The sequence below is a fragment of the Bombyx mandarina genome, chromosome 22 (assembly GCF_030267445.1).
Source record: "Bombyx mandarina strain Sakado chromosome 22, ASM3026744v2".
NCBI classification, from domain to species: Eukaryota; Metazoa; Arthropoda; class Insecta; order Lepidoptera; family Bombycidae; genus Bombyx; species Bombyx mandarina.
Genome location: NC_143228.1, coordinates 5,081,482 through 5,216,017, shown reverse-complemented (window position 1 = coordinate 5,216,017; position 134,536 = coordinate 5,081,482). Strand labels below are relative to the sequence as shown.

General features: G+C 39.9%; 2 protein-coding genes across 3 annotated transcripts; one reads left to right on the top strand and one right to left on the bottom strand.

Moving 5' to 3' along the window:
* The first annotated feature begins 13,286 nt into the window (after positions 1 to 13,286).
* On the top strand, positions 13,287 to 70,532 carry RhoGAP100F (Rho GTPase activating protein at 100F). 2 transcript variants are annotated; one of them, XM_028170425.2, is made up of 21 exons: positions 13,287 to 13,519; positions 51,102 to 51,221; positions 51,999 to 52,082; positions 52,551 to 52,649; positions 54,118 to 54,394; positions 55,223 to 55,364; positions 56,139 to 56,303; positions 56,940 to 57,080; positions 57,166 to 57,296; positions 57,809 to 58,277; positions 58,347 to 58,432; positions 58,506 to 58,657; positions 59,083 to 59,344; positions 59,761 to 60,023; positions 60,359 to 60,544; positions 60,999 to 61,221; positions 61,955 to 62,155; positions 62,721 to 63,002; positions 63,744 to 63,828; positions 64,258 to 64,370; positions 64,885 to 65,141. In XM_028170425.2, exons 1-21 carry the CDS (start codon positions 13,433 to 13,435, stop codon positions 64,998 to 65,000), a joined length of 3,684 nt encoding a protein of 1,227 aa, XP_028026226.2. In that variant the 5' UTR covers positions 13,287 to 13,432; the 3' UTR covers positions 65,001 to 65,141. The 2 variants fall into 2 exon arrangements, with proteins under 2 accessions (XP_028026226.2, XP_028026218.2); XM_028170417.2 differs by having other exon boundaries at positions 13,290 to 13,519; positions 63,748 to 63,828; positions 64,885 to 70,532.
* A 61,249-nt stretch (positions 70,533 to 131,781) lies between these two features.
* Positions 131,782 to 133,683, bottom strand: LOC149500300 (uncharacterized). The gene has a single exon (XM_089736710.1). The coding sequence runs from the start codon at positions 133,666 to 133,668 to the stop codon at positions 131,782 to 131,784; it is 1,887 nt and encodes a 628-aa protein (XP_089592836.1). The 5' UTR covers positions 133,669 to 133,683.
* Between the last annotated feature and the right edge of the window lie 853 nt (positions 133,684 to 134,536).

The following is a 134,536-nucleotide window of genomic DNA, read 5'->3' as shown; positions in this document are numbered from 1 at the left end:
AAAATATAGGTTAATGTAATTTTTTCGATGCGATGTCAATTGTTTTCTGTCGGGAATTATTAGTTATACTACTAATCTTAATTTTCGAGCATGGTTTTTGTTTATTTTATGACGACTAAAATTGTGACTAGGAAAAAGCGATTACTTCGAATTGAAAATATACTTCATAATTTATTATAATTAGGTATATTACTTTTTAGTTTTTTGAATAGTGTTAATAATGAGAAAATAAATATAATATAATAATTTGGTGTTATACAATAGCATGAATGAAATTTGGCTACATTTATCGTCTCTTTAAATAAACTAGAGGTCCCGCAGTAGTCAAAATTCGACTATAATTAATTGGAATTGTAAGTTTGTACACTGAAATCAAATCATTCGAGTTCCGATCGCAACGCTGTTTTTTTTTTTTTTTTTTTTTTTTTTTTTTTCCTACCTAAGCTGAGAGCCTTGAGAGGCTATGTCAGCGTAACCCTAACTTTTGTAGGTGAGCTCACGGGGCTCTAACCTGATGACGTTGCTAACACGAACCCTAGCAAGAGTCGTGCTTCGCAGAATCTACCACCGGATCGGAAACGCGACCCACTGAGAAGATCCGGCGAGAAACTCAGTGGGCTGTGTCTGAGAGTTAATTTACTCGTCGAGCCCTTCGTCGCAAGCGACGGGTTCGACGAGAACGGTGACCGGTGCTTGAAGTACCTAGAAGCACCGTTAGTGGATCGGGCGGATCCGAGATGACGTGTTTTGGGCGACGTCGACTGCTTTCCATTCTGTCCGCAGGATCGGGAATGTAGTTACCGGCGGCCACGATGAGAGGGTTCTCGTGTCGTGCCGCTTTATCGAAGTGGCGCATGGACGCCGACTGCAGATACTTACTGATGGACTCTAAGTCCAGGTCGTCATGGAGGTCGACGTTCCTGACGAACCACGGGGCTCCGACGGCTATCCTGCAAAAACGGGATTGAATAATTTGGAATGATTTCAAGTGTATGCGGGCCGCGTGAGCGAACACTACACTTGCATAGGTCATGACGGGGCGTATGCAAGTTTTGTAGAGTGTCACCTTATTTCTAAGGGACATTTTACTTCGCCTACATATCATCGGGTAGAGACGTCCTAGAATGAAGGCGGCACGATCGCGTACCGTCTTGATGTGGGGGCGGAATGTCATCCTACTGTCGAGGGTGACGCCTAAATATTTGACCTTCGGGGCCCACGGTATGGGCTGGTCGAACATCGTGATCGGGCGAACGGCGGGGGCGGGGGTATTGACGCGCCTAGTCGGGAGGGGGATGCTCAGCGTGGTGTTCGGAGGGCGACCCCTTTTGAAGAGCACCGCTGTGCTTTTCGTGGGGTTAATGTCGATGCGCCACTTCCGGAACCACTGTCCCATGGTGGTAGCTGCGGTCTGAAGTCGTCGATGAAGCAACACCTTCTTCCTACACGAGTAGTAGATGGCGGTGTCATCGGCGAAGAGCGCCAGATGGGTCTCCGGAGACCGGGGTATATCGTTGATATACAAACTGAATAGTAACGGGGAGAGGGCGGAGCCTTGCGGGACTCCGGCTGTGACGCGACGGGGCCGGGAACGCGTTCCCTCAACTCGATATCGGAACGAACGGTTCGACAAGTAGTCTCGTATGATGAGCACGAGTCTGTCTGGCACTCCCATGTTATACAGTTTGAATATCAAACCGTTGTGCCAGACTTTGTCGAACGCCTTCGCTATATCGAAGAAGAGGGCTCCTGTCGGAATGGGTTTCCGCCTGTTCAGCCCTAGTAAGATGTGCTCCGTGAGGCGGTGCACTTGATGGACGCACGAGTGTCTGGCGCGGAATCCAAACTGCTCGTCTATAAGAATTTTATTCGCGGATACGAAATCCCAGAGGCGTTTACGAAGGAGCCGTTCGTATAATTTGCCTATCGCCGGGAGGAGACTGATGGGGCGGTAACTCGCGGTTTCGTTATTCGGTTTGCCCGGCTTGTGTATGCCGATAACGTCCGCTTCTTTCCACGCCGCGGGAAAGATGCAGTTCGTCATAGCAGCATTTAATATCGTGGCCAACATCGTTATCAGTTGGGCTGGTAACAGTTTTAGCGCGCGGTTGCGGATGCCGTCGGAGCCGGGAGCTTTCCGTGGTTGTAGGCTATCGATCGCCTCCTTAACCTCGGAAGTGGTAATGGGGGGTAGCGCGTCCGAGGGCGGCAGGGAAGCTCTGCGCTCGACCTCCCTGTCGACGAACTCGGTGTGTTCGGGATCCGCGTGTTGAGTGCTGGTGGTGCACTGTTCTTGCAGTGCATCGGCCAGCAACTCTGCCTTGTCATCGTCATCGTAAGCCGGTGGTTGGCCTGAGGGGCGTACGAGAGGCGGCATAGTGACGATAGTTTCGGACTTGAGGGTCCTAGCTAGTCGCCAGTATGCTTGGTGAGTGGGCGCGAGTTCTTCTAAATAACTATCCCAGTTTTCGTTTCGGGCGTCGCTTAAGCGGGATTTGACCTCCCGCTGTAAGCGACGCATCCGAGTCCGGTTTGAATCCGTGGGATATCGATCGTAGGCCCGGATTGCCGCGTTTCTGATTCTAACGAGGTCCCTAAGATCGGGGGAAAGTCTGATGCGGTGGAAGCAGTCCTCCACATCGACTTGTTTCGAGGATCTTATGATCGCCGTCGAGACGTGATCAGTGAAGATGTTTATGGATTCGACGGTATCCTCGGGGGATGGAGTTGAATCCGGGCCGCAAGGGAGGATTGGTGGAGCGGTGTCAGCTAAGCACGTGCCCAGCTTCTTCCAATCCACCATGGTCCTCGTATCTGGTTCGCGGTTGAGTGGGCGACCGAGCTGCATGACTACAGGTCGGTGGTCTGAGTCGAGTTCTGACATTGCCTCGATGGAGCGTAAGCGCAGAGTTACGTTCCTCAGCAGTGCCAGATCTATTGTGCTCGGACGACGCGCGGCGTTGTACGGATAGCACGTGGGGGTCGGGGGGTTGAATATTTCGAATGTGAGGTCGTCTATGAACGCGTCGAGACGCCTACCGTTCACATTCGTGCGATGGCAGTTCCACCTAGTGTGGTGGCAATTTAAATCGCCTGCCAGGATGACCGCGTCCCCCATACCGAGCAGTGTCTCGAGGTCACTGCTCAGGAGGGGTTTGTCAGGGGGGAGATAGACGGATGCGATGACGATCGGCTGGTGTCCCGTCAGCGCGATGCGGCACACTGACGCCTCGATATGTAAGAGCGAGGGAGTATCGAGAGGGACGCAGTGCAGGGCCCTCCTATAGTAAATGACAGTCCCGCCCTTGCGGGTGGAGAGTCTGTCATTCCTAACCATGACGTAATTCGCGACTTTGGGGTCGCGACGCGAGGGCTTTAGGAAGGTCTCCTGCACCAGAAGGATGTCGATGAGATTGTCACGGAGAAACTCATATACTTGGTCGCGCTGACGCGCGAGTCCGTTAGCATTATAAAATGCTAACTTTAAGGAACGCGGTTTTACCCTACCGTTGTTGGCCATTGATTACCGGTAATCAAGCCAGCGTACGCTGGACGGACTCGATGACGTCCATATGGTCGAACGTCGCGTATAGGCGGTCATCGGCCGTGACCGCCCTGCGCATGGCGTCGGCGAACGAGCGCATGCGATCTATATTTATCGCGGCGATATAATCCCGCACGATTGAAAAATCGTTTACGGCAGGCCGCGCGGGGCCGGGGCGAGGCGCGGGACCGGGCGCGAGGGCGGGGCGCGGCGCGAGCAGGGGCTGGGGTGCCGGTGGTTTCCCTGCCAACGTGAGCGGCAGCGGTTTTGCCCACGCGGAGACGGTGGGCACCGGTGCCGGCACGAAGGCAGGTTTCGGCGCGCGGGGCGCCGAAGTCTTTGGGCCGACGGTTTTCAGTGGCGCGTTGGCCAGACGCTTCCGCGGGGCCTTGGGGCATCCGCGGTAGTTGGCCGTGTGACCCTGCTTTTGGCAGAGCACACAGCTCGGCGGTTCGGTCGCGGTCTCCTTGACCCGCGAGCAGTCGGCTGTCGCGTGGTCACCGAGGCACTTTACGCACCGCGGACGCGCGTGGCAATTGCGCGCGGAGTGGCCATAAAGTTGGCACCTATGGCACTGCCCGGGAGTGCCTTTTTTGTGTGGGGCCTCGACGGTGACCCCTGATAAACCGCAAACGGTGCGGAGACTTGAGGCGATCCGTTTGCCTTCCGGAGTAGGTTCTAGCGCGACGAGAACCATGTTATACGGGAACTTGTCCCGACCGCTGTGCATACGGTGCACACTTACTATCGGGTACGCCTGCCCGATTAGGTTTTCCTTAATTAGCTCGACGTCGAGCTCCTTTGGTACTCCGCGTATTACTACGCGGAGCTCGCGGTCCTCCTGGAGTGCATAGGTGTGGTAACCTATGCTCTCTTTTCGGAGGTAAGATGTGAGGGCCCTATGGTCGCCCGGCGTTGCGACCTTAATTTGAATCCCGTGCGCGAGATTACGCGCTTGGGAGTAATTTATTTTATTGGCCGTAAGGGCCTGGGATACCCGGTTCCACGCTGATTTTTCCCGTAGGATTACGGGCGGGGGCGCGGTAATTTTATTGACGGGCGCGGGTTTCGGCGACGGGGTTGCGCGGCGAGGGGAGTCGGGTGAGACCACGACTTTAGGTCGCGACGCGTTCGCGGCCTTGGGCTGTTTTGGCGCTGTGGACGGTTCCACGGCACGGGCGCGTTTTTTGCCGCGCGTGACGGTTTTGAACCCATCGGAGGTTCCGGGCTGCGGGCTCGTCGCGGACTCGAAGTCCATCTCCGATCCGGTATCGGAGTCTGAACCGGAGTTGGCGATTGACGACGCGACGGACGAGATCGGTGTAAACGTCGCGGGTGCGTTAGGCGCCTCGCTGGCGCTAGGCGCTTCATGAGTCGCTACGTGAATACGTGCGCTCGAAATGGATTTGGGGGCGGGGCATGTTTGTGCGGCTCTGAACGACGCGGCGAGGGACGCGGGCGGGGGGGAACTTGCGCGGGCGGCCCTGTAGGCCGCGAATTCGGCCGTGAGGTTAGATAGGACCGGGTACTTCTCGGCAAGTAACCCGAGAAACCCTAATAACTCTTCTTCCATGGTTTCTTTTGCCCGGGGGGGGCGTCCCCGGGACTTAAGGCACACTCGCCGAAAGGCGAGTCCCCTGAGTAGGAGTTCACCCCCTGCGCTTTACCAGCAGCAAGGGGGGGGAGTGCCTTTGCCGTGAAATCGGCAGTCGGCTGGGGATTGGGGTGGAGAGTTTGGAGGGTGGGGCCCCACTGGGTTGTGAGTGCCACAACAAGCGGTGATCGCAGTGGGGGTTCAGTCTTTAAAAAGACTGTTTTGCACGCCGATAAGATAAATAAATTTAATAGATGAAATGAGTGAATGAAAAATGAGTTGTCGTTTTCGATAGCAAAACTAACGAACTCGAATTACGTTTTACTGACTCAAGGTCGCGATGCCAGCGACAGAGCGTCCGGAATGCCAAACAAAGTCGCGATCAAAGCGACAACGACGATGTCTTGCAACCCAAACACACAATCGCGACAGCAGCGACAATTTTTCAGGAAAACGCGTCCGGGCTCAACAGCGTTGCGATCGGAACTGCCATGGCTGCGCAACGCTGTTGAGCCCGGACGCGTTTTCCTGAAAAATTGTCGCTGCTGTCGCGATTGTGTGTTTGGTTTGCACGACATCGTCGTTGTCGCTTTGATCGCGACTTTGTTTTGCATTCCGGACGCTCTGTCGCTGGCATCGCGACCTTGAGTCAGTAAAGCATAATTCGAGTTCGTTAGTTTTGCTATCGAAAACGACAACTCATTTATCATTCACTCATTTCATTTATTAAATTTATTTATTTTATTCGGCGTGCAAAACAGTCTTTTTAAAGACTGAACCCCCACTGCGATCACCGCTTGTTGTGGCACTCACAACCCAGTGGGGCCCCACCTTCCCAACTCTCCACCCCAATCCTAGCTGACTGCCGTTCTCACGGCAAAGGCACTCCCCCCCTTGTAGCTGGCACAGCGCAGGGGGTGAACTCCTACTCAGGGGACTCGCCTTTCGGCGAGTTGCTTTAAGTCCCGGGGACGCCCCCCCTGGGCACAACCACCATGGCGGACGACGACCCCGCCATGTTCGTCCTTTTCGTCCGGGAGTTTTGCCCGGACATCATGACTCAATTTAGGGCCCATAAAGCCAAATTAGCAGCACAGTCCCGCGCACCGCTCGCCGCCGCCGCGAATATCCCTGACTCGCCGATGTCGCCCCCACCCCCGCGCCCGCGTCGATAGCGTCCTGCGCGGCATCGAGCTCCGGCTCGATGGAGTTCGAGTCGACCGCCAGCCCCGAACCCGGAACCTCCGATGGGTTCCAAACCGTCACGCGCGGGAAGAAACGCGCCCGCGCCGTGGAACCGTCCGCGGCGCCGAAACAACCCAAGGCCGCGAACGCGTCGCGGCCAAAAGTCGTGGTCTCTCCCGACTCCCCTCGCCGCGCAACCCCGTCGCCGCGACCCCAACCCGCGTCCGTCCGCAAAATTCCCGCGCCGCCGCCGGTCATCCTGCGGGAAAAGTCGTCGTGGAACCGGGTATCCCAGGCCCTTACGGCCAACAAAATTAATTACTCCCAAGCGCGTAATCTCGCGCACGGGATACAAATAAAAGTCGCAACGCCGGGCGACCATAGGGCCCTCACTTCTTACCTCCGAAAGGAGAGCATAGGTTACCACACCTATGCACTCCAGGAGGACCGCGAGCTCCGCGTAGTAATACGCGGAGTACCAAAAGAGCTCGACGTCGAGCTAATCAAGGAAGACCTAATCAGGCAAGCGTACCCGATCGTAAGTGTGCACCGTATGCACAGCGGGCGCGACAAATTCGCGTATAACATGGTTCTCGTCGCGTTGGAACCAACCGCCGAAGGCAAACGAATTGCCTCAAGCCTCCGCACCGTTTGCGGTTTATCAGGGGTCACCGTCGAGGCCCCACACAAAAAAGGCACTCCCGGACAGTGCCATAGGTGCCAACTTTATGGCCACTCCGCGCGCAACTGCCACGCGCGTCCGCGGTGCGTAAAGTGCCTCGGTGACCACGCGACAGCCGACTGTTCGCGGGTCAAAGAGACCGCGACCGAACCGCCGAGCTGTGTGCTCTGCCAGAAGCAGGGCCACACAGCCAACTACCGCGGATGCCCCAAGGCCCCGCGCAAGCGTCTGGCCAACGCGCCATCGAAAACCGTCGGCCCAAAGACTTCGGCACCCCGCGCGCCGAAACCTGCCTTCGTGCCGGCACCGGTGCCCACCGTCTCCGCGTGGGCAAAACCGCTGCCGCTCACGTTGGCAGGAAAACCACCGGCACCCCAGCCCCTGCTCGCGCCGCGCCCCGCCCCCGCGCCCGGTCCCGCGCCTCGCCCCGGCCCCGCGCACTCAAACGACTTTTCGATTATTCGCGACTACATCGCCGCGATAAACATCGATCGCATGCGTTCATTCGCCGACGCCATGCGCAGAGCGGTCACGGCCGAAGACCGCCTATACGCGACGTTTGAATACATAGACGTCATCGAGTCCGTCCAGCGTACGCTGGTTAGATTACCGGTAATCAATGGCCAACAACGGTAGGGAAAAACCACGCTCCTTAAAGTTAGCATTTTATAATGCTAACGGACTCGCGCGTCAGCGCGATCAAGTATATGAGTTTCTCCGCGATAATCTCATCGACATCCTTCTGGTGCAGAAGACCTTCCTAAAGCCCTCGCGTCGCGACCCCAAAGTCGCGAATTACGTCATGGTTAGGAATGACAGACTCTCCACCCGCAAGGGCGGGACTGTCATTTACTATAGGGTAAAACCTGGATAGATGCCGCAGCGGGATAGATGCCTCATGTTCTAAAAACCTAACTTCCCGCACTCATGACAAAAAAATAATTTAATAAGTAGGAACCACAGTCACCCTATATCTTATGTACCATTTGACAATCGCGTGGTGACGAAGTGTTTTCCTCGTGCATGTAATTTTCTCCGCGCGGAATTTCACGAACACGTCAAAGATTTAAAGGTTATTATTTAGCGTCGTATAACTTTATAATTAGTGTAAAATTCCATTATATTTTTTACTACGTGAATATATTGGTTCATTGAATCTGCATCTAGGTGTAAATAAATGCTATTATGTTTATAATTTATTTACAAAAAATTTGGGTATCTATCCTTATCACAAAGGATAGTTGCCCTGATTTTTTGGGGTATAGGTGCCTTTAGGGGCATCTATCCCTCCATACTCTGCCATTTCAGAATATAGCAGAAATATGTCACGAAAACATAAAACACAAACAAATGATTTACAGTTCAAGCAGCGAAGATGAAGACAATCCACTTAACTATAAAATGAAAGGAAATAAACAATAGATTTGCCCCTAAAGAAATCGAAGGGATAAACCTAAAACGCATGTAAATATATCTGTATTGAATGTTTTGAAAACTATAAAGATACGAAGTCGCAATCCGACTGGATTCAATGTTTAATGTTTCAGAACTAGCTACATGAAACGTGTTTTTCAGAAATGATGTAGAAGATGTGGAAAATTGAAAGCACTATCCAGTTAAACTTCAATTTGACAAAATAATAAAGATATATCTTTATTGTGTTAATATAATATAAAAAAATATGATTTTGCAATGTACACATTGACACTTAATGTGAATATTTTATAAACAATTAAGAATTTATATTTTTGTTGAATAAATATTTGTAAAATTTAATTTAATAAAAAAATAGGATAATGCATGTTGAAACTAAAAAAATTGTGGTTTAGCTTACGCTTACTTAACGGTTTAAAAATTTAATTATGATCATTTGTATGATATGAGAATTATCTTTTAATTATAAACATTCAAAGATTAAAAAAATACAAAATATTTTTTATTATTAAGACCCATGTTTCTTGGAGACAATTGCTCTGTTAGGAATAGAACTTCTTAATATTTGGTTTGGTTTTTTTCGTTTACACGGTATAAAGGGCATCTATCCTGCACTGCAGGCATCTATCCTACTCAGTATTTTCTTGGTGGGGCAACTATCCATACAGGTAGGCATCTATCCTCCAAAAAAAGGTTCTACGAAAAACGAATTTCTGCAAAATCTGTATTTGATAGGTTAAAAAAAATCATAATAATTAAACATAAAGGATTGAGCTAGCTACATTAATAGAAATTATTAGTATAAAATTAATATTTTCAAAATTACATGACTATTTCAAAAAGTGGGGCATCTATCTCGGCTTTACCCTAGGAGGGCCCTGCACTGCGTCCCTCTCGATACTCCCTCGCTCTTACATATCGAGGCGTCAGTGTGCCGCATCGCGCTGACGGGACACCAGCCGATCGTCATCGCATCCGTTTATCTCCCCCCTGACAAACCCCTCCTGATCAGTGACCTCGAGACACTGCTCGGTATGGGGGACGCGGTCATCCTGGCAGGCGATTTAAATTGCCACCACACTAGGTGGAACTGCCATCGCACGAATGTGAACGGTAGGCGTCTCGACGCGTTTATAGACGACCTCACATTCGAAATATTCAACCCCCCGACCCCCACGTGCTATCCGTACAACGCCGCGCGTCGTCCGAGCACAATAGATCTGGCACTGCTGAGGAACGTAACTCTGCGCTTGCGCTCCATCGAGGCAATGTCAGAACTCGACTCAGACCACCGACCTGTCGTCATGCAGCTCGGTCGCCCAGTCAACCGCGAACCAGATACGAGGACCATGGTGGATTGGAAGAAGCTGGGCACGTGCTTAGCTGACACCGCTCCACCAATCCTCCCTTGCGGCCCGGATTCAACTCCATCCCCCGAGGATACCGTCGAATCCATAAACATCTTCACTGATCACGTCTCGACGGCGATCATAAGATCTTCTAAGCAAGTCGATGTGGAGGACTGCCTCCACCGCATCAGACTTTCCCCCGATCTTAGGGACCTCGTAAGAGTTAGAAACGCGGCAATCCGGGCCTACGATCGATATCCCACGGACTCAAACCGGACTCGGATGCGTCGCTTACAGCGGGAGGTCAAATCCCGCTTAAGCGACGCCCGAAACGAAAACTGGGATAGTTATTTAGAAGAGCTCGCGCCCACTCACCAAGCATACTGGCAACTAGCTAGGACCCTCAAGTCCGAAACTATAGCCACTATGCCGCCTCTCGTACGCCCCTCAGGCCAATCACCGGCTTTTTTTTTTTTTTTATTTTTTTTTTATTGCTTTGCTGTGTGGACGAGCTCACAGCCCACCTGATGTTAAGTGGTTACTGGAGCCCATAGACTATCTACAACGTAAATGCGCCACACACCTTGAGATATAGTTCTAAGGTCTCATATAGTCACAACGGCTGCCCCACCCTTCAAACCGAAACGCATTACTGCTTCACGGCAGAAATAGGCGGGGCGGTGGTACCTACCCGTGCGGACTCACAAGAGGTCCTACCACCAGTAATTACGCAAATTATAATTTTGCGGGTTTCATTTTTATTACACGATGTTATTCCTTCACCGTGGAAGTCAATCGTGAACATTTGTTGAGTACGTATTTCATTAGAAAAATTGGTACCCGCCTGCGGGATTCGAACACCGGTGCATCGCTTCAACACGAATGCACCGGACATCTTATCCGTTAGGCCACGACGACCACAACGGCCACGACGGCTTACGATGACGATGACAAGGCAGAGTTGCTGGCCGATGCACTGCAAGAGCAGTGCACCACCAGCACTCAACACGTGGACCCCGAACACACCGAGATCGTCGACAGGGAGGTCGAGCGCAGAGCTTCCCTGCCGCCCTCGGACGCGTTACCCCCCATTACCACTTCCGAGGTCAAGGAGGCGATCGATAGCCTACAACCACGGAAAGCTCCCGGCTCCGACGGCATCCGCAACCGCGCGCTTAAACTGTTACCAGCCCAACTGATAACGATGTTGGCCACCATATTAAATGCTGCTATGACGAACTGCATCTTTCCCGCGGCGTGGAAAGAAGCGGACGTTATCGGCATACACAAGCCGGGCAAACCGAAGAACGAAACCGCGAGTTACCGCCCCATCAGTCTCCTCCCGGCGATAGGCAAACTATACGAACGGCTCCTTCGTAAACGCCTCTGGGACTTCGTATCCGCGAACAAAATTCTGATAGACGAGCAGTTTGGATTCCGCGCCAGACACTCGTGCGTCCATCAAGTGCACCGCCTCACGGAGCACATCTTACTAGGGCTGAACAGGCGGAAACCCATTCCGACAGGAGCCCTCTTCTTCGATATAGCGAAGGCGTTCGACAAAGTCTGGCACAACGGTTTGATATACAAACTGTATAACATGGGAGTGCCAGACAGACTCGTGCTCATCATACGAGACTACTTGTCGAACCGTTCGTTCCGATATCGAGTCGAGGGAACGCGTTCCCGGCCCCGTCACGTCACAGCCGGAGTCCCGCAAGGCTCCGCCCTCTCCCCGTTACTATTTAGTTTGTATATCAATGATATACCCCGGTCTCCGGAGACCCATCTGGCGCTCTTCGCCGATGATACCGCCATCTACTACTCGTGTAGGAAGAAGGCGTTGCTTCATCGACGACTTCAGACCGTAGCTACCACCATGGGACAGTGGTTCCGGAAGTGGCGCATCGACATCAACCCCACGAAAAGCACAGCGGTGCTCTTCAAAAGGGGTCGCCCTCCGAACACCACGCTGAGCATCCCCCTCCCGACTAGGCGCGTCAATACCCCCGCCCCCGCCGTTCGCCCGATCACGATGTTCGACCAGCCCATACCGTGGGCCCCGAAGGTCAAATACTTAGGCGTCACCCTCGACAGTAGGATGACATTCCGCCCCCACATTAAGACGGTACGCGACCGTGCCGCCTTCATTCTAGGACGTCTTTACCCGATGATATGTAGGCGAAGTAAAATGTCCCTTAGAAATAAGGTGACACTCTACAAAACTTGCATACGCCCCGTCATGACCTATGCAAGTGTAGTGTTCGCTCACGCGGCCCGCATACACTTGAAATCATTCCAAGTCATTCAATCCCGTTTTTGCAGGATAGCCGTCGGAGCCCCGTGGTTCGTCAGGAACGTCGACCTCCATGACGACCTGGACTTAGAGTCCATCAGTAAGTATCTGCAGTCGGCGTCCATGCGCCACTTCGATAAAGCGGCACGACACGAGAACCCTCTCATCGTGGCCGCCGGTAACTACATTCCCGATCCTGCGGACAGAATGGAAAGCAGTCGACGTCGCCCAAAACACGTCATCTTGGATCCTCCCGATCCACTAACGGTGCTTTTAGGTACTTCAAGCACCGGTCACCGTTCTCGTCGAACCCGTCGCTTGCGACGAAGGGCTCGACGAGTAAATTAACTCTCAGACACAGCCCACTGAGTTTCTCGCCGGATCTTCTCAGTGGGTCGCGTTTCCGATCCGGTGGTAGATTCTGCGAAGCACGGCTCTTGCTAGGGTTCGTGTTAGCAACATCGTCAGGTTGAGCCCCGTGAGCTCACCTACTAAAGTTAGGGTTACGCTGACATAGCCTCTCAAGGCTATCAGCTTAGGTAGGGAAAAAAAAAAAAAAAAAATTTGTACACTATTATGATTGTAATTTATATTTCTATAATCACAAATTTCGCCAAGGCTACACTATAAAAAAATATTAATAAAGACAAACAATATTTAATCTACATATTCTCTATTTGACCACAGACGTCAAGAACAAAAGTTTGACAATAAATAGTATGCATGCGTGAGTGCGTCAAATACATGGTATGTAGTGTGTGTAATGTTTTCTTTATTGATTTAATGTGTCTTTTATGCATTATTAAAAAAAATAGCATTGTGCACTTCTTCTTTAAATTCTCTATAAGTGTGGAAAATTTCATACTCCTCCGTTCGCGCAATTTTCGTAAAAAGGGATACAAAGTTTTTGCTTCACGTATTAATTCTCTTTAAATAAATAGTAATCAATTTTAAGGTTATTCAAATGACATGTGTGAGTAAACGTCCAAATAAGGACTTTACGTTGTGGCGCTGACACGCCACTTGAAAGGGTGATGTCGAAATGCGATTAATAGGTCGTCAGTCGGCGTGTCGGGTGCACCGCGATAGTCTAGCGGCCGGAAGCGGCTCGCACCGAATAATCGCATCGATCGCCAAAAAACTAACCCACATACGCACTGGCAGCGTAGCCGGAATTATTAATCGTGAGGAGTAAGGGGCAAAGAGGGTGGCTTGGAGGGCGCAAGCGCGGGCTCACGGCGGGCACTTCGCGAGGAAGGCTCGCGTGCTCCGGCCGCGTCCTGACGCCCGCGGCGTCGCGATGCCGGCCCCGCGGTCGCTCTTGCAATCGCCGCGTTAACCTGTACCCATGCAGTGGCGAAAACTTACCAGGTTGAAGTCTTCGCCGGGCGGACAGTCGCGCGCTCGGAGGATGCTCTGCTGCGGCCGCAGGAAGGTATGCGATCCGATCGATAGCGCGCGCCGAAACCGTCGCCCCTCCCGGCACGGACGCCGACGTCGTTCGACGACCCCGCTCCCTAACGTCCCTCTCAAACATGCTTCTTTTGGGATGGTACCAAAGTCTTGTTCCCCTTGTATGCACTCATGAAAACCAATACAAGATTTTTACATGAGTTCAATGCAAGAATTTAAAATACATTTTAAGTTATGCTCATTTTTCTTGTATCGTTGCGTTTACAGGATCATGTACTTTTTAATCAGCCACACGAAATAACTTTGGAACCATTTATATAAATTTATTATTTAGAATACAATACACAATTTATATAATAGTATAATATAGTATTTTCTGACATGATTAGGAAAATTCTTAGGTTAAGTTAACCTCAAAGACGATTCCTCACCTTGAGTAAACTGTATACTCATAGGAATAGAGCTTATTACTAGTCCTAAGATCGATTTATGTGGGAAGCTATAGCTACTCAGCCAGAAGCGCCCTCCAATTACATCAGTGCCTTTTTAATTTAGAATTATGGTGTCTTCACCTCGTACTTGTGCAACATTCATTTCCGCTCCCCTCTTCCTCCTTTCTTTACAATTTAATTAGATTATAATTAGGCAAGATTTTCCTTAATGTTCAAGTTTCAATTAAATTTTCTTCATTAAGCCGTTTAAGTGCCGTGTTATAATGTGGGGTAACGAAGGCGACCCTCGCAGCATCTTGCGCCATCTTGGTTTAAGATGTTATATTATAGGTAGACGCCTTGTCTGTGTCTTATATGCATGTTTTTATAGTAAAATACTACATGATCCGTCTTAGTAAAGTTTAAATACTAGAAGATCTATTTTTGTGTAGGGTGATTTAAATCAGAGACAATCTGGTATGACAATTTGGTACAATAAGTAACTGGGAAAACCGAACATATGGACATCGACACGAATATATGTACTTACACTGTAATTTCTTTGAATTGGCTAGGTTGACTAACTCATGCTCTGCTCGGTTCTAAGTGCTTACTCATTGAAATCACAACGCAAACCCAGCCCCCCGCCATGACCTATGAGTTCAGAGTCTCAGTTTTAATAAATATTATGTTTTATTGTGTTTTCCACTATCAAAATCAAAACTTTGAATATTTTAACATACACACAAACATATAAGGATATCTATTCGTATGAATTCAAACTACGCTGTACTAAAATACGTTCTCATCATCTTTTCCGAAGAGCATCATTTTAATTGGTACATTTGTTCCTTAAGCGATTATTTTTTCTTTTATCGGACTCATCTTCTTGAGTTTAATTTTATAAATTCACTTAATAAATCAATTTTATATAAATATATAAAATTCATTATCTTTGATTCATGAATTAAAAAAAAAAAACAATACTTTCAAATGAAATTATACTTCCCTTATACAGAACGTAGAACTCTGTTTCAAAATGACATTCTGTAAATGAATTCTCTATTATACGTATTGATTTTATGATCTTTAAATACTCGATTAAATATGACATAGCTTTTATGTGTAGCACGGCTCTTGTTAAAACGTTATGTTAAGTGATTTTTTTTTTAATTGCTTAGATGGTTGGACGAGCTTACAGCCCACCTGGTGTTAAGTGGTTACTGGAGCCCATAGACATCTACAACGTAAATTCGCCACCCACCTTGAGATATAAGTTCTAAGGTCTCAGTATAGTTACAACGGCTACATCGCCTTTCAAACCGAAACGCATTCCTGCTTCACGGCAGAAATAGACAGGATGGTGGTACCTACCCGTGCAGACTCACAAGACGTCCTACCATCAGTAAAATAATCATGCATCTCAGTGTGAAGAGTATAAGTGGGTTTTTTGGAAGACTTCGATCTTCATATGTCAAGGTAGCTGGTGAAGTTTTAAGCTTGCCAAAATGGCCGTGATTTCCTCTGCCGCTGTGCACTTAAGACAGTTTCCTTCATTGATCACACACATTCATACATCTGAAAAACATTCGGTAGTACTATTTATTATTACGTGTACTGACTTCAATTAGCGAGTAGTAATTACAAAAAAAAGAAAATAACCACTTGTTCGCTTTCAAATGTAAATTATAATTTAGATTTGATTGTCACGCTAGTTATAGTGACAGAATACAAGCAAACTTAATTAACTGTAAAAAAATCTGATTAAACAAGCGTGCAATTAGTTATTTTGCGTTACAGATTAAAATAAATCCAATCAATCATTATATTCCGTTGGAATTGTTACTGTTAGAATTTCTTTAAGAAGCTTCTGGGTTTTTATTGTTAGGCGATGACTTTGGCAATTGACACCAGGAAAGTACCAGCCTGAGAAACTCTCAAATTCATTTATAGGTAGCGGCTTGGATGTGTGGATGAGCTCACAGCCCACCTGGTGTTAAGTTGTTACCGGAGCCCATAGACATCTATAACGTAAATTCCGCCCCCCACCTTGAGATATGAGTTCTAAGATCTCAGTATAGTTACAACGGCTGCCTTTCAAACCGAAACGCATTATTGCTTCACGGCCGAAATAGGCAGGGTGGTGGTATCTACCCTTGGGGAGTCACAAGAGGTCCTACCACCTGTGAAATCTGATATTAATTTGATATTAAGCTACCAGACATAATTTGAAACGGTTGATCAAAGATTAATAGTATCTCGTTAAACGAAGCTTACAGTCAAATTTTCCCTTTCGGAACCGTGTGTTAATAATTAATGATCGAGATTTGTATGTGGGTCAGAATCGAAGCTGCAAAGCCATGAATGTTTCGAGTGTATTTATAAATGGCTCTTTCTTGTATTGAATTGCGTCGTCGTGGCCTAACGGATAAGACGTCCGGTGCATTCGTGTTGAGCGATGCACCGATGTTCGAATCTCAGGCGGGTACCAATTTTTCTAATGAAATACGTACTCAACAAATGTTCACGATTGACTTCCACGGTGAAGGAATAACATCGTGTAATAAAAATGAAACCCGCAAAATTATAATTTGCGTAATTACTGGTGGTAGGACCTCTTGTTAGTCCGCGCGGGTGGGTACTACCGCCCTGCCTATTTCTGCCGTGAAGCAGTAATGCGTTTCGGTTTGAAGGGTGGGGCAGCCGTTGTAACTATACTTGAGACCTTAGAACTTATATCTCAAGGTGGGTGGCGCATTTACGTTGTGGATGTCTATGGGCTCCAGTAACCACTTAACACCAGGTGGGCTGTGAGCTCGTCCAACCATCTAAGCAATAAATAAAAAAAAGAATTTACAGTAACAATATTAAGACAACTGAAAAGTATAATACAAATCGATTCTGTTCGTTAAATGATAATCGCCTGTTTGACTGTTATTTAGATGACGCCGGAAATCGTCTCCGGTCGTCTCGTACTCTTCCCACCGATTTCTTATTATAATATATCTCTTATTCTTCTCTCTGTATTCTTATTATATATAATCATAGTATAATGATAGTATGCTCAACAATTTTCATGGTAAAAGCTACTTTAGTTCCTAATTAAAATGACTTTTACGGTTTTATTTCATGTTTTTATTGTCATTATTATTAGGGAGTCCAATACTCATAAAAATATTAGCCTATCCGTTAAGTCCATGTATTTTCTACATGGATACCAAGTTTCAAGTCAATCGGATGCATGATTCAGTAGTTATAACGGAACATCCGTAAAAACCACTGTAGATTTATTTATTAGTATAGATGTATGTAAGAGACTATCCGGTTTAAGCGATATACGAGTATAGTATCTTTGTAATTAAAGGTCCGTTTTATTTGGTATTTTTAATTGAACTTCAATTAAGTTTACCCCATTGAAATAGCTAAAGAAGTATTTGTCTTATGATATATTATCCAAATTTTTATCTTTAAATACCTAGTTCTCCTTTAAAGCTGAAAAAATGTCGCTTAAACCAAATAGCCTTTCACCTCTCGGACTATTATTTCCGTCGTATTATTCGTCGTTGTAGATGAATGAGGTTTTTTAATCGTTGACATTTGAATATTGTGCTAAGTATCGCCTACTTTTAAAAATTGTTTCTACGAGTAGACTTTTACGTTTCATTTCCCACAGAAAGAAATAAAAGGATCTTGAGGTCTGTCAGTTTGTTTATCTTCACGATAAGATGATCTCAGGTATAGATAAGCGCTAGCCATCTTCTTAATTAAGTTATTTATATTAAGTTTTCTGAGTAGGGCAATCAAACCCACCCGGGTGAATGTATTGATCTTACTCATGTCTCTCGCGATATTTGGAAGTTGTGCTCTAAAGGATAAAATAAAGTATACTCAGCTTGCAGCTTAGAGCATCCTTCAGTTATGATGATCACAACAGACTTGTGTTAGCCATCTTCCTCTGTAAGCAGTAGGTCTTATTTCACTCATTTGTCTTGTTTAGTTGTGCGCAAATAGCTTATGTTGCAACCCAGATTTTGTTTCTTTTTACTTGTGTTTTTTATGCATCTTTTTAGCTTGTGCCTAATAAATAAAAAACAAAATGTGTGCAATTTACACGTGGTAGAAGTGAAACCTTCCAAAATTAAAATACAATTATCCTAAACGTTTTAAGTATATGTAAAATTTTGTCATTAGTAAATAATTGTAAGGTAGCACCCTCTGTGAATTGATATTTTAATTTCACGTATAATCCTAAATTAAAATTCACTACAAGAGCTTTCATACACACGTTAGTATTAAAAAAATCTCACAGATGGCGCTGTATTAAATAGTATGTATATTTCTGTCTCATTCTTTGCTGGCTTCATCCTACACATTTTTGTATTTGTGTCTCTTACCTGTCGTTTTTTCCGTTGCATCCGGTTTGAAATCACAACGATTCTAAAGAAGTTTTCACTTCAATAAATAAATAAAACGTGACTGAGCACTATGATGCAAATACAAAACTCGCATATAATAAGGTAGGCTAATATTTCATTACGCCTTTACTATTATTGCCGGAGTAAGTCGAGGATCTAACAAAATTTGTACAATTCAACGTAAATATGTTGACATTTACTAAGCAGCTAATTTACACAGCGTAAGGTGGTGGTTATTCGGAGCACCTTAATAATAGTGTACAGTAAAAATGAAGGAGAAAGTTCGTTGGTTCATTGTACTATGGGCTGGTTAGCTGAATATTAATAATACATTTACATAACAGAGATTGTACTTGAACTTATGTTGATTCTCTTTCAATTTCACTGATTAACAATGAAGATTCATTGTGGATACAAAATGTACACACCTACATGGAATTTTATCAGTGCCTAATAATATAAAGATGTTGTGGTTTCTAGTCATATTTGTTACAAGCCGTACTCGCCCGCTTCGCTGGGCATTTAAAATTAACATTATTATTTCTTTTCATTATTATTAGGGAGTCCAACACTCATATAAATATTAGCCTATCCATGTATTTTCTACATTGATACCAAGTTTCAAGTTAATCGGATGCATGGTTCAGTAGTTATAACGGAACATCCGTAAAAATCACTGTACATTTTTAGATTAGTGTAGATTTATAATACTGATTTCGTTTATCTGGTAAATTTTCTATATTACCACGTAAATAGCTAATTCTTGGAAAAGATAACGCCTTAAGTTTTTGGCAGATTATTTTAGCTTTTGAACCGCAATGCCCGTAGAACCTTACGCGAACAAAGCATTTAGATTTTTACTATCAACCAATAAAAAAAAAACGGGTTATTTATAATCTGTATTGAATAAAATCGGAAAACAAAAGGCAGTTGTTAATGTTCTATTATAGTTTAACTTCTCAAAATGAGGTTAATAGGAAAACTTTCAATGTACAATACAATGTTACGTTGGATTGCAACAGTGACGTAATATTGTAGGTGGAAACTCGAGAGCTCCCCGTGGCGTCCGTGAATGAAGCAAGTGGGCGACTGAAATATAAATTTATCACTTCAATATCTACAGAATACGTACCTATTCATTAATATATTTATTTCACTTGCAGCACTTGTCGGTCAGTGATACCATGAGCACCTCTATTATCAGTCCTCGAGTTTTTAGGATGACCCTAGTGAAGCATTGGTAGACATCCGATGCGCTTATATAGAGTCATGGGACTTTACTCATTTTTTTAACAACAGTAACGTTTTTGTCCACGCTCCCGTGACGTGTCTTTCATGTTCAATATAAAACATGGTGTGTAATTTCCAAATTTTATAAGTTCATGTAAACGAATATAGAACGTAAATATATGTCATAAGTACGCCGGATGAGTGATTTATTACTTTGTTCTGCCTACGAAGAATTAATACTTTACTACTAATATTTTGAAGGGTGGGACTATCGTCGAGCCGTAAAATTAACACGTTGAACGCTTTACCGCCCATATGCGGCGCGGCAGTGGGCCTACAGTACTATGCCATTCGGGCCAACGCAAAATCAGGAAAACAGTAATTTATATCAACTTGAGATTTGGATTCTAAAATGTATAAAATGCGATATTGTGCACGGAAAATAAAAATTAGCGACTTTTACCTTCTAGTTTTTAACCTTGATAAATAACTACAAGTTTCTATTGGATTTGAATATCAGGGCGTTCGGTTCGGCTAAAGCCCACGCAGGCCACCTCCATATGCATTTTGTTTGACAGCTGCAATATGTGGCTTGTAGGAAGCGTTTACGTTTTGAACCCTCATGCGGCTCACGGATGACCCGCACGGCTCGAACGGTTCAGTAAGAAAAGGCTCACTTGTGAGCACCGTGGCCTGAATAAAAGTACTAGATTTTTCGAAATCGATATTTCCATTTCACGTCTTACTCCCCACACCTCACTGCCAAGTTAAACGGCATAATTCATTTTGATTTCAATTGTAGGTTGTAGTGTGTTATGCTGAAAATCAAATATGCCTATATGCCTTAGTTACGTTCGAAATTATTAAAAAAGACAACGGTTGAATTAAGTCATTGTCACAAAGTTTACTTCCCACAAATTACCTACAACGTTCAAAGGAGATTCTGTACTTAATATGCACATGATAGTTTCCCATTTCCTCCATGATATATGAAAGTGGACGTAGATTTCCGTATAGCGGTCTTCTTTGAATTTTAATGAAATTTGCGTTATAACAAGCCCATTAATTAAATAGTTTCAGATAGTGACTTTTGAGTGTAGTTTAAGTGTTCATTATGATGTTCATAGCTTTCTGATAAGTCATTTAAAACATTGTGAAGTAACAAATGGATAATTTATTTTAGAAGAAATAACAGTCATGACCTAAAACGTATCTACGCTAAATATAAACAGTCTTCCTAAATTCATTCAGTGATAAAATAGAAAACTTGGCAAGTTTATTCCGTGTTCAGATCGGTGCCAAGTAGGCCGTGAAGCCTTATTTTCGTCACGTCGAAAACAAAAACATTTGTCTGTGGTCCTTGTAACCTATTTCTTATTTTGTTTATACTAAAACAGATCCATTCCTCAAAATTTGAATTGATAATAAACTCAGCTGGAACTTTTTTTTATACCCTACCTATCCACTGGTAGCGTAATGGGCTATTCCAGCTTCTCGCGGGTAGGTGAGCTCACTGGTTCAATCTGAGGAAATTTGCTAACACTAGCTTACTTAGGGAGAGCAGTGCTTCGCAGAATCTATCGCCGGATCGGAATTGCAGCCCGCTAAGACGAAGAAGAATAAAAAGAATGAAGGTAACTTCACCCGCGTCTACATTCCATACTGTCTATTAATTTATAGATTATTGAGGTTTACGATTATTTGAACACCAAAGGACTTACAATAACTATCTACAATGTTTCATAAAGATATTTTTTTAGTTCATAATTTGAAGTATTACGAGTATTTGTTTCGTGCGACATGTCTAGAAATGAAAATCTAACGATTATTTTCCCATTAATGTCGAAATATTAACGCATATCTAATGCCATCGATTCGAAATTGTGATGGGATTTACAAAACCACATCTAGTTCACTTGAATACGTTATTTATGTTTTTTTTCAATTAATGCGAGATCGATTTACTGGTATTTAATATACTGGTACTATAATTGTTTAAAAACGAAAACACTGTTAATCTATATATACATCAATATTAGTGAATTTCGGTCTGAGAAGTTCCGGCGAAAAACTCAGTGGGCTGTGTCGTCGTGGCCTAACGGATAAGACGTCCCGTGCATTCGTGTTGAGCGATGCACCGGTGTTCGAATCCCGCAGGCGGGTACTAATTTTTCTAATGAAATACGTACTCAACAGATGTTCACGATTGATTTCCACGGTGAAGGAATAACATCGTGTAATAAAAATGAAACCCGCAAAATTATAATTTGCGTAATTACTGGTGGTAGGACCTCTTGTGAGTCCGCACGGGTAGGTACCACCACCCTGCCTATTTCTGCCGTGAAGCAGTAATGCGTTTCGGTTTGAAGGGCGGGGCAGCCGTTGTAACTATAATTGAGACCTTAGAACTTATATCTCAAGATGGGTGGCGCATTTACGTTGTAGATGTCTATGGGCTCCAGTAACCACTTAACACCAGGTGGGCTGTGAGCTCGTCCACTCATATAAGCAACGAAAAAAAAAAAAAAAATCTGTGGGTTCATTTACTTGTTTGTTCTCTATGCGTTCCTAATTCGAGTATGATGAAGCTTGGTACATGTTCTACACACTCCAGAGGTATAGAATACTATCATAGTACCATAAACGCTCGACAGCTGCCCATGTAGTCTACTGTAATCGACGTTTTTCAGACAATTAGTGATACAGCAAAGAAGGGCCGGGGTTGATTCTATCGATCTATCTATTTATCAACCAACAGACGTCCACTGCTGGACATAGGTTTCCCCCAAGCCTCGTCTCAACGATCGGTCCTGCGCCGCTTGTATTCTGCGGATCCCTATTGAGGTACGCGGGGATCCGTTGGATTTTATTAGTATGCAATAATCATTTTCATTTATAACGCACGAACACCACGCATTTCAAGCGTAGGATGTTAGGAGGAACGTAGGCAGGTCGCAAATTAACATATTCGAGTGAAAATCTATAAACGTGATCAAACATGAATATATTTTAGGATTCTGGTTGAGAATATAATTGAGAATCTTCTATATTACGATTCCTGTGCCTTTGCAAAATAATCATTTGAGTTTATGGAGAGCGTTTTGAATAAGGAATTCATGTAAGTGGATAGTAATATGTTTAAATTAATATTGAGTTTTATTAGGACTCGGTGTTATGGAATATAGAATACGAAGACCAATCAAAGATAATTTAATCCTCCTCTCGGAGTCTCGAATTATTAATCTGGATTCCTTACTTTTCCGACATTTTGAATACTGGACAGTTTTGGTGGTTACAGACAGACAGAAGTTATGAACTCAATTTTAATATAAAAGTAGTTGTAAAGCCGATTATCATGAAATTTTGTTTACACGTTTTCAAAGGCATCCTTCGATCAATAATAGTACGATTTATCAATAATAGTTCAATCAATAAATAGTTCGATCAATAGTAGTAGTATTATTGATCGAAGAAGGCATCGAAAGACTTTTTGGCGGGAACGCGAGGAGTGAAGTTGTGTGATTTGTTTTATTTTGTCTATTTAGTGTTTCTTCAGGTTTAAATATGTAATAACGGTGCTTTATTAACTGTTTAATATCTGTGAAAGTGCACAAATGTGGAAAAATGAAACAAAGCCGCTGGACGTAACTTCTTAGGTTCCTCCAAAAAGTCCACAAAAACAATCTCAGTAAATGACAACCATTTAACTAAGATTATATTTCATCCCATATCATCTCATTCCATCTCATTTCATTCCAGTTGATTAATGTCTCTAATTAATTATCTTCATTTCATTTCATTTCACTCTACATTATCATTATTCATATAAATAAGAATATAAATTAAAATAAGACATGACTTAAAGGTCTTAGTTACCAGGTCATAAAATCCCTTTTAAAAAAAGTATCGAAAAGGGGTCCTTTCATTTAGAATCGAGGCATAGATTTTTTCTACATTAAGAGATAAAATGTATGTCGGAGGAGATACAGATGGAACGTTTTTAAAAAGTGTGACGTCAGCATTGCTGACGTCACGGTTATTGCTTTGTTGACGATAACTCATGTTTGGGTTTCCGAAACAAAACTTCACGAGAACTTCACAAGAACTTCGTATATTGCACGAGAAGCATAACAACGTTACAGAGATATCCGTACAGTACAACGGCTCGGACACGAATCAATCAGTGCTAGAGAGCACGGCCGTATTTATGGGGCTTCGTACCCGTGAGCGTGTTGACACGTTTTAAACACGTGAGCGTGTTTACACGTTTTTCAAACACGTGAGCGGGTTTACACGTTTTTCAAACACGTTTTAAAGTATTGAAATTACAATAAAAGGAACTGTTTAACATTAATTTCTTATCACAGAGTAATTAGTTGATGATCAGTAGGTAAATAGTCATATTTGCGCCGACACGGCCATACTGACAGGCGGTGCGCGCTCTGCACCAGCCGCCCATGTATGGTGTATCACCAGAGAGTTCTTGGAGTCCATCTGAAACAATGGAATGTCTGTTTCTGAGATTGGTATCTGTGTACCTTTTTATGTTACTTTGAAAGTAACTTATTTTGTGTAGTTTTATATTGTGACGTCCACTGTGGTACTATGTAGTGGACGTACACTGTGGTACTATGTAGTGGACGTACACTGTGGTACTATGTAGTGGACGTACACTGTGGTACTATGTAGTGGACGTACACTGTGGTACTATGTAGTGGACGTACACTGTGGTACTTATGTAGTGGACGTACACTGTGGTACTTATGTAGTGGACGTACACTGTGGTACTTATGTAGTGGACGTACACTGTGGTACTTATGTAGTGGACGTACACTGTGGTACTTATGTAGTGGACGTACACTGTGGTACTTATGTAGTGGACGTACACTGTGGTACTTATGTAGTGGACGTACACTGTGGTACTTATGCAGTGGGCGTACACTGTGGTACTTATGTAGTGGGCGTACACTGTGGTACTTATGTAGTACAGAATAAAGATTGAGAAGCTTTATACAAAATTGTTATAAGTATAGGAATGCTGTACATGGGAGGTGAGCGATGATATTGAAGTGCTTGTAATGCTCCACGCTTACTCGCACGATTTATGTACTCGTAGATATATCGATACAAATGCTCCACGCATAATTGCACGATTTGATTTCTCGTAGATAGGATTGATGCTGTGGCGCTGAGCGGTCTCGAACGCCGTGGTCCACAGGGGCTCTAATGGAAGTGGGAACTAGGACGATGCTGGGGCCTAGGCCTAAGTCGGTCAAAGTTAGTCAGTCATAGTCAATCATTTTGACCGTGGTCCCCAGAGGCTCTGAAAAGTAATGTTTTTTCTTTTTTTTTTTTTTTTTTTTTTTTTTTTTCTTGCCTTTTGTTTAGGCTTATGAGGGTTTGATGCTGTGGTGCTGAGCGGTCTCGTACGCCGTGGTCCACAGGGGCTCTAAAGGATTGTGAAGGTCGATGCTGTGGCCTGGGCCTTATATTTATGACCGTGGTCCACAGAGGCTCTGAAAATAAATAGCGTAATGAAGAGCTCACATGGGAATGATGCTGTGGTGCTGAGCGGTCTCGTACGCCGTGGTCCACAGGGGCTCTAAAGGATGTAGGTAGGACGATGCTGTGGCCTAGGCCTTATGTATTATGACCGTGGTCCACAGGGGCTCTGAAATTGGTTCAAGGAAGGAAAATAGGATAGGGGTAATGTACAGGCTTACTTTTAATGATGGTCGACCCGTCAACAAAGACAAAGGCCAACGGCTGGATCTTACTGCTGATGTTGATACTGACTTTCTCATAAATTGGTAAACATTTTAAGTAACTATCAGGATAGCAGTAAGAAATATAAATCGGCGCGCGGCGGGGATGGTTAAGCGGTAGTTTCCGTTATCACTCGTGTTCGATTGAACTCAGTTTAGTCAATAAAACTTTTTGAATAATAATTATTGAAACCCAACACACACAACTTTCACAATGACAGGGTAAACCGACAGTTTCGTGCCACATACCAACAGACTGACTGACTGCCAGAGACTCATTGACTCTGACGGACGGACCGTCTGATACGGACTGGATGACTGTCTGACACGGAACGCCACGACTCTGTCCACGTACCGCCATTTTATACTGTGGCGTTACGGAGTCTACCCTACATTTTGTGATATTTATCAAAACAGCATTTCATCATTTAAAATAATAGTCAAAATAACGGCTTAATATTACTAAAAGTCTTAAATCACGACACGGCCATTCTGACATGTCACACGTCCCTGTGTGACGCTCCTGCTAGAAAAATAACCTTCTGTAATATCAAACAGGTTTCGTCTCGGCCAATCCTGATTCATTCAAGATTGAGGATTGGGATTCTTTCATTACAAAACATAACGTTAGCTTTCAACAAGATCTTTAACCTGTGTGAGTAGATAATTTAATTACCCAATTATTAGCGACACACTATACAACTGAAAAATTTCATTAACGCTCAATAAGCATTAGAAACCAGAGTCATTACAAAACTAAGTAATGTGAGTAGTATTTCATCAGTATTCAGTATCAATCACAAACTGTCGTTACAATCACCTCCATCTAGTGAGAGTAACTCATGCCACCTATATCGAGTGACGATAACCTTGATACCTCCATCGAGCGACGCAAATAAGTGGGACCTCCATCCGGCACCCAACTTCAACATAAAACACACGCTCGATTTAGGTGATGTGTTCAATTACCAGTTTTATAAATGACACCGAATACTTATCTTTACTAATCACACGAAATAGGACAACAAAAATCCTTACTTTAATCAGTTAGTTGTATCGTGGTCTTTTGACTCTACATCTTCTAAATCACTAGTTTCAACAAAATCGTATTTAGGGATTGCACTACATTTTGATGAATTAAGCACACACACATAGTAAAAGCTTAGAAAATTCTCAAGTATACGGAAATAATTGATCACAATAAACTTCTAGAGCAAATTAAAGAGCGGAGGATGATCAGAGCCTTGTACCACCGTCGTTTATTCATTCAACCATTTAATTAAGCATAATTAAATTATCGAAACTTCACATAAGCCTCTCTATCGCCACGGCTCTCCCGCCGACCAGCAATCGCAATTGCCCTCATGATGCGCATCCACAGCGTGAATCGCCCGTGTGCATCACCCCCTGACTACACACGATGGTATTTACAGACCCCGACCTCCGTCAGAGCCAAACGCGCACCGCGCACCCACGGACTACTTGAGTTGCCTCAAGAGACATCGATTTCTACCGGGCTACGACTACGTAATAGCTACTAGTACGGTCGAACACAATACGGCCGATAGAGTCTTACTAGAGTTTCCAGCACAACTTAGGCTCACTCATCTTCAATAGGATCATTGTCAACATCAACTTCGACTGGTACATGACCTACTGATATCCTCCTCAACCTATCGTGTGCATATTTGTACGTACGCTTACCGGAAAATTTTAAATTTTCGCCTTTGTTTGATTAAATCGCGCCTTATCATAATCTTTTGTTCTCATACGCTATCTCGCGAATTTCGTCAATATCAATTTCAGTCTACATCGCTACACATCAACGACGGTCTTGCAACCTTGCCGATTAAAAGCTCGAGTGGCGATGCTTTCGTTACACGACTCATCGTGCAATTAATAGCTAGCTGAACCTCACCTACAACATCTTGCCACGATCTGGTATCACTAGTCTACCGCTGTTAACATTGCTTTTAGGACACTCATAACGCGCTCTACCTGTCCATTAGTACGAGGGGAACCGGTTGCTCTCTGGTCTCGTCAAGGTTAATCTCTTGTTTTCAGTATCATTTAAAGTAAAAAGCTTTTCGGGGTATGGCACGCGAATTATTAAAAGCTCAAGAGGGCTCACCCTTTTTATACGTTGGATAGAACAATTTAAAAAATATGTGCTTCTAGCACTTCTTGTCAAGAACATGTCAAGAACAATTCCATGAGCTAATTGCGAGCTTGGTCAGCAATAACGCAAGTGTGGGCTTCGAATAAGGACACACTAGATTTAAGTGCTTATTTCGCTGAATGCTCAATCTCACTGAACCGATTAAAACAACTATCGGGTAGTACATGACATTAAAATGGTTAAGCAATAAATCATCGCAAAGGATTTGTTCCGTACAGTTTTGATCAAAACAACAGACCCTTTATGAGAACCATCGCATAAAATTCCTGAATTATGAAGCTACTACTAATAGATTTCTCGACAAGAGAACATTCGGCATCAGATTCCAAATAAAAGTAAAACGACTCACCAGATTTTTCTCATTTACCAAAACACCCGATGTTACGCAGCTACCGGCACGTCGCTCTGCTGCTGCGTTGCTCGCGGCCGTCGATGACATCGCGCCATCAATTTGCCTCGGCGGCAACTCGTGGCAATGTTTTTGCTTAGATGGGTGGACTATGAACGAGCTCATAGCCCACCTGGTGCTATGTAGTTATTGGACCCACATATATCCACAACGCAAACGCGTCATCCACCCCGAGATACAAGTTTCAAGGTCTCAGCATAGCTACAACTGCTGCCCCACCATTCAAACCGAAATACACCACTGCTTCACGGCAGAAATAGGCAGGGTGACGGTACCCGTGCGGTCGATGGCACTATACGGATCACCCGTCTGGTGCCACGTCCTTACCCACTAGAACGTCGCTGCGCTGCGACGGCGGCAGCGCGCGATCGCGGTCAGAGTCATTCAAGGATACCTCACAGTCTCCTACGAGGCGGCGCGCCCTAGCGCAAGTGCAGCCGGAGCGCGAGGGCTCCAAACTCGGCAGTCCGTGCTGGAGGCGTAGTCTCGTCATTTGGCGGACCCGTCGGCCGGCCTCCGTACCGTCGAGGCGATCTGCCCGGTTCTCGCAGACTGGATGGGCTGCGACCGCAGAAGTCTCACCTCTGGCTACCTGTGCAGACTCACAAGACATCTTACCACCAGCCACCACGCAAATTACAATTTTGCGGGTTCCACCTCTACTACACGATGTTACTCCCACACTGCGGAAGCCAACCGCGAACACTTGTCAAGCACGCACAAGCACACACTTCACCCGAAAAACTGGCATCCGCCTGCGGGACCCGAACACCGCCGCATCGTCAGACACGAACGCACCGGACGGTGTATCTTACAGGTCACGACGACTTCAAATGTGTCAATTTTCTTCCCCACGAAAAATTGCTTGCTTTCTTGTTTGCTTGCTTGTCGTCATGACAGATCCATTATTGTGATCGAACTTCCACTTGAGACTTGCACTTGCCTTAATTTCTTGCAACAGCTTGTTTCGTGTCCTATTTCCGCTAGTAAATGCCATGTGATAAAGTTTCTTCGTGGCTCAGATCTTCCATCGAGGTAGCAGACGCTATTACACGACTTGCGTATGCTGCATTCACGCTTTTGTGGCTTACCATTGCTTAAATTGATAAGCGTCGCAGCAAGAATTTTGCATAACGAGCGAGAAATAAGTCGCAAATGCCTCCATGTGACACTTACGTATGAAATCCGCGACAATCATGATAAGGCACCGCCTTTCAGGGCCCCACTGAAGACTACAATGAGCCGTGCACCATCCAGTAGACGTTCATCGAGGTACATATCAATCGTAGCGCACCAAGCACATGGATCGGAATCTGTCTGTTCCCGAAGAATTTCTGACCCGTGATCTCAGATACCGTTACTGGTATTCTCATCTGCATCATGTTTTTCCGCTGTACTTCGAACATGTTCAAACACGTCACGCCAGTGAGAGTAGAGTCCTGATCCTTCACTTCTGATGTCGGAGGAGATACAGATGGAACGTTTTTAAAAAGTGTGACGTCAGCATTGCTGACGTCACGGTTATTGCTTTGTTGACGATAACTCATGTTTGGGTTTCCGAAACAAAACTTCACGAGAACTTCACAAGAACTTCGTATATTGCACGAGAAGCATAACAACGTTACAGAGATATCCGTACAGTACAACGGCTCGGACACGAATCAATCAGTGCTAGAGAGCACGGCCGTATTTATGGGGCTTCGTACCCGTGAGCGTGTTGACACGTTTTAAACACGTGAGCGTGTTTACACGTTTTTCAAACACGTGAGCGGGTTTACACGTTTTTCAAACACGTTTTAAAGTATTGAAATTACAATAAAAGGAACTGTTTAACATTAATTTCTTATCACAGAGTAATTAGTTGATGATCAGTAGGTAAATAGTCATATTTGCGCCGACATGTAAATATGCGTTATAAAACCTAATCTAGCACTATATTTTTATAGGGCACGTTCAACATGGCACGTAAATGATGTATTCGCGAACCGTACTTACTGAAGCGGAACTATGTAAGCATTCAATCACAACGCGATTTGGCACCCGCATCCGAATACATTTCGGAAATCTTAAACATTTTTTTTTATTGCTTAGATGTGTGGACGAGCTCACAGCCCACCTGGTGTTAAGTGGTTATTGGAGCCCATAGACATCTACAACGTAAATGCGCCACACACCTTGAGATATAGTTCTAAGGTCTCAGTATAGTCACAACGACTGCCCCACCCTTCAAATCGAAACGCATTACTGCTTCACGGCAGAAATAGGCGGGGCGGTGGTACCTACCCGTGCGGACTCACAAGAGGTCCTAGCACCAGTAAATACCTCGATGAACTTTTCGTTTTTTTTATGCTCTATAATTGTGCTGTGTAAGTGTTCAACATTCAACTGTATTTTGTAGAGCTCTCCAAAGGAGGAGCTGGCACGAAATTTTAGGTTCCAGCGATTCTTTCGAGTTCTTTTAAAGCAAATTTAAAAGTATATCTTTTGAATATGCAAATTAAATTCGAAAATATCAATTTTAATTATTCCGTACTGTAATTGTGTATTGTAATTTTTTTATAATTTAATATTTGTATTTCATTGTTTTTATTGTTGTTATTATAGTTATGGTTGTTGTTGTTATTAATCTAAGCTCAGTGATTGGTCGGTCTGATGCTGGTGTGCACGTCCCTCCGCAAGTACCGGCGGAAGATCAGCGCCACAGTACTGATTGTCTCGGTACTGTCAGGCATTGCTGAGCCGGTAACCGTTTCTAAGCCTTGTTGTTTTTCTTTTAATTTTTGTTTCATTTGTTTTATTTTTTGTAAATTTATGTTTAGAATAAATGTTTATTATTATTATGTGTATTAAACAACTGCCTCGCCTGAGAAGACGGCAGGACACACTCCGCCGAGGTGGGCAACAATCGGCCGGAGTGCTTGGGACTATTGGGCGAGAAACCGGTGAACTATACGGGCATTGTCCAGCAAGACTGCTTTTTGCATCTGGGCCATCACCGACTTTTTCTGGAGACCAAGCCTCTCGAGATGTTTTGAGAGGCTTTTAGGGACCAAACCATTCATTTATTATTATTATTATTATTATTATTCTCATTAGGGATCGTCCGCAACTCCAAAGCCGGAGTACGAACAGAAAGGCACTGCGACTTTAAGGCGTTTTGTTATTCGTTTCTTGTGTACAAACTGTGAACGTACTCACACATATTGTTTTACAGAGCTGTATATAGGCCGTGTCGCTTACTGATATTAGTGAGGCTCGTTTACAGCTAGGATTTACTCGGGGAATCTCCCTCTGCGGTGCTATTCATTTAAATCCGCTTTAATCGGCGGGCTCGCCGGGCCGGATTGTTTTACGATGTGTTCCGTAGGTAATTGCGTGGTGAGTGCGTTCAAAAATAATTAAATTATGGTTGACACAAGCCGTGGTTTATCGTTTTAACTAAAATGGATTTTATTAAATCAATAATTTGGCACACGATTTGACTAATTTTGGTCTTGAATTATTTGTGGAAGTCCAGAGAAGGTTTAAAAGGTAGATAAATATGAAAATGCTCGGAATTAAATAAAAATAACAATTTTGTTTTTCCTTTGACATGTTCCCCGTCGGACTGATTCCGTTTGTTTGTATTAAGTTTATTTTATACAAAAGTTTAGGTCTTTTATTTATCGATTGAAGCACAACGAAGTCTGCCGGGTCAGCTAGTTAAAAAATAAATATCTTTTTAATAATAAATATATCACATTTATAAACGTACATAATTAATTTTACTAAAAATTTACTACTTTCTTACAAAATATTGAATGTGATAATACCTAGACTTGTGTACTTAATACATTTTTAAGTTAAGGTGTGTTATTATTATTATGTTTATCTTTGAAACAAACGTCTATCAATCTTACAGGAATCTTTTCCTTTTAGAATAACACCATGAAGATGATTAAGGGGCATGCAAATTTATATACAAAAACCTGTCAGATGGTTCCCGGACATGATTAGGGTACGGCGTATTTTTTTGCGAAAATAATTGGTTTTCTCCTGGGTCCTTTACTGCAGGGGACAGCTAAAAGCTTTCGACGTCTATTCACTTGTTAAGTAATTAGGGACATGTTTTATGACGTGATTTACTAATTTTGTGTTTGACAAGATAAAATTTAAATAATGATAACGAATTACCGAGAATCGTGCGGGAAGCGATTTAAAATTCTTTATTCCAACCTAATCAATGTTGATATGATCCGAATGCTGGCTTTTAATGTTTTTTTTTTTTTTTATTGCTTTGGTGCGTGGACGAGCTCACAGCCCACCTGGTGTTAAGTGGTTACTGGAGCCCATAGACATCTACAACGTAAATGCGCCACACACCTTGAGATATAGTTCTAAGGTCTCAGTATAGTCACAACGGCTGCCCCACTCTTCAAACCGAAACGCATTACTGCTTCACGGCAGAAATAGGCGGGGCGGTAGTACCTACCCGTGCGGACTCACAAGAGGTCCTACCACCAGCTTCTCTAGATCTCACGTTTACTATTATGAGATAAGCTCACGGCCTGATATTACTGATGAATGGTAGAATGGTAGGGCATATTCTTGCAATTGAAATGGCAAATTGCTTTGTAACAGGCTGGAGGGTATATAGATACCTGTGCCATAATATCGTAATATGCCGTCCCACCCACAACAGAAGCTAAGTCGAAGAGGTAGTGTACCATATTTCCGAATTAACAATATAATTAAATATTTTTTGAATTCTGTCCTTTCAGTATCAACGATATATGCATTATATACTCGAATAGTGTTAGAATAATTACAAGGGCTATTCTTGGTGAAATCTTAAGAAAAAAAAAGAAAGATTTTCGCACCATTTAATCTGTCTGGAGTGCGTGTGTAGGCATGGAGTGGGAGTGGCTAATGTCCCAGACCTATGTTGGTAGGCGGCCGTAATGAGATGTAGTATGTTACGAACGAAAACAGCTCTTATTCACACAACGCTCAAGGCTAATTTATCTTAACAGACATGCGACTTCAAAGAACATGATTAAGTGCTCTCAGAGAAAGATAAAATGTATTCGGTATATATAAAATTTACATTTTCTCAAATTGAAATCTGAGTTTATTTTCAGAGTTCGTTGACTGTTTGCTTTAGTAAATGAAATAAATTTCAATACGAAATTGAATATGATATTACTGTTGATTTTATAACATTTGATCCAACATAGCCTAGTTACAAAAAAGCTTCAAAGTAAGTATTTCCATATAAAATATATATTAAAATTTCCTTCTAGTGTAGTGCTGATTATCGTTTTCAATCTTATAAATTTACACTGACTCCAACTACTTTACAGCTTTTGTAATTAAGATACGTCTCTGCTATCTATATATTAATACGTGAAGCAAAAAACTTTGTACCCATTTTTACGAAAACTGCGCGTTTTCCCACACATATAGAGAATATAGAGAAGGAGTGCAGAATGCTAATATTTTTTTAAAATTATCCATAAAAAATACGTTAAATCAATAAAAAAAAGCATTACACACACTACCATGTATTTGACACACACACGCATTCATACTATTGTTTAATGTCGAACTTTTCTTATTGCTTGAAGTCTGTGGTCAAATTGAGAATAGATTAAATATGGTGTGTCCTTATTAATATTGGTCTAAAGTGTAGGTAGTCTTGGCGAAATCTGTGATTATAGAAGTATAATAGTCTTTGACAATAGAATCATAATAATGTACAAACTTATAATTTCAATTAATTATAGTCGATTTTCGACTACCGGGGGACCACTAGTTTATTTAAAAGGTATGTAGGAACCCGCGATGTCGATACGCGCGCGCATTTCTATAGTATCGATTTTGAAATTCATAGTGACATTGTTTTTGTATTTATCTATGGATTCAAATCGTCATGGAGATCAGAGTACGCAAATGTATTGATCCACAACCGAACGTTTGTTAAATAAAAATGATAAATTTTATTATAATTATAAATTAATTGTACTTTACTCGCAGTGTTAAATCTGTACTATTAGGAAAAAGAAGCCAAATATAAGACGGTAACCTCAACTTAAATCTATATCTAACTCACATTTGTTTTAATTATCCAAAAGTTTCAGGATGTTTCAACTCAAACTTGGGTAAGATAACACGCCTCTAAATAGCTTAAAGTAAAACCCTTTAGAAATAGCCTTAACTTGCGTTCGCATCAAAAAATATACATCGTACGATGCAAAGTTTATAATGGGACAGACGTGGCACGTAAACTAAGTGCTCCTAATGGCGTTGGATATTACGGGACTATACGGAAAATATCTCAACGAGTATTTGGGTCGAGAGCACTGTTGTAAATATTTTGAGTTTTTGACATTTCCCGCCCGTATGTAGTATGAAATTTAATTCGGCGGGATCGTTTGTTTTTAATTAAAACGCGGCCCTGGCTGTGGTATGTGTTTTTGCAACAGTTTACAAGCTCAAGCGACATTCATGAAGAAGGTATGTGAACAAGAACATCAGGTGATATAAATCAAGGTCGCAAAGGTATTAATTTTGCATATATCCATTATCTCAACATCGTTGTGGCCTAAAGGATAAGACGCCCGGTGCATTCGTATCACGTGATGCGACAGTGCCGATGTTCGAATCCCGCAGACAGGTCCCAATTTTTTTTTTTTACCAATGAAGTACATACTTAACACATGCTCACGAATGACATCAACGATGAAGTATTATAACATTGTGTAATAAAAATTAAAACAAAAAATAATAATTTGCGTAATTACTGGTAGTAGGGCGTCTTATGAGTCCATACGGGCAGGTTCCACGGCTTTGCCTATTTCTGTCGTGAAGCAGTAATGCTGGGGCAGTCTTTGTACAATAAGACTGTGACTGAGAACTCATGCCTTAAGATGGGTGTCGTCATTTTCGCTATCGATGTCTACGGTCTAAAAAACGGTCCACGGTTTATGTTTAAAGAAATAATACCTACTTCGCTAGAAGTCTAACAATACGCCCACCGACGTTGTACAGCAGAAACTCTCCGTTGAGATTAAAGTTGTTGATTACATCGGCACTGATGATAGTTCAGATTAAATAGTTTATGATTGAGCTGGTGATCCATTTGGGAAATCATAATGGTCTTATGTTAATTGTGTAAGTTTTCACGGGTTATCCACATGCTGAGTCACGCTGAGAACAAAACCGAAGTCGGTTGACTTATGTGGTGACTCATAATGTTTTTCTAGAGCTTTAATAACATAATAATGTACATCCATTATGTACAGACATGACGTGTTTATGTGCAGAGAAGCGTAAATAAAATCCATACTTATACTTATCTTCTTACATTTTTTTATTTATTACACTTTTTCAATGTTAAAAATGTAAAATTTTGTTTCGTTGTTCGTTCTTTCTTATCTAGTCAATCAATTGACATGATTTTTTAAAAGTGGATCAGTCAGAGATAGCATTCACCTGCTATGCTACCTATGTTACCTTTTATCCGGAAAAATACCCCATTTTCAGGGTAAGCTGAATTTTTTAACACTTTTTCTTGACCACGCGGTCTGCGCCGGAGGCACAGCTAATTAATTATAATTCTTTTGTAGTTATATGTGTATTCTGTATGCTGTATACATATAATTTACTATCGATCTACTTCGGCTTTGAATGGGTTAATCAATGTACTATGCTGAACATTTGTTACAGTAACTACATATACATATACGTTTTATTTATAAAAAAAAATTCTAAGCTTTATAATGTTTGAAGCTTTTTTTTTGTCAGGAGGAGGAATTTGATGCTTCAATATTAACGCAATATCTTCCCAAATAAACATTCGACTGCTATTTCGCCACAATTTTTGGAGATTTTTTGAAACGACTTTCTACATATACTAATTTTAGCCACAAATACGTATGTGAAATTCAGTACTTCTTCATTTGAGAATGATTGATTTTATACCACCGTTAATTCCATATTTGTAAATTTTCCAAACAAAAACTCTTCCCTTATAGTGCAACATTGTCAATATAAGTTTTTAACCCTAGCGACATATGTCTATATACTCTGCGTTAATGAATCAGTCAAATACATATATGGATTTTAAAATCTTTTTTAAAAGACAGCTATTATTCATGATTACAATATACTGACATGGCAATCATATCCATCTAAATATAATAATTATAATGACGTGTTTCAAAGTTCGTAACGGCATTTACGTAGGAATATTGGCTCCAGTAATCCCTTGGTTATCGGAAATCACAAGTCCATAATAGTTTCGTCGTGGCCTAACAGATAAGACGTCCGATGCATTCGTGTTGACCGGTGCACCGGTGTTCGAATCTCAGGCGGGTACCAATTTTTCTAATGAAATACGTAGGTACTTAACAAATGTTCACGATTGACTTCCACGATGAAGGAATAACATCGTGTAATAAAAATGAAACCCGCAAAATTATAATTTGCGTAATTACTAGTGGTAGGACCTCTTGTGAGTCCGCGCGAGTAGGTACCACCTCCCTGCCTATTTCTGGCGTGAAGCAGTAATGCGTTTCGGTTGGAAGGGTGGGGCAGCCGTTGTAACTATACTGAGATCTTAGAACTAATATCTCAAGGTAGGTGGCGCATTTACGTCGTAAATGTCTATGGTCACCAGTAACCACTTAACACCAGGTGGGCTGTGAGCTCGTCCACCCATCTAAGCAATAAAAAAAATGATATTTATAATTGTAATGGATTACCATTAATTATACCTATAATACCATAGACGATGACATCATAATATTTACATACACGATATTGTTCAATTTATACAAGATTAGATTAGATATAAAATATTTAGCATAAATACAGCAAAAATCCTGAACACATTGCACATACATGAAATATCTAAGAATGCCAAATTCGAATGTACCATTTACATGTCAAACATATAAAATGAAATTTACTTAGACAACTTTCTGTCTGTCACATGTTGGTCTGGATTGATGCTTTGAATAAATTGGTTACTTTAATGCAATCTAGTTTTAAATCTCTTTTATTTGCTAAATTCATTAGTTTACATTTTGAAATGTAATAATGCTTCAGTTGCAAGTTTGTATTTTGAATAAGCTTTCAAAGAAAAATGTTCACTCTTTATTATTACATAGAATACGATTAGGCTATATAGTATATAGTGTATAGACTAAGAAGTACCAATAGGCCCTAGAACAGCATCAACCCATCACTTTACGGTTTTTACCACATAATGCGACTACAATGGTAGGCAGCGGCTCTTAATTGCATTGTATGCAGCAGAGATGCGAATATTTCGATGGATGTGTGGAGTAACAAGAATGGATAGAAAATAGAATTAATATGTTAGAGGAAGTTTGAAAATGGCACCTGTGACAGAGAAGTTGAGAAGTGCGCGTTTGGGATGGTATGGACATGCGATGAGACGAAATGAAAATGAGGTTGGTAAGAGAGTGTTAACTATGAATGTAGAAGGATATATAGGAAGAGGTAGACTTAAGAAGAAATGGATGGATTGCGTGAAAGACGATATGTGTAAGAGGAGAGTGAGCGAAGAAATGGTATATTATAGAGGAGTATGGAAGGAGAAAGCATGTTGCGCCGACCCCAGGTGACTGGAAGAAGGGCAGGAGAATGAAAAGGATTTATTCTAGTCAATACAACGTAATTGCCGTCCTCCTTGAGATATTGGATCTGAACTCCAAATTAGTACTACTTCGTTGCAAAAATAATCAAAATATAAATATATCTCTATGTATATAATAAATACGGATACCATCAGTCTCTAGCCTCTATATAACATCTCATCCTTACCGTTTAAAATTTGTTCAAGTAAAAATCTTGTTTTGTATCGCGTTACGCTATTTTTATACATTCTTGTACGTATACATACATAATTTATTTTTACATAAAAATGTTCTGCTTTAGTAAAAGGAATATTGTTGGTAATTACTATATCGATATCCGAAATAATTAAACAGCTAATAATACTCCCATTCTTCTCCAGTTCCCTTTATACCGACCTGAATTGTTTATTCCGGCTCAAGCTTTTGTCATGGAAAATAGGTATACGCTAGGAATAAATTAAATGTTTTTGAAAGTAAGCGTTTCCACTCGAAGAGATGAATTGGATTTGAATTTTTAATTTATGTAAATTTTATAAGTCAAAAAGCAGTTTAGTTCTGCCACTCGTAACACTAAACGTAAAGTTGAAGCGGATTTGTTTGAATTATTCGAATTATTTATCGTTTAAGACCAGATATACTGCGCAGTTGTTTAACCAGTTACGTTAATTGTACAAAATTTAGACTCGTTACGTATAATCTATGTAATAATATATAAAAATGAATTGCTGTTCGTTAGTCTCGCTAAACTCGAGAACGGCTGGACCGATTTGGCTAATTTTGGTCTTGAATTATTCGTGGAAGTCCAGAGAAGGTTTAAAATGTAGATAAATATGAAAATGCTTGGAATTAAATAAAAACAAACAATTTTGCTTTTCCTTTGATGTGTCCCCGTCGGTCGGATTTTGTTTGTTTTAAGTTTATTTTATACAAAAGTTTGGGTATTTTATTTATCGATTGAGGCACTACGAAGTCTGCCGGGTCAGCTAGTTTAAAATAATACTTAAAGAACAAATAGACATCCTTCGATAATTAATGTAATTAGTTTGCAAATGGTAATAATAATTTTTTGTTCTAGTGATCAAAATAATAAAATGTATTTTCATCGCTCTTTTATATTATGTCGCACTTTTAGAATTGAAGTGGCATAACTAAAATTTTTAAGAAAATGACTTTTATGCTTCGACTGACCTATGAACATGTATTCTATCAGCAAATTAAAATTAAACAGTTTCTTTTAGTCCAGAAAAGCATAAATGTGCTCTTTCCGTCTCTTTTGAAACTAGCATTTTTTTGTTTTAGTCGTTAAAGTTTTATAATCGAAAAACTATGAAATGACAATAATTCTGTGGCAGAATGTTTTGGTAACGCCAAAAGGCGTTTACCAAAAATTGAGAATTTCGGATTTAGCCACTTCAATTCTAAAGGTGCGATGTGTGCAAATTTTCAATCTGACGTCATGAGGTTAGTCAAATAAAGATTCCGTTGCGTAGATAGAAAGTCAAGTCAAGCTAATGAAAACTTATCAATAAAAATAGATGCGAATATTTCCTTATGCATACCTAACCTGAAATTCCAATAACGATATTGGAATTTTAAGCTAGGTTTTTGGTATGTAGGCTTTGAAAAAAGTGGTATCTTCTATAACGTTTTCATTGGGGTCGATTCCATCGGCGCCAGAAGATAATATACGTGATATTATTTTGTTCGAGTTTTTCAATTTGTAAAAATAGAATTCCGACCGCCGTTTTAATATTCAAGTTCATTGCTAAGGCTTGTTGTTAAAAAAAAACACGTTAAAGGCAAAGAAATAAAAAGACGTCATTTCCATCAACGCTTCTAAATACTAATGTTGACTATGTAAGATTAGTTTTTTTTATTTTAGTTTTAGTTCAATTCGGTTTATTCATTGTTTTTATTGTATAGATTGGTGAATCTGCTCACGGCCCATTTGGTGTTTACCGGTGGAAAGATATCACGGTGTGAATGCCCCGCCGTTTTGAGATCAGTAGATTGATATATTGTATAGTAGTTAGTACAGTAGATATAAGATATATTGTATAACTCCTATCCCATCCTTGAAACCGGAAGACATTACTGTCTTGCAGCAAAAATGTCTGGACTAATAAGACGCCCTACAACAGTACTATATTTTTGTTACAGAGTTTAATTATATAGCTTACTCCGAGTAGGTACTGTTGTAAGTAAATCAGGGTAAGACGTGGTGTGAAGGTTAAATTCCCAATTCGAGGGTTTTCCAAGAATTACGTCATTTTCGGACAGCTTAATAGGTTTAACACGAAGACAGCTGGCGCCTGTCTAGACTCAAAGCCTTGAATATTGAAGCTCCTATCTAGGTCTGTAAATACTGAATTTCCGTCTTAGAAGTTGATAAGTTTTATTGGAAGCAAATTAAATAGATCTTAACTGAATAGTATTTTTTTTTCTAGATAGTCGGTTTACATTGAGGATCAGTATCTTTATATAGATGGATGACGTTTGTTTAAATGTTGGGATATTTTTACGTTGTTTATTCGTTCCATTTCTGACTAAGGAAGAATTCTGGTCTTTTTATTTCTCAATGAATAAAGAGTGGTGGTAGGACCTCTTGTGAGTGCGCGCGGGTGGGTACCACCACCCTGCCTATTTCTACCGTGAAGCAGTAATGCGTTTCGGTTTGAAGGGTGGGGTAGCCGTTGTAACTACACTTGAGATCTTAGAACTTATATCTCATGATGGGTGGCGCATTTATGTTGTGAATGTCTATGGGCTCCAGTAACCACTTAACAGCAGGTGGGCTGTGAGCTCGTCCACCCATCAAAGCAATAAAAAAAAAAAGAAGAAATCACAAATTCGCATGTATTAAAAACACATTGTTGGACATTGATGAGTTCTCACTCTAATATATCAAAAGTCTCAAAAACAATTGTGCCAGGCTCCCAATAGCTTATCTCGCAAAAATGAAAGAGACGACGTAGCTTTTATCAGATAAGTAGAGATTGTTATATCGATTTTAACAATTCCATGATGGAACTGGGATTAAGAAACATCTATACTAATATTATAAAGAGGAAAGATTTGTTTGTTTGTTTGTTTCGAATAGGCTCCGAAACTACTGGACCGATTTGAAAAATTCTTTTTCCATTAGAAGCCGACATTGTCCCTGATGAACATAGGCTACTTTTTTTAATCTTTATTTTATTTTATTTTTTGTTCTCATGTGTGTTTTAATGTTTCCGAAGCGAAGCGAGGGCGGGTCGCTAGTGTAATATAAATTGTATGCACATATTCATTGCTCAAAACGTGATAATATACCAAAACAGATGAAAGAGATAAACTTCATGCTGTATGTTAATATCTACATTTTTTAATATTTTTTATTTATTGATTATATGGTTGGACAAGCTCACAGCCCACCTGGCGTTAAGTGGTTACTGGAGCCCATAGCCATCTGCAGTGTAAATGCCGCCACCCACCTGGAGATATGAGTTCTAAGGTCTTAGTGTAGTTACAACGGTTGCCTCTTCAAACCGAAACGCATTACTGCTTCACGGCAGAAATAGGCGGGGTGGTGGTACCTACCCGTGTGGACTCACAAGAGGTCCTAACACCAATAATCCAATCTATCCCATAATAAAGCTAGTCGTCGAGATGTTTGGAAAGCAATTTCTATCGTAATAAGCTCAAATCAAATAAGAATGAATCCCAAAATTATTATAATATTTCCGATTGGAAATTGGAATGTCACCGATCTAATCTAATGCAATCCAATTGAAATTCTGAGTACATTGTCAAAGTTGAGCTGAGGTATTCGTAGTGCAGCTTCTAACAACTGCGGGACCCTAACATCAGAAAATACGAGAGCTTGTATGTCAATCATTAATACAAAATAATTTAATATTTAATATAATATATATAAAATTTAATAGGATTCTATAAATTTGAGTGGTATCCAATATAATCTAAACGGCTTTGCCCTACATAATCGACCATAACTGTCAGATACAGATGACAGATTAATTGAGTTCGGTACCGGGTTGTCGCCATGTCTAGACTAAGCGGGATATATCTCTTGTTCCTACCCCATTACTCTTGGTTGCTAGATATACTCTCTACATATATATATATTAGGGAAACGAAATAAAAAATTTCGTGAATTAAATTGAAGATATTCTGGTGTTTTATTTCTAGAACAAATTTTAGTATAATTATAATTTGCGTAATTACTGGTGGCAGGACCTCTTGTGAGTCCGCGCGGGTAGGTACCACCGCCCTGCCTATTTCTGCCGTGAATCAGTAATGCGTTTCGGTTTGAAGAATGGGGCAGCCGTTGTAACTATTCTTGAGACTTTAGTATCTCAAGGTGGGTGGCGCATTTACGTTGTAGATGTCTATGGGCTCCAGTAACCGCTTAACACCAGGTGGGCTGTGAGCTCGTCCACCCATCTAAGCAATAAAAAAAAGCTAAAGTGATAATGATATAGGGTAACGAAAAAATAGATTATATTTTACTTTAATATTATTATAAAAAGATTTGGTGTAATCGTCCTACTTGCACTTACATACATTATGTGGAAATAAATAATGTGATTGAACTTGGTTCAGTATAAATGTGTACGAGTATTTATTGTTAAATCTCCGACTTCTATCACTACAGCAAAATTAAATACCACCTACACAGTTGAATTCTAAGCCTTATTAAAATAAAAATAGGTAACATATTGGAAAATTGGAAATCAACGTCTGTGTTTTTTGAGACTGTAAGATAGGCAAAGATCATGGCTCGTATCACTCCTGTGCCAATACGTAGAAATCTGTTTTCGTTAATTATATGTTATTAAACCCAATAAAAGTCTTGAATACACGTTCTACCGTGTTTCGATTCTCGCCCTAATAGAGACTTTATATAACAGTACGGTACCAAATAGGTTTTAACAATTCCAATACCAAATTTGAGCTTACAAAAATACAATTCGGTTGTGTAACATCGCTATTTCTATTACTGTTATCCAATTAAATATCTGTCTGCGTTTCGGATTTAGTATTAAATTTAAAAAGCTATTTCGTGCAGTGAAATGTTTTCCCAGCCGCACCAAATTGAATACCGTTGTTTTTCCACTAATATCCAGCATGGTACGATGTGCGAAAACTAATTTAATGGAAAGATGTACACAAACCAAATTTTTACGACGGCTCTCAAAATTTACTTTAGTTTTAATGAGAAATTAAATTCTAAATAAAACCATAGTTTCTAATGTAAGTTCGAACATCTACTAATAGTGTGTGTATTAAATTAAATTAAGTACATGCTCGCACAGGCAAGTATTTTGCCTAATAGCCAGCTTGGTACGATGTGCGAAAACTAATTTAATAGAAAGATGTACACAAACCAAATTTTTACGACGGTTCTCAAAATTTACTTTAGTTTTAAAGAGAAATTAAATTCTAAATAAAACTATAGTTTCTAATGTAAGTTCGAAAATCTATTAATAGCGTGTTTATTAAATAAAATGAAGTACATACTCGCACAGGCAAGTATTTTGCCTAATATCCAGCTTAGTACGATGTGCGAAAACTAATTTAATAGAAAGATGTACACAAACCAATTTTTTACGACGGTTATCAAAATTTACTTTAGTTTTAATGAGAAATTAAATTCTAAATAAAACTATAATTTCCAATGTAAGTTGGAAAATTTACGAATAGCGCGTATAATAAATAAAATTATGTACATACTCGCACGGACAAGTATTACAATCTTGACATATTTTGCTGCTTATTATTAATCTCTTCGAGCTTACGTTATGGCAGCTGTTTTAATGAAACAATTAAGATTTCGATCACATGCTGCAGATAAGCTCCACTATGAACCTAAATGCAACTGCACTGATATTAAGAAAGCCTGCACTAATTAAAACTAACTTAGTATAGTCGTATCTAGAGCAGAAATGCTTTTATCAGAACTTGATAGAATAATCTTCATTGAAATCAGAAAAAAAAAAAACAATAGAAGCGTTTGACAGTGTAACCTTTTGTCTGAAAGAAAATTTCTCTCGAACTCTGACATTACGCCAGTAAAAATACTTCTAAATAATATTTCAAAAGACTACGTATGTATCAACATGTTTTTATGGTAAACAATCCAGTAAAAGGTCAGTAGATATTATTTCTAATAACTGTGGCAATTCGTGTGGGTCGTACATGAACCTGCTTTAGCATTTACCTTTAATATTCCCTCAAGCTGAACAGATTTAATTAAGCAACCCAATATTTCTATTGAACCAATATATCCGAGAAAATGTACATAAAGGTCTTCTATTTTGATCCATTGTTACTTTGACAAGGATTCAGTGTGCTACGAACAATATAATGTATTCCAAAGATGAAACTCGATTATAAAAGTGTTTATTTTTTTACTTTTTTCTAACATCAGAAAGGTGGGATTTTAGAGTTTAAATTTTTGAAATATTTTATCTTTTATCATGTTTCATGGCGAGTCGCTATATTCATGTTGTGCATTGACTTCAATGACCACTTAATATCAGATGAGTTGTAAGCTCGCCTATCTTCCCTACAGAACACAAATTATTGATCGGGCGATGCGACTATGCCAATGCTCATATCTTGCAGGCAGGTACTCAGCTTTCCAATGGAATACGTTCTTAACTCATGTTCGCGAATTACTGGCATAAAATAAAGCCCGCAAAATATTTAATTTGCGTAATTAATATACAAATATGATGTTATGAAATTTAAAAATCACTGCTAACGTTGTAATCTGAAAAGTTTAATTTTTTTCCCTTCTCGACTATAAGTTACGAAATGTAAAAACATTTCGGAGACAAGAAAACAACTTACACTCCAACAGTCCCTTTTGTTAGGTCGGTAAAAAGCTTTAGTTTAGTCCAAGTTGTTGACTTAACTAGACTTATAATGATGTTAACTGAAAATTTAAACATGTTATGTATAACAAGCAAAGTACAAAATTTGACGTTGGAATAAAAGTAGGACAAAAGACGTGAGTCCGTACTAACGAAATTTTGAATATCAGTCAAGATTTAAACAGACAAACAGTTTTTTTTATTGCTTATATGGGTGGACGAGCTCACAACCCATCTGGTGTTAAGTGGTTACTGGAGAAAATAGACATCTACAACGTAAATGCGCCACCCACCTTGAGATATAAGTTCTAAGGTCTCAGTATAGTTACCATAAATAAATACCAACACACGGTAAATACAAACAGTGGGTTATGATTCTTTTTTGACCGTTTGGATCTGTTAGTACTAACTTTTTACTGGTGGTAGGACCTCTTGTGAGTCCGCACGAGTAGGTACCACCCTGCCTATTCCTGCCGTGAAGCAGTGATGCGTATCGGTTTGAAGACTTGAGACCTTAGAGTTTATATCTTAAGATGGGTGGTACATTTACATTATAGATGTCCATGGGCTCCAGTAACCACTTAACACCAGGTGGGCGGTGAGCTCGTCCATCCATCTAAGCAATAAAAAAATAAAAAAAACTCAGAGCTGACTGACTCTATGTGGTCACTGGAGTTTAACAGACGCTGCAACAAATAATCCCATTCTTTTGCCATGAGCATCGGTGGCTACTTAATCTGTATGAGTGGTTAGATTATCTGCTCATATAGGCGATTATAAAAATAACAGATTACGACAGAAATAAGCAGGACGCACAACATGACCTACCATTAGTCCTGAGCATATTAGAGAGGAATTTATTTAAGGATCTTTTTAACACGCATGAATAAAGATGAAGTAGTTTTAGCAGTGAATACCGAACGGTCTATGACTGTTAATTTCTTGTTCTCCTTAAGGCTTATAAATAAACGCATTATTACCTTTTAGATGCCATTGTTTAATACCCTACTGTACAAAAACATACAGATTGCCGTCAGCTAGTGGATTTCACTATAGATGCAGTCTTCATTAAGTTTTCCAATAACACTAACGAAGATCATTATCATGCCTCCACCGGTCTCTACTATGCACCCTTGAGTGCAACGACGAAGGTTCCGCCGGTGCATTGACTCCGGCACTCCGTCCAAATTTGAAACCGACTACGAGCGCGTCGAATAGTAAAGCCGAGACGTACTGCACACAACGGTCGGCTTATAAACGGGTGGTAGTATTAGCAACAGGTGTTCATACTGAACGTTACGTAAGGCGGTCGGCGCGCGCACTTCATTCAGAAGACAGTACCAGATATCGATCTGCGAGGCTCGTACCGGCCTGAACTCCTTTCCAATATTTGTCGTCTTAGGCTCTTGTTGTTTAAATTTAAATGAAAAAAACTGCATTAGATGGGAAGACGAAATAATTTCATGGCCTATTTTGAGAAATTACACGAAAATCAAAATTGTACGGTCTCTCCTTTAAGTTAGAACACACGGAACAGCGTCATAATTATATAGAACTAGCTGACCCGGCAGACTTCGTAGTGCCTCAATCGATAAATAACAGAACTTTTGTATAAAATAAACTTAAAACAAACAAAAAGAATCCGTCCGACGGGGGACACATCAAAGGAAGAACAAAATTGTTATTTTTATTTAATTCCGAGCATTTCCATATTTATTTACCTTTTAAACCTTCTCTGGACTTCCACAAAGATAATTCAAGCCCAAAATTAGCCAAATCAGTCCAGCCGTTCTCGAGTTTTAGCGAGACTAACGAACAGCAATTCATTTTTATATATATAGATTTATTATTAGTGTACAATCCTTTGGCTTAATTATCTTTAGCTAGAAACATCTAATTTCTAATTGCGGATGTGCACGTCAGTTTGTTTAATTCTAATTAAACTAGACTGAATTAAAGCTTTGATCTTCAAGTCGCGTAGTAAAGGCTGTTTTCGTTGTCGGGTGTGCGCGTGTCATTAGGGGGACATAACCCATACTTACGTGCTTTGATATGAACAAGCATACGCCAACATGTGATTTACAAAAGGGTTGGGCGAAGGGGGAATAAGAAGATTAATTATTATTATAATCTAAGAGTATTATGGAAAAAAGCTTTCAACTAGAATCGAAGTCGAGCTTGTGATTTTGTATTGAATATCTGTGTTTTACATTAGTAGTGTTATTCTTGTTGCTTACGGAATGAACTTGTTAAAATCGATACGAAAATGACCTTAGTTGTTCTGGGAATGTTATTACTTTTCTAGTCCTTAATAAAAAAATCAGGAGATAGGCTGTATTGTAAGTTCGCATCGGCAATACTATAAATCTTTTTATTTGTACAAGGAACTACTCATGCCATTCTATGCGATGAGTAGGCCAGTTATTATTATTATCTGTGCACCGATGTAATGTGTAACATAGACGCCTGAATAAGCTCACGGTCCACCTTGTGTTAAGTGGTAACGGGAACTCAGAGACATAATGAGAATGCGATTTGAGATGATTCCACCATCTCGTTTCTACCATCGCACCACCCGCCATTTGAATAGAGTCCATCCATACCACCTAGAACCACGTTCATGCAGAGTGCGCTTCCAGAGATCTTTTCTGACACGCACCATCCGGCTTTGAAATAAGCTTCCTTCTACGGCTTTTCCCGAGCGCTATGACATGTCCTTCTTCAAACGAAGCTTGTGGAGAGTATTAAGCGGTGGACAGCGGCTTAGCTTTGCTCCTGGCATTGCTGACGTCCATGAGCGACGGCAACCACTCATCATCAGGCGGGCCGTATGCTCGTCTGCCTATTAGAGCAATTAAAAAAACAAAGTTTGATACTCAATTGTATTATTTAACGGTTTTCCAATATACGATTATAAAACTGTTTATTAAAAGACAGAATTGCCCAGACATGACATTTGATTTGTCCGAGTCTAAAAATCACAGGTCAGATTGCATAATTACTGTAAAGTATTGTTATTGAATAAAAAATAATTTAGAATTACTTTGTAAATTAAATTTTGTTCAATATATTCCCTAAAGAAACTTAATAGCTAAAAATTACGCGATTCGCTGCAAAAACCAAAATGGTTTGTGGACCAAAATCTTAATGATCTTGTATAAGCAAAGTGTATATATGTATATAACTACGTATTATATATAGCTCTTACTGTTCTAATATGGTGTGTGGAGTAGAGGCAGGACTTAAAATCGCTTTGTATGCTAAATTGCATCTTATTTTCTCGCAGCAATGTACATATTGCTTTGATATTGAAAATAGAAACACGAGGTTGCCCGTGGAAAGATAATTGCGTTTAAAACAACGGAAGTGAGATAATATGCATTCTGAAATTACTTTTTAAGGGTTTTTTATGATTCCTTTTTTATTTTTTACTACTTTGAACGCTGAAACCAATATATGGAGCTGGACACTAGAAGTCTTAGGAAACCTTAGGAAGTCCATAACTAATGCAAATAGTTTTAAGCAAAAACACCTTAAAACATCGCAAGTTCTATTTAATAAGTTCCAAATTTTATTTTATTTCCAAATTTTTTTTTTATTTACCCTGACTTGTCAAATTAATATTAAAATTATTCTTATTTGAACATTACCCACTTAAATAACAACCTACAATATTTTATCGAAATCTTATATTAAACAAACAACAACATGGTTTATAACCAAAATCATTTCGGGTTTTACAATCGTTTTCATTCTTATGTAGAAAATTACGTGTCATAAGATTTTTTTATATTTTTAGATACTTTTTTTATTATATTACATTTACATTTCAACTACGACTATTTACCGTTTATTTTTCAATTGATAATTGTATATGTAAATGTGTTAAAATAGGTATAATAGGAATAACACTTAACACATTAGAATATATTTACCTCGATCATAATTGTTGGTAATGAACGACAGTTGTTTTAATGGATTTATTCATGAAAACTATTAATGGTGTTCTAAAAGACTACTACAATGAAGTATGCCGCAACGAGTTTGGCGCGCTTCACAGTTGTAGCTTGGACATTCACGCCGAGTCCGCTCACCCTGCGGTATTGGGGGGCTGCAGCTGCAGTACAGTGACCTCGTGTGTACGCGAGAGGGTGGAAGTATAAGTAGGTCACGGCCCGTAGCGAGCCCCGCCCGTCGGCTCTCGATCGACCGCCAAAAGCAGAAACAAAAATCCCTTGAACCTTCGAAATCGTTCGGAGCCTTTATTTATGATCGAAGGCTTTCACGGACTCGACTGAGAGGTGATTTGCCTTTGATATGTGAGCTTTTGGGGTTCTTTTTTCTTACAAAAATAGAAGTTATTGTTTTTGTGTAGCATTTTATTTTGAGTTGCTTAATTGATTGCATACATGGGCAAAAACGAAACTATTCCCGGCATTTTCTAATCTGCGTGTTAATTGACATCCTTTTTTCTTTAGTAGCTATTGACGAACTTTTAGTAGCATTAAAACCAAAACAAAAAATCTGATATACAAAATGAGTTGTTAATGCTGACAATAAATGGCATTTCGACCAGAAGTCATATTTTAATTCGATATCTCTTAGATACATGTTTGACTACATGTAAACTTCTAATTTTGAACTAAATAAAAATGTCACAATACATCATGACAATTTTTGGCTTAACATTAAGTATGGTTTCAATATTTAATTTTGAAGTAGGACATTTGAAATCTGAATCGATTCTAAGCTACACGTGAAGCCGCTCAAGCATATCAATGCAAAGGAAGACGTGTTATTATTGTTCTGAATCTGAAAATGTGTTCAGCAAAAGCTGTCATGATACATAACTGATAAAACCGCGGAAGGAACCCTGCGGCGCAGCCTTGTTGTAAAGTAATTTATGTGGATGGAAAAGGGTTAGACGTGCTCTCGGACTTGTAATCTTTTCACGTAAATATTTGTTCAGGGATATAAAATCCAAAAGGATCTAACGATAAAGAATTAATGACTTACTTGTAAAGAGCGATAAACCCGATTTATTTCAAATACCATATAATATACAATGAATATTATAATTATATACTATACTATATTATTTAGATAAATATACAAAATAACATAAGTTTTTACCGTTTACTTAAAAGGAATGCACTGTTTCTTCTTTTGGGGCCTTGATTTTCTTTTGTTTTTGATAATTATCTGTTCGACTGCACCTATGTGCATTGTGCGAGTTTTTTAATGTTCTCGACAGCCTAGAATTTAACTCAAATTTGTATGAAGTTGGAACATTTGCCTACATTTGCCGGTAGGGACGCTGTTCAAACTGCATACAAATTTGAGTTAAATTTTACGCTATCGAGAACGTTAAAAAACTCGCACCAAGTATACTGAGGATGTACAAGCACTTTGGTTGACATGTGACAGATATCGAAGGAGTGTATTCTGTGGGACTAGACGTAATAAGCATCCTCTGGTGGCGTCTTCGTCTATTGCCTAAATTTGTTTATTAATGAGCCCTGCTTTCCCAAACTTAAAACTTTGGTTCTACTTAAAGAATAACACAATGGCCTATCGAGCGCAGTTTAGTCGGCGTTCTGTAATCTGTAATAGTAATAATATTCATATTTATTTTTCTGCTTGAATCTTTAATACCTATCTTGAGGGTAGATGGTAGGGTACGTTATAAGTGCGCGAGAGCCGCTTCCACCGTCCCGCTCTTAGTTAAGGCTTCGTCAAACAAAACGCGTACTTAGCGCTGCGTTTCAACGTCGCGCTCTTTTCATGTCACACAAATTGACTAAGTTGAGTCTAACGCTCCTTGAAGCAACGTAACATCCGCCAAATCATAGTGCCTTTATAGAAAGATGCTATAGAGCAGTCTGAAAATCTAACAGTATTATGATGTCGAGCTATTCAGATGTGGCATTGTATATCCATAGGTATTTTCTAACGAATTCTAGAAATTTTTCGGGCTTTATCCAGTATTTTAATACATATTCACTCGGACGCTAAAAAATAATTTGAAAAATATTACAACGCCTGACGTCAAAGCGTCTTAACGCCACGACAGAGCGATGCGTGCTTATAGCGCAGGCTCTTTGTTTGACAGTATATTACCATAGTAGTACAACACATCTCGGCGTCATAGCGCGCCGTCAGTTTAGCGCTCTAGCGCACGCTAATTACGCGTTCTGTTTGACGAAGCCTTTATAGTTGAAAACCGTAAAATGAATTTTCGATTAAGGATTGTCCTAATTAACCTACAGTTTAGCGAGCACACTAAATCCATATTCATCTGGTAGGTATAAGCAGTTACCGAAATCCATCTACTGAAATTTCAACGCCTTTGTCCACATTGAGGCATGAGATCAATGTCTCAAGTGTATAATAATATGCTCTTGTAGAAAAGCAACAGAGAGATTGTTTGGTGGCTTCAATTCTCATCCAATACATCTGGTGAATTTACCTTGCGACTCGAAAAGTCGCCAGGAATACATTGGTCATTTTTTTTCCTGCCAACAGTTAGGATTGGATCTAATAGAAAATATGGTCCGATCTCTCTGGTAACTCGGGGAGGCCGATATCACTTATCACTTACTTGTACTTTTTCATCTGACCCAATAATGTGAACTGCAATTTCTATGACCCAGGAGAACGGCCGCGCGGCGCCGGACTTGACGGCGTCGCCGGGACGCGCGCCGCCCGGTCCGCCGCAACCGGCCCGTGCCAACCATGCGCCGCCCTGTGTGCTGCAGCCAGACTTCAGAAAGGTCTGTCAATACCCATTTCGTAAGAATTTGTACGATTTCACTAGCACTATCCTTTTTCCGTTGTTACGTGGTTACGTTGTTCTTTATTATAAATCTTCAATTTTTTTGCCTACCTATGCTGATAGCCTTGAGAGGCTATTTCAGCTTCTCCTTGACGTGTAGGTGAGCACACGGGGCTCGAACCGGAGTGTTGTTAACACAGGCCCTAGCAAGAGCAGTGCTTCGTAGAATCTACCACCGGATCGGAAACGCGACCCACTGAGAAGATCCGGAAAGAAACTCTGTGGGCTGTGCCTATGGGTTAATTTACTCGTCGAACCCTTGGTGCTTGAGGTACCTAAAAGCGCCGTTAGTGGATCGGGAGGATCCGTAATGACGTGTTTAGGGCAAACCTTCAAACCAACCTATGCGTGTGAATTATTGTGTTTCGACACAGTGGAGTTGCAGTTTTGGCTGGTTAATCTGATGAAACTTATATTCGATCTGCACAAATCAATTCATCTACAACCGGGAAGTGATATATAAGACATGCCTATTAGGCCAACTTAACCATAGTGAGTAAGGAATGTCCTCTTACCTTCAAATCCACGAGTAAAATCATTTCAAAGATCAAGCAGAGGGTAAACATTGCTCCAAAAACAAATAGACAATAACGCCGCAGTCTATTTCGAAGAAAATATTCTTTTTAGATGACTGTTGGCGTCTTAGTTCGTCCTCAATTCTAAATATACCGGTGTAAAATGTTCCAAATTTTATCTAACTTCATTTAAATTTCAGGTATCCGGAGTTAGCAATGAAATATTCAGGCAGATTGAAATGGTTGAAAACGATCACGATTCTACCACCGCCGCGGCGCTCGAGGTAAATTACCCCGTCATTCTTTCGTAGTCGGAATCCTAATGATGTTTTTATTGTAGAATAAGAATAAATAGGTTCAATAGCTAACTAGGTATCCAATGTAACAGGTTTATGTGTTAAATACACAAAGATGCAAATTTTAGGAATAGCCAGTGGATTTTGTTTCTTTCATAAAGATAGTCGTGTTATTTATTCTGTTTACTTAAACATTGCGGGTTAATTGAATGTTTTCAAATTGTTATGAACTAAATATATGGCGTATTCTTAGGAAATAATTAAAGTATAGTTTTTTTAGTTGATAGTGAGAAGAACATTATATTTGCTGCGGCGGCATGTAGGTAGCATCGCTCTTACATTATAAATTTTAATACACACATCGTAATAAAGTTGGGTTTAGGAAATTTCGTTCATGGAATGCATCCAAAGGTTCATGTTTCGGGAATTTCGATGACGAAATAACTTAACTTTCAGGCGGTGGAGCGCCGTGGCGAGATGATCGTGAGAATTCTCGAATTGAGACAAGTTGGTCGAAACAATATTGAAGCCGCCAAGAAATTCTTCGCATTACAGGTAAACGTGTTACAATTTAGACGGTAATAAAGGAAATTCTTTACGTAAGCTCAGACTAACAATATTTTGAGTAAGAATTTTTGTATTTTACCTACACGGCCGCCTATTTCTGCCGTGAAGCAGTAATGAGTTTCGGTTTGAAGGGTGCGGTAGCCGTTGTAACTATACTAAGACCTTAGAACTTATATCTCAAGGTGGATGGCGCATTTACGTTTTAGATGTCTATGGGCTCCAGTAACCACTTAACACCATGTCGGCTGTGAGCTCGTCCACCCTACTAAGCAATAAAAATTTTTTTAAATAATTCCTCACTTTTATCACTGTTCAAAAAAATGTTTTTGATTTACCACCAATTTTTCCGGTCTAAGCCGCATCTATCAGGTAATTTTCTGTGCTCCATTGACCCGTTTACAATGGTACTCATCTCGCTACCCGTACAGCGTTGACTGTGAAAGAACCACTGAACTCTATTGTTCGAGTATGGCCTAGATAACGGGGAATGCGAACGCAATTTACACTGGCATTGTTGGAATATGCAGTACTATATCGGTCTACGATTTGTATAACATGGGTAGAAATTTCTGTCGTCTATCGAGGAATCTGTGAACGATAGTTTCCCATTTCACTCACAATAAGACTATAATTGTTGATATACTAGTTGTGATTTTTATGGAGCAAAATGACCAAACTAATTGGTATACTAAAATTTTGTACGGAGATTTTGTTTCATTTACTTTATTACGTATCTCGTAGTTTTATCTGCAACGCAATGTACTTTATATTCATCAATCTTTCAGCTTTCGCCACTCTGAAGGATGGTAGCTTCATTAAAGGAGAGCTATGTTAGACCCTATCGAAAGATTTCACAGTTTTGATACCCCTGGCCAGATCTTCGTTCATGTTCTCCTCTCAAGGCTACCCCCAGTAATATGATGTACACAAATAGATCAGCACTTGAACATCCACGGCGAAAACCGTAACCGTAACTTCTTGATAAGCTGGTTCTTCTTAAGTGGCATCAAGGAGTGAACATTGAACAAGAGATCGATATCCATAATGTCGAAAACTATTAATGCTGCCAGCCTGCTATTCGATAGATCCACCTAGTTAGCGTTCTTTTATTTTTAAACAACGTCAATTGCTATTTGCAATAGCTCATATTTTCTTCTTCTAGTAGCTTTTAATTTCTTCTTCTTCTAGCTCTTATCTCATAATGTGGAGTCAACGCAACGTGTCCTCATTTTTCATTCAGTTACCAAATGGTGATACGGTCAAATACTGAACTTATTGATGTTCCTCAAACGGTGGGACAAGTCTGAATTCGAAAGGATTAATGTAGCTCCTTCATCGTCCAAAGCCTTTCCGGATGGAAGGATATTAACCAGATCGACCCTATCTTTTGTGCCATTGGCCAAATTCTCTACAGAGATATACCACTGGAAGGACTTATGACACATATTTGTTCTAGGACACGCGTCATGTAGTTCAACTTGTGGAGATTGTGAAACGTCCAGGTCAAACCCTTGGACTGTACATCAGAGAAGGAGACGGTGGAACAAGAACTGATGGGGTGTTCATTTCACGAATAGCCTTGGAGTCAGCAGTGTACAACAGTGGTTGTTTGAAGGTTGGAGACGAGATACTTGCGGTGAACCTAGTTGATGTGAGACGAATGTCATTGGATGATGTCGTTATTATTATGTCGATACCTAGAAGATTGTTGCTGTGCACGAGACAGAGAAAAGGTTAGTTCTGTGTTTTATGTACGTATAGATATTTTTTGTTTGTTTTACTCATTGTTTATTAGACTTAACTCGCATAAACATGGGCGCATGTGCATCTCAATACACACATACACACATTGAAGTAGTCGTGGCCTGAAGGATAAGACGTCCGGTGCAATCGTGTTGAGATGTACACCGGTGTTCGAATCCCAGGCGGGTACCAATTTTTGTAATGAAATACGTACTCAACAAATGATCACGATGGACTTCCACGCTGAAGGAAAAACATCGTGTAATAAGAATCAAACCCGCAAAATTATAATTTGCGTAATTACTAGTGGTAGGACCTCTTGTGAGTCCACACGGGTACCACCACTCTGCCTATTTATGCCGTGAAGCAGTATTGCCTTTCGGCTTGAAGGGTAGGGCACGGTTGAAACTATAGTGAGACCTTATAACTTATATCTCAAGGTGGGTGGCGCATTTACGTTATAGATATCTATGGGCTCCAGTAACCACTTAACACCAGGTAGGCTGTGAGCTCGTCAACCCATCTAAGCAATTAAAAAAATAGATACAGGAAACCCATACCTAGTGATTGATTCTAGTTACTGAACAGTTAGCATTTTACTGTTTGTTATATTATAGTTCTATGGAATTATTAAGGTATTTTACAATATACAATATTTCTAAATCTACGAGTTAATTTATAGGCCCCAAAAACAAAAAAAATACTGCAAATTGTATTTTTTTTAATACCTATGCCATGAATAGAATTAGAACGTATCATGGTAATTTCAGCTGAAAATTTTTCATAATAAGTCCACTCTAATAAAATAAATGTTTCAGGGAAATCTGGCCCGGGTTCGCCGTCACTACCACGGTCGGAGCACAAGCCGCCGCCCGTCGTTGTTCTGAAGCGGGACTGTCGTGACGATGAAGACAGGGAAAGGGAAAGAGATCGAGATCGCGTTGACGGACTTTATTCGCAGTAAGTAAATGGTCGTTTAAGCTGAAATACTAGATATATTTCGTCATAATTAATTACCCTAATACGAGTTAGAATACGGTACGTTAATATCGACTTTTTTTGGGTGTTTAAGTTCAAACTTTCGTGGTATCTTTCGAATGCCATTTGGACAGTCTCGAGGGAATATACGGCAGTTAATTTTTATGAGTTATATTCTTAAATTTTTTGTCATTCCTGATACCTTTTCATTTGTTATTTTATCGTTAAATCAGTGCTCTTTTCTTTTTAGATTACTTCTTCATCCAAATTTATCAAACTTAAGCAAGACGTTGTTGTATGTCATCTCGTAGTTGCTCTGTCAACAACGTTACTAGTTCAATTTTTTGGTACTGGAATAATCATCTATACTCTGTATATATAAATCTACAGCGGTTTTTTCAGATGTTCCGTTATAACTACTGAACCATGCATCCGATTGACTTGAAACTTGGAATCCATGTAGAAAATACATGTACTTAATGGATAGGCTAATATTTATATGAGTGTTGGATTCCCTAATAATAATGACCACAAATAATAATGTTAATTTTATAAGTCCAGCGAAGCTGGCGAGTACGGCTAGTATTTATATACGAATATAATCGGTACACCAAAAACAATATATTTTTAGGCTTTTAATAATTGAAGAGAATGTAGAAGATTATTTTTTATCTATTAGCAATTTAATTTCATTCGTTTCATCGATTTTAATCTATGATTCGAACTGTTATTTAATCTTAATAACTGTTATTACAGACATGGCACACTCCGGTCCACAAGCGGGCATGGTAATGCAGTGCGTCCAGTTGGCGATGGCAGGGAAGAGAGGAGTCGCCTCCAGCTCGGTGCACTGTCCCCAGATTCTGCAGCACTTGACCTGTATTACAATCCTAGACCACCGTCTGATCATTCTACTTGGAGGTGATTATTAAATTTATCAAATACTAGCGACCCGCCCTCGCTTCGCTTTGGAAACGATTAAATTTTATTATTGATAGCTGAGTCCCGCGATGTTACTCGCGGTTATTGTCGTATCGCGGGTGACGCCTAGTCTAAAAAAAGTAGCCTAAGTTACTCCATATATCATCAATTGTATCAAAAATTGTAAAAAATGATATTTGGGTGCATGTACCGTATATATATGCATATAGTAAAATGCGGTTATTTCAATATTACAAACAGACACTCCAATTTTATTTATATGTATAGATTGTATTTTTAAATTAAGTTTCGTATAAAAACAATTAATTCGAATGAACACAAGTCGAGATTCAATTTTAGGGAACACGAAAAACGTAAAGTAAAGATGTCATGATTTATTTATATTTTTTATGTATTTTATGAAACAACCAACTATAGCTCTAATAAAAAAGTTGTAACAGCTATTATTAGTAAACCGTAAAAGAAGACGCATCAGGCGAGACGAGATAAACAGTATTAAGCTTTAGGTTAAAACAATGTAAAGTAAACTGCAATGGAAACCTATTTTTCCAAATTCTAGTTTGATTATAAAGTAACCGAATGTTAAAAATAAATTACGGACCTTTTTATTTTCAGTTACCGCCCGCCACCACCAGTAATAACAGAACAACCTAAATCATCAGCCACACATTTTGTACCATACGAACGTTCGTATCCTAATACTCTTGATAGTCTTGCAGAAAAAGTTCACTCGTACTATCCACCGGAAAGTGGAAGGTATGTATTCAATTTAACTTTCCGACACATTCAATTCCAATATAGTCATATATGCAGCATGATCTTTACATGTGTTTTATTTCAGTACACGCTTTGGGGGCAGAGTTCCGAGGTCTGGGTCAGAGCAGCAGTTGCCGCGTGCGGAAACGCACTCAGATTTTGGACGGCATTCGTTGCTAAGATCAAGCTTAAAGGCGTCGACAGCCACTGGTGGTGGTACGTTTCAAATGTCATCATCATTATCCTGCCCTTCTCCCAGTTACCTGGATTCGACGCAACATGTTTTCTCCTTCTATACTCCTCTATCATATACCATTTCTTCGCTCACTCCCCTCTTACACATATCGTATTTCACGCAATCCATCCATTTCTTCTTAGGTCTACCTCTTCCTCTATATCCTTCCACATTCATAGTTAACATTTTCTTACCAACCTCATTTTCATTTCGTCTCATTATATGTCCATATTACCATCCCAAACGCACACTTCTCAGCTTCTCTGTCACAGGTGCCACTTACAGACTTCCTCTAACATAATATTTATTCCGTATTCTATCCATTCTCTCCATCGCAACATTCGCATCTCTGCTGCATGCAATCGCCTTTCATCCGCCACTTTAGTGGTCCAACAAGCTGATCCATATAAATGTATTCTCAGTATTAGACTATCTAATCTCCACTCTTTGATTGATTGAGATTGTGCTCTAATCAGTTCTTATTATTCTACAGCATCAAGCCTGTCAAGATATAACCATCGTTATGGTGGCGTTGGCATGCCAGGATCTGGAATAACAAGCAGTGGTCTGGCAAACACTGGATTAACGTCTACTGGATTAGGAGGTCCAGGATTACCATCTGGCTTATCTAGTACGGGCCTCAGTGCTCTTACTGGATCTAGTCTCGTGGGACCTGGACTAACTACCTCGGGATTAGGGACCGGCTTGTCTGGTACTGGCTTAGGATCTACATTGGGTGGAGGTTACGGGACGACTGGATTAGGACTTCCATCATATAGTAGTAAATTTGGTACAGCGAGGAGAAATCGAAGTTTAGATTATTCATCCGATACAGAGGCTACGGCACCAACTCGACCTCCATATTATTCTGGTTTAAGTGGATACAGAAGTAGCACATTAGGAAGGGACATTACTTCAAAGTTTAATTCACTGCCCAGGGATGTGCGAAACACCGGACAAAGGTAAATTATATTTTCGCTTTGATTATTAGTACGACACTTATATCACTCTATACATTTTTCAATATTAAGGTTGGGGTTGACAAGACGTACCGGAAGTGTCCTTCAAGATGAACCAGAACCCCTATCTTCACGACTCGATCTTCGTTCTTCAAGAGGTACATATTGCATATTTCATTTATTCTCTGAACCTATCAGATTTATACATATATCCTTCTTTTTTTTTCACAGGTCGTCTACCTTCTTCGCCGTCAGTGTTCACGTCGGACGAATACAGAGCTTGGCTTTCTCGAGCCCCTTCTACTAGTGCACTTTACGAAACTCTTCGTCCACGTCTACCTACTCACTATTCAGCTGAAAATATACACGATGCGCTCAAAAATGTACGCCTTAACGTTATGACTTATTGTGAAGTAAAATTATTTTATAATATACATTTATGACTAGCTGACCCGGCAGTGCCTCACTCGATAAAAAAAAGACCTAAACTTTTATATAAAATAAACTTAAAACAAACAAAACGAATCCGTCCGACGGGGGACACAACAAAGGAAAAACAAAATTGTTATTTTGATTTAATTTCGAGCATTTTCTTATTTATCTACCTTTTAAACCTTTTCTGGATCTCCACAAATAATTCAAGATTAGCCAATTCGGTCCGGCCGTTCTGGAGTTTTAGCGAGACTAACGAACAGCAATTATTTTTTATATATATATAGATGGATTTAGTACTGTATGAATTTAATTCAATAAAAATATAGTGTGTTCAATACTGAGTTGATTCTTATTAATTTCTTCTAACTTACAGATGGAAAACGCTAGTCGTTTCGGATCATCATTAGGCTTGGCGGGGCGTCGCATTGAGCGTCCCAGGCACTTGCCAGCGCGATCGGTATCCTCGCAGCAGCTGGGAGCGACGCAACAGTTAGGCGGTGGGCCGGGAGGTTCGCCTTCCACTCGACGAGTCCGTCAGCTATTGGAACTGGGCTCGCGGTTCACGTGTCCGAATCCCAGTCCGGTACCGACCCCTGGTTCAAGGCACCAGAGACCACTCGATATCAATCCTAGTGGTAATTATACGCAATCATATTGTTATTTTATAACACAGATAGAATGAATCGACTTCCTTCCTTTAAAATTTTAAATGATTCATGAACCATAATAAAATCTTAAAATTAGTAAATCGTAAAATAATAAACGAGTATTATATTGTAACAGTCATCGAAATTTATTTCTGGAACAACGTGCGATGCACTTGTTGTACCAATTGATTGATTATCTAAGAGAAATAAAGAGATACTAAATAATTACCTGCTGTTTTTATGTTGATGTAGTCATGCGTTATTTGAAGCGTGAATTGAACGGAATAAATCAGATTTTAAACAATAAAATTCACACATATGATACATGTGACTTGTCACAATATGGGCCATGTTGTGAATAAACCTAAGGCACTGAAATAATGACAGACAATTTTAAATTGCAGACTTCCTTAAATACAAAGTGGATAAGATGACTGGTGGTGGTTTGTCGGCATCAATGACTGGCCTGTCGCGACTGTCGGGTGGTGTGTCAGGCATGTTGTGGATACACCTCCTGTCAGGGAGGGGGTTGCGCCCTGCGGGAGCATCAGGCTCGTCCCCGGGATCGCCGCCTTCTGGGCCTATCATGTCGGTTCATCCCCCAGTTGCAACACGTGACTTGTACTGCGTTCTCGAATGTGATCGAGTACACAAAGCGCGTACAGTGGTAAATAAAATCTAATTTTAATGTAATATCAAAGCAAATTCAGTCACATTACACTATGATTATCGCGAATTATAATAATATTTCATTAATATATTTAGTGGTAGTCAAACTTGTCCCACTATGGCTTAAATTCATCGTTTGAAATACACTTTTGATCTTATTGCAAAAACTTTCTCTAAAGTGTAAATAATAACTGTAAAAAGTTTTACTTAAATCAGATATACAAACACACAACCAATTTCAAAAATATTAACTAATTTTACAAATTGAATTTTAGAAGGAAAAAAATCTAGTGTCGCTTACAATGTTTGAAACTAGTCAATGTTTTGTTTTAGATTCGTAACAGCGAACTGGACTTCGATTGGGATGAGGCCTTCGACTTAGAGTTAGTTGATAACAGACAGTTGGATGTACTGGTGTACTCATGGGATCCCCAACACAGGCACAAGTTGTGTTATAGAGGTGTCATAACGCTACCTGACTTAGTTGCTCGGTCTGCAATGCACCAACTTGCAATTAAGGTAAGCCATTTTATAATTTATCAAGGTACTACTGGCATAAATATCATTTAGTGGTGGTAGGACCTCTTGTGAGTCCGCACGCGTACGTACCAACACCCTGCCGATTTCTGTCGTGAAGCAGTAATGCATTTCGGTTTGAAGGGTGAGGTAGCCGTTGTAACTATACGGAGACCTTAGAACTTATATCTCAAGGTGGGCGGCGCATTTACGTTGTAGATAAAGTAACCACTTAACTCCAGGTGGGCTGTGAGCTCGTCCACACATCTACGCAATAAAAAAAAAGTTATGTACGATTTAAATTTTCTTTCGAGGGCAGATAGGTGCACGAACAACCCATCGGCCTGTGTGTGGTCATCGTTGGTTCAGTGTACCGGCAAAGGGACACAGCTAGACACACAGAGCTATTCTCTCTAGTTCTAGGGAAACTAAGGTAAACATTTTATATTTTGCTTAGTTGGAGCCACGCGGTACATTGTACGTGAGGATACGGCACACGGAGCCTCATGAGCTGTTCCGACGACGCCCGACTCAAGGACGCGTGTCTCCTCCTCCGCTGTTCGGTTCGGAGCTGGAGGCGGTGGTGGCGCGGGAGATCCGCCCTCCTAACGCGCCGCCCGTACCTCTCATCGTCCGACGATGCGTTGAGGAAATCGAGAGACGAGGACTTGATATCATAGGTTTGAAACCATGGCTTTTTTTTGTCTAACTTGCTTTTTTTTTTTCCTACCTAAGCTGATAGCTTTGAAAGACTATATCAGCGTTGCCTTAACTAGTAGGTGAGCTCACGGGGCTCAAACCTGATGACGTTGCTAACACGAACCCTAGCAAGAGCCGTGCTTCGCAGAATCTATCACCGGAAACAACCCACTGAGAAGATCCGGCGAGAAACTCAGTGGGCTACCCCTAACTTGAATGTTTAGTGCTTTCCGTAGCCCACCAATAATATAACGTAAAATGCTGCTAATTATTGATTTACCAATGATTACGTTGCATCAAAACCGTTTTTTTTTAAATATTTGTTTGGTGATATATATATTCCAATTCGTGGAATATAAATTGTTAGTAATGAGGAATAGAAGAATAGTTGAGTGATCGTCTAATTGTAATTTTAAAATATCCGATATCTTCAATTTAAGTAAATGGTCTATAATTTTGGACTATTCAGACATTTACATTGTTCCAGTAAAGTATATTGCGAGCCTGCACAGGTAAGTACCGCCATCATGTCTATTTGGGTCGCGAAGTGCGGTCCAGCTTAAAGAACAGAAAGCCTTTATACAATATTGAGACTTATAACTCGTACCATAAAGTCCTTAGCGGCATTCACGCTGGTATTTCATGTGCCCTTGTACAGCTTAACGTTTCATTTGTCGCAACAATGAAAAATTAATATTGTATTTATTTATTTAGGTCTTTATCGTTTATGTGGAGCGGCAAGTAAGAAGCGTGTGCTTCGGGAAGGATTTGAACGGAATGCCCGTACCGTGGAGCTCACGCCTGAGGCCGTTCCGGACATAAATGTCATAACGGGCGTCCTGAAAGATTACCTTCGCGAATTGCCTCAACCCCTGTTCAGTCGATGCCTGTTCCAAATGACATTAGATGCTTTAGGTTAGTAGAATTAAAAATACATTATTTTTGGCAAATTTATTTTTATTTAAATATAAATTGAAAAAAGGTAATCCGAATGCGGAATTAAAAAGAAGATAAGATTTGTTTGATCAATATTTTTAAAATCGACAAATTTTGTTTGTTTGCTTATCTTTTTCGTGATCACAGAGAAACCACTCAACCAATTCTAAGAAAAAAGATTTTTTTAAGCTTAACACACAAGAGACTAAAATGGAACAATCTAAAAAAACATTTTTTAGAAAAAAACAATTAAGCTCCCTATTTCGAACACTAGAATTCTGGCTAGTTTTTTCAAAAAACTGATAAAAATCTATTGATAATATTGTAACTATTTTAACCATTAAAGGTAAAATGTAGTTTATAATAGATGTGAGCCATTCATTTTGACAGTAAATAATAAATAATAATATTTTTTATTTAAGCCTATTAAAATACAAACACGTACAAGAATTTATAACACTAGTATAATAGTATACATGGCTTTTTTATGAGGTACACAATAACAATATTCCCTGATTTTTATGATAGAGTTATCGATTTCCAGGAGTATGTCTCCCCGACGACAGGGAAGGAAACGCTCGTCTAATGGCCTCCATAGTGGAATGCTTGCCGAGGGCCGCGAGAGCCACTTTGGTATTCCTGTTAGACCACCTGGCCCTAGTGGTAGCTGCACAAGACCGCAACAAGATGTCGCCGCAGCATCTCGCCGTAGCTCTGGCTCCACCTCTAATGCTACATTCGTCGCCTCCTGGCGAATTGGATTATCAAAGACCCATCCATGTACTCCAATGTCTATTGCAGATTTGGCCTCCTCCTAAGCGTTCAGGTAATGTCATCCACTAATTCATACCTATTAATTATTCACTGATATTTCCAAAAAAATTGTTTATCGTTTTTTTTTTAAATGAAAAATGCATTTATTGTATAACTAGCTGTAACCATCCGCTTCGCTGGGCATTAAAAATGAACATATTTATTTCTCACCCCCACAAAGATTCTCATCATTAACGCCCCCGCAACTGGTGTAAGGAGTCTAACACTCATATAAATATTAGCCTATCCATTAAGCACATGTATTTTCTACGTGGATACCAAGTTTCAAGTCAATCCGATGCATGGTTCAGTAGTTATAACGAAATATCCGTAAAAACCACTGTAGATTTATATATTAGTACTAGCTGACCCGGCAGACTTCGTAGTGCCTCAATCGATAAATAAAAGACCTACCTTTGTATATATAAAATAAACTTAAAACAAACAAAAGAAATCTATCTGTCCGACGGGGGACACATTAAAGGAAAAACTAAATTGTAATTTTTATTTAATTCCGAGCATTTTCTTATTTATTTACCTTTTAAACTTCTCTGGACTTCCACAAATCATTCAAGACCAAAATTAGCCAAACCAGTCCAGCCGTTTTCGAGTTTTAGCGAGACTAACGAACAGCAATTCATTTATATATATATATATATATATATATAGATAGATGGTTCATTTAAAATTCCTGGTTTTGTAGTAAAAACTGTTTTGGAAGCTAAGCGGTACCTTAACGCATGTATGTTTGTAGACAGTTCGGCGCGGCGAGCCAGTAATCGGGCCGCGTGGAAACAGAGTCAGTGCGTCGCCAGCGGGCTCACACACGCTCCACCCAGGTGACCTATAGAAACGAATCAGATTTAAAAAAAAAGAGATGTGTGGTGTCGTGGGACACCGGATAGGAACGAAGTTCTTCATTATAAAAATATTAATTTTAACTTCTATTCGAGGTATAAAGATAATAATTATTCGGGTATACATTTTTTATTATGATTTTTTTATTGATAAAAAAAAGCACAAAGTTATCTACTTTATTTTATTCACAATGATTTATAAAAAAAATATAATAATAATATACAAAGAAACAGCTATTTATATGAATAATAATATAACCGTCATCACGTAGACTACCTATATACATAAATAATAAAAATCTTATGTTACGGACGTTTTTTCCCGGTTAGGGTACCCCTCCGCATCGTCCCATAAGGAACTTCGTTCCAAAAACTAAGAATATTATTTAAAATCTAAAGTATTACACGCAGGCCGAGCTCAGTCCTCAGTCAGTCCATTTCGGCCTCAAGCGGCAGCATCAGCAGCATCTCCGCCGCCAGCTCTATCGGGTCGGCCCGTGCCCGACCGCTCGCCGCCCGCACATGTATGTATTCCTATAACATTATCACAGTAACTGCGTAAAACAATGATTGAAACACTTAACTTTTCTAGTCGTCGTGGCCTAAAGGATAAGACGTCCGGTGCATTCGTTTCGAGCGATGCAACGGTGTTTGAATCCCGCAGGCGGGTACCAATTTTTCTGATGAAATACGTACTTAACAAATGTTCACGATTTACTTCCACAGTGAAGGAATAACGTGTAATAAAAATCAAACCCGCAAAATTATATTTTGCGTAATTACTGGTGGTAGGACTTCTTGTGAGTCCGCACGGGTAGGTACCACCACCCTGCCTATTTCTGCCGTGAAGCAGTAATGCGTTTCGGTTTGAAGGGTGGGGTAGCCGTTGTAACTATACTTAGAACTTATATCTCAAGGTGGGTGGCACATTTACGTTGTAGATGTCTATGGGCTTCAGTAACTACTTAACAGCAGGTGGGCTGTGAGCTCGTCTACCTATCTAAGCAATAAAAAAGATCATAATTATGTGGCGGACAGGTTCTCTCATCAGTCAGGGGCGGCCAATATCGTCCGCAGTCGCCGCTCCGAGGTCCGCTGCCCGCACCGCCGCGGGCGCGCTCTGCGACGGCTTCATCGCCCGGGTCCAGCACTAGCTCGGGCAGTCACAGTCCCGCCGACACGATCAAGCACGGTGGCTCGGTGTCGTCTATCTTGCGTCAGCCAGAGCGTCAGTCACCGTCGCGTGCGTCACCGCGCAGCTCTCCGCGAGCGTCGCCGCGTGCGTCGCCCAGAGAGTCTCCGCGCACCGCTTCACCGCGTCTCACGGCCTCAGCTCCGTCGGCCCCCGCCATACCCGGCACGTCAGCGGGGCTCGCCGTCACACTCAATTCAGCGCTGAGCCCGCGGTACGATTCTTCAACGAATCCGTTCCTTCAGCAATACGACGCGGAAGCGGAGGCGGAGGCGTGGCGTTCGGCGGATATCTTCTCGCCGCCGTCGACGCGCGCATAATGAGAGCACACTAAATTTTTATAGTCAATTTATTCCTTGACTCGGACCACTTGTTCCTTTCGTTTCCCACCTTCGACACAACACAACGTGTATTATTTTACAATTCATTTTTGAGTTTTTCTGTAATAAGGCCGAAAATTGATGCGCCATTTTTTAAATGAATTTAACAGAAAATATTAGACCTTTATTTCTGTTATCTATTTATTTGCCTTTGTTTATTAATTCTCTTGAGAACTCGATTATTAACAGTCGGGTGGGCTTCGAACGGCGAGTGCGCCGCGTGCGACGAATTAAACCGCGCCCGTACATTACCGTTGTTTGTTCGAACGTGGTGACGTATTTGTTATAATATAGAGCGAGTTGCGATGTATATTACGGTGAGAATGTTAATGCTGACGCGTGAGGCTCGGCCTAGCCGCCCGTTGCTGTATCGTCGTGTAGCCTCTATAGTAATTACCGTATCGTATTGTACATTGTATATAAGAAACGTATATATAGGTACGCTCCAATTTTGTACCGTTCGGTCGATACCGGGGCGGGCGGTTCGCGGCACTACACACATCATCCCACATATCAGAGACTTGTGTACACCACTGACACGAAAATCGATCGAATTGACTAACACGGTAGGTATACTCGGGAAGCGTTCTAAGCGTGTTTATGACGCAACTTATCAGTGAAGTAGAGGTATGTGTATGTTCTGTCGTTGGCGAACACAAGTCAGTTAGCTCGAGTAGGGAGAGTGTATCGTAGGTCAGACGTATGGACTGTCTTGAGACTGAGACCATATCAGAGTAAATGTAGCGCGTAGAAGCGAACGTTTCCGTCGTAGAAAGAGCGATTACGTCACACGTCGCTAAACTAGCGACATCTAGCTACATTGTGACATAAAGGTATTTATCGTTCAATATTGTTCATGCAACCTTTACATACCTACTCCAACTATTATATTATATTGATGAATAGAATGTGATTATTTTTAGTAAAGCGCTTAACGAGTCGCTGATTCTATGAAGGATTGGAATCAATTTTGGGATCGGTCGCATTCTCAAGATAAAAGGTGTTATGTCCGAAATTCGAATCTAAGTTCCTTGAGATCTATAAAATATTTTATCATTATAGTATTACGCTGGTTTAGTAAAACATAATGAATTAATCGAATTAACGGTTTTTGCTAAATTTTTCGGTATAATCATTATAATTTTATCATACAGACGAAATGCGTTTCATATTTCGTGATTCGGAAATATCACCTCAGTTTCCAAAGGCGTCTGCTAGACATATAAGAGTGGGGAAATCGACCAATGAGCGCGCTGATCCTACTTTCACTGCCATGGTTGGTCCATTATGATAGAAAACATTATAATTATACACTTGTTTATATGTCTGTCGGAGGCTACATGGTTAAATTAAAATTTTGAGCGACACTTCAAGACTTAATTTTATCGAATAATTAATATAAAAAAAATAGGTATGCACAAATAACTGACTGAAATGGGACAGAAAACAATTTTTTTTAATATATATATATTTTTAAAACGTTTTTTCGTAACATTTTGTAACTATAAACAAAGTCTGATCTATGTTCGAACTACGCTCCTGCCTGTAATTTAGATGAACTTGATTAGAGCATGCTAATTTTAGTGTTTTATTTTTCCTTTTCATAAGAAGATACACCTGAGATATCTGACTGTTTAATTTTCATTTATATTCTTTCAAATTGCTGGCGATTAATAAAAGTCGTAATAGTAAGATCGAAGTTAGTGACATTATGAGAAAATTATCGTGAATCCTTTCGAGTGCTTGCATCCAGTGTGCTAAGTGAGAGTTTTTTAACTTCTCGATCGCGTAAAAGTTAACTCAAATTCCTCAGCCTCCCTTCGTTTGCCGCTAGGGGCGCTGTTCCAACTCCATACAAATTTGAGTTAACTTTCACGCGATCGAGAAGTTAAAAAACTCGCACTAAGCACAGAGTATACTTATTTATGTCGTTTGTATTATTGTGAACTAACGCGACCGTCCAATTTTTTGTTATTATACTCAATGTTTCTATGAGTTATCCATAATTTTCTATTATACCCTTGATGTTCAGAAATTTGACGTAAAATTTCTGAAATCTCTAAATAGCTAATACGTCATTTCTCTCACGCACACGTATCTGCGTAGCTTTACAAATCGAACCTTTTATATACTTTTACCTGTATACAATGTTGTAGATTTGAGAAATGTATTGTTATAATCATACGAAGCTATAATTAAATTATTCATATTATAATTGAAATTGAAAAAAAATTATAATCAAATATGAAATAGTTGTTGATCTTATTAGTGTTTAAGTAGTGAAATCTAATTTTTATCGTATTTTATTTAGTGAATGTTTGTAATGAAAACTTTTAGTGTTCTAGGGCAACAAATATGCCTCTAACATAAAAAATCATAGCGAATTTCATTAAATTCTATTCAATTATATTCATCTTCAATAATTAAATTAGTTGAAATGTACTCACTAAGATACTCTTTAAAAGGTTAACTTTCTAAAAGAATATACTGATTAAATTAACTAATGTCATATTAATATTAATTATTCCTATTAAAGAAGCAAATAAGAATCTGTCGGTTAATAACTAACGTTTTGGTATTTAATGCGTACACAACGCCTTTTCGACAACATGACCATTAGAAATTCAATAAATTGGCTACCAATATTTTATTTATAAATAAATAAAAACTTCAGAGGTGTCAAGGGACACCCGGATGGAACGAAGTTCCTTTCGATTAATTAGTGAAGGAATTGTAATTTTTTTTTTAAGTTATAGTAATAAATTACGGCATTATGAAGAAGAAAAAAACAATACTATGAACTAAATTACTATTGTTGAAACGCTATCTCGAGAAACTGTACTCATTACGCGGACCAATCGGATACGAGCAATGTCACGCGATAAGCGCCTACACGTTGATTGGTCAGAATGACGGATCTAAAAAGTGTCGTGACAACTTTTCGTAAGAATTTTTTCCGTCTAGTCCCCCTTTCACAACGCGCGATAAGGAACTTCGTTCCAATAATAATAAATAAATATTTACTAACAATCACGTCACGTTAACTGGTCCCGTGATAAGTTCGTAAAGAACTTGTGTTACAGGTACCAGATAACGGAAATAAATATAAGATTTTTACTATACACATACGTATATTTAATATACATCCATAACCCTGGAGAAGACATTTGTATTTATCATACAAATAACTTCCCTTGGCGAGATTCGAACCCGCGACCCCCTTGTGTAGTGGCCATGTTACTTACCACTACACCAGACGGACGTTATTATCATTTGCATTTTGATGATGATTTGATGATTTGCATCATGTGCATTTAATATGGGCTATCTATCAAAAAATAGTTGATAAGCACGTTAGAGTACCGTCTGTGAATCCATCATTTAATGAAATTACTACGAACTTAAGAAATTGAAAAAAATGTAGATTTGTTTATTTATATTTCAAATAATCGAAAACTTTTACATTTCCAAACATCATTACTTGTATTTGGCATTAACGCATCAATTAAAAAGAGTTTTTGTTTTTGTAATTCTAGTAAATAGCCAATGTATATAGCTTAGTTTAGTTATACGAGTTCTTACATTACTGTACACACCTATCAAATGAGACTCTATATAATGCAAAGTACTATATCGGTGATAGATTCTGCGAGGCACTGCTCTTGCTAGGGCTAGTGTTAGCAAATTCTCTCAGGTTGAGCCTGTGAGCTCACCTATCCGTTCAAGTGTAGCTGGAATTCCCCCCAAGGCGACCAACGAATAGGTAGGGAAAAAAACATACTATGTTATGTAAAAAAAGTGTGAGCGTTTTGGCATGATCTTCAAAGAGATACTTTTAACAGACGCAGTTGGCAGATTTTTATTTTTATTTTGTTTGTTAAAGGCAACGGACTATTAATAACGAAACGAAAGCAATTAATAAGGGGTGTTTATTAAGTGTAAACGATCATGAAGCATTATTTATTTATATTTTTAATTTCCTTTCTACAAACATTTAATAAAAAATAGTTATTTATACCAAACATAACGTTAGTTATTTATACCAAACATAACGTATTATGTTAGGTATATGTATGTGACTATGTGTGTTAGTATGTAAATGTAAAGTTTCGTTTATTTGAAATATGGATTTTATAATTCTGAATGCTAGAAAAAAGTTAGTTTTATTTTTCTCTGATACTGACTCTAGCGAGAGCAGTGCTTCGCAGAATCTACCACCGGATCGTAAACGCGACCCACTGAAAAGATCCGGCGAGAAACTCAGTGGGCTGTGTCTATGGGTTAATTTACTTGTCGAGTCCTTTGTCGCAAGCGAAGGGCTCGGCGTGGACGGTGACCGGAGCTTGAGATACCCAAAAGCATCGTTAATGGATCGGGAGGATCCGTAATGACATGGTTAGGGCGACGTCGACTGTTTACCATTCGGTCCACTGGGTCGGGTATGAAAATAGTTAATGGTCTTGTTGTTGCAAGAGTTGGCTTTGTGTACGCAGCTTACGTGTCGCTACGTGCCTTGAAGTGTCGCTCGACATCCTTGTAGCCGGTCGCAGGTAGCGGTCTAGTAGTGTGTAGTGACTACGGCGCACGGCTTCAGTTGGCTTTTTGTGGCTATAATTATGAGAGATTACACAATTATGTAATCAAATTACACAATGTAATACTGTTGAATTTGTACAATAAAATTTTATTCACACTTGTTGCTCATCTACCAATTATTGTTTATGAGTTCCAACAAACTATAGCGAATTGACTGTAGTAAGTATTTATGTAATCCATCGAATTTGAGTATTGATAATATGAAAATTTAGGTTCGATGTTACTAAACGAATTGTATTCTTTGTTTAAACATTAAAATAATGTCACGATATCTATGAATGACAGATTATTATCTAGAATAAATAAATTTTAAGTTGCTAAAATAGAATGTTTTATTGTTCAGTGTGGATCTCTCAGAGTTATTGCTGCTGTGACTTACGTTGCGAGGTCAACGGCCTCACAGACATTATCGGTATATCGAAAACTTGGTAAAACGTAGCGTTACTATAAAACGTGTACAAAGATCGCGGTACGCCGTACGTTTTTGTACACTGACGATAATAAATACTACGACGTTACGGTGTGTCTTCATTTATACCAGGGGTTCCCAAATTTATTTTGTCTACTGCCCATTTTGAGAATAAATTAATTTTTAGCGCCCCCATTTTTTCACCTACTTAAAAACCACTATAGCGAGAGCTCAGGTGGTGTCTGGTGTCTAAGAGTCCTCCGAGATGAAATTACAAATCGCCTCCCAAGCCTCTACACAATGCCCCCATTTGTTTTCTGGGTTTCTTACCGCCCGCCTTTAGGCCTGTAGCGCTCACAAAGGGGTGTTATCACCCACTTTGGGAAAGGGTGATTAATACCTATTTATACACTTTTAAAGAAAATCACAACATTTGATTCCCTCTTCGATGAAAAATAATTGTGGATCAAAGTCACTCGTCACAGTAAATTATCTCTCATTGGGTATATCTGGAAAATCCCAAGATATTTAATTTTGATGAAAGCATTAATATATTTCATTATAAGGTTCCAATTAAATAGTATAAGCAACAGAGGCGAAGGGTAGTTTTATGTTACAGATGAGTTTGAGAAGCAATGGAAGTTCATAATAATTTCCAGTACAAATCCTATCCTAGTAGCAGGCAATTATTACTGCTGATGTATTATATTTAAATGAGATACTATACGCATTAATAAAGCTAAGCATAATATGTATATATTCTATCGTTTAAGCAAGTGTATGGTTTATAAGCACGCAAGCTAAGCAGAAGGTAGCTAGCTAGCGGGCGACTACCCTTCTCACCGTCACTTGACCTCGCGCGTTACTTGATTTCATTTATGTTACATTGCGTGCCGTGTACTAGCCTTACTAAAATAATAAAATAACTCTTTAGTGGTCATCGAGATCAGTAATCGGGAGCCATATTCTTACATTTAATAAATAACACGAGAAAAATGAAATATACAATACTTAGGTATGCTCTTCTAAAACGATCATACTTATTTCATATTATTATGATTTTTATTTAGTACAACTGAAATTTGATATAGATTTTTGTAGCTCCAGATAGCTAGAACCTCTCATAGTCTAATGTTTTCTATGTATTATATGTATATATTTACAACAAAAAGTAATATATGTGGTATATCCGTAATCTGGCACCCATAACACAAGCATTAAGCTTATCTTGAGGCTAGAGAAAGTTGTGTGAACCGTGGACCAAAAAAAAAAAATGTTAAGAGGCTTACGGTCCAAGTTTCAATTGCTTTAGAAAGACAGGGTTGACGTCAAGCAAGCAGCCGGTAAAACTCGTGCCAAATTCCTGTGCAGCATGATGATGAGGACATGCTAGCAGACCTCACATAATGTGGGATAAAGGTAAGAAGAAGAAGAAGAATTTATACAATTATCATAACAATATATAAGCCATTAATAGAAGATTCAAATATACTGTCAATAATTCTCACATTGATAACAACAACCACAGTAGCCTAGGATTCCACTGAAACTGGATTGGGAGGATCCAATTGGACACGTTAAAGGCGACTTCGTGGACCTGTCGTCTGGGTTTGATATATAATTTAAGGCAGCCACGATAAGAGGGCTATAAAGTATCAACAGCAGGGTTTTCAAATACGATAGAACGAATAAAAAAAGTAAAAAACAAAATTCAAATTTAAAAAAAAAAACTGTGAATATATAGTTTATTAATCCGGTAGATGGTATTACGTTTATGGAATTTAGATTCTTCAGGTTATTAAAATAGGAATATAAGTTTATCGTCTGTTTATTTCCGTTAATTTAATATTTATAGATACCCATGCGGGTTCATAAAACGCTTTACAAATATTAAATGTAATAAGAGGTCTTTACTATGAAATTGCCGTTTTACAATTCTGGCCATTAGAAACGTAATTTATGTATTGCTGGTAATACAAATTGAAATGAATATTATTTAAAAAATATGGAATTATATTTCAAATTCAGTTACGTCTTTATTTATGATTAGTGTCTTGTTTTCACTACATTTGTATCTTTTTAATCAATATGGACTTGATAAAAATACGAGCAATTCCGGAATTTCGGCCGGGGTAGCAATGCCGCATAAACGGCTAATGACATTAATGACGTGTACAAAGTGAAAATTACAAACGAACCCACGATTCGTTATTGATTTGAAAGCTTCAGGCACGAAAATTTTGATCTAAATAATGGGATTCGTACTGTTGAGTTGGCAGCAGCTTTCAACGTTAAAAAATATATATAAGTGGTTGCTGTATGAACGGAATGATGGCTAGCGCGACGAATGCGTTAGGTATTTTGACCAGAATTGTCACTTGAGATTAAAAATTGATTTTTTGCGTAATCTTTAGCGGTCTTCCCTAGCCCATAGGCACAGCCCACTGAGTTTCTCGTCGGACCTTCTCAGTGGGTCGCGTTTCCGATCCGGAGGTAGGTTTTGCCAAGCACTGCTCTTTGCTAGGGCCTGTGTTAGTAACACCTCCTGGTTTGAGCCCTAAAGAGCTCACCTACACGCTAGGGTAACGCTGGTATAGCTTTTCGAGGCTATCCGCGTAGGTTGGAAAACTAGCGGTCATCCTGTTAATTAAACTCTGGTTTGGCACCTGGGCGATGTTCCAAACGAAAATTTACCCCCGAAAAGTCATGGTCCCTCTTTGATCGTCTATTGTCGGTATAATTCATCACAGTTTCTTATGAAACGGCATCAGTATTACTGCGTATATGTAGACACTAAGAGAAAGTGTATACAAATAGAAGAGTTCACGAATCTAAGGCCGGATTTGTTTAATCGGTCGCCCCGATACGCCATATACGACAACTCTTGACCTCATATAGCTCAACAGACGGTCTCTAAGCTACAATGGCTAGACTTGGAAATATTGCTTCATCCACCGTATTCACTAGGCCTTGCGCCGACTGCCTTCTACTTTTTTCAAAGTTCGACAACTGCCTAATTATTAACTTAATTTGGAATCCGTTCTTCTACTTCTACTTTAAATTAATTACTAAGACAACAGAGTTTACCTCTTGCAGTAAATATGATTTATTTGGACACAGCCCATCAACAAATAATATTTCTTTGAAAACAACTGTGATCAACCTGGTGCATCAGAACTTACAAGGTTTGATGGGTAAAGAACTTGAAATTGATTTGTTCCTAGATTATAATAAAGTCAATGTTCTATGTGTTACTGAACATTGGCTTAAAAAATATGAATTAAATTGTAATTTTAAAAATCACCAGGTTGTAAGTTCCTTCTGCAGAGAGAATGCTATACGAGGTGGCTCACTGATCATTGTTAATAAAGATTATAAATGTAAGGAACGTAGAGACATTGTGAGCCTCTCTGTGGAACGGATTATTGAAATGGCATGTGTAGAGCTTGAGCGATTCATTGTTGTAAGTGTGTACAGGCCCCCGAATTCGTTATATGATTTTTTTGAAAATATAATGGAACGTGTTTTATTAAAGCTTTCTGTTTCTAATAAACATGTTTTTATTTGTGGTGATTTTAATATAAATTTATTAGAAAATACAAATGCCACTATTAGACTCAGAACATTGTTAAAATCATATAACGTCGTCGTCGTCGTTTGACGTCGTCGTGGCCTAACGGATAAGACGTCCGGTGCATTCGTGTTGAAGCGATGCACCGGTGTTCGAATCCCGCAGGCGGGTACCAATTTTTCTAATGAAATACGTACTCAACAAATGTTCACGATTGACTTCCACGGTGAAGGAATAACATCGTGTAATAAAAATGAAACCCGCAAAATTATAATTTGCGTAATTACTGGTGGTAGGACCTCTTGTGAGTCCGCACGGGTAGGTACCACCGCCCCGCCTATTTCTGCCGTGAAGCAGTAATGCGTTTCGGTTTGAAGGGTGGGGCAGCCGTTGTGACTATACTGAGACCTTAGAACTATATCTCAAGGTGTGTGGCGCATTTACGTTGTAGATGTCTATGGGCTCCAGTAACCACTTAACATCAGGTGGGCTGTGAGCTCGTCCACACAGCTAAGCAATAAAAAAAATTAAAAAAAACCTTAGCAATCTATTTTCAGAGCCCACAAGAATAACTAGCACATCGGCAACGTGTATAGATAATATTTTCACAAATGTAAAACCTTTACATAAATGCATTATTAATCATTTAAGTTCAGACCACAGTGGACAATTCTTATCTTTTAAAATTAAATCTGTTTCAGATGTTAATAGTACAAGAAAGCTACCGTTTGTTCCTATTAATATTAGACGTTTGGAGAAGCTTAGAGGTAAAGTTTTGGCAAAAATTCCGAATGTTTGTTATAGTGAAGATCCTAATGTTCATTACATGGATTTATTTAATGTTATTAATTCTGAATTTAGTGCCATCTTTACTTCTAAAACTCTGATCTTACATAATAAAAGATCATTCAATGAATGGGCGACTGTTGGAATTCACAAAAGTAGGCAGAGATTATACGATCTCTATCATGAAAAATCATATAATCATAATAAGTCATTTCATGAGTATGTCTCTAAATATTCCAAGCTGTTTAAAAAAGTCTGTACATTGGCCAAGTCATTGCACTTAGGCAATCTTATAAAAAATGCACCTGACAAAATTAAAATGACTTGGAATATCATTAATAGGGAGACTGGGAATGTCAGAAACAGCAATGCTGAATTAACTTTAAAAATCAATAATCGAATAATAACTTCTCATCAAGAAGTGGCCAGTGCCTTTGAGCACTACTTTGCTGATATCCCAGCTTCTACCACAAAATCTTTAATTTCATCTCCTACCGTCGCCGAATCATTACTGCAAAATCATGTTGATAAATGCAGTGTTAACTTTAAGTTCACAAATATTGATATAAAGGACATAATTGATAATTTCAAGCTCATTAATATTAAGAAAACTGGTGATTTATGGGGAATTTCAATTAATGTTATAAAATCCATTATTGATATAATTGCACCTTACCTTGCTACAATATTTAATGACTGTATTGATGGTGGTGTGTTTCCTGATCTAATGAAATATAGTAAAATAATACCGTTATTTAAATCTGGTAGTACTTTTGACCCCTCTAACTTTAGGCCCATTTCAGTACTACCAACATTGAGTAAAATTTTTGAAAAAATTATTCTGGAACAACTTTTGAACCACTTCAATTCCAATAACCTGCTTCATAACAAACAATATGGATTCACTAGAGGTCGTTCAACTATTGATGCAGGTGTAGATCTCATTAAAAATATTTTTCAGGCTTGGGAAGAGTCGCATAATGCCCTTGGGGTTTTCTGCGACTTATCTAAAGCTTTTGATTGTGTTGAGCATAATACATTGTTGAGGAAATTACACCATTATGGTATTAGGGGCGTTTCATTAGAACTTATTAAATCTTATTTATCCGGAAGAATCCAAAAGGTAGACGTTAAAGGAACGAGATCTTCCGGTGTCTTACTTAATATGGGTGTTCCTCAGGGTTCCATATTGGGTCCCTTCCTATTTCTTGTATATATCAATGATTTACCTAAGTTTATTGAAACCCGTCACGAGGTCGTATTATTCGCTGATGATACATCATTATTGTTTAAAATTAAACGACATTTGGAAGATTATGACGATGTGAATGATGCTATCTCGCGCGTGGTACATTGGTTTAGTGTTAATAATCTGTTATTAAATAACAAAAAAACAAAATGTATAAAATTTACCACACCTAATGTTAGACAAGTTGACACTAATATTACTGTAAGTGGAGAGACACTGGAGCTTGTGGATTCGACAGTTTTTCTTGGTATAACAGTTGATTTTAAGCTGCAGTGGGGTCCTCACATATGCAAGTTAGCGAGTAGGCTTAGTTCTGCAGCGTTTGCGGTAAAAAAATACGAATGTATATTAATGAAGATACGGCACGCTTGGTTTATTTTAGTTATTTTCATAGTGTTATGTCCTATGGCATTTTGCTATGGGGCAATGCTGCCGATGTCGAAACGATTTTCATCCTGCAGAAGAGGGCTATTCGTGCTATTTATAATATGCACCCGAGGGAATCCTTGAGGGACAAGTTTAAGGAAATCAAAATTCTAACTTTAGCGTCCCAATACATTTTTGAAAATTTATTGTACGTGCGTAAAAACATTGAAGAATTCCCCAGAGTCTGCGATTTGCACAATGTGAACACTAGGAACAAACATAGGCTTGCGTTGCCGGCGGCTCGAATTAAGAAAATAAGCAACTCTTTTAGGGGGCTGGGTGTACAGCTTTTCAACAAGATCCCACTAAACGTTCAACTACTACCTGTTCATAGATTTAAGAAAACTGTTAAGGAACGTTTGTGCAACAAGGCATATTATAAAGTTAAGGATTATTTACTAGATGGCACTACGTGGGAATGAGGCGCTCGCTCCTGGCCTTTTCATTTTTCATTATTATTATTATTATTTTAGACTTGTTTTTTCTTTTATTGTGAATATTTCTATTTATTTAAAAAAAAGAAAATATTTGAGAAAAAACAAAAAGAAAAAAAAAGCCCGCTGAGTTTGTTTCGCCGGTTCTTCTCAGGACTGTGGCTTTTTTTGGAACCGGTGGTAGAGTTAACATTGTTATTTGTATTTTGACATTCAACAAGTGTGTCATACTGACATCTAAGTTGAAATAAATGATTTTGAATTTGAATTTTGAATTTGAATTTGCCTAGCAGTACAAAATGCCTTTCAAGGGCTGTTAGCTCCCGTTCATTTGATTTCTTCAAGAAAAATTACCAATGCACTGACAGAGATGTTTCGATATCATTGGTGTATATTTTGTTTAGATAAAATAAAAATAAATGTTTTTTAAGAATGCATTTAACTTTCTGTACACTAAAGGATAATTTCGTAATCTATACATATAAATAAAATTGGAGTGTCTGTTTGTAATATTGAAATAACCGCTTTTTACTACATGCATATGAATATAAATACGGTACATACACCAAAATATTTTTTTTTACAATTTTTGTCTGTTTGTCTATCTGTCTGTCTGTCTGTTTGTTCCGGCTAATCTCTGGAACGGCTAGACCGATTTTGACGGGACTTTTACTGACAGGTAGCTAATGATACAAGGAGTAACTTAGGATACTTTTTTTAGACTAACTTCGCCCGTGGCGTCACCCGCTGTATTACAATAACCGCGGGTAGCATCACGAGACTCAACTATCAATAATAAAATTTAATGTTTCCGAAGCGAAGCGAGGGCGGGTCGCTAGTATCTAATATTATACTATATATATTGTTATATTAAACATAGGCACGTCCTTACGGATCCATCAGATCCAATAGCCTTTCCATTAGATAACTTCAGCTCTAACACTAGGAGCAGGCTTAGGGGCCCCGGTAACCGTACTCGCCGAACTCGACAAAGAGGTCGACGTGCAACCTAACCCATGCATCAGCCCGCTGAGTTTCTCGCCGGATCTTTTCAGCTGGTCGCGATTTCGATCCGGTAGTAGATTCATTCGCGAAGCAATCACTCTTGAGTTGATAGATCTCCTTTGGAGGCGCTTGGGCGGCGTTAGCAAATCTCATCCCTCCTGGCTGAGCCTTTGCTCACCCACCTGTCCTGGTGAAACGGGAAAGATCTCCTACCAGTAATCCTTCAATCATAAAAAACATTTAGTGATAGTCACAGCAATACGTGATCATTGTACCACTATGAGCATTTTAATAATACTAAGTCTTCAGATTGAAACCCAAAACAGATGTGTTTAGCGTATACCACGTTTTTGATTCGAAGTTTCGTAATAGATTACAATCTGAACCAAAAAAAAAGACACAGAAGCACGGCAACAGCAAATTCCAAAGGTAATTGAAAAAAACGCACGTAGGCGCTTCAGAAAAACGATTCAAATACTCTTGAAAATGAAAGGACGAATGTTTCGATTCAGAGAGGAAGGATGTCGTTTACCGAATGTTTTGGAAGTTATTTTGTTAACAAAAATTGTTAAGCTTCGAATGACTTGTGTTTTTTAACATATCGACGCTTGAAAGGCAAACGTGTTTAAGCGACAATAACTGCTTTGTACATAGGCACTAACCATAATCGATGTGCAAAAAAAATATATTTCTATGTCTATTAAAATCATTTCAATCCTACAGCTACTAGCTAGATTCGTTAAAAAAAATTTTGTTTTCAGGTATTTCAACTTTAAATTAGTCTACTGTAAACTTCACGCATTGTCGCTTAGTCACGTTTGCCTTTCATGCGTCGAGTTATGATTTACGTTACATCAACGTTGTCGTTAATGTTATCAATTCGAAATAAAATTGTGCTAAAAAAAAAAAAAAAAAACAAAAAAAAAAAAGCTGACTGTTTGATGAATTTGTAACTTCAATTAAGTTAATTTGTTCGCGCGCCGATTTAGTTTATTTTAACAATTTCCAACGTTTGATATACTTCACTAACAACAGGGTGGATTTACTGGATTTTGAGCCGGTTATTTGAACCATTATTCTACATATTTCGGTCACTAAGCTATTCGATTTACACGTTATAATTCCTAGAGACTCCAGTGAACTATAAAACTAGGAGGCTCCTAGGCTCCTAGTATGTAGTAGGCAATAAAATATTAGCTGTAGTTAGATAAATATGATATGTCTACAAATTAAATAAAAAAAGTGTATTTGTGTATTTATTCTAAGTATGTAAACATAGTAAGCGCATGATTAAAACATAAATGGATCTTAATTATAAATATGTAGTTTTAATAACATTATTTTAATAATTATTATCATTAATTATTCGTTTTGCCCGATGAGCTAATAGAAAATAGCAATCACATAATAGTGGCAAACCACTAATCTTGATCCATCTGATACAACGTTAATATTGTATTTTGATTCATTCCAATGATGTTATCTGTGGCATCCCGCAAATTTCAATATTCGAAGCACAATATTCATTTCCGTCGGTCAGGTCGGCTTGTCAGAAACAGTAAATTCGATCCAATAAAAAACAACAAACATTTTTCGCTGTTATTAGCATGATATTTTGCTACGTTGCTTTTAAGTAACATTTTTGAAGCGTACGGAATTATAAAAACTCTACGTGAATGTTAGCAATGATTGCGAAGGTCAAAAAACAATTTAAAAAAAAAACTTATTTCCTCAATATAAATATAGGTATAAGCGTTACGAAAATTTTATTTGAAAAATTATTATTCATATGTATATCGTTATTTTTTTTTTATTTTTTTATTGTCACTATAGGCAGACGAGCATACGGTCCACCAGATGGTAAGTGGTCACCGTCGCTCATGGACGTCAGCAATGGCAGGGGCAGAGCCAAGCTGCTGCCTACCGTTAAGTACTCTTTGGTCGAAATCTTAATAGTTACAGACACATCGACAATCCAGATACATTTTATGTGTTACATATACTCTTTATGTGTTACATTTTCTCTTTTGCTTTTTTGTTGACATTTTCTCTTGTAGCCGAGCGCCGAAAACATATTTCTAAAATATTATTGTTTAGTAACTAATATTAATTGTTTATAAAAAAAAATAACAAAATGAGAAGCGAAAGGTATGGTCGTGTTTTGTCTTGGTCTATTTTTATAGACATTATGATTAATCTATTTCTTGTCAAGATATTCATAAAACTGTTGTTGTTAGGGAGCCAAAAGTATTGTTGTTAAATATTAATTTGTGAAATAAAGAAAGTGATATTAACTGTTAATTACTACTTAGAAAGAGCTCACAGCCAATCTGTTACAAAGTGAGCATTGGCTTAAGTGATATGCTTAAGTGAATACCACTACGTCAGCATCTAATTTGTATTGTATAGAAGACTAATGCATTAGTATGTGCGCGATTAATTCTATTGAATGCTATACCAAAGTCACTCCAAGAAGTACACGTCGAATCTCTATTATTATTATTATTGACATAAGATTATTGATATTAAGATTATTGACATATTATTGATATGAGTAAAACCAAATAATTCTTTTTTTATATTTTTATTTCCCTTGTAGGCAGACGAGCATACGGCCCACCTGATGGTGAGTGGTTACCGTCGCCCATGGACTTCAGCAATGCCAGGGGGAGAACCAAGCCGCTGCCTACCGCACATTCTATGTAAATCATTCTAAGATATTAAAAAGAAATTGAGAAGCAAGCTAAATGTAATCTTTTTCAAGTTTCTTCAAGTTTTAACATAGTTTAAGATCACTTTGAAACTACAATACAAGGTCGATTCGATTGAAACAATCCATAGTTCTTTGTGGTTACAGTGGATATTTTATTGAGTTTAAACTGGTGTAATAGTATTATTGCTGTAATAGTTTTATTCTTTTATATTATTTTTGTTTGTAATCGACACTTTGTTGTAGTATTTGTGGTTTATCACAACAGTATTGATTTTTAAAATTTGTTTATTTTTCTCACGTGAATCCATAGTTATTTCAGGAATTTTGTACGGACAATTCTTAAAATATATATTAAAAATTAAGGCTTTTTGATGGAAATTATTATATTATCAAATGATTATGATACTGATGTTGTATGACCATGCATAAATAGCCAAGAAAAAAATCCTTCACTACTAATTTCTGATTTATTTCTCAAAAGATTTTATTTTTAACCGTTTTCAAAATAGAACGTGGTTCAGCATTTTATATTTATTATGTTTTTTTTTTAATGTAAATTTTGATAGAACTTAGTTACATGAATAAACAAATATGGAAATAGTCAGTTTTCTTACTTCAAAATGCCAAGAACAAAAATAAAAGAAAATGCAATAAAAAAAAAATTATAATCTGTCATTATGTTCGAGTTTAGATCATCGAACAATCACTAGTTCTAATAAGTAGGCATTAAAGCCGTATGACGCCAACATTATCCAAAACGAAATCAGAACAAAGTATTTGGAACAAAACAAACATACACTGTGCTGGCCATTTTGGTGTGAGATAGTTTCATTCCATAGACGACTTTCGTGCAGATGTTTAAGAAAAGTAGTCTTAATATTAGTAGTGAGGATTGGTCTTAGGTGACCGCTAGGACCCAAAAGCTTTAGCCTGGATAGTCTGGATAACCTGTTGAAAGGAGGGAGTCCACTGAATGGGAGTAGTGTAAATTCACTCATTATGTGGAATCTTGGAGGAGATCTGTTCAACAGTGAGCTACTATGTGTTGAAGATTCCAATCAGCGCGATCGAATTCTTTTTCCATTTCTACAACGAACGCGTGGCTTGGCGGTCGCATAGATGGAGATAAATATGTTTAAGTTTCGTCACCTTTACTTTGTCAAAGTCCACGAACTTAAACCTATTGGCGTCCTCCAAAAATGTAATTATATTTAAAATTAGTTTCGTATTTGACTACGGAGATAGATTCGAGACCTAAAATTCTCGCTGCTGTAAATTCTTGTTCGCTTCAACTCCCAACAAGGTCTCATTAAAATTCAGCTGACAAATGATGGAACGAACGTTTCAGCCCGAATTACGAATCAAAAGTTAGCTCAGGAATTTGCGAAAGGAATACTTATGATAAATGAAAAAGTTCCAGTGTTTTTAGTAAGTTAAACTTATTTGAATAGAAATTATTTTCTAATTCACAAGAAAATAAATAAAAAAATTTTTTTTTTGCAGTGACTGAGCAATTTATCTCTAGCTACAGTGATTTTCTATTTTTTAGAAAGGAAGTATGGTGGCCCTGGTGGTATAGGTGGCCCTGATATTTCCAGCTTAGCCAGAACAGGTGGGCGAGCACGAGCTCAATTGGCTCGCTTCCGAAGAAGACATAACAGCTCAAGAACAGCAGCTTCGCAAATCTATAACTGGATCAAAATCTCGACCCGCGTTGAAGATTCGGCGAGTAACTCAGCGGTCTGATGTATGGGTTAGGTTACACATTGAATTATTTAGCAAGTTAGCACTTGCTAGGGTCCCTAAGCTTGTTGCTAGTGCTAGAGATGCAGGAGTTTAATAATAGGATTAGACGGATCCGTAAGAAGATAGGGCGTTGATGGCGACTGGCTCCTTTGTAAGCCGTAGTCGGGGAGTAGTCGGCGGCGTAAACGATGAGGCGATTATCATAACGCATGGCCCTCTCGCAGTATCGTTCCGACCTTGAATTCAGGTGTTTCCTGATCGATTGAAGGCCCAGGTTGTCGTGCAGATCGACGTTCGTCACGAACCATTTGTACTCCGACGGTTAACCTGCAAAAATGAAATTGGAGGGTGTCTATGTGGTTGAGTAGGGATATAAGCTACTATTTTGGTTTTCTTCTGTTGCTAGAAGCTACTTAAGTTACTATTAATACCTTGCAAATGTTTTGGTTCGACTGTTCGCTTGGAAGAAGACTGAAATAAATAAATGAGTAAATAAAATTCCTAATCCATTAATCCGCTTTAGCGGGAGGATATTATCGTTAAGTTTCCCCTTTGATAGAGCTCGGCTGTGCTGCATGACTGCATCCCTCTTCCCTGACTGAGTAGTGGTACCTACTTGTGCGAACTAACAATCTACTCTGCCATCAGTACTATCCAACCAATCACTGGCTATAATATTTTGCGTTTACTAATATACAAATATATTAACGACAAAACGTAAATGTGAATATTGTTACAGCGACTTTAAAAGCTATATAAAGTTTTGAGGGTAGTTTTAAAATTATTGCACTAGTTTTTTAACTGAATGAATGAAATGAATTCCTTCTAGTTCATTGTGCAAGTGGCGTAGCTGTTCTCGGTAGCTAAAAGGTTTCACAGTGTCGCTTCACCTAACTTTATTAAAGAGAAAAGTTGGAAAACCTCATTTCCTGTGGAGAGCCTCGGATAAGCCTCCTATTCTTCTGGATAAATAAAATTCTTTGTCATTTTTCGAAGTTGTTTCCTTGTTGTTTCCAAAGATATCTATTTGTATTGAAATCAAGTACCAAATATTTGTTAAATTGGAGTATTTTTTAGGATCTGGTAAATTTAAAATTATAGGTAAGGATACTTGTGTTTTTTTAATTCTTTCATCATTAGATCGGTCGGTTCGTAATCGGTTTATAATATTACAGAAATACGGTAACAAATTTAATTTAAATTCTTATGTTTCTTCTATGTAACAATCATTGCCATTACTTTAACTATTAATGTAAGTATTGAACAGATATTTTTTTTGTCACAATACTTCACACGATTCGTGTCGACCGTTTTATGTTGAGAGAGTTACTCATCAATCATACTAGAACATTACATTTGCAAAGTTATTTTAATAACGAATTCAGGACGTACGCAGACGCTCAATTAATCATTTCGAGTATGGACCCCTCGGTAATTACCTACTCTTTGACGGAAACTTCAAGTCACTGTTAGCTTTGTTAGAGTGATGATTTGCAACTATTGAATCGATTAGATGTATCCCTTTTAGTTTAGGAAATTTCCCGAATTTTTATCTGTATACTATTGTTAATTAAATTAAATTAAAGTAAGTAAATAAAGGTAAATAAATAAAATCAAAATAAAGTAAGAAGTGTGGACGAAATAAGATTGGCTCTGAGACAACTCAAGAATGGAAAAGCCCCCGGAGATGATGGTATAACAACTGAGCTATTGAAAGCAGGAGGAACACCTCTCTTAGTAGAGCTACAGAAGCTTTTCAGCCACGTCATCCACCGCGGGAGAACTCCGAAGGCGTGGAACAACAGTATTGTGATACTTTTTTTCAAAAAAGGAGACAAAACTCTTTTAAAGAACTACAGACCAATCTCCCTCCTGAACCACATCTATAAGTTATTCTCACGAGTCATCACAAATCGCCTGGCAAGAAGGTTCGACGAATTTCAGCCCCCATAGCAGGCTGGGTTTCGGAGCGGCTATGGAACCATAGACCACATACACACAGTGCGGCAGATTATAGAAAAGACCACAGAATATAATCGGCCCCTGTGTTTAGCATTCGTGGATTATGAGAAGGCTTTCGACTCCATCGAGACTTGGTCTGTTCTGGATTCTCTGCGACGATGCCAGGTAGACCATCGCTATGTCCAGGTGTTGAAATGCCTCTACGACTGTGCCACGATGAATGTTCGAATACAGAATCAGCAGTCTAACCCTATCCAATTGCGTAGGGGAGTGAGACAGGGGGATGTCATTTCCCCGAAACTGTTTACCAACGCATTGGAAGATATATTTAAGACGCTGGATTGGAAAAAGATGGGCATAAACATTAATGGCCAGTACATCTCACACTTGCGGTTCGCAGATGACATCGTTCTCATGGCGGAATCGTTGCAAGATCTGCAGCAGATGCTGAACGGCTTAGCAGATTCTTCGCGACGAATTGGACTCCGGATGAACATGGATAAAACCAAAGTGATGTTCAATTGTTACATTAGCCCGGGTCCGATCGTCGTGAAGGGCTGCCCGCTTGAAGCTGTTGATGAATATTTATACCTTGGGCAGACGCTGCAGATGGGTAAACACAGCTTGGAGAGGGAAATCAAGAGAAGGATCCAACTGGGCTGGGCGGCGTTCGGCAAACTACGTGGAATCTTTTCATCGCACATCCCACAGTGCCTGAAAACGAAAGTTTTTAACCAGTGCGTCCTACCGGTAATGACTTACGGAGCCGAAACGTGGACACTCACAGTACGGTTGGTCCGTCAGCTCAAAGTCGCTCAGCGAGCCATGGAAAGAGCCATGCTCGGAGTTTCTCTGAAGGATAAAATCCGGAATGAGATTATTCGACAGAGAACTAAAGTCATCGACATAGCTCAAAGAGTCAACAAGCTGAAGTGGCAGTGGGCTGGCCATATATGCCGTAGGACTGACGATCGTTGGAGCAGACGGGTCCTCGAGTGGAGACCGCGCAGCGGAAGACGTAACGTGGGACGCCCCTTGGCTAGGTGGTGCGATGACCTCCGCACGGTGGCTGGCAAGAAGTGGATGAGGAGAGCCGCAGACCGTGCTCAGTGGTGTGGATTGGGAGAGGCCTATGTCCAGCAGTGGACGTCTCTGGGCTGTTGATGTTGATGTTGAAAGTAAGAAGTAAATTGCTTTAGTTTCTCAGATAGAATTTTTCCTAATTCAGTTTTTTAACCTTTTTTTTCAGTTGAATTTTTACCTTAAATTCGTCATATAATTTTTGTATTCGTCATTCATGTTGCAGGAGCTTTTTTGAAGCAATATCGTTACAATTCCTTTTTAATTATGTCATATCTCATCCTGTTTCCAAGAAACATCTGAGTTATACACAAATATTTTGTACCGTACGTTAACCGTTAACAATGGTGTTTTCATCTTTAACGTTGACGAGGGGCTCCCAGGCCTACACAAAGATACGGGCATACAACCGTGCTTACAGATACAACCCTATAAATAAGTCAAAAGGATCTAAAATTGGAACGAGTTCGGTTGTATTTTGGTGGATCGCTAGTTAGCGAGGGTAGCGTATTTAGCTCCCCCAAAAAAAGGGACAAATAATAAAACCAATTAAGATTATGGCAGGCTGTGTTTGTCGCTGATAAGCTAAAAGGACTCTGTTTCATTAGGATTAGAAGAACGAATTGTTAAGACATGACTTAAGTAAGCAAGTAAATATGGTGAACACATTCATATCCGTTTCTATTTTCTTCGTGAAAACTTGCGATTTTATTTGTTTTAGTTTGTGAGTGTGTTTAATGAACATTATTTACTCACAAATCGTCAGAACATTTTACAGTTTAAACATGATTAATTATGCAATACGTTTTGCTTGGATTTAGATTTAACATTAAATCTAAGCAATGTGTACAAAAACGAACTTGATACATTCATGATGTTTTCCCGTATAAGAAGAATAGTACTTTTTTTTTAATTGCTTGGATGGGTGGACGAGCTCACAGCCCACCTGGTGTTAAGTGGTTACTGGAGCCCATAGACATCTATAACGTAAATGCGCCACCCGCCTTGAAATATAAGTTCTAAGGTCTCAAGTATAGTTGTTACAACGGCGGCCCCACCCTTCAAACCGAAGCGCATTACTGCTTCACGACAGAAATAGGCGGGGCGGTGGTACCTACCCGTGCGGACTTACAAGAGGTCCTACCACGAGTAATTACGCAAATTATAATTTTGCGGGTTTGATTTTTATTACACGATGTTATTCCTTCACCGAGGAAGTCAATTGTGAACATTTGTTAAGTACCTACGTATTTCATTAGGAAAAATGGTACCCACCTGGGATTCGAACACCGGTGCATTGCTCAACACGAATGCACCGGACGTCTTATCCATTAGGCCACGACGACTTTAATTCATACACACATATAATATATAACATACAAATATAATATATTAAGTTTGCAACTTATAAAAGGATATTAACATTGTTAAGTTACATTAGATTACATTAGAGATACACTGAAAATATTATTAAGCCATTAAAATATTGAAAAAACTATTTAACAAAAGAAAACTAGTAGTATAATAGTTTAATTAGTGTTTCTATTAAGATTTTTTAGCGAGGCTTAAAATTTAACATGGTGGTACTAAATTAAATTAGTAAAGTTTGTTCACTTTTAACTTAACTAAACAACTTTCTTTCTTAGGTTCTCAAACGCTATCTCTTTCTCGTTCTCCTTTGTTTATTTCACTTCTCCTTCAATTTATTTTGTGTGGTGTCAGTACGTGCTCGGAGATTTACTTACCGGTATGAAGGAGCTTTTGTTGTATCAGAGAAAGGCTGAATTGGAAAAGACGCTCCTAATAAATTCTGTTTTCTGACATCAGTAGTATTTTGTTTTAGAGCAATGTTTTGCGAATATAGGAGTTTCAGTGTAACATACATATTGTTTGTTCGAATCGTAAAAATGTGGGATCGTAATGAGGGGCAGGACCTTTTTTTTTTTTTTTTTTATTGCCTTTGTAGGCAGACGAGCATACGGCCCACCTGATGGTGAGTGGTTACCGTCGCCCATGGACTTCAGCAATGCCAAGGGCAGAGCCAAGCCGCTGCCTACCGAAACTAACCGCTAACCGCTGCGCGTTCAAGTTAGGGTTCGACGAATGTTGTTGGAAAAGTTACATAAGAACTTATTAAGATTAAGTTATTTGTTAAGGAAATTTATTAATATATTCCTTTTAATACTGTATAAACTATTATATGTATGTATGTATGTATGTATGTATGTGTGTATGTATGTATGTATATGTGATTGTGTATATATGTATGTATATACTTTTTTGTGTATGTATTTGTAATTTAATATAAATTTCATTGCACCTACCACTATTCACTCTGCACTACCTTCGGTTGACTGGTAGAAAATGCCTTAGGCATTAAGTCCGCCAATGCAACTTTTACATGAAGTGTAATAAAAAAAAATAAAAAATAATGTGTTCATATTTTGTTTCGATTAATTAAATGTGCCTAAATATTGAAATTACAAACGATTTTCTATCAAAAGTAAATCGCACATTTGCTAAATGTTTCACTTCAAACTGTTCAAACCTTTGGCGCTTGTAGTAGCCATGAGCTACTTACTATCCTTAATCACTTGTACACAATTCTCTTTGTAGACAATCGTATTTGTCGGAGAAACCGATGCAAACTGGTTGATTCCGGTATAGTAGGGTGTCCATTACAAACAAACAAAACATAATCAAGTAAATTATTACGATTACTACTCCTGTAAGTTTGAATAAATTTTGTAGAATTCATAGAAATTAGAAAACATTTATTAGATTAGGAGATTCATAAATTTACACTATGATACTGTAGGGACACAGTTTGTAATGTAAACAAAACGGTGACAATGTATGTAAACAAAACATCACGTAGTGATTCTGGTGTTTGTGTTGCAGAACTGACTTTCGGAAAAACCCTAAGGTTACCTGGAGATTTTTACGGAGGCTCTAATATTGCAATCAGAGATTCAAACGAATATGTGAGTCGTCTATTATCAAAGGTGGCAATCTGTGCATTTGTACAAAAAAATGTTATTGATATGTCAATACAGATTGATTTGAATATAATCGTCTCCTTCAAAGAATACGGTTCAAAACCTGCATTAAATAAAGGTTAATACTTAACCTGTTATTTATCTAAGATGTCATTCAGAAGAGTTTTGTGACTGCCAATGGAATACAAAGTCAATAATTCGTTTTTCTGATTTACCAATAATTGTCCAAAAGTCACATTGCCGGCTTTGATAATAGTCGACTCATGTAGCCCATTTTAGAGACGCAATTAAGAAGCTCACACCAAGATCATCACAACAACGTGATTCACGTAACATCTTTGTTCACGCGGATTTGCGTATGTGTTCTCACGTTTTTGTACGTGTTGATTTGGTGTGAAAAGCTTTACAGCCTCCGTACGAGGGCCCGTACAAAGTGACTGACAGAAAAAACAAGTATTTTTTTATAAAAATGGCTGATAAAAACGTTAATGTATCGATTGATAGATTGAAGCCAGCCTACATGCTTAATGAAGGTGCCATTCCACAAAACTAGAAAAAAGATTGTACAACATCCACTAACCCCAGTGCTAACAATAATTTAAGGGATGATAGTACTAACAGCAATTATAAGCCTAACACGTTTACACGTAGTGGTAGACTTGTTTAACGTACAGTTAAATTTCAGTAAGTTAGGTGATAATAGTTAAAAGATCATACAGGTTCGATTCCTGAAGTGTTATAAAAAATATGGAGTCAGATCAGATGTTAATTTGTTTTATTATTATGTTATTTTTTGTAATATTACTTAAGTTGATATGATAACTTCTTATATTTGGTTTTTTGTAAGCTTTTTTTTTTTTTAGGAGGGGCTACTGCAGCGTCACAGTTTGTTATGTAAACAAAATAGTTCGTAGTTAGAAGCTCCGTTGCTTTTTACTTTTTTAGCTCAGTCGCGAATAAACGGTCCGATTAACCAGTTGTGTTATTTAATTATCTCACTTGCGACAACGCCCTGAACCATTATTGACCACTACTAAACCAACCCCTAAAATACATTGGTTTTCACAACTGGTATTTTCTTAATGGTTTCGTTTAAATAGAGTTTTTTAATGAAGTTTTGTTTTGATTTGGTTTTTGGTGTTATCTATTTATTTCATTACAGGTTATTATTAATCAAATAGAAATGTTGACGTTAAAAAAAGGAATTGGAATTATTTGAAATATTGAATGAATCGACATGAAATGAAAGTATGATTATCTGAAGCTCAGGCCACTTTTGCCACAATGTTTGAGTGATCGTTAATGGACTCCTCGTTTTCGAACGTTGTTTGTGACCAAATAGATAAAATGAATAGGATCTCGGGTGTTTGAATACAGAATCCCCGAGTTTGTTACTAGTTTTCTTAGCATTTGTGGATAATTCCTAGATGAAGACAAGCGAAGGGAATGTTCATTTTTTGTTACCGGGTTTTCTTTCTTATTCTATGTATACTTCTTTCACGTATGCATAATATCAGATTTAGTTAAAAAAAATCCATGCATGGCTTTGCATATTTTTTTTGTATTAAACCCCGAACATTGTCAAAAATTTTGCAGATCTTTAGTTTGGGATTGTAAATAAAGATATATTACATTGCTCTTAACCCTGAGGTATATTATAAAGCCCACAGTCCTCTACGTACCATCCGGATTTTTTTTTAATTGCTTAGATGGGTGAACGAGCTCACAGCCCACCTGGTGTTAATTAAGTGGTTACTGGAGCCCATAGACATCCACAACGTAAATGCGCCACCCACCTTGAGAATAAGTTCTAAGGTCTCAAGTATAGTTACAGTTAAGTATAGTTATAGGCTATGGAATGAGCTCTCCTCCACGGTATTTCCCGAGCGCTATGACATGTCCTTCTTCAAACGAGGCTTGTGGAGAGTATCAAGCGGTAGGCAGCGGCTTGGTTCTGCCCCTGGCATTGCTGAAGTCCATGGGCGACGGTAACCACTCACCATCAGGTGGGCCGTATGCTGGTCTGCCTACAAGGGCCAAAATAAAAATAAAAAAGTCAATCCCTCAATTAATAAAACATTTACGTTTAGGCTGCAGAACATGCCGGCGAATTAAATAATACAGATATTTACACTAGAAAACATTGCCCTATTTTTAAGGTAGTCGGATAAAAGATAATTTTGTTCGATCCAGGCTCTTGACTTGTCACGGCGAATAATTCGTTTACTCCCCACAATGAGCGAGCGTTTCCCGGTCGCCATCGTATTTCATTACGCCGGTCCGGGTTCACTAGTAACGTGAAATTGAAATGGATGCGCGTATTCAGGTAATATCTTACGATATCGACAGTCGGAAGTGAGGTCGCGACCTATCTCCGGCGCTCGACCTCCGCGATATTGGAAATTGTGTTTGAAAATATTTCGCAAAGATGTTTTGTAAATATTTTGTTGAATATAATCTAGCTTTTGAGTAAGATGTTGCGATCATTAAGTGACGTAACGATGTCTGGTTCTGTTACCTTTAATTGTCTACAATAAGAAGACGTTCTTCGTTTCGCATTACATTGCGGGTTCGACAAAGTTTCAGCTTCGTTAATGAAATTCTTATTGATTTTGACTAGGTACTGAATATAATGTAGCTTTTAAGTAAGATGTTGCGATTATTAAGTGACGTAACGATGTCTGGTTCTGTTATCTTAAATTGTCTGCGATAAGAAGACGTTCTTCGCTTCGCATTACATTGCGGGTTCGACAAAATTCAGCTTCGTTAATGAAATTCTTATTGATTTTGATAACTTAGTAAGCTCGTTTCTCGGTCGGAGTCATTATTATTATTAAAAACTAGCTGACCCGGCAGACTTCGTCGTGCTTCAATCGATAAACAAAATACTTTTGTATAAAATAAACTTAAAACAAACAAAAGGAGTCCGTCCGACGGGGGACACATCAAAGGGAAAACAAAATTTATATTGTTACTTAATTCCGGGAACTTTCATATTTATCTACCTTTTAAACCTTCTCTGGACTTCCACAAATAATTTAAGACCAAAATTAGCCAAATCGGTCCAGCCGTTCTCGAGTTTTAGCGAGACTAACGAACAGCAATTCATTTTTATATATATAGATATTTGTTTACATAGCACGGGAGATCTTGGTGCTGTTAACAAAAAGTGAGAAGTTAAACAAAAAAAGTGAGAAGAGTACTATTTTTCGTTTCTTTAGAACAGTTAGAGCGTGATGAACATACATAGTTATGTAGTCGTTTGTGCATTGATTACTGTAAGTAAATTTGTTTTATATTATATGGTTACCTACACTATGTATCTTGTTTTTATTTATTTTATTATTTTTGCTTAGATGAGTGGACGTGCTCACAGCCTAACTGGTGTTAGGTGGTTACTGGAGCTCATGGACCTCTACAATGTAAATGCATCACCCCCCTTGAGATATAAGTTCTAAGGTCTCAGTATAGTTATAACGGCTGCCCCAACCTTCAAGCCGAAATGCATTACTGCTTCACGGCAGAAATAGGCGGGGTGGTGGTACCACCACCTACCACCAGGTAGTGTACGTAGATACCAGTAAATGGAAGGTCAGTTAAAATACTGTAAAAAAATTTATGGGCTTAACAAAATAGTTTATTAAAATACTTTACCCTTAATGTTTTTAAAGATCATTAAGATTATATCGATTTTAAAAAACGACATAAAATTTATTTAAAATATTTTTTTTTAAATCGTACTTGCTCTATGGGAGCACTATCAAAGTCTATTTGGTATTAGCCGGGTATCAAAATCCCTGGAGGCGATGTGAATCCTCGAACCTCCCATCCATTAATTTCGAGTCTCAGTGGTATGACGTCTACCCCACTCTTCGAGCCCAAGCGCATAACTGCTTCACGGCAGCAACATGACGAACATGCCTTGCTGGTGTGCCTTCGCGTGGGGGCTCCGAATACAACCTTCCACAAGTTACGCAAATTCTCCCTTAAAGTCGTACAACACATGAACCAATTTTTTTACTAAATAAACGGACTTTCTACGTCCTTTTTATTTCGCAATTCACGTCAGTTTTGTTATGAATCGTTTCTGAAATTTTCTCGTTTCGTGGATACAACGGACATAAATTTCGAAGCGCTTAAACAAAGAGGATTGGCGTACGGACTTAAGTGAATTTTAATCAGCTTTTTGTCTAAGTTTTTTCTTCTTTTCGTATTAAAGGAACACATTTTTATTAACTCGTTGCTCTGAAATAAGGCTTTTTGTTAATAAATAATGTAAAATAATGCAAAAATAAAGGTATAATAAAAATAGATTTGTAATTACAATTTCACATTTCAAATATTAGATTTAAATTGAAAACTTATTCATAATCAATTCAACGATAAAATTATCAATAAAAAAATCGCCTAAATTATCTAAGAGCCGTAATATTTTTTTTCATATTAAAATTATCAAAGGCAATACAGAGCAGCTATAAAAAACAGCAAAAAAATCCTTTTGTGCTAAACTACGTGCGTCAGACATCTGTCCATTCCACAAGGAAGTGCTTTCAGATTACGAAAATGACAGCACGCGTTTTTTTTGTTTTCTTTATTAAATGTCAAACGCTTTAAAAGCTCGTGATCCACTTCGTATTTAGAGCTCATTAGAGTAGTATACAGAAGATTTTTCCACTCAATTTAAGAATTAAGACTGTAGTGATAGATATCAAAAAATATATGAAGTCCGCTAAAACCCTAAATGGCGCTAATGGCTTTGGCAAGAGAAGCTTGCATAAACCTTTATTACCTTGTACACGAACTCTGGCTAACAGCATTTAGATTTTCGTAAACTATCTATTCTGTTTTAAAAGAATGGTGAAGGAACACTATTTATCTGCTTAGTGCTGTTTGTTTTCATCATCATTTATTATTTCCATACTGTTGATGTACATATTATGTGTATGTTAGTATGTACCTAGTCAGGTCATAAATTCTGTCACATGTATAATGTAAAATAATTGAAACAAGTTTATTCATTATGTAACCATTCATATACCAAAATTAACTTAATAAAACATAGATTCTTATGACACTAAAGTTTATTCAAAATGACCTCCGTTATTTTGAATACAGGCTTTCAATCTGCGCGGCCAGTCGTCTATCGCAGCACGAACGAGGTCCATGTCAATATCGGCGGCTGCCTTAATCAAGGATGTCTTGAGTGACTCCAAATTGGGATGAGGCTTTGAGCACGCCTTTTCCTCCAAGTGTTGCCATATCTTGTAATCTAACGGATTCAAATCTGGACTGGAGGAGGGCCAGTCTTCGTGCCGGATGAAGTCGATTTCACGCGCCGCCAGCCAGTCTTGTGTGCTCTTCGCTCTATGAGCTGGCGCCGAATCTTGTTGGAATACCCAGTGCCTGTTATTGAACATGGTATGAGAAACAGGTTCCACAAGGTTCGTCAGGACTGTATTTTGATACACAACTGCAGTCGTTTTTACACCTTTTTCACAAAAATGTACCTCTGTTAAGCCCCAATAAGAAACTCCCAACCATACCATGAGCGAAGATGGAAAATGACCTCGTTGGACACGCGGAATACGGTTGCTCGCTTCTTCACTACTGTGTGCGTACACCTTATCATTTTGTTTGTTGTAGCTCTCTTCTACGGTAAAAATTTTTTCATCCGAAAAAAGAATTTCCCGATATTTTTTTCCCGCGTACCGCTTCAACAAAGCGCGGCATCTCTTCAGTCTCAGGTCCATTAGACGAGCATTCAAACTATGTCCTATTTTTCTTCGATATTCCCGAAGCCCTAAGTCTTCATTTAACACCCTTTTCACCGTGGTTCTGCTTAACCCCATCTGAAGGGCCAACAGTTTCTGCTTACATTTGGGATTTCTTTGAATTCGCGCCTTCACAGCTTTTATCACTGCTGGAGTCCTAACAGACCGAGGGCGACCACTTCTTGACCTGTCATCTACACTAGAGTCTTCATTGTATCGTTTGATGGTACGATAAACGAATCTTTTGGTTATATAACGCAATAACTGCAACACGGTTTTCTTTAAGCGTCCACTCCATATTTAAAAATGAGTAAAATTCTAAAAGTATACATTTTTATTTTCATGAACAATTCGAAATTCGAATTCAATAAACTTTTTTGTGGCCAGCATTCTAAAAGAAAAGTTTTTACTGTGTGACAATACTTATGACCTGACTAGTTATATTGGTATACTTTTCATATTATATGTAAACGGTATATATTTTGTTTATTGTATGTGTATTATATTTTCTTCTCTTCTTTAATAAAGTATTATATATTATAGTACACCGCAACATACCTGTTATATTTTTATATTTTCCAGAATTTCTGTAAATTAAACGGTTGTCTGGAAGAGATCGTTTTAGCGATAAGACCGCCTATTGTACCAATGTATCTGCTTTTTTTGATTGTTTTTTGAATGTAACTAGTGTTTTGGTGTGCAATAAAGTGTATTCTCTCTCTCTCTCTCTCTATTCAATTAGGACTATAACTTTAAGTGCGATTTTTTTTCGGAGAGTAGCTGAAATGAAACACAATGCCGAGATTTGTCGAGATCACATCGAGCCTGTTATTAGTTATGCTGTTGTTATTATTTATACTTCGACTTATTTGGGCCCATAATACGGTTCTTACTAACAAAGGCATTTGATAACAACGGAATTAACAAAAAAGTAAGATAAGTTAAACAAAATTGTGAAATGTCAATCATACCGAAAATCTCGACAGAGTTTCAATAAATCCATTACGCTTCGACGCATTGGCATATCGGAGGTACGATTTGAAGATTGACTGCAAATCAACTTGTAGTTCGACACAATAAAATACCGGAGCAGATTTCAATCGCCAACAAATCATATCGATTCGATAAGGAATTGTTACTTCATGTCAAAAATATTATTTACGGCCGTTTGAATACCTAATATACAAAGTAGTAATCCTGTATATCTAATAGGTACGGATGTGATGTCTGATTTCTAACTGAATGTTTGAATTCTCAAGTGTTTGAATACTAATTAAGAGTAGCTTAAAAAATCGTAGTGTAGTGTAAAAACTGAAATTACTAATTTCAACGAACAATTAATTTGCATTTAAAAAGCGTATTTGATGTGATCGTTAATTTTTTTAAATTAAATCCGGTTTGCGTAGACTTTATTCGGACTTTCGATAGCTTAATTCTGTAAAAACATTTCATAAAGATCGTATTTTCTTCGGTTATCGTGAGTCGTAGCCACTGTTACAGTTTAATCTTTTAGTTTAGTTTAGTTAGTTTAGTTTAATCTTACTGTTTCTACTGTTTTTATACATATATTATTATTAAGAACGTTTCGAATATTTTATATTTTTCGTGGTCGTATTTGAGTACCAGTGGTCATTAAGCCATAGGATTGGTTTTAAATATAAATGTAGAACAGTTGTAATAATAATCCTGTCGTAATGAAATTTGTAAGTTTCATTAAAAAAGTGAAAATAGCGCTAAATACTATCTCAATCTATTCTCAAAAATGTAGCAAGAACTTACTCACACAATTGAGCCATCGCGGGAAGGCTGGCAGATATGAAACATTGATATTATTTTGTACAGATTAATGCATAAAAGGATAGTTTACGATAGGAGATTCATGTGGCAAAATGAAAAATAAAACATTAATATTAAGAAAAAGTCTCTTGCGCATGGCGACGCGTTGCCAAGCATATATATATAACTTAGTATGTATATACTTTCATTTAGCGTGGCGACGGCGATCGCTACGGCATGCGTCGCCACGCCAGCAATAGGTTTTACCTGCAGCTACATATATATGTTTCTGATAATGACCACTGATGACCACGACTATTCTGCCAATAATGCAAACGACTAAGAAGAATAGATTTTTCATATAACATTTTTTATTGTAGTCTATCGTACTTTTCCCCTCGGTGAAGGTCAAGGGGCGACCTGAGGGGGTAGAGGCCGCGCGGCGCGCTACCAGCACTAGCGCGCTGCAGAGGAGAAAATAGAGCGACCGGTTGGCGATGTATCGCGTCCCGTTCAGGCAGGCTGGTTGTGGTCCAGTGGGGTATTCCGGGACACCAGCGGCATCGTCTGGGCAGCTTGACGGGTTGCCGTACCGAGACGGCTGACGTTTCAGAGCCTTCGATTCGCCTCCGTCGGCCGGGCATTCTTGGGCTGAGCTGCGCTATCTGATTGCAGTGTTGACCGCGGTAACCCCCTACCTCATCTGGGTTCTGACCTGGGAGGGGATCGTACGCTTGGGCGAAGAGTGCAGGGGAGTGGTTTAGTGGGTAAGGCCCTAATATTCCTTGGGCCCGCGATCTGCTCCCAACACCTTGCAGATCGTCAAGTCACCACCACATACCCCGCGCGCCCTCTAGGCGCAAGGACCTCGAAGGAGGTTCGGCCCTCGGTCTGAAAAAAAAAAGTCTTTCGTAAGAAGAGATCTTATACTCAATAAAAGCCGATTCAGTTTTATCAATGTTTGACGTACACAAATATGTACAATAATAGCAAAACCCATTTCCATATTTGGTGCTAATAATAATAACACAAAACCCAAAATAACGTAGTGCATGACTGTAAAATGAAACAGAATATTTTAGAATCACGTACGTAATTTTCTCGCGTGAGCTGTACCTACGTCGTTTGTAATAAGCTTTTGCGTGTGCCGCCGCACAGTTTCGAAGGGAAAATTTAAAATTTAAATTCATAATTCACCGCTTCGCTGGTCGGATTACATTATGTAACTATTTTATTTTTAAGGAATATTTTAAAATTGACAACGTATTCTGCAAGTAATTCTCTTATTACATTGTTGAATGCGGTCGGGTGTACAGCGTATTGTGAATACGGGATCGAGTCTTGGGAAAATTGAATTATGCAGAAATTTGCGATAGAAATGTACATACTTACCATTCTATACGTGCCACATTGCAATTTGTTTTTTTATTTTATTTTATTACGGCCTCCGCCAATTCCTTAAAATCAGAGAAGCTATGCGGATAATTCATGAATACAGCATCAAAGAAAGAAAAGAAGAAACTTCTGGAAACGTCAGGGAGTATTGAGATTTTTGTCCTTGTCGTTTTCACCGATGAACAATTGTCATAATATCAGAGTCGCTTGGACGTTCAACCCAAATTGGCTTCAAAATCAAAACAGCACTTTACAGCTGATAAAATTTTACGCTTGAAAAGTACAGCCTCAGCTTTAGGTTCATTATATACTCCATGAGCCGAGCTAACAAGAACAAGCTACTTTCGTTCCATAAAGAAAAGAGCAGTTTAAATTGTCGATAATTCTTTCTTTACGGAACTTGCGGATCTACCAAGTGACTTTGGTTCTTATTTCAAAGACATATACGATCATTTCCTTTATGTCGTCACACTAAATAGAAATACTATTCTCTACAATGCGTTTTTAGAGGACATTTTTGCTATAAATCTTCAAGCCTCCGTTGAGTCCGCAGCGTGGTATGTACCCTTATATTACCGGTTTCAAAAGTATCCTTAATGTTATGGAAAGGCTTGGATGTGCTTATGCCATTCCTGATTTTATGAACAACGAAATCCATGTGCGATAAGTTTGGCCGAAGTTCGTCTGTCATCGATATTATTTGTTCATAATCTGAGGCAAAGCTAGATTGTCACATAACAAAATATAAAGCACTAGCGGGCCCGGCAGACGTTGTCCTGCAAAAATTCATTCAAGTCGATCCAGTCGTTTAGTTGTAGTATAGATAAATAATCTAGATACCAACTGCAGCGCCATCTGCCGGGCTGATTTCTGAATCTAAACCATCCAGGGTGCCGCCCAAACGCATACAAAAAAATCATTCAAATCGGTCCAACCGTTTAGGACGAGTTCAGTGACAAACACACGCACAGATGAAATAATATATATTATACTAGCTGACCCGGCAGACTTCGTAGTGCCTCAATCGATAAATAAAAGACACATCAAGGGGACACATCAAAGAAAAAACAAAATTGTTTGTTTTTATATAATTCCGAGCTTTTTTATATTTTCTCACCTTTTAAACCTTCCCTGGACTTCCACGAATAATTCAAGACCAAAATTAGCCAAATCGGTCCAGCCGTTCTCGAGTTTTAGCGAGACTAACGAACAGCAATTCATTTTTATATATGGAGATAAAGATTTCCAGTATTACTGACTCGGCAATAATTCTAAAAACAAAATGTTTTGTAGCGCAATAACTCAGTACTAAAACCGACAACGGTCTATATTACACTAATATTACGTCCCGATGATTAATTAGAGGCCTCCGTAATTAAATCCTTTCTAATTGCACAAACCTCACCAAACATTAAGAACTTCGGTACAAATTGTAAGTATCTACATTTACGAGTATAACTAGATTACTAAGTTCTTTCAAGCTATAATAATATTTAAACGTGTAACTTTTGAATACACGTATAAAAATCGAAAATATTAATTACTAACTATTGCCGTGCTTATAATTGTGCATTATCATTGTAATTTAACAGAACATATATTTTACAAAAAGTTAAACATATATTTTACAAAAATATATGTTATGGGTCTGAGGATTACATCTACTTACCGACATATCAATCAGACAATAAGCCGATAACATACACAGCGATAAATTAGAACAGAGATATTTTTATTTCAATTATCGGTTGTTAATTTCAAAATCCGATTGCTGTGATTGTTCGTCTTTAGTATTGCTTCAAAATAGAAATAATATTTTTATTTTAGTAGAATTAAACTTTATTTTCATTCATTTTTCATGTAAGTTTTTATGTTAAGTGCTCATGGTAAATTACGAACGTTTTTATTGCTGTTTTCCTTCTACTAAATCCACTGCCAACGGTGATTCCAAAACCATCGCTCGTAATTAGCACATAACAGAATAGACAGATAAGTAAATTACCCAACTAAACAAGATTTCCAAATGAAACAATATCTTTCTCCATACCAGTAAAACGCATTTTAGAACGAGAATAGATAATCTGCGAAACTTCAACCGTGGATAAAGTGAATTACCGGCACGATTGAATATACGAGTAGGTACGTGCCGACTTCCATGAATAATTCAAAATTCGCACAAATCAAATTTTACCTTTAACAGATTCAACAGCGTGGCGGTAAACAGCCAGTGAAACGGGCCGGCTTATTTTGGCAAATTTTCCTTATTGTGGTGAAATAATCGACTACCCAGTGGAAATGCGCTTTGTTGTATACAGAGAGTAAGTAGATTATACAGCTCATGCAAATGTGTATGATCGAATATCTGTAAGCTTCGAAAACACAAATCCACTGGTAGCAATGGAATCTTAATTTTATTACGGCAATTAAATTTTCGACGCCATAACGAGTGTGAGATCATTAACTGAAAAATTGAATGGCCATCATCTAGACGTTTATATAATAAGAATAATAATTGTCTAATTAATAAGATTTTGAATAAATATAGTAGAATAATATAATAGTAATTATAAACATTTATTCCAATCATAAAAATAATTTACAAAAATTCAAAAAGCAAAAAGTTAAAGAAAAATAATAAAGCTTGGTAAGGGTTACTGGTCCAGCAATACTTAGCAGTAGCGACTCAATCTTCCGCCAGCACCTGCAGAGCAAAGTGTAGACCAGCATCAGACCGATCAACCCTTTGAGGGTAGGAACAGTTTTTTTTTTCATACATGAAACAGAGTAAGTACCATATGAAGAAAAATAAGTACAACAACAAGCTGAAATGAAAATAAATAATAGTTTAAAAAAACTAACAAAATACGCTTTTATAGAAAATCCAACTAAAAAATAGAAAAAAAAATTTAATAAATTTGAATTTAAAATAGTGTAAGAAAAAATGATTTTATTGTAAAAAAAGCGTGGGGTGCTTTTCAGGATATTATCAAAATAACCCTTCTACTCATATCTATTCATAAAATATTTATAACCACTGATACCGTGCACCCCACGCTTTTTTTATACTATTTTTTTTTTTTTAATTTATAATTTATAATTTATTTATACTAATATTGTATCGTCATCGATCCTTAATAAGTATACCAAATTTCGAGTTAATCCGAGGTTTTCAAGCGGTCAAAATCATGTTCAAAGATTCCGATACAAACATACATACATCTGAAGCTAATAAAAGCGTATTAAAAAAAATTACTGAAAAGAGACAACAATAACAGCAATAATAAAGTAGTAAGTAAAACATATATTTTTGTAAAATATATGAAATAATAATTGAATAATTGATAATTGAAATAAAAATATCTCTGTTCTAATTTATCGCTGTGTATGTTATCGGCTTATTGTCTGATTGATATGTCGGTAAGTAGATGTAGTCCTCAGACCCATGTAATTGACTTTAGACTCTCGGCTGAAGTTTCGGAGATTAACCTACAGAATTATCGACTAAGTAATATAAACATTTAAATAATTACTCGCGTACTGATTGTATCATTTGTAATTCATACTGTTATCAGAATCGTGAAAAGAGATTTTTTTATTTCACTATATAGGTAGATGAAGTCTCGATTTTTCTGGTGCTATATAGTCATCAAAGTCCATAGTCATCACAATTTGAATACACTCATCTTGAGAAATGCAGTCGATATCTATTTAGTCAATTATTTTATATTGTACTACTTTGACACGCTTTAAACCGGACCGTATGCTACTTCGATGCGGCAGAAATAGGGAAAATTATAATTTGTTAAGTTAAGTGATAATTTTACTGTATATCACATCTCGAATGTGTACCAGAGATATTGATTTGGTATCACAATCCCTACATTGACTTGCCGATATACAAAGCCTATACTATTCCAAAGATTGATTGACGTATCTGGACCTTTGTGTACTATACATATAAAACAAATAATTTAACTATTTTACGATAGTATTCATACCGAACCAGCATATTGGGCTACATGCAAGGAATAGATTTAAAAAAAAATTTAACGCAATTTGAAATTGATTTAGATTTTGCCGATTTTTGCCGCGAAGCAATAATGCTATTTGAAGAGGGAAATAACTGCTTTCAATGCAGATTTGATTTCGTACTAATGATAGCGTTAATCTTATACTGCTTGTAGTCTTCAGTAATTCATTAAAACATATCTACCAACTCGTCCTCATAAAAACATAATAGTTTAATGTAACCCATCCGAATGGAAACTCGATAAGTATCGTCGGGGATAAACTTAAAAGACTGAGATTCAATTACGTATCGTCTAACAGACCCGTCAACTGTGCCGGTCCCCATTAGTGGTTACACTGGATTCCACTCACAACTATTGCGAAAGACTTTCCGTTAAGAGAAATTCAATCTATTTCAATCACATAAAGTAGGTACCTATTCATCACCGAACCTTTTTCGTTTTTGGATCCTTTTTTCTTGACCCGCGACTGTTTTCAGAATGTATGATGGAAATTCAGTTTTATGAGTAAATGGTAAAGTCTATTACCGGTAAACGTTTTTTTGGTAATTTATTTAAGTAGTCTCTATTGTGTCGAGCAGTTTTCTAAGATTTCCAAGTTTTTTTTTTTTTCTTTTTTTATTGCCCTTGTAGGCAGACAAGCATACGGCCTACCTGATGGTGAGTGGTTGGTGGATGGTGGATGGTGAGTCGCTGTAAATTCAGCTATCTTGTTTTTGGATAGTGTCTGTATGTTTTCTATCGTAATTCTACGACTTTAATGATTTGTTGTATTTGAAAATTAGTTTCAGGTATGTGATAGGCTCGTGTAATAGACAGATCAACTTATAAACAAGCTTGCTTAGACTGCTTAGTGAAATTACGACTATTTTCATTGATTAATCCATAACATTTTAGTTTTAATCTTCTTTATTGCCCAAGCTGGATGGTTAAGCTAACAGTCCACCTGGAGTTAAACTCAAACAACAAGCTAACTACAGCAAAATTCATAATCAACCACGGCCAGTTTGAAAATTACAAATCCGCAAAAGGTGTACTAGAAAGACTTAGGTTTTAACAAAGCAACGGTTGAAATAAAACTGCATTTCCCAGCGAAACGTAGTCCAAAGTGAAAAATTACATGGTAGCGCTCTGGGGGATAAGTTTTATTTTTATTGTTCTCCGAGCACTCTCGCTAATGCGCTGTCGAGATCACACCTTACATGGATCGTTTTAAAACTAGTGAACAGTCGTGACACCACCCATACTAGTCCGAAATTTGGACAAATTAAAACATTTGTAGTTTTATTAACTACACGACTCAGTCATTACCTGAAGCCAGCGATGTTACAATGTGAATACCTGCTTTGAGACATGAGGTCGAAGTTACTATTTGATTATATAATTGCTATCCTACCCCTAGATGGGATTGCAAGATCAGCTTCAGGCCACAAACAATAGTGCCTACTCTCTACCTACATACACTACCTACCGGAGGACTTTCAATGCGCTCTAAAACAAAGAAGCAGGATTAATTATATTATTTAATTATACTATTTTAATATTTTTTTTTTTTTTAATGTTTTGGTTGTTAAAGTATTGAAACTAATTACCGATTTTGAGATATTCGGTTAAAATCTCAAGTACTGTTTGTTCTGTATAAACTGTTCATACATTCTGTATATAAATACATAAGTATGTATATATATAAGATTAAATCTATTTGAGAAAATATTTAATTGTTTTTTTTGTTATAGTAATTGTTTTCCATAAATTAATGTTGTAACTGATAGGTGATTTTCCAGCTAATAAATAAATTGGAAAGGCCGTCGCATCCTTAAAAGAGGATTCAATTATTCCTTTGCGGCAGCAATAGGAAGGTTTGCGGTACCTATTCGCGATAGTCCGCAATAAGCTTTACTATCAGTAAAACAGTTTATAATATTCGTGGCACACCATTTTAACAAAATTTTAACTTGCCCTTTGGTTGCTCGTAGGAGTCCAAAGCAATATAATGTATTATACTTATATATGATATGAGCACTCAAGGTAAATTTGTCTTAGCAAAATATAGACCTATTTTTCATTCTAAATTAATTTGAAACACAACTGAAGGTAATGTATTGTGTCTTCAAATCCAATTTATATAGCTTTCGCTTGCAAGTAACGAGAATATTTAGCAAATAAATTTCATTACATTTGATAAACGTTTTTTTTTGGTGCAAAATCACACAATTCTTTCTTTAACACGAAACTGTCAAATAAATAACACGTTTCTCTTTCTAGTAAAATTTAATTAAAACCTAAATTTTGCTGCTACATTATTTTGCAGTAAAATAGATACGTAAATAATTGAATTGAAATTGAAATTGAATTCTGTCAAGAGTGATTCTTAATAAGAGTTTTATTAATACATACTATATTAACATATCTTTAAGATACGATCTCTATCTCCTCGTCACGTGATAATTTGTATAGTCGAGTTTTAAGTTCCACCAATTACCTCATACATACACAAAACATTCTCGCTCACGACTCGGTCGTGCGCGGACGTGCTTTCCGATCCGTGGCCCGCTTGCGAGCTGCGTCTCTGAACTCACAGTTGTGCTCGACAGTGTAGTGACCGTGAATACATCGTGCGTACAATTCAGTAGTGCGGACGTGCCGATCCGTTGGTCGCTTGCGATCTGCGTATCGAGGTCCATTTTTGTGCGCTAAAGTTTTGTAACCGCGAACCCACCCTTACCAACTGCCTTTTTCAAGGCAAAACCAATCGCTACGTTCAGCTTCCTGTGGCACTCACAGGCTAGCGATTTCCTAACCCTTCCCAAAAACAACAGTCTTTTTCAAGACTAGACCCCCGCTCGCGATTCTGCCTGCTGTAGCACTATACAGCCCGAGCGGGTTCCTTTCCTTTTCCCCGCCGATTGCCGTTTTCACGGCATAGGCATTCCCCCCCCCTGCTCCTTGCTGTCCTGCAGCACAGGGGGGTTACAAATCCTATCCGGGGCCTCGCCTTTCGGCGAGTTCAACAAAAGTCCCGGGGCCGCCCCCCCCGGGCAAGAAGCAAGAAGAAACATGGAAGAAAGTGCAAGTGTTTGTGACAGTGATCTTGTCGGGTTCCTCCGGGATAGGTACCCGACAATTAGGGCCGAATATTTAGCATTTAGGGCCTCTCGTGGCAATCCCTCCCCCCCCGCGTCCGTCGCTGCGTATTTCAACCGTGCCTCGGAGGCACGCCGCGCGCCCCCCGCCGCGTTAAGTTCGAGCGCACGTTCCGACGATGCGACTCACGAAGCGCCTAGCGCTACCCCCACCCCCGCGCCCGCGTCGATTACGTCATCGCTCGTATCGTCCGTCGCGACCTCCGTAGTCTCAAGTTCAGGCTCCGATACGGAATCGGAGATGGACTTTGAATCCGCGTCCAGCCCTCAGCCCGGAACCTCGGATGGTTTCCAAACAGTGACACGTGGAAAGAAGCGTACTCGCGCCGTGGAGTCCCGGAACTCCACGACAAAACAGACGAAATCCGCGTCCGCCTCTCGACCGAAAGTAGTAGTTACACCGGAGTCGGACTCCGCGCGCCGCGTAACCCCACCGCCGCGTCCCAAGCCCGCGCCCGCTCCCAAAGTAGCTGCCCCGCCCCCGCTGATACTTCAAGAGAAGACAGCGTGGAATCGAGTATCCCAGGCCCTTCAGGCAAACAAAATTAATTACACCCATGCGCGTAACGTCGCGCATGGGATTCAGATAAAGGTCGCAACGCCGGGCGACCATAGGGCCCTCTCTTCATACCTCCGAAAGGAGAACATAGGTTTTCACACCTATGCTCTTCAGGAGGACCGCGAGCTCCGCGTAGTAATACGCGGAGTCCCCAAGGAGTTAGACATCGACTACGTTAAGGAGGATCTGATCGCTCAGTCACTCCCTATAGTTAGTGTGCATCGGATGCACAGTGGGCGGGGCAAGCAGCCCTATAATATGATTCTTGTCGCGTTGGAGCCAACCCCGGAGGCCAAAAAGAAAATTTCATGCCTCTCGAAAGTTTGCGGCTTATCCGGGGTCTCCATCGAAGCCCCCCATAAACGTGGCACTCCCGGGCAGTGCTACAGATGCCAGCTATATGGCCACTCGGCGCGTAATTGCCACGCGCGTCCCCGCTGCGTGAAGTGCCTCGGCGATCACGCTACGTTAGATTGCGTTAGAGATAGGGAAACCGCGACCGAACCCCCAAGTTGTGTCCTATGCCTTAAGCAAGGGCACCCCGCGAACTACCGTGGATGTCCTAGGGCTCCGCGCAAGCGTTCAACCCTCCCAGCTCCGCGATCCGTCGGCCCAAAGACTTCGGCACCCTCAGTGCCGAAACCTGCCTTCGTGCCGGCTGCAGTTCCCACGGTTTCAGCGTGGAAAAAGCCGCTGCCGTATACGAAGGCGGGAACGCAAACCGCACCCCCGCCCCCGCTCGCGACACGCCCCGCGCCCCAGCCCCTGCTCGCACCTCGCCCCGCGCCCGCGTTCCGCCCCCCGCAACCCTCTGCCGTCAACGACTTCGCGCTCGTGCGCGACTTCGTCACCGCTGTTAACTTCGACCGTCTGCGATCGTTCGCAGACGCGATACGTAGGTCGGTAACCCCCGAACAGCGGCTCGCGGCCGCTTTCGATCACATGGACGTCTACGAGTCCGTGTCGCGTACGTTATAAAATCTTTACCGATAATCAATGGCGCAAAAAGATAGAGAAAAACCGTATTCCCTTACGTTAGCATTCTATAATGCTAACGGACTCGCGCGGCAACGCGATCAAATTTTTGAATTCCTCCGCGATAATCTTGTAGATATTCTATTAGTGCAGGAAACCTGTCTGAAGCCCTTGAGTCGCGAACTACGTCATGGTTAGGAATGACAGACTCACCGCCTCCAAAGGCGGGACTGCCATTTACTATAGACGGGCCCTGCACGTTGTCCCTCTCGATACTCCCTCGCTCTTACATATCGAGGCGTCAGTGTGCCGTATCTCGCTGACGGGACACCAGCCGATCGTCATCGCATCCGTTTATCTCCCCCCGGACAAGCCCCTCCTGAGCAGTGACATCGAGTCACTGTTCGGCATGGGAGACTCCGTCATCCTGGCAGGCGATTTAAATTGCCACCACACTAGGTGGAACTGCCATCGTACTAACGTTAACGGTAGGCGTCTCGACGCGTTTATAGACGACCTCACCTTTGAAATAGTCGGTCCCCCAACTCCAACATGTTATCCGTATAACATCGCGCTCCGTCCGAGCACTATAGACCTGGCATTGCTTAGGAACGTAACTCTGCGCTTGCGTTCCATCGAAGCAATGTCAGAGCTCGACTCAGACCACCGACCTGTCGTTATGCAGCTCGGTCGCCCTCACAACCCAGTCACTGTTACGAGGACCATGGTGGATTGGAATAAGCTGGGCACGTGCCTAGCCGACGCCGCTCCGCCAATCCTCCCTTACGGCCCGGATTCGAATCTATCCCCCGAGGACACCGTCGAATCCATAAACATCATTACCGATCACATCTCTTCCGCGATCATTAGATCTTCAAAAGAAGTCGATGTGGAGGACAGCTTCCACCGCATCAGACTGTCCCCCGATCTTAGGAATCTCTTAAGAGTTAGGAACGCGGCAATCCGGGCCTACGATCGTCTTCCCACGCATTCAAACCGGATTCGGATGCGTCGTCTACAACGCGAAGTCCACTCCCGCTTAAGCGACACGCGTAACGATAATTGGCATAGTTATTTAGAACAACTCGCGCCCTCCCACCAAGCATACTGGCGACTAGCTAGGACTCTCAAATCCGAAACTACCGCTACTATGCCTCCCCTCGTACGCCCTTCAGGCCAACCACCGGCATTCGATGACGATGACAAGGCTGAGCTGCTGGCCGATGCACTGCAAGAGCAGTGCACCACCAGCACTCAACACGCGGACCCCGAACACACCGAGTTAGTCGACAGGGAGGTCGAGCGCAGAGCTTCCCTGCCGCCCTCGGACGCGTTACCCCCCATTACCACTGACGAAGTTAGAGACGCGATCCACAACCTACAACCTAGGAAGGCACCCGGCTCCGACGGCATCCACAACCGCGCGCTAAAACTCTTGCCAGTCCAACTGATAGCAATGTTGGCTACAATTTTAAATGCCGCTATGACGCACTGCATCTTTCCCGCGGTGTGGAAAGAAGCGGACGTTATCGGTATACATAAGCCGGGCAAACCGACAAACGAAACTTCTAGTTACCGTCCGATTAGTCTCCTCTCGACGATAGGAAAAATTTACGAACGGCTCCTTAGGAAACGCCTCTGGGATTTTGTTACCGCGAACAAAATTCTCATTGACGAACAGTTCGGATTCCACTCTAAACACTCGTGCGTACAACAAGTGCACCGCCTCACGGAGCACATTCTGATAGGACTAAATAGGCGTAAACAAATCCCTACCGGCGCCCTCTTCTTCGACATCGCGAATCGACAAAGTCTGGCACAACGGTTTAATTTATAAACTGTACAACATGGGAGTGCCAGACAGACTCGTGCTCATCATACGAGACTTCTTGTCGAACCGTTCGTTTCGGTATCGAGTAGAGGGAACTCGTTCTCGTCCCCGTCAACTGACCGCCGGAGTCCCGCAAGGCTCCGCGCTCTCCCCGTTATTATTTAGTTTGTATATCAATGATATACCCCGGTCTCCGGAGACCCATCTAGCGCTCTTCGCCGATGACACGGCTATCTACTACTCGTGTAGGAAGATGTCGCTGCTTCATCGGCGACTCCAGATCGCAGTAGCCACCATGGGACAGTGGTTCCGGAAGTGGCAAATAGACATCAACCCCACGAAAAGCGCAGCGGTGCTCTTCAAAAGGGGTCGCCCTCCGAACATCACTTCGAGCATCCCACTCCGTAGTAGGCGCACAAACACCTCCGCCGTTAGTCCCATCACTCTCTTTGGCCAGCCCATTCCGTGGGTCTCGAAGGTCAAATATCTAGGCGTCACCCTCGACAGAGGGATGACATTCCGTCCCCATATAAAAACGGTACGCGACCGCGCCGCGTTTATTCTAGGACGACTCTATCCAATGTTTTGTAGTCGAAGCAAACTGTCCCTCCGTAATAAGGTAACTCTCTACAAAACTTGTATACGCCCCGTCATGACGTATGCAAGCGTAGTGTTCGCTCACGCAGCCCGCACCAACTTGAAATCCCTTCAGGTTATTCAATCACGATTCTGCAGGATAGCCGTCGGAGCGCCTTGGTTCCTTAGGAATGTGGATCTCCACGACGACCTGGAGCTCGACTCCCTTAGTAAGTATCTACAGTCGGCATCGCTGCGCCATTTTGAGAAGGCGGCACGACATGAGAACCCTCTCATCGTAGCCGCTGGAAATTACATACCCGACCCAGTAGACCGAATGGTAAACCGTCGACGTCGCCCAAAGCACGTCATTACGGATCCTCCTGATCCATTAACGGTGCTTTTAGGCACCACAAGCACCGGTCACCGTCCTCGTCGAACCCGTCGCTTGCGACGAAGGGTTCGACGAGCGAACTAACCCATAGACACAGCCCACTGAGTTTCTCGCCGGATCTTCTCAGTGGGTCGCGTTTCCGATCCGGTGGTAGATTCTGCGAAGCATGCTCTTGCTAGGGTCAGTGTTAGCAACTCTCCGGTTGAGCCCCGCGAGCTCACCTACTAACGTTAGGGTGAAGCTGAAATAGCCTCTCAAGGCTATCAGCATAGGTAGGGAAAAAAAAAAAAAAAAAAATCATACATACACAAAATAGGATGTTTCTTTGTGAAGCTATTTATTTACATCTAAAAGTAAATGGGGTTAATGTGATTGTAGTAAAAATGAAAACATTCAGTCATTTAACCAATATTTCTATTTATATTTGTCTGGTTAATGGTGAACTCATTAAAAATAAAAATAAAATTTTTTTTATTGCTTAGATGGGATGACGTACTCACAACCCACGTGGTGTTAAGTGGTTACTGGAGCTCATAGACATCTACAACGTAAATGCGCCACCAACCTTGAGATATATGTTCTAAGGTCTCAAGTATAGTTACAACGGCTGCCCCACCCTTCAAACCGAAACGCATTACTGCTTCACGGCAGAAATAGGTAGGGTGGTGGTACCTACCCGCGCGGACTCACAAGAGGTCCTACCACCTTAAAAATAATTACAAGCTAGTTTTTAATGAGATGTAAATAATAAAATCCGTGAAGAATAAAACTGAACGCAGAATTCCGTAGACTCGTAGCGCTCCGTAGCATTGTACTACGAAAGCGTAGAGCCTGTTCAGAAATAGCTATCTCAAACAGCAGACAGCAGATGCAGTTTGAATATTCAGAATACATAAATAATCATATTTGCATGTCAATTCGGAGCGACTGAAGCCAGCACACACTGTACTGGCATATGCTTTTTATGTCCTAACAATCCAACATAATTAGTTGCACAGCTTAGCATTGTAATAATAATTCAATTTAGAACTTTTATTTACGCACCAATTTATCAAGATGAGGATTAAATTTGGAAAAACGAATGGTACTGTTATAATATCCGATTACAACATGGTCAATATAAAGTAAACTGCTGATCTAGCCTAAGTTGTTTACTTAATTTCTAAGTAATGACGCAAATCAAAAGTTTCGTCGGCATATCCGTTACCACAGTAGTGGTGATCGATTTAAAACCTCGTTGTGGACACTTATCTAAAACGTGACAAACTTGTACTTTCTTATAATAAAATTACTTTTTTCTCAGTTTCTGTAAAAAGTGTTTTTTTAAAAAGTCTCCATCATCCCACCCCGTAACAGTACGTTAGATTTCTTTGAGTATTCGTTTTCGAAAATATTTATAACTAAAGACTCTGGTAAGATTCTGGTGTCTAGAAATTGTAGAACTTTAAAATGTTTCAAATTATACTAAATTATTCCTACCACGCCTTTATTTTCGAAAAAAACCTTTAGGTTTTTATTAAATTGGTACGTGGCTTGGGAAGTGGTGTTGAATTGAATGCAAATGCTAAATTTATTGCATTAAGAACGTGCTAAGAGTAACTAAGCCTTAGATCAATTGATGAGTTTAATGTTTTAAATATTGATAGATGCTTATAGTACTTACAGAATATAAGTTAAAATCAAAACGAACAGAAAGTTAAGATGTTACAGAAATACTTTTTTTACTTTCTGTTGTAAAAGAAAGTTAAGAGCGTTATGACACGTCCTTCTTCAAACGAGGCTTGTGGAGAGTATTAAGCGGTAGGCAGCGGCTTGGATCTGCCCCTGGCATTGCTGACGTCCATGGGCGACGGTAACCACTCACCATCAGGTGGGCTGTGTGCTCTTCTGCCTACAAGGGCAATAAAAAAAAGTTTTCAAATTGCACTCAGTACGAAAACATATTCAGAACTTATTTAAATTACGATCTTTAATATTTTTTTTATTTCGTTCACAAACTGGATAAAATCTACTCACATTAACATGTAACTTAAATTGAAAAAAATAATACACTATTGATTTCAACCGTTTCGGTGTGGAAACAATTTGCAAAAGGTCAGTTCTATTTAAAGTCGTCAGAGGTTGACTTTTGTTTAATAATTAACCAAAGATTACTTTTAATTTTTAGTAGGGTAATAATAAAATAATTAATAATCAGAAATAATAAATCCCCCCGGACCGGATATCCGTAAATGGATTCCCCAGCGTTAAAAAAAAGGGTAATAATAAAAAGTAATAAAATAAATGTAGGACAGAATTGGGGGTATTTCGAACACCCTCAATTCTATATAATATTTATATATTTCGTTAATATTTATACATTTATATATCATTCGAATATAATATTTATATTGGAAGTAATGACAAAGAAAACTCTTAAAATTGCAACTTTTGTTATAAAGTCTTTGTTGACATTTAAATTGCTAAATTTAAAGTAAGAGAAGTTTGTTTTTCGATTAAAGATATTTCCATAATAGTGTAATTGTTTCAGGTGTATCCGAAAACACCATTTTCTAAATATTGTCATTGTCTTTTGTACAATAACGTTAATGTTTACGGCGCGAACGTGTGTTGTATTTCTGAGATGATTAGAAAAAAAAGCAAGCTTTATTTTTTCTTTTATTGCTACCCAACGGATAATAGAAGTGACAACGGCCTTTCTAGCAATTAATCAGAGGGTAGGTAAACGGCTCCGGTCATTTCAAATTTATGTTTATTCAGTAGCCTTTATCTTATTATATTCGATGACTGATTCGATTGAAGATATATCCTTATAGGCTGGTGGTAGGACCTCTTGTGAGTCTGCGGGGTGGGTACCACCACCCTGCCTATTTCTGCCGTGAAGCAGTAATACGTTTCGGTTTGAAGGGTGGGGCAGCCGTTGTAACTACACGTGAGACCTTAGAACTTATATCTCAAGGTGGGTAGCGCATTTACGTTGTACATGTCTATGGGCTCCAGTAACCATTTAACCCCAGGTGAGTTGTGAGCTCGTCCACCTATTTAAGCAATAAAAAATAAATAGAAAAAGGCACAGTTTCCAACCCAACTACCCCCTGTAAATTCTAAGAAAACAGGTGTAACTTGAAATAGAAAATCGAAATATAATGAAAGGAATATTTCAATAGTCGAGGACCAATAATGTAAAAAAAGATGCGAATCTGAAAGTCGATGTTACGAAATTCTGCGTAATTTTGTATTTGGTAGGCGTAACGAGCCGTTTTTTTACCTACGGATTCGTCTGAATTCAATAACAATAAGACACGGTATAATACTTTTACACCTACATATGTATCATACATATGTGTTTTGCTGAACAAAAGAATGTACGTAAAGTGATAAACTCGATTTAGAGTAATATTTTCTTTCACGAGTCGGGGACATAATTAAAACAATTTTTAGAGGACATTCGTCCGTAAATCACGAAAACTGTAAAGTATTGAAAACGTCGGATATAATGTAACGACAAGAAAGAGAGCGAGATTAAACCGTAAAATTAGTTATAATTATGGATAAGATGTGTTTTAAAAATTAAAGTTTTTTATTACTGGTGGTAGGACCTCTCGTGAGTCCGCACGGGTAGGTACCATCGCCCCTGCTGTTTCTGCCGTGAAGCAGTAATGCGTTTCGGTTTGAAGGGTGGGGCAGCCGTAGTAACTATACTGAGACCTTAGAACTTATATCTCAAGGTGTGTGGCGCATTTACGTTGTAGATGTCTATGGGCTCCAGTAACCACTTAACACCAGGTGGGCTGTGAGCTCGTCCACACATCTAAGCAATAAAAATAAAAAATAAAAAATAGTTTCGAAAAAGTTCCGTATAAAAATAAAACACATATATTGTACCGCTCAGAAACACCGAATAGGGAAACGTAATAACAGTTTTATAGTTTGAGGAATGAGAAATGTTAGAAAATGCAAAATCCATAGTGTTCGTACGCTTGTGTTTTGGTCTGGATAAAATTTAAAAGAGTCTAATTAGAACTATTCAGCCTCTAACTCCAGTGTTTTAAAAATTTAGATTTTAGACCAATTAGCGATGTATAATGCAACTGATATGTGTAGTAAAGCCAGATACTCAAGTGTACAGACAGACCTATAGAAACATATAATGAATATAATATGAATTCTAATCAAGTTTACCGGCTAGAATTACAGAGCTGGCTATGAAAAATATAATATTTTGTTGAAGATATAAAATTCACCACAAAAAATCTTTCGTTTTGAAATGAGGGATTTCCATGAAGAGGAAAAGTGAAAAAAAATTAAAAATTCAACTTTTTTTTCCTTCGCAGCAATAAAGTTAAAACATAAAAGTGGAGTGTTTTCTATTAATTTAGTTTTTATTCACACTTATGTGCCCACAAAATATAGGTATAGACCAACATACAAACAGAGAGGTACTCCCACGTAAAGTGTTCTAGACGAGAATGTTTACTGCTGACGAGACGACGCCGGTCCGTATCTACGCGAATACGCCATGATGACGTTCGCTTGATGTGAATCAGAGATAATGTACGGGACAATATTATTATGTCTGTGACGGTACCGCGTCTACCTGCGTATTCATGAACCACTATTCATATCTGCCTACTGGATATTGTATTATATTTCAGAATTTACACTTGTGAAATAAATTTTATAAACGCAGTTTCGATGGCTGAATATATTTTATCTACAACTAGCTTTTGCCCGCGACTTCATCCGCATGGAATAGTTCACAAATAATGCTTTATTTTAGAACAAATTTGGTTAGCATAAAAAACGTTATAGTGAGCTAACCTTAACATACAGACATATTTTGTGCTGTTGCGGACTTTTTTAGATCTTTTAAAGGAAAACAATTTTGTCATACATTATTTTGGCGAAAATTTAACCATTTCTGCAGCGCACGCAGCGGAAGCTCTCGAAAGGAAAAAAAACCCCGATTTTGAAACATTCTTTATTCGTGCTCCGCTTGTATTGGTCTTAGCGTGTTAGCGTTATATATCCTTCCTCAATAAATGGCCTATCTAACACTGAAATAATTTTTCAAATCGGACCAGTAGTTCCTGAGATTAGCGCGTTCAAACAAACAAACTCTTCAGCTTTATATTATTAGTATAGATAATGTACTTCATTGATCCAATAAACAATAAGTTTTGATAAATTGAAACTATCAAATGGCATTCGAAGGCAATTGAAAAACCTGACGCCGAATAGATAAGCAGAGTGGCAGTGCTTTTTTTTCCTTTGGAGAAAATTGCCGGATCCCCATCCCTGCAGCGGGTGGGGTATGTGGGAGTTGAACCTCACTAAAAACTCCTGAGAGTGGCAGTACTAGTCGAGGTTGGTTCACGTAAGAGCCCGTTCACTCATGGTCTTCGTTTTACTGGTCCGTTTTGTCGAATACGCTTTTTTTTTCATCGTTGGAGCATGGAGTTGTATGAGCAACTTCACATATGGTACAGTATTCAGTATACAGTTTAAAAAAAACGGTCCGGTAAATTATGACATTCCGTTTTGTCATTGAATACTGAATGAACGGAATACGTATCCGTCATGTTTCCGTACAATTTTACCGGATAGAAACTGTGCGGGGGTGAGGGGGCCGGCGGGCGGTGCAGCTAGACAAACAAGTTTCATCCTGGCAGAATAGTGGCGGTATACTACGAATTTGCTTGTGAACATCGTATCCAGTAATGACGGATAAGTTGAACGTTATACGGTGCCTATGTGTGAACAAAGCATAATTTTTTGTCGTATCCATTAAAACGGGTACGGTATACACGGAGACAATGTGTGAACGTAGCCTAAGATACCATCAACTGCCACTGTCAATAATAACGTCAAGAATTAGGCAGATGATTGAGTGTAGCACTGGTAAACAGATCGTAAAATAACTGTCGAGGAACTGGTATTCGATGAGATGAAACTTGAAGGTCGCTGTGTCTTCTGATAAATAAACTGATAAACTAGAGCCTACAGCTTGATAAATAAGCTACTAAACAATCTTTTATCAGTGCTTCCAGAAAATACTTTTATTTTTTTATTCTTCAAATACTGGCGTAAAATAACTACTGTTCTTTTACCGCACCTGAGTTTTATTCACTGGTGGTAGGACCTCTTGGGAGTCCGCACGGGTAGGTACCACCACCCCGCCTATTTCCGCCGTGAAGCAGTAATGCGTTTCGGTTCGAAGGGTGGGGTAGCCGTTGTAACTATAGTGAGACCTTAGAACTCATATCTCGAGGTGGGTGGCGCATTTACGTTGTAGATGTCTATGGGCTCCAGTAACCACTTAACATCAGGTGGGCTGTGAGCTCGTCCATCCATCTAAGCAATAAAAAAAAAAAAAAAAAATATTGTACTTTATTGGGGGCATTTTGTAAGCCCACAAGTGTACCAACCGTCCATTACTGACTCCAAGAAATATTTCGTTCCAGTTTGATAGATGGGACAGCCGTTGTACTACGGAACTTACTTAGAACTCGTCTCAAACTCCGAAGATTGCTTAACACCAGTGTGCTTAGTGCGAGTTTTTTAACGTTTTCGATAGCGTAAAAGTTAGCTCATATTTGTATGGAACGGAATCGTTCGCCTACGTTTGCCGCTAGGGGCGCTGTTCCAACTGCATACAAAATTGAGTTAACTTTTACGCTATCGAGAACATTAAAAAACTCGCACTAAACACTCAGGTGGGTCGTGTTTTCCTCCACCGGTCTAAGCGATAAAAACACACACATTAAACTAAACATATTATTACATTTAAAACAAATATCGTACAGACAAAAGGCGCGGTCGTTCGTGTTTCCATTAATACGATACAGGGTTGTAATATAAAACCGCTATCTTTTTATAACATAATATTTTTGTAGGTTGGATTAATTAAAACCGCCTCGACCTGGATACCGGGTCAAGTGACTCTCGGTTTGGGAGGTGCGACACTTGAGGGCTGCTCGGGGAACCGGAGGACTGGCTTATATCGATTTTGAGTGCGGTATGTAATTCGAGTAGATTTTATCGATTCAAATTGTTTTTAATGACAGTTATGAGTCTGCACTATAACAATGTTAAACTAGTGGTGTTCAAAATAATTCGGCGATGCAGTAGTGCGCTCTTGACTTTTTTTTTATTGCTTAGATGGGTGGACGAACTCACAGCCCACCTGGTGTTAAGTGGTTACTGGAGCCCATAGACATCTACAACGTAAATGCGCCACCCACCGTGAGATATAAATTCTAAGGTCTCAAGTATATTTACAACGGCTGCCCCGCCCTTCAAACCGAAATACGGCAGAAATAGGTGGGGCGGTGGTACCTACCCGTGCGTATTCACAAGAGGTCCTACTACCAGTAAATGACAGTAATGAGTCTGCACTGTAACAATGTTAAACTAGTGGTGTTAAAAATGATTCGGCGATACAGTAGTTAGTTAGCACTCTTGACTGTTATGCCGAGGGTCGTGGCTTCGATCCCAGCAACGGACAAACATTCGTGTGATGAACAGGTATGCTTGTTATCTATATGTGTATATATTTAAACGTATATAAGTATTTTTGTCACCAATAACACAAGGAATCCCAAATTGGGGCCTTATGACAGTGGCTGAGTTGTTCGCAATTATTAATATCATTATGAGACCTAAATTACAAGTACAAAAGACTTTTTTTATTGCTTAGATGGGTGGACGAGCTCACAGCCTACCCGGTGTTAAGTGGTTACTGGAGCCCATAGCCATCTACAATGTAAATGCGCCACCCACCTTGAGATATAAGTTTTAAGGTCTCAAGTATAGTTACAACGGCTGCCCCGCCCTTCAAACCGAAACTTATTACTGTTTCACGGCAGAAATTAGCAGGGTCGTGGTACCACAGATAGCCCCGTTATCTGTGGGTGGTACCTACAGGCGCGGACTCACAAGAGGTCCTATCACCAGTAATAAATTTAATCGTTAAAATGATGTCTAGCAGAGAATAGGTGATTTAAAGAACGTCTACAAAAAAAGCGGTGATATCCATACATGCATTAATTCGTCAGAGACAATAATCGATTACGTATCTAAAACAAATAAAATCTGATAGGCTTCAAAATAGAATTAGCCTTTCTCATTAACATTAATACCAGACAACGTTCTCGGATTGATGAGAATTTGTAAGTAGCTCTTAAATTAGGGGTGAGTTCGAATTTTCCTAAACGTGAAATGAGATCAAACTTCCAATGATACTGATAGAAATGATATTATCTATACTAATATATAAATCTACAGTGATTTTTACGGATGTTCCGTTATAACTATTGAACTTCCGATTGACTTGAAACTTGGTATCCATGTAGAAAATACATGTACTTAATGGTTAGGCTAATATTTATATGAGTGTTGAAATCCCTAATAAATAATTATGTTAATTTTAAATGCCCAGCGAAGCGGGCGAGTAGGGCTAGTACTTTAATAAAAGTCTTGAGACTTTTCATTGTAACATTTGAAACTATCAAATAAATGTTTTTCGTTTAGCGTCCCTTATTCTTTTAAAACAATATCTTTAATTAAACTTTTTTTCCTTCAAATTAATACCTAATTGAACTATGTCAAGCTTCTCATTTTCAGTGTTTTTTTTGTTAGGGCTTAGAAAATGTACCAGTTTCCTAGGTGATCGGGAAGCGCCTCGAAAACAACTGCGAAAAAATGTCGATTTTTGGTATCGGTTTTCATTGTTACACTTTTTTTGGTGTAGCCCGTTAGCTCGCGAACAAAATATGCGATAAGGTATTCCTTTTAAAAAAATATGGAAAACTACGGAACAACCGGTAAAAGCTTTTTACTGGTGGTAGGACCTCTTGTGAGTCCGCACGGGTAGGTAACACTACCCTGCCTATTTCTGCCATGAAGCAGTAATGCGTTTCGGTTTGAAGGGAGGGCAGCCGTTGTAACTATATTGAGACCTTAGAACTTATATCTCAAGGTGGGTGGCGGATTTACGTTGTAGATGTCTATGGACTCCAGTAACCACTTAGCAACCAGGTAGGCTGTGAGCTCATCCATCCATCTAAGCAATAAAAAAAAAGCGGTCGTTATTAATGGGCAAAAAACTATTATTATGTCAAATTTTGATGTTCCCAGGAGTCAACAGTTTCAATAGTGCAGAGCGCCGCAAATATTCTGATTCAGCAAAACTGCATTGAAATTTATTGTTTAATGCTCTGATGCGATTGCATGGAAACAGGTTTCACGTAAATAAGGCTGCGAGCTCCGTGTTTATCCAAGTGTGGCGGCTCGGAGAGTCTTCTAAACCTTGGATGCATGCATCCGGAACATGCGATCGGGTTACAAACGTACTTTTCAAACTAAATCAAACAGAAAAATTATTAGAGCAGAAAGTTAATTTAATTTATTTATTTATGTACCGTAATATTATAGATTGTTTCTTTTTAAGGCTACGGATTTACGCACTAGCACACATTTAATGTCAGATGCTACTGCCCACATTGAACATGAATACAAAATACTAATTTTCAATTTTTCAAAACGGAGCAAATGACTATTTCGTATCCAAAACAGGCAAGACGCCTAATGATGGGCGCCACCCATCTTGAGATATAAGTTCTAAGGTCTCAGTATAGTTACAACGGCTACCCCACCCTTCGAACCGAAACGCATTACTGCTTCACGGCGGAAATAGGCGGGGTGGTGGTACCTAGCCGTGCGGACTCCCAAGAGGTCTCCTACCACCAGTGATTACGCAAGTTATAATTTTGCGGGTTTGATTTTTATTACACGATGTTATTCCTTCACCGTGGAAGACAATCGTGAACATTTGTTGAGTACGTATTTCATTAGAAAAATTGGTACACGCCTGCGGGATTTGAACTCCGGTGTATCGCTACATACGAATGCACCGGACGTTTTATCCTTTAGACCACGACGACTACCAATAGTTGCACAATCCAATAGTTTCTATAACACTGGTGAATTTTTTTATCACATTAATATTACTGAAAAAAAAAGTCATAAAATGACTCATATAAATTAAATAGTACAAAAACATATTTTTTAATTTACGTTTAAAGCAAGTTTCGTTGATGCGTTATTTGCTCTTTACTTAAGTTTTTAATTAGAGTAATTTCGAATACAGAATTAATTGATCACGTTGTGTTATAAATTAAGGGACCTGTCTGAAAGGTTTTCAATTATTATAATTAAAACGTTCGAAACACAGCGGGGTAGTTAGAATTGTAAATGAGACACAGTCTTACGCCCCGGCTTTTAGCTAAATTCCAAATCTGTTAATTGAAAATGTGGTATAACGAACGAAGACCTTTCGTTCAACAAAAGAGGCTTAATTTTTGGATGCAGCGATACTTGAAGGAATGCTAATTTTCGGAACTGTTTTTTAAAGGTGTTTTTTTCTTGTTTTACAGACACTGACTGACATGACTATATTTGTATTTATTATCGTGTAAAATATAAGTTCATTTTCCGCATACTCTTAAAATATAATGCGTAAAGTAAACATGGTTTTAAAACTATAAAAACAACAAATAACAAATAACTATAATAATAATACAACCCGGTGATCAAGGTCAAGTAATATAATTGTTGTGTTGTCACCGGATTGAAAGTGTACCAAGTTTCAAGTTACTAGGACGTCTTTAAGTTAGTGAAAAGTTAAAGAATATGTAACGTTGTTACCGTCACAGACAAGTAGGTTAGATAATACAAGTCGTAATAATACAAGAAAATATGAATGACTCGTGTAGGTATATTTTTAATTTTAATTCAACTCCACTTGTGCGTCATTTGCACCAAACGATACTTTCCTCTCATTTTACACGTAAATATAGACAGTACATTGATGAGGACACGGAGCCCTCTCCCCTCTGTCTAGATGACAGGGTTGCTTCACGTGATAATTTATTTAAATTTAAACTTCAAGGAAGAATATTAAAATAGGAAATATAATTTATTAAATCATTGAATTTTGTTCTAAATAAAGAATCATTGTAATAAATCTACAGACGAATCGATACGTTAACTCACAAAAAAGTGTGAATGTTTTTTTTTATTTTTTTTTATTGCCCTTGTAGGCAGACGAGCATACGGGGCACCTGATGGTGAGTGGTTACCGTCGCCCATGGACTTCAGCAATGCCAGGGGCAGAGCCAAGCCGCTGCCTACCGCTTAATAGGTACTCTCCACAAGCCTCGTTTGAAGAAGGACATGTCATAGCGCTCGGGAAACACCGTGGAGGGGAGGTCATTCCATAGCCGGATGGTACGTGGCAAAAAAGATCTCTGGAAACGCACTGTGGATGACCGCAGTAGCCCCAGGTAGTATTTTTCTGTAGAAAAAGAAACTTGATGTAACACTAAAGCAAATTGTATCTATTGAGCAGATGCAGATTGCTGAAGGTTACAAGCAGTTCGAATCGCAAAGTGAATTCGTTGCTGACATTGAGACGAAAAATCGAAGTCCCGATTGTCGGCTGTTTCATCCTTAAAATCAGAACGCACGATTGCTTCACGGTAGGAAGAAGTGGAATGACATGACAATAATACATACTCGTACGGATTTGCAATTCCCCCTACCACTTACAAACGTTTGCAAAGAAAGTAACGCATCTAATTTCAAGAGAAATATTCTTTGTGATCCAATTTGTTCGGTGTTCATTTCTTTCTCGTTTACAATAGTATAATATTTTTATTTACAGTTTGAGCTAAGTTTTACTTAGCAACATCCACCCAACAAAACTAGCGGTACGCTTTGATACAAGCTACGATTTTACAATTTCGCTTGCACACGGCAGAGCTATTTCGAAAATAAGGAAAGTAAACTTCTTTCGTATCATACTTGTATAAGAAGTTGTTTAAGGAACTAAGAAATGAAAACTAGGAAATAATAACTACAAAAAATTAATTTGTTTTAAACCAGACGTTAATTTGTGTTTCAAAAATAATAAAAAGAGTTTCATATTCTCCGATAAACTACCAGTCAATTTGTAAATCCCTTGGTATATAAAAGTACGAACCAGCGAACACAGTGTCGTATTTATTATGGTCATGTTATTAACAATGACAAATGTATTCTAACACCTAGGCTATAAACTATGTTTGTGTGGAATTGTATCCTTTACATTAATATAAACGAATGGCCAAATGTGACATAATGAGTTGCAATTGGTTTTAAAAAATTATAAAATCATTCGATGGTTTGATTTTTTTTTTTATTGCGCGATGAGTTAACGAGCTCACAGCCCACCTGGTGTTAAGTGGTTACTGAAGCCCATAGACATTTACGACGTATAGTTACAACGGCTGCCCCACCCTTCAAACCGAAACGCATTACTGCTTCACGGCAGAAATAGGCAGGGTGGTGGTACCCACCCGCGCGGACTCACAAGAGGTCCTACCACCAGTATATGAATATAGGTATAATAAAATTTTTAGGTTGTCATTAACAATTCAATGTGAACTACGTTTTAGATTGTGACAGAATCGATTGAGGTTTCTAATTATATCCCATGTGGGAAAGATATTATTATCAATTAAAAAAACATCCGTGACTTAAAGTGTTTGGAAAAATGTATGCTAATTAGGGGTAATACTGTTTTTTTTTTTTTTTTAACATCTCTGAAGGACGTAATGTCCACCTTAGGGCGGCTTTGGTCATAGATGTACCCATTCTAAATGGTATACCTATGCACCTACTTACTATTGAAGACTAATTTGTGCAGTCGGCAGCGCCTTGGCTGACAACAGTCCTAGTATTTCTGATGTCAATGAATGACAGTAGCTTCGCTCCAGATGGCCCGTATGTTCGTCAGGCTATAAAGACAATTAAAAAAAAAGACTTATCCGTGACACGAGGACATAAGGAAAAGACTGGCGAGACACTGCGTGGTAAAAATGATAATCTGATTTGGAACACGGTCTAATATTATCAGTAAGCGCGTACGTATAAATTCTAGTTTTACCGGTACGTTGAGACAGATAACAAAAGTATGTATTTTGCCTTTTCGATATTATTTCTTATATGTAGCGTAAATATTTATTTTTATTTCTTCAGAACCATTGTCATCAGATCCATACCAGTTTTAAACTATCTGATACTTTTATATTATACCTAGTTTGGTCATAAATTCTGTCACATGTTTAATGTAAAATAATTGAAACAAGTTTATTCATTATGTAACCATTCATATACCAAAATGAACTTAACAAAACATAGATTCTTATGACACTAAAGTTTATTCAAAATGACCTCCGTGATTTTGAATACAGGCCTTCAATCTGCGCGGCCAGTCGTCTATCGCAGCACGAACGAGGTCCATGTCAATATCGGCGGCTGCCTTAATCAAGGATGTCTTGAGTGACTCCAAATTGGGATGAGGCTTTGAGCACGCCTTTTCCTCCAAGTGTTGCCATATCTTGTAATCTAACGGATTCAAATCTGGACTGGAGGAGGGCCAGTCTTCGTGCCGGATGAAGTCGATTTCACGCGCCGCCAGCCAGTCTTGTGTGCTCTTCGCTCTATGAGCTGGCGCCGAATCTTGTTGGAATACCCAGTGCCTGTTATTGAACATGGTATGAGAAACAGGTTCCACAAGGTTCATCAGGACTGTATTTTGATACACAACTGCATTCGTTTTTACACCTTTCTCACAAAAATGTACCTCTGTTAAGCCCCAATAAAAAACTCCCAACCATACCATGAGCGAGGATGGAAAATGACCTCGTTGGACACGCGGAATACGGTTGCTCGCTTCTTCACTACTGTGTGCGTACACCTTATCATTTTGTTTGTTGTAGCTCTCTTCTACGGTAAAAATTTTTTCATCCGAAAAAAGAATTTCCCGATATTTTTTTCCCGCGTACCGCTTCAACAAAGCGCGGCATCTCTTCAGCCTCAGGTCCATTAGACGAGCATTCAAACGATGTCCTGTTTTTCTTCGATATTCCCGAAGCCCTAAGTCTTCATTTAACGCCCTTTTCACCGTGGTTCTGCTTAACCCCATCTGAAGGGCCAACAGTTTCTGCTTACGTTTGGGATTTCTTTGAATTCGCGCCTTCACAGCTTTTATCACTGCTGGAGTCCTAACAGAGCGAGAGTGACCAGTTCTTGAATTGGCGCGTAACCGCAACGATGCAACACCAAAACTGCAACACGGTCTTCTTTAAGCGTCCACTCCATATTTAAGAATGAGTAAAATTCTAAAAGTATACATTTTTATTTCCATGAACAATTCGAAATTCGAATTCATTAAACTTTTTTGTGGCCAGCATTCTAAAAGAAAAGTTTTTACTGTGTGACAATACTTATGACCTGACTAGTTATATTAGTTTCTATTTTTGAATTTGAAGAAAAATGAATTTTTTTTAAGTGGAATTATTATTGTATTGTTACAGCCCTAGACGTTTTTTCGAGATAGAATATTCTTAAGAGACTGCCGTAATGAGTTAGCCGTGCACTGGAATACTTATTTCTGTAGACGACGAACAAAGTATTTCAGCGTGAATATAAAAATCAGTTTCAAATCAAAGTAAGTGTGAAAGAAAATAATTTATTTATTCAATGGCGTTCGTTTGCAGTGTACTTGAAAACACGAAAATTTCTTCAGGCCCAAAAAAATTGAGAAATTGTTTTTTTTTTGTTGTTGATATAAATCTCACGGTAATGCAACCCATCTTTCACTTTTACCGAGTTGCTTTCTGTTTTATTACTCCGAGGGCGATGCAAGTTTGTAATGACTAATAAATTTAATGTGCCGTAACGAATGAATTACAAAGTTTCTTGTTATTGCACATTCTGCACTTAGCAAGTACAGCAGTTGTTTATTAAATATTCTTTTCAATTTTACATAGTTAAAATATTGATAGACATCCTCAGACCGTTTATTTACAAATACAGATTTCAGATTACAAATTTGAAGCCCATTGAAACGTGAAAGCCAGACGTATCTACATTAGCCCAGGACAGCTTAAAAATACGCAAAAAGGACTTTATATGCAATGTATCCACTATATTTGCTGACGCAGCCATGTGCAACCTATATAAGGGATGTAAAGCCTACAACTTTATCAACAGATAATATAAATCTATATCTATACTAATATTATAAAGAGGAAAGATTTGTTTGTTTGTTTGTTTCGAATAGGCTCCGAAACTACTGGACCGATTTGAAAAATTATTTTTCCATTAGAAGCCGACATTGTCCCTGATGAACATAGGCTACTTTTTTTTTTTTTTTTTTATTTTTTTTTTTGGTTTCATGTGTGTTTTAATGTTTCCGAAGCGAAGCGAGGGCGGGTCGCTAGTCGATATATATTTTTATCAAACAAAAAAAAAAGTACGAATTTAAAATCGTAACAACGGCGGAGGACGGCGATACCGCTGGTGGAAATCCGGGACACACCTAGTATAATACAAAGTCATTACGTGAGACATCGTTCTTGAAAACAGTGCTCATATTAAAGCTATTAAATCTTTTTGGAGTACCGTAAAAGTTGCGTAATGGATTTCGGTAGACTCTCGTGCATTTTTGACGATATTTAGCTTGTAACTTTAGCGAGAATACGATTTAAAATGTGAATTTCAGGGTTTGCTTAGAATATTCTGTTTCTTTATTTACTGCATAGACGGGTGAATGACCTCACCGCTCACCAAGAGGCTTGATGTCAAAGCCTTACTGAGTACATTGAAAACTCGTATGGGATTTGATTTAATTTGAGTTTTTACTTTTGAGTCAAACTTTTTTTTGGGTTATGAGGAAATCGGCCCTTTTCAGCTTATGCGTTGATGGGCAGTATACTAGGCATGTCGGAGTTGAACTAATAAAAGCCCTCTGACGCTCAATAACCCGCGTCCGAACCTTGGACGGAGCAGAACTCATCTAAGGCAGACTGGGAACAAGGTGAGTGAGCACTTTGCATAGAACACGTGACTTCTGCTCCCCTGCCTTTATGGAGGGATGCATGGTGGCATGTTGCGAGCTTACTAGTAACTATAACCTTTTTATATTAATACAATGCATTAGCAACCGATCAGTTTTAATTTTAAGGGGGACGACAGCGTATGATGTTGCCTATAGGATCTGGTAGCCGCTTAGCATCTCATGAACCGTAAGTATAATTCGTCCATCTAACCAAAAACAAAAAAAAATCCTTAGCTGGGTGGACCAGCTCACGGCCCACCTCATGTTAAGTGGTTACCGGAGCCCATAGACATCTACAACGTAAATGCCGCCACCCACCTTGAGATATGAGTTCTAAGGTCTCAGTATAGTTACAACGGCTGCCTCACCCTTTAAATCGAAACGTTTTGCTCGCATTACTGCTTCACGGCAAAAATAAGCAGGGTGGTGTTACCTACCCGCGCGGACTCAGAGGTCCTACCACCAGTAAAGTTACAACGGCTGCCCCACCTTTCAAAACGAAACTAATTACTGCTTCACGACAGAAATAGGCAGGGCGGTGGTACTCGACACATACATACAATAAATAACTTTCATGAAATAAGACGTCTTTCTGGACATTTCCTAAACGTATTAAATTGAAAATTTATAGCAATATGTGGGCCGTATGTAGTGAGCAGTATATATTTTAGAGTGAACCATATTACATATATTTACGTGTCTGCAATATTCACAGTGGCGCGCATTTTAAATATTCACGAATCATGAACGAGCCGCAGCGTTCATAAATAACTTGTTCTTTCGCAAGTTGGAACGTTTAAAATATGTTACCGAAACAGAATTGAATTTGTAAACTTTTTACTGTGTTCTCGACGCGTGTAATGTGAATAAAACATAAATGAAGACATAAAACACAAGTACACTGAGTTTGTATCGCCAATTTTTTAAAGGGCTGTTTAGAATCTTTGAAAAATATAATATATTAAAATTCAATTAAGGGTTATTATTGAAATGCTAGTATTAATCAATGCAATTTTTGGGTATTTAAGACCATTTAAAAATCGAACCGAAAGCAAAGTTCCAGTTAAAATTTAACTGGAAACCTTTTTTTTTTTACTGCTTAGATGGGTGGACGAGCTCACGGCCCACCTGGTGTTAAGTGGTTACTGGAGCCCATAGACATCTACAACGTAAATGCGCCACCCACCTTGAGATATAAGTTCTAAGATCTCAGTATAGTTACAACGGCTGCCCCACCTGCAAGCCGCTTCACAGCAGAAATAGGCAGGGCGGTGGTACCTAACTGCACGGCCCTACCACCAGTAATAATACTTACCAGAACCTTATACATTTATCAAGTATAAATTTAATACTAGTGTAATAGTTTTCGCAAGTTCATATTTCGTAGAGCTGCAATGGAATACGAAGGTTTCTAAAAGTCCACCGCTCCCGCGTCTTCATTAGAGCGTTACCTTTTACGCCTCGACTGATATTTAATTTTGTCTGATTGCTTGTCATATAATATATATACTCGTTATTTTCTATGATTTTCACGAGTTGTATACATAATTTGAAAAGATGAAGGAGCGTTTATTATTTCCTTTTCTTAATTCGAGAACGTCCGTGTTCAAGAAAGCTGTATAGTATTCAAAACTTTGGAAATTATAAAATTACTAAGCACTATTTTAAGCCACTAATGAAATGTGATTTAAATTCGAAATAAGAAGTCTATTGTAAGAAAATATATTTTTTTAACACATTTACCCAAATTTTAATAGAGAAAATATATCCTCAAACGAAGCTAGTAAACGTCTCAAATTAAAGGGGCATTAGTGTCACGAATTAAACTCTTTATGAAAACGTACGAAACAAAGGAGAAGCTGCAATCAAGAATAACGACTTCGGTAGGAAGGAAGGCAGAAAAACAGTAATTTGTCATTGTTTTGCAGAAGACTACTGGATATATTTTATTTTTTTCATTTTCCTGACTTAATGGCCTCCGACGCTTCGCTGTATCATTTATCAGAATTTATAAGGCTCGCTTGAGATCCGTTATAGTGTTAAGACTTTTAGTTCTTCTGTTTATTCTCTTAAGAAACTCAAGTATTCATTATAGTAAAATATTATTATTATTATTATGGGTTATGGATATTTTTTTTTTCTCAGCTAATGCTGGTAAGTGTGAACCTAGCACGGGCTTACTCTAAGTGAGTTGGTTCATTGTGTAGTGTTGTAGGGGTTTGAGTAGTGGATGTAAGGAATCGTCGCACTATGGAACAGGTGTCAATTATTACAGATTTTTGTAAAGCGATGTATGAATATTTATTAAGATCAAGTTCTGAGAGCGATGTGTGTAATGATTTTGGAATGAGTCCGGTTGATGAAATTATTACGGGTATAATTTTAACGGTGTGTTGATGCCACATTTGTCGTATTTCATCTGCTAGTGGTATATATTTTTGTATTTTCTCAGTGTATTTTTTCCTTACATTTTCAGAATTAGGTATTGCAATATCTATCAAGTATGTAATTTTTCTATCTTTTAGTGTTAGTGTAATATCCGGTCTATTATTTGTCGTGGTTTTGTCGGTAATGATGTCTAGGTCCCAGTACAGTTTTACTGACTCATTGTTGAGTACACTTGTAGGTTTATATTTGTAGTATGGTTCTGTTTCATCTAATAGGTTATATTTAAGTGCTAACTGTGAGTGGATTTGTTTTGCAACGTTATTATGTCTTTCTGTGTACTGTTTATTGGCTAAAAATGGACAACCCCCTGTTATATGTTCTATTGTTTCTTGATTTGAGTTGCTTAGGCGGCATCTATCTGAGACTACTGATGGATCTTTAATAATATACTTCTGATAGTTTCTAGTTTTAATGACTTGATCTTGTATTATTATTATTATTATTGCTTAGATGTGTGGACGAGCTCACAGCCCACCTGGTCTTAAGTGGTTACTGGAGCCCATAGACATCTACAACGTAAATGCGCCACACAACTTGAGATATAGTTCTAAGGTCTCAGTATAGTTACAACGGCTGCCCCTCCCTTCAAACCGAAACGCATTACTGCTTCACGGCAGAAATATGCGGGGTGGTAGTACCTACCCATGCGGACTAACAAGAGGTCCTACCACCAGTAACAAATAGAATCGCGGCCAGTAACGGTTTTTTTTAAGTATGCGGCTTGTACTGCCTCTGCTATCTTGAGCTACTTCATCTGCGCTTTCCATGCAAAGTTAAAGTCTCTGTTGGGTACGCAGCACGTCACCCGTGTCGATAAGGCGAGTGACGCCAACCCAGGTTGGACGGGTTTATGAATCTTATAAGATTTCTTGAAATCCTATAAGACGCCCGATGCCCGTCTCGTGGCGATTATTCGTGTCGATCTGAAGCAGTCGATGTAGGGTCCTGAGGTGTACGATATCGTACAAGCTCACTCGAAATTAAAACTCAAAACTTTACTAATTAACGTAAACCGAGCCGACCGATCCGTCAATACAACCGAATTCAATAACCGACGATCTTTTCAATGGTCTTCAAGTCTTCAATAAATATCTTTAATATTTCAATAAATTCTTCGAGGCGCAGATGTCTTTACTCGTGCGTTTTTTGGTGATCTTCGTTCGGAGGGTCGGCGGCTGGCGGTTGGCAGGTAGTCGGTCGAGGGTCGGTCGGTAGGTCGGCAGGTCGGCAGCTACCTGACAACGTCGCAGGGTCGCTTAACTATCTCGGAATGTTACCCTACAGAGATCTCGTGTAAAATACGCCTCTCGTCGAGATCATTTTCACTATGATCGGCTCGGTTTATTCGTTATATCTATTTATTTAATAAATGTATATACTAATGCCTTATACTAAACTATTCTATGTTGTAATCCCTATCGATACATATAACTTATTCTATGCTAAATCTATATTACGCGCCCGTATAAACAAAATACCCGGTCCTGAACACAGATAAATGCTGTTTGCTACATGGTTTCGGGACGCGGGCTGGACGCGTGTTCACTTATGTTAATATGCTAATCTTAAAACTATCGGGAATAATAAGGCAAAAGTGTATACTATTTATTACAAAGCAACTTACGTTCTATTCTTAGTAAAATATATGTGCACGTTATCTATATCCTTATCTATCTATATGCACTCTATATAATTTATCTGTTTGTTATTTATCTATTTGTTATAACTCTATGTCTAGGTAACTCTATGTCTATATACGTATCTATATAAATCTATTATAAATTCTATTCAACTTATTCTATAATTATGAGGCGACGCCGCTGTCGCCAACATCCTCCCCCTCGTGCGTAGCACCGACTCCTTGTAGTGGCGACTCTATGGGCGTGGGCTCGTCGCTCGTTGCAGGCACCAGCAGGATCATCTTGGAGGCAGGTCTCTTAAGCAGACCGCCGCTCGTTCTGACGTCGACGACTCGTACACGGTTGTCGGGGCCGGGGTATGTGTGAACAACTTGTCCGCGCGGCCATGTGTTGCGTGGCAGCGTGGAGTCCACTATGAGGACGGTATCCCCACACTGCAAGTCCTCGCCGGCTGCTCTCCCGTCGATCTTCCTGGGCAGCAGCGTAGGCAGGTATTCCTTGACCCACCTACTCCAGAAGTGGTCCGCCATACGCTGCGCCACTCTCCATGTCCTTTTGCCGGTCAGGTCTTCTTCTGTGTAGTCGCCGATTCGCGGAGCTCCGCAGGACCTCCCTATGAGGAAGTGGTTCGGCGTGAGTGCTTCTGACTCCCAACTCTCTTCCCTGGCGACGAGCGGTCGCGAGTTGACGACGTGCTCCGCCTCCAACAGAAGAGTGTGCAGAACTTCTTCCCTCGGGTGTCTTTCCTTCAGTGTGACCGCCAGCGCGGTCATCACGGACCGCACCAAGCGTTCCCACGCGCCTCCCATATTCGGCGCTCCTGGCGGGATGAACTTCCATTTTATGTTCATCTGAGCGGCCCGTGACACGACGTCTGTTTCCCTTGCATTCTCGATGCCTGCTTGAGCTCCTTGTTAGCGCCGACGAAGTTAGTCCCATTGTCGCTGTAAATGACTTTGGGCATTCCTCGTCGGGCGGCCATCCTGCGCAGCGCTAACAGCATTGAGTCTGCCGTCATTGACGCTGCTAGCTCCATGTGGACTGCTCTCGTGGTGAGGCATGTGAACAGCACACCCCACCTCTTCTCGTGACGTCGTCCTACAGTCACCGTCATGGGCCCGAAGTAATCGACGGCAGCACAGGTGAACGGCGGCTCTCCATGTCGTAGCCGCTCTATCGGCAGGTCTCCGGTGGGCGGTAGTCGTGGTGTACTCCGATAGATCTTGCACCACTGGCATCAGACGGCCGTCGCTCGAATGATCGATCTTAGATCTAGGATCCAGTAGCGCTGCCGCACCTCGTTCATCACCGTTGCGTGGTTACCGTGCTGGAACGCCTCGTGATAGTGTTTGATCAATAATCTCGCTATCACGTGCTTCCCGTCCAGCACGATCGGTCGCTTGCAGCCTGCATCTATGTATTGCGCTGCGTCGATACGTCCGCGCAGGCGCAACAGGCCATCTTCCATCACGACGTCGAGCCGTCGCAACTTGGGGTGACGTTCGGGATCTTTTTCACCGAAGCTCTCTCGTTGGCTGCCTCTCAGTAGGATCTTCTCCGCTTCCTTCAAGTGGATTGGAACAAGCAGCAGCCACGCTTCTTTAGGTGCTTCCGGGGTCCGTAACTTCCATGTGGATCGGGGTTGCTTCGTTCGTGTCGTCCTCCACGTGGGATCTTGCTGCTTCAATTGTCTGGACACGCAGGCGCTCTCCTTCCGGGGTCGACACAGCTCAATAAATTGGAGGACCCTGGCTGTTGCTCTCAATAACCTGACCCAGCTCGAGAATCTGTGCGGATCGGGCGTGGGTTGAGCGTCAGCGGTCCTCGCCGTAGCGACCAGGTAGGCCTCTTTCTCTTCTCCAGACGGTTCTTGCTTGAATGTTCGCGGCTTGGGCCAGCGCGATTCATCCCACGTCAGGAACTCGGGTCCATTAAACCACCGATGCGTGTGGTCGAAATCCGCCGGCGCCTCTCTAGTTGCGTCGTCTGCTGGGTTCTGCGAGCCAGGCACCCATCGCCATTCTTGGGGCTTCGTTGATCTCGGCGAGTCGGTGCGCGACGAAAGGTTTGAACGTGCGTGGGTCGGTCTTTATCCATGTCAGGACTGTACTGGAGTCAGTCCAGTACGTCCTTACACCGACTGCGATGTCCAATTCGTCCGCTATCGCCTGCGCCATCCTTGTCCCCAGCAGCGCAGCTTGCAGCTCCAGCCTTGGGATGGAGACTGGTCTCAGTGGGGTCACCCTGGCTTTCCCTGCTAGAAGCGTGACGCGGTAGGTGCTCTCGTCTGTCTTCTGACGCCAATAGACTGCACACGCGTAGGCCTTCTCGCTGGCGTCGGTGAACGTGTGCAGCTCCCCCTCAGTGTTGCAGCACGAAAAGCACCTTGCTATTCGGAAGCCTTGCAGCATGCGAAGGTTCTCCATGTAGCGTTTCCACGCCACCTCGTCCTTTTCCAGGATGACGTCGTCCCAGTCGATCCCGCCCCGCCAAATGCTCTGAATGAGCGCTTTCCCTTCTATTAGCACGGGTGATGCCAGCCCCATAGGGTCGAAGGTTGACATTACCGCGCTAGTCACTTCTTGTTTGGTCGGGGTCCGTGCTTCTATATCCTTTGGGCCTCGTGGATGTGTCCGGAATCCCATCTCGTCCGACTCGTAGAACCACTGCAGGCCCAGGGTCTTTTCTTCCTTCGACCCCAGCTCTATGTCTCCTGGGGTCGCACCACCTGCGAGGCTCGCCAGAATGCAGCGCCTTCTATTGCCCGCGCGGCTTCTGGATATCGATGTCTGTAATCCTTGGCATTCTTATTTGTAACGAAAGACGCCGCGCTCGGTGAACAGGCCGCTCCGCATATGACCGACGTCATTCTATACTCTTTGGAGCGGCCTCGCGTCGGTCTTCTCTATAGAGGAATCTTGGGCTGTCGCGGTCCACGTCCCTGATCCTTGTCTGCAGGAACCTCTCCTTGATGTCCGTGACAACCACGACGAGCCTTTGCCGGAACCGCAACAACGCTTCGAACAGGGATTGTAGGTCCGAGCTTCGAAGCGGCCGTCATCGCGTCTCCAACCTCTGTCGTCCTCCTTCTCCAAGATGTCAAACGCCTTCGCCTCCATATCCATACTCGGACACTTGGGTGCGACTCTATCGTGAAGTGCTCCTTCACCTGTCTGTCCAAGGCCTCTTCGCGCATCGATACATGGGCGCAGCTGAGGAAGTTGACCTCTTTGGTGTTGTTGCCGTCGAGACCATGTAGCACCCATCCCAATTGGGTGAATGAGGCTACCGGCTGGTTCCTCCTGCCTCTGCGCGTCCTTCTGGCGGCGATGAGTCCCCAGTTGTCCTGCCCAATCAATAGTTTGGGGGATTGTTCATCGTAACATAACTGGTCCGCCAGGCTCTTCAGGTGCGCGTAGCCTTCGATGGTTTCCCTCTTCAGTCGCTGGGGTGCAAGGCTCTTGTCATCCATTGTGCGCGCTCCGAAGATCGTCCTCTTCTGCCGCTGGTGAAGCCCTCGAACTCGGATGTTAAGCTTCATCGAGTCCTTCTTCGTTAGGGTCTTCCCGCCCACGGTCTCGATGCGGAGCGTCTCCTTGGGTCCCTTCAGGCCGATCTGCTTCGCCACGCTCGAGTCCAGGAGAGTTACCGTGGAGCCTTCGTCCAGCAGGGCCAGCGCCGTCGTCGATCCCGATGGCCCGTACACTTCAACGGGCACCATCTTCAAGTACGCCCTGCTGATCCGTGTGCAGTTGATGGGAAGTCGCACGTTGTTCGCGACTTCCCTGTTCTCTGCTGGCTCTGTCTCCGGCTTCTCGTTGTGTAGCGAGTAGTGGTGCCAGCGCTTGCACGTGCGGCATGGCGGTCGTTGACACGATTGCTTCCGGTGCTTACCATCGAGGCACTTGTAACATAGGCGCGACTCCTTGGCCATTCTCCATCGTTCCTGCACCGCAGCTCCCTTGTACCTCGGACAATCGTACAGCGGGTGCCCTTCCTTGCACTGCGGGCACGCCGGCTTGTCTATTATTACTCTGTCCGAAGTTGCGCGCTCGGTGCAGTCGGTTGTGGCGTGCGTCGCCTGTCGCCTCGATGGTTGTCTTTTCGTTGCTACTTCAGCCACGGCGTGTGGCCCGCACCGGTCCGCCATCTTGTTCAGGAAGCCGCACATCGTGTTGAGGTCCGGGTCTCCTTCAGTTTTATCGATAATGTGGTCGTACCACCGGAACCTCAGGATGGTCAGCATCTTGTCGACGATGCTCTTCAGCAGTTCGGGCGACATCAAATATTGGGGTTTCCGCAGCCCCCTGATCGCTGCGACGGTATTGTTAACATTGCTCGCCAGTGAGCAAATGTCGTAGGCGGAGTCGCTTATCGTCGGAAGTCTTCGTATGCGGTCTAGCTCCGCTAAGACTAAAGCGTCCGCCCTTCCATAGCACCGCCGCAGTGATTCCATTACTTCCTCCGGTGTGCTCTCGGAGTACAGCTGGCTGCGGACTCCTTCCCTGGCTTGTCCCTTCAGCGCTCTTCTTAGGCGCGCCATGTTTTGAGCGCTTGAGAAGAGTGGAGCGGTATCCTCGTAGACAGCCTTGAAGGCCACCCACTCCCTGCAGTCGCCTTCGAACATCGGCAACTGGTGCATGTAGTCGGGTTGTGGTGGCAGCTCCTTAGTCGTCGCGCTCCTCACCGCTTCCACTATCGCCTTAGCCAGGTCCCTGTTGTTGCAATCTTCCATGTTGGCCTTGCTGACAGGGTGGTTCTCAATGTGCTCGCCTGCGGGCTCCTTGTCCATACTGCCCGCCGACGTCTGGACCCAGGCCCTGACCTGGTCCTCCCGGTCCTTTGGATCTTCTATAATGGAATCATCGTCGTCTTCGCTTTCGGCCTGAATCAATTGCAGGCGGAATCTGGCGGCTATGGTGGCTGCTTGTGCTTCTATCAATTCTTTTTCCGCCAGCTCTGCTCTCGCTGCCAGTTCCTTACGTCGTAGCGATTTCTTCGACGCGGGTCTATTTTCACCACGTGTCCGCGTCGTTGCCTCTTCAAGTTTTGTGTTCTGGGTCGTACCGGTCGCGGAGCTCTCGTATGTTTCGTACGACGTCGCTTCTGTTGCCTCCGGACTGGTTTCTTGAACCGCAGGTTCGAGTGGCTGTTCCCTCGATGATCCCTTGTTGCTCCTGGTGATCGGCATCGTTGAATAATCGCTGTATCCGGCTCGAAGGACCAGCTGTTGGGTACGCAGCACGTCACCCGTGTCGATAAGGCGAGTGACGCCAACCCAGGTTGGACGGGTTTATGAATCTTATAAGATTTCTTGAAATCCTATAAGACGCCCGATGCCCGTCTCGTGGCGATTATTCGTGTCGATCTGAAGCAGTCGATGTAGGGTCCTGAGGTGTACGATATCGTACAAGCTCACTCGAAATTAAAACTCAAAACTTTACTAATTAACGTAAACCGAGCCGACCGATCCGTCAATACAACCGAATTCAATAACCGACGATCTTTTCAATGGTCTTCAAGTCTTCAATAAATATCTTTAATATTTCAATAAATTCTTCGAGGCGCAGATGTCTTTACTCGTGCGTTTTTTGGTGATCTTCGTTCGGAGGGTCGGCGGCTGGCGGTTGGCAGGTAGTCGGTCGAGGGTCGGTCGGTAG

Excerpts from the sequence above, each read along its gene's own strand:
- RhoGAP100F (XM_028170417.2), top strand. The coding sequence starts at position 13,433 with ATGCAGTGGCGAAAACTTACCAGGTTGAAGTCTTCGCCGGGCGGACAG. Across the intron at positions 55,365-56,138 it reads GTTGACGGACTTTATTCGCA|ACATGGCACACTCCGGTCCA; the intron begins GTAAGTAAATGG and ends CTGTTATTACAG. Across the intron at positions 62,156-62,720 it reads AATGACATTAGATGCTTTAG|GAGTATGTCTCCCCGACGAC; the intron begins GTTAGTAGAATT and ends ATCGATTTCCAG.
- LOC149500300 (XM_089736710.1), bottom strand. The coding sequence starts at position 133,668 with ATGGACAAGGAGCCCGCAGGCGAGCACATTGAGAACCACCCTGTCAGC.